The sequence below is a fragment of the Oncorhynchus tshawytscha genome, linkage group LG08, assembly GCF_018296145.1.
Source record: "Oncorhynchus tshawytscha isolate Ot180627B linkage group LG08, Otsh_v2.0, whole genome shotgun sequence".
Lineage (NCBI taxonomy): Eukaryota > Metazoa > Chordata > Actinopteri > Salmoniformes > Salmonidae > Oncorhynchus > Oncorhynchus tshawytscha.
In genome coordinates, this window is record NC_056436.1 from 73,422,573 (window position 1) to 73,566,751 (window position 144,179).

The following is a 144,179-nucleotide window of genomic DNA, read 5'->3' on the forward strand; positions in this document are numbered from 1 at the left end:
TATGGGTGTAAGCGTAGTTGGACGTTTTTATAACCAGACTTCTACAGCTGCTACATTTCTGATGAATCATACAGTATGTGTTCTTGTGATAACCTTTTGGGGAGGTGATGTAACAAGTTTCAGTCAACCCACCACTCTCAAGTCCACTCAAATCTTGTTACAGTATTATTACACAGCACAGCACAGTACAGCACTACAAGTCACGGTCCCTATCCAGGTGTGGAATCCTGGACTAGGTAGCCTAAATATATTACAGAAAATTACAGGAAAATAGTCAATTCATGATTTAAAAAAAAATGTAATCTCTGGATGCCACATCATGCCTGGAAACATTTGTGGAAGAGCCAGGAAAAGTGTTTTCAATATAGCTAGAGTCTGCTTGATCCAGCTGCAGTTATTGTGTGTGATCTACTGAGGGGAAGTTCTCCACCAGAGGGCAATTAGAGAACATACACTGAAAACATTATGAACACCTTCTCTTTCCATGACATGGACTGACCAGGTGAATCCAGGTGAAAGCTATGATCCCTTATTGATGTCACTTGTTAAATCCACTTCAATCTGTGTAGATGAAGGGGAGGAGGCATGTTAAAGAAGGATTTTTAAGCATTGAGACAATTGAGACGTGGATTGTGTGTGTGTCATTCAGAGGGTGAATGGGTATGACAAAAGATTGAAGTGCCTTTCAACGGGTATGGAAGTAGTTGCCAGGCGCACCGGTTTGTGTCAAGAATTGCAACGAGTTTTTCAGGCTCAACAGTTTCCTTTGTGTATTAAGAATGGTCCACCACCCAAATGACATTCAACAACCTTGCCACAACTGGGAAGCATTGAAGTCAACGGGCCTACATCCGACACCTTGTAGGCTGTTTTGAGGGAAAGGGGGGTCCAATTCAATGTTAAGAAGATGTTCCTAATGTCTGGTATACTCAGTGTATAGTGGTGTGTGTGTGTGGTGTGTGTGTGTGTGTGTGTGTGTGTGTGTGTGTGTGTGTGTGTGTGTGTGTGTGTGTGTGTGTGTGTGTGTGTGTGTGTGTGTGTGTGTGTGTGTGTGTGTGTGTGTGTGTGTGCACTTCTGTATGTATCTGTGAACAACGGAGGAAATAAACAGAAGTATGCCAAAGGTTCATGCATATTTTATTCAAGAGTAAAAAAAGTGGTTTGTCCCATGGGGCATGCTTACAGTGTGTGTGATGAGACAGAGAGCCATGGCACAAACTATATGGCACAAGGTCTCGAGTAAGTTCACCTCGTAAAATAAAGCACAATGAGACCAAACAAAGATCCGAAAAATGCAAGAGCAACCAGCAGAGAGCTTAAGAATAATGTTAATTATAAATATAATAATAATAATAATATTAAATAACAAGAATATAATTTAAGAATTATGATTAGAGAGTAAACTTTCCCTTTAAAATTTGAAAGACAGCTTCTGTAACTCTGTCTGCTTTTACAGATGAGTTTACCATGCAATCATGCTTTGTCTGCCTGAATGGAAGTCTGTCTCTTTATAGTATGGTCATTCATTCACGCTATTGCAAGTTTAAAAGCAACTCCTGTACATCAACAGAGAAGAGAGGAGAGATAGAGTCATAATGCATTTCACCTCATAGAAGCTTCCAGTCTGTACAGCATCAAAATAAAACAATACATTAACTCATAATACAATCATGGAAAACATTTTTTTTTAAATAACAAAATCACCCCCCAAAAATTATAAAAATCATACATGTTTTGCAAAATAAATCTTCTCCCTATTTGAAGGAAGAAAAAGGGAACTTACCATACTGAAACACGGCACAAATCGAATTTCACATTATTATCAAATAACTTAACTGCATGCATTGATGCGTTTATAAATGCTTTACAAACAAATAACCTTCTGTTGACTTCTGTTAGTCACTGCTCACACTCAGCCAAAAACACTTCATTTAATTTTCAAGGTACAACACAACAGCATATACACTATAGGAGTTTCCTCCAGTGCAGCCAGCTCAGGTTATAGGCTACTGGACAGCACATTAAGAGGACACCGTAGAAATGGAACGCATGGAATGGACTTCACTCATTGCTGATCCTGCAAAACAGCCAATCTATCATAGTTATTTCTACATTTCAATCTCTGATACAGGTGTCCATTCTATGCTTTCTATTTCTATGATTGACTTGGCAGCAATAGAACATTAAACGTGTAGCTAGTCCCAGCAAGTGGAATAAGTAAAAGTGATAAAAAAGTTGCCCTTAGAAATGAAATATGATCAGTTTTAGCAAAGGAACATAAGAGTGGAATAGACAGACGTTGCCACTAAAACTGATCTAAGGTCAGTTTTATTTATCTGACTGACTTTAGAGGCAGCGTCTGTCTGGGGTGTAGTGAGTGTACTGTGAACTCTGTGTGAATTAACGGTGGGTCACACACTTTAGTCCTGACTAACTGACCAGTGGAGCATATTGGCTTATAAAATAAGATTGAGAGAGAACACTCAGGTAATAAGACTGCATTTTTAACCTTCTGACAACATAGTCTTTTCCTTGAAGTTAATAAATAATATGTTTCATTTGAATGTCCTGTTATTATCATATAGTACTGGTAGCAAAACATGTTCAATAGCACAACCTTGTTGCATATGAAAATGCCATTCAAATTTCACCCCCACAGACACACATACACTCACACAATCGCAAATGCAGACACAAGCACACACAAATAAACTCCCATGGACGTCACGACAACCATCCAGTCCATCTCTCGATCTATCTATCTATCTATCTTCTAAAATAAAGTGAATGAAGTAAACCACCAACCGGGCTGACCACAAAATTCCTGTTTTAAAATGAGAAGAGGAAACTGAAAATCCCAGACAGGAAGTCCCTCTCCCGCATGCCACCTCAGCCCTCGTTGACCTCTCAGCCCATGACTCCCCTCCCCAATCCCCCCCACTCTCCCTCTGCCCCCAACACAACAGAAAGGTAACATCTGTCACCCAGTCACCCCTACTACACAATGAGAACAGAACAGTAGCTCTTTGTTTTGCATTGGAGTGTTCCAGAACGTTCAGTAGAGTGTTCCAGAACGTCCAATAGAGTGTTCCAGAACGTTCAGTAGAGTGTTCCAGAACGTTCAGTAGAGTGTTCCAGAACGTTCAGTAGAGTGTTCCAGAACGTTCAGTAGTGTTCCAGAACGTCCAGTAGTGTTCCAGAACGTCTAGTAGAGTGTTCCAGAATGTTCAGTAGAGTGTTCCAGAACGTCCAGTAGAGTGTTCCAGAATGTCCAGAAGAGTGTTCCAGAACGTCCAGTAGAGTGTTCCGTAGTGTGTTGTGGTCAGGTCAGGGGCCTTCAGTAGTGTGTGTGACCAGGTCAGATCAGGTAATGATGGAACCTGCAGTACAGTTTGTCCAGTAGGACGCCTCAACCATCCATGGCAAAGTCTTGCCACACTGGTGGAGAGGTGGGCTGGGCAGCAACAGGACGGGGTAGGGGGGAGGAGGAGGATGGTGTGTGTGCCATCACTGTATAAGGGTAAATGTTGACTTGTGTAGCCTGTATGTTTTGTGTTTATGTGTATGTATAAGTATGTGTGTGTACTTTATGTTTAAATCAAGTGTATTTGTGAGTATGCGTAAGTCAAATGTGTGTATGTTGGTGTATGTACTTCATATCTATGTGTGTGTTTCAGAGTGTGTATGAAATAGTGTTTAAATGTGTTTGTGTGTGTGTGCATCATCCCTGTATATTGCTGTTGTTGTCGGTGCCGTTGGGCTCCCCCATGTTCATGCGGCCCATGGAGACACCCACACTGTTGACGGCGTCACGGCGGGGGGGCATGCGCTCATTGATCCGGTCCAGACCCTTGGCCTCCGCAAAGCTATTGATCTTATGTTGAGGAGAGAAGCCTCGGATTGCTGGGGAAACAGATCTCAACACAATTACACACAGATGTAACACACACACACACAATGTAGTTACAATGCAGTTGCTACACACTAAGGAGTTAGGGCTCTTTGGGAAAAGGGACTTTGTATTTATTAAGGAACCCCGTTAATCCTGCCAAGGCAGCAGCTACTCTTCCTGGGGTTTATTAAGGAACCCCATTAGTTCTGCCAAGGCAACAGCTACTCTTCCTGGTGTCCACACATATTAAAGCACTTACATTACATTTACAAGAAAAGATAAAACAGTACATAATATAACATTATTACACCACTACACATCTACAATACAAAACATATAATACCATCATATAACAATATCACAATGCATGTGTATGCATGCGTTGTACCTTTGTGTGTGTCTCTTCACAGTCCCTGTTGTTCCATTAGATTTATTTTTACCTGCTTTTTAAAATCCGATACTACTGCTTGCATCATTTACCTTATGTGGAATAGAGTTCCATGTGGTCATGGCTCTATGTAGTACTGTGTACCTCCCATAGTCTGTTCTGGACTTGGGGACCGTGTAGAGACCTCTAGTGGCATGTGTTGTGGGGTATACATGGGTTTCCTAGCTGTGTGCTAGTAGTTTAAAAAGACAGCTCGGTGCATTCAACATGTCAACACCTCTCATAAATAAAAGTAGTGATGAAGTCAATCTCTCTTCCAGTCATGAGAGATTGACATGCCTGTCATTAATGTTAGCTCTCCGTGTACTTTGAAGGGCCAGCTGGACTGCCCTGTTCTGAGCCAACTGCAAAGTCCCTGTTTGTGGGACCTGACCACACGACTGATCAGTAGTCAAGATGCAACAAAACTAGGGCCTGTAGGACAGTACTTGTTGATAGTGCTGTTAAGAAGGCAGAGCAGCACTTTATTATGGACAGACATTCATCTTAGCTACTGTTGTATCAATATGTTTTGACCATGACAGTTTACAATCCAGGGTTACTCCAAGCAGTTTAGTCACCTCAACTTGCTCAATTTCCACATGATTTATTACGAGTATTAGTTGAAGTTTAGGGTTTAGTGAATGATTTGTCCCAAATACAATGCTTTTAGTTTTGGAAATATTTAGGACTAACTGATTCCTTGCCACCCACTCTGAAACTAATTGCAGTACTTTGTTAAGTGTTGCAGTCATTTCAGTTGCTGTAGTAGCTGATGTGTATAGTGTTGAGTATTCCGCATACATAAACACACAGGCTTTACTCAAAGCCAGTGGCATGTCGTCAGTAAATATCGAAAAAAGTAAGGGGCCTGAACAGCTACACTGGGGAACTCCTGATTCTACCTGGATCATGTTTATTATTAAAGAACACCCTCTGTGTTCTGTTAGGGCCAGTATCCTGGAATCGCCTCTTCACTGTTGACATTGAGACTGTTTTTTTGCGGGTACTATTTAATGAAGCTGCCAGTTGAGGACTTGTGAGGCGTCTGGTTCTCAAACTAGACACTCTAATGTACTTGTCCTCTTAGTCAGTTGTGCACCGGGGCCTCCCATTCTTTCTTTCTGGTTAGAGACTGTTTGCAATGTTCTGTGAAGGGAGTAGTACACAGCGTTGTACCAGATCTTCAGTTTCTTGGCAATTTCTCACATAGAATAGCCTTCATTTTTCAGAACAAGAATAGACTGATGAGTTTCAGAAGAAAGTTCTTTGTTTCTGGACATTTTGAGCCTGTAATCGAACCCACAAATGCTGATGCTCCAGATACTCAACTAGTCTCAAAGAAGGACAGTTTTATTGCTTCTTTAATCAGCACAACCATTTTCAGCTGTGCTAACATAATTGCAAAGGGGTTTTCTAATGATCAATTAGCCTTTTAAAATGCTAAACTTGGATTAGCTAACACAACGTGCCATTGGAACACAGGAGTGATGGTTGCTGATAATGGGCCTCTGTACGCCTATGTAGATATTCAATGAAAAATCAGCTGTTTCCAGCTACAACAGTCATTTACAACATTAACAATGTCTACACTGTATTTCTGATCAATTTGAAGTTATTTTAATGATCAAAAAATGTGCTTTTCTTTCAAAACAATGTCATTTCTAAGTGACCCCAAATGTTTTGAACAGTAGTGTATATATATGCATACACATACATATATACATATACACACTTTTTAGTATATACCATCCTTTATTATTCCCCACAAACCCTATCACCGCTCCCCCAATTGGAGTAACTAATAAACAATAACCCTTAGGCTTCTACTTCCAGCTTATACATACTATACACATTTTAAAGACACAATCTATTTTACAATAGTTATATTTAGTTTGTTTTTAGTCCTGGCCTTCCTCTATTTCTGATGTCCATCCAGTTTGATTTATATTTACCATATATTTGTAACTGTGCTATTTCACAAAAGTTCTGAACCTATATACATTTTACAGACTCTATTTTACATTAGTTATCTTGTTGTTATTAGTCCCACCCTGCAGCTCCATTCAACCCCTCCCATCTATCTCTTAATATAAAAGTGGTATATATCTTTATTTATCACAATTTTCTTCAGCCAGTTTTTTTGGTCGTCAATGCAGGGCCGACAGACAAGTCCCTGACGTTTCCTTACTGAATAAAGGGAAAAAGGCCATTCTTGAACATGGGGTGAGACATTCTTACTAATTTACTGGAGAACCATTTCGGATTTAAGTATAACTTTTGTATGACTGATGCCTTACGTGAGAGGTCTAATGCTTTAATATTTAATCATTTCTGCCCTCCAAATTAATATTCATTATATAAATATGCCCTTTTAATTTTGTCTGGCTTGCCATTCCAAATAAAATGCTATCTTTTTTGCTCATATAATTTAAAAAACTAGTTGCTAGGTGTAGGCAAGGCCATAAGCAAATAGTTAAACTGGGATATGACTACAGAGTTAATCAGGGGATTTTTCCACAAATACACAGGTATTTTCCTTTCCATGCTAGCAAGATCTTATGCATTTTTGCTAACTTTCTATAAAAATGTATTGGAGTGAGATCATGTCTTCCTTTCAGGATATGAATACTGAGTGTGTCCATTTCCCCGTCAGACCATTTCATTGGTTAACTAGACGGTAATGTAAAAGTTAAACAATGTTGTGATTCATAATATAGCACACTTATCATAATTTGGTTTTAATCCAGAGAGGTTAGAAAAAGTATCTAGATCCTCTATGAGGCTGTGTGGGGATTCTAATTGTGGTTTTAAAAGGAAACATGAATCATCAGCGTACAATGACACCATTTTATAAGAGATTCTCCAAAATTGAAATATTCCAGGCATTTATATTTAAACTCCAGTTGTACTTTAACAAAAGCCTTTTCAAAGTCAGCTATGAAAACCAGGCCTGGTTTCCCAGATGTTTCATAGTGTTCTATTGTTTCCAGTACTCCTGTCTGATTAGGATTACAAATATCTGACAAAACCTTTTTAACACTAACACTAAGCACAGAATTCAATGTGCTTTAGCTAGAATTTTTGCATCAAAACACTGAAGTGTAAGAGGCCTCCAATTTTTTTCATGGACTGGATCTTTATATATACCACTTGGATCCTGTTTCAGTAATAATGAAATCAAACCTTCTTGTTGAGTGTTTAATAATATACCATTTATTTAGGAGTGGTTAAAACATGCTAATAACAGTCCTCTGAGTATATCAACAAATGTTTGGAATACCTCCACTGGTATGCCATCCAGCCCTGAAGATTTCCTGGACTTAAAGGCTTTAATTGCATCAAGAAGTTCCTCCTCTGTAATTTGGCCTCACATGAGTCTTTCTGTACAGCTGCTAATTTTACATCATTAATAGGAAACATATCCATACAATCCATACAGTTAGTGGAGATGGTGGAGATTGAAATGAAAATATATACTTGGAGTACTTTACTTTACTAGCGTATCATTGTTGATAGACAACAATAATACCTCTTCCACACTGACTTTACGGAACTCAAAAGTATAATTATTGTCTTTCATAATTTGGTCCGATATACAGGTGAAGTCGGAAGTTTACATACACTTAGGTTGGAGTCATTAAAACTTGTTTTTCAACCACTCCACACATTTCTTGTTAACAAACCATAGTTTTGGCAAGTCTGTTAGGACATCTACTTTGTGCATGACACAAGTAATTTCTCCAACAATTATTTACAGACAGATTATTTCACTTATAATTCACTGTATCATAATTCCAGTGGGTCAGACGTTTACATACACTAAGTTGACTGTGCCTTTAAACAACTTGGAAAATTCCAGAAAAGTATGTAATGGCTTTAAAAGCTTCTGATAGGCTAATTGACATCATTTGACTCAATTGAAGGTGTACCTGTGGATGTATTTCAAGGCCTACCTTCAAACTCAGTGCCTCTTTGCTTGACATCATGATAAAATCAAAATAAATCAGCCAAGATCTCAGAAAATAAATTGGAGACCTCCACAAGTTTGGTTCATCCTTGGGAGCAATTTCCAAAAGCCTGAAGGTACCACGTTCATCTGTACAAACAATAGTACGCAAGTATAAAGACCATGGGACCATGCAGCCGTCAAACCGCTCAGGAAGGAGAAGCGGGTTTTGTCTCCTAGAGATGAACGTACTTTGGTGCGAAAAGTGCAAAACAATCCCAGAACAACAGCAAAGGACCCTGTGAATATGTTGGAGGAAACAGGTACAAAAGAAATGTCCTCTGATCTGATAAACCAAAAATAGAACTGTTAGGCCATAATGACCATCGTTATGTTTGGAAGAAAAGGGGGATGCTTGCAAGCTGAAGAACACCATCCCAACCTTGAAGCAGCATCATGTTGTGGGGGTGCTTTGCTGCAGGAGGGACTGGTGCACTTCACAAAATAGATGGCATCATCAGGAGGAAATGTATGTGGATATATTGTAGCAACATCTCAGACATCAGTCAGGAAGTTAAAGCTTGGTCACAAATGGGTCTTCCAAATGGACAATGACCCCAAGCATACTTCCAAAGTTGTGGCAAAATGGCTTAAGGACAACAAAGTCATCACAAAGCCCTGACCTCAATCCTATAGAAAATTTGTGGGCAGAAATTAAAAAGCATGTGCGAGGCCTACAAACCTGACCCAGTTACACCAGTTCTGTCAGGAGGAATGGGCCAAAATTCACCCAACTTATTGTGGGAAGCTTGTGGAAGGCTACCCGAAACGTTTGACCCAAGTTAAACAATTTAAAGGCAATGCTACCAAATACTAACTGAGTGTATGCAACCTTCTGACCCACTGGGAATGTGATGAAAGAAATAAAAGCTGAAATAAATAATTCTCTCTACTATTATTCTGACATTTCACATTCTTAAAATAAAGTGGTGATCCTAACTGACCTAAGACAGGGAATTTCTACTAGGATTAAATGTCAGGAATTGTGAAAAACTGATTTTAAATGTATTTGGCTAAGGTGTATGTAAACTTCCGACTTCAACTATACTTGGATGTGTAGTATCAGCTTTTGTTGCTGACATGTCATACCTAAGTTTGAATGAATGAGCCATCTGATTCCATGAAAGATGGAGCAGAGTTAGCCTTTTTTCCCAAAATGTAATTCAAGGTGCTCCAAAGCGTTTTACTATCATTCTTTATATCATTGATTTTTGTTTCATAGTATAGTTTATTTTTATTTTTATTTAGTTCAGTAACATGAGTTCTAAATTTGCAGTACATTTGCCAATCAGTTGGGCTGCCAGACTTATTTGTCATACCTTTTGCCTCATCCCTCTCAACCAAACAATTTTTAAATTCCTCATCAATCCAAGGGGATTTAACAGTTTTTACAGTCACTTTCTTAGTGGGTGTGTGCTTATTAGTAACTGGAATAAGCAATTTCATAAATGTGTCAAATGTAGTGTCTGGTTGCTCCTCATTACACACCACAGACCAGCAAATATTATTTACATCATCAACATATGAATCACTACAAAACTTGTGGTATGACCTCTTATACACCATATTAGGCCCAGCCTTTGGAACTTTGGTTTTCCTAGATATGGCTACTGTATTGTGATCACTACATCCTATGGATCTGGATACGGCTTTAAAGCAAATATCTGCAGCATTAGTAAAGATGTGATCAACAGATGTTGATGATTTAATTCATGTGGTGTTTGTAACTACCCTGGTACGTTGACTGATAACCTGAACCAGTTTGCAGGCACTGGTTACACTATGGATTTTTTACTTGGGTGGGCAGCTTGATGATACCCAGTCAATATTTAAATCACCCAGAAAATATACTTCTCTGTTGATATCACATACATTATCAAGCATTTCACACATATTATCCAGATACTGACTGTCAACACTATAGCAGCTTCCCACAAGAATGGGCTTAATTTAGGTGAGGCAGATGAACCTGTAGCCATAATACTTCAACAGTATTTGACATGAGATCCTCTCTAAGCTTTACAGGAATGTCGTTCTGAATATAGAGCGCACCACCGCCCTCTTTGGCATTTCTGTCTTTTCGGTAGATGTTATAATCATGTATTGCTACCACTGTATCATCAAAGGTATTATCTAAGTGAGTTTCAGAGATTGTCAGAATATGAATGTCATCTGTTACTAGCAAATTATTGACTTCATGGAACTTGTTCCTCAGGCTGCATATGTTAATATGGGCTATTTTTAGATGGTGGTTCTATGTGGAACCATAATGACTCAAATAAACGTTTGAGCCCTTCAATGGTTCTTTGCATTTCTGAAAATGGGTTCTTTCCTCTTTTAGTGAAAATTAAAATGTAGGGGTGTCGGCTCATTCAAATATTTTGGGGCTTGGTTTGCTCACGGCTCCTTTTCAACTGTGAGTGAGCGTGTCCCTCCAGTCTATCAGTTGTGTTACATGTTAAATATGACTATGGTCAGTGATGGTTACATATGACTCATGTTCTTTATAGAGCCTCAGGAAAGTGTTCTTTATAACACTATAAAGGTTCCATTTAGAACCGTATGAGCATGTTTCTTTATAGAACCTTTCAAAAAGGGTTCTATACAGCACGAAAAAGGGATCTACTATCGTTAGGACCCAAAGAAACCCCTATTTGGCACTATATAAAATGTATATGGAATATATACAATATGTGTGTACCAGGCTTGGGGTCAACTTAATTTCAATTCCAGTCAATTCAGGAAGTATACTGAAATTCCAATTCTTTTCTATGCTTTTAAATTAGGAAAATTTGGAATTGGAATTTGGTTTAATTCTGAATTGATTGGAATTTAAATGGAATTGTCCACAACCCTGCTTGCTACATACACACACGATAAGCAGTTCCTACACACGATAACCAGTTACTAGGCTTGGGCGGTATGCCGTATATACCCTATAGGGCTCCCGAGTTGCGCAGCGGTCTAAGGCACTGCAGCTCAGTGCAAGAGGCATCACTACAGTCCCTGGTTTGATTCCAGGCTGTATCACATCGGGCTGTGATTGAGAGTCCCATAGGGCGGCACCCAATTGGCCCAGCATCGTCCGGGTTTGTCCGGGGTAGGCCGTCATTGTAAATGCGCATTTGCTCTTAACTGACTTGCCTAGTTAAATAAATAAATAAAATATATATATGGGGTATTTGGAAATAGTTAGGGGTTTGGTTTTCTGGTTTTCCTGCCCAGTCATGTGAAATTCATAGATTAGGGCCTAATGAAGGTATTTTGATTGACTGATTTCCTTCTATGAACTGTAACTCAGTAAAATAGTTGAAATTGTTCTCTGTTGCGTTTATGTTTTTGTTCAGTATACATATTTGTTCAACACATTCAGCAGAAAATAGCTTCATTTTCATCAGATGATAACAGAAGTACAATGCTATTTGTCTGGCAGCCACACAAGTAAATGAGTTTACAATGAAAAAGCAAGTTATTTTGGGCAAAAAAACGATGCATTGCCATCATATTTCTAATGTTTATCATAGACAGAATGTATCTAGCTACATTTCCTAAAGTTTTGCTTAAAGTCAATCTTGCATTATACTGGAAAAAATAGTCTACATGGAAAAGTACCAGAGAAAGAAAAGTAGCTACACATTAGTCAGAGCTCTGTCATCCGAGTGGAGAAGTACAACTGAAGCACAAAATGTGTCTGATGCCGAGCAGAAATGACAATAAGAAGCACTTTAGATCTGCGTCTTCAAGACGCAGCAAGATATTTCTTATGTGTTTAATATTTTTGTCTGGGTGAAAATCGCAGCATTCTGCATTAATGCGTCCCATTAACTTGCTAGTTATCTCAGTAAGTGGCTGAATTAATAAGGAGACGGGGCATCATATTGTGTTAGCTTTCTGCCGTGTTTGAGAAATCTGTACAACTGCCTGCTATCTTGATTTTATGGTGTTTTTTCTCCTCTCCGTTCTTGGCCTGTCTGCTATTGCCCCATCTTCTTGCCCCATCTTCTTCGAGCAGAGCAGGCAGGACTGTTGCCCTAGCGACTCCAGACTCCACACAGACACCGCGAGTGAAACATCTATGTTAACCTCTTTCAGTTTATATGACTTCTAATGTGTTGAAGGATCTCTTGAAGTTTATGCTTGTGTATGTGTGCAACCACACACCCTCTGGGCAGACCGCAAAACGTGTTTGCCCAATTCAGGAAACTGTTGATTTTCTTCAGAGAAACTGAACTGATTTCCTGTTGTTTTGAGATCTCACTAGAAGAGTAGAATAACTAGCTGTTGTTTTGAGATCTCACTAGAAGAGTAGAATAACTAGCTGTTGTTTTGAGATCTCACTAGAAGAGTAGAATAACTAGCTGTTGTTTTGAGATCTCACTAGAAGAGTAGAATAACTAGCTGTTGTTTTGAGATCTCACTAGAAGAGTAGAATAACTAGCTGTTGTTTTGAGATCTCACTAGAAGAGTAGAATAACTAGCTGTTGTTTTGAGATCTCACTAGAAGAGTAGAATAACTAGCTGTTGTTTTGAGATCTCACTAGAAGAGTAGAATAACTAGCTGTTGTTTTGAGATCTCACTAGAAGAGTAGAATAACTAGCTGTTGCTACAGAACGAGACGACCAATTTACAGTTAGTCTGCACCTTCTACCATAGTTTAGTCTCATTCACCACACATGAACACATACCAAGATGTTTTGTATGTGCTTGTGTAAGATAGTTTGACTATATAAGGCTTCTGTACTCATTGTGTCATCGAGCTCTCCTTACACTTCAGAGTGCATGACTGACCAGCTTCATTATTGCAATTCTTATTAATAAAGATTGATTGTTTGAAGAAATAACAAAGTCTCTCTCAATTGGTTAGAATTTCCACAACAGTTCACATGCTGCTTCTAACCTCAGACAAGCATGCGTCAAAACTTTGTTCATTTGCAAACTTTGTTCATTTGTCTCTCATTCACATTCGCTTGTAAATGTCCAAACTCACCAAAAATGTCATTCGGTAGCTCCAAGCTATATACACTGCAGACCCCTTTCCTTTTTTCACATGTTATGTTACAGCCTAATTCTAAAATGGATTCAATTGTTTTTTCCCCTCATCAAACTACACATAATACCCCATAATGACAAAGCAAAATCAAGTTTTTAGAAATGTTTAGAAATGTTTGCATATGTATTTAAAAGCTTAGCACACCTGTATCTGGGGAGTTTCTCCCATTCTTCTCTGAAGATCCTCTCAAGCTCTGTCAGGTTGGATGGGGAGCTTCGCTGCACAGCTATTTTCAGATCTCTCCAGAGATGTCCTGTTGGATGGTGAACCCTTGCCCCAGTCTGAGGTCCTAAGCTTTGGAGCTGGTTATCATCAAGGATCTCTCTGTACTTTGCTCTGTTCGTCTTTCCCTCGATCCTGATTAGTCTCCCAGTCCCTGCCGCTGAAAAACATCTCCACAGCATGATTCTGCCACCACCATGCTTCACCGTGGGGATGGTGCCAGGTTTCCTCTATATGTGATGCTTGGCATTCAGGCCAAAGAGTCCAATCATGGTTTCATCAGACCAGAGAATCTTGTTTCTCATGACCTGAGAGTCCTTTAGGTACCTTTTGCAAACTCCATGTGGGCTGTCATGTGCCTTTTTCTAAGGAGTGACTTCCGTCTGGCCACTCTACCGTAAATGCCTGATTGGTGGAGGGCTGCAGAGATTGTTGTCCTTCTGGAAGGTTCTCCCATCTCCACAGAGGAACTCTGGAGCTCTGTCAGAGTCACCAAGGCACTTCTCCCCTGATTGCTCAGTTTGGCCGTGCAGACAGCTCTAGGAAAAGTATTGGTGGTTCTAAACTTCTTCCATTTAAGAACGATGGGGGCCTCCTGAGGGGCGCAGCGTCACAGTGTTGCGGCGTCACTACAGCCTGGGGTTCGATCCCAGGCTGTCTCATTACTGGCCGTGACCCGGAGTCCCATAGGGCAGCGCACAATTGGCCTAGCGTCATCTGGGTTAGCTGAAGGTTTGGCCAGGGGGGCTTTGCTTGGCTCATCGCGCTCTAGTGACACCTTGTGGCGGGCCTGGCACCTGCAGGCTGACTTCGGTCATCAGTTGAACAGTATTTCCTCTGACACATTGGTGCAGCTGGCTTCCGGGTTAAGCGAGCGGATGTTAAGAAGTGCGGCTTGGCGGGTCATGTTTCGGAGGCATGACTCGACCTTCTCCTCTCCTGAGTTCGTTGAGGGAGTTGCAGCGATGAGACAAGATCACGAAATTGGAGAGAAAAAGGCGGTAAAAATTACAACAAAAATAAATAAATAAAATGTTTATTTAAATTACGTTGGAGATTTTTTGGTACCCTTCCCCAGATCTGTGCCTCGACACAATCCTGTCTCGGAGCTCTACGGACAATTCCTTCGACCTCATGGCTTGTTTTTTTCTCTGACATGCACTGTCAACTGTGGGACCTTATGTAGACAGGTGTGTGCCTTTCTAAATCATGTCAAAACAATTTAATTGACCACATGTGGACTCAAATCAAGTTGTAGAAACATCTCAAGGATGATCAATGGAAACAGGATGCACCTGAGCTCAATTTCGAGTCTCCTAGCAGAGGGTCTGAATACTTATGTAAATCAGGTATTTGAAAACATTTCGATAAAACTGTTTTTGCTTTGTCATTATGGGGTATTGTGTGTACATTGATGAGGATCCATTTTTTCAATCAATTTTAGAATAAGACTGTAACGTAACAAAATATGGAAAAGGTCAAGAGGTCTGAATACTTTCCGAATGCACTGTATGTATAAATCGATGAGCTGGATAGCCTGTCTTTGCAATTTATTCATTTACTTTTGTTTGCGCTCGTTTGCACATTTAGCTACTAGCCTCCATGGAAATTCGCTATTACATGTGCTAATTTTGTTAGCATTCTGGTAATAGACACCCAATGGGCATTTTTTGGCACCCCCTTGTGTACTAAGCCGGTAATACCGTATATCCTGGGACGAGAAAAGGATGGTATGAACATATGAACATCTGGATACCAACCAACTCTACTAGTTACTACATAAAAGCCTTATAAATACACACAACAGCTAGGCCAGTACAAACAGAAGATACTGAACACTTACAGTCATAATGTACACACTTACAATCCACTATCCTTCCAGACTTATAAGATTCAACAGTATCCTACTAGCGACTGACAGTCTACATAAAGACTGTAGTGTTCATGTGTTAACAATGTTTGTCATCACGGAACATCACGTTTCCAACGCAAAACTCCACAGGCTTCACACAGCACATGTTGTTGTACCGAAACAAAATAGCAGAGGTTGTGTAGGGATGATGTCATTGTGTAGGGACAGTGTTAGAGTTATCGTAGGGTCAGATTCCTCCCCCAGCTGGCTTGTGTGTGTGTGTGTGTTTTTCCGGAACGTGTCTTGAGGAATGTGAGTTTGAGGGTGTATATGTGTGAGGAGCGTGTAGAGTTGATTGTGTGTGTGTGTGTGTGTGTGTGTGTGTGTGTGTGTGTGTGTGTGTGTGTGTGTGTGTGTGTGTGTGTGTGTGTGTGTGTGTGTGTGAAGTGTGAGAAGTGTGTAGAGGGGAGTGTGTGTGCGGAGAAGGAATAAGAGCAGTCAGGCTTCACCATGAGCAGTGCTGTTAGAAGAGCTCAATGCATTGTGGATAAGTGTATGGCGTAGATGGGTCGCCATGCCTTATCCCCCTCTTTCTCTACCTTTTTCATTCTCTCACACACTCACTCGCTTAATCTCATTGTTGATGCATGAGTGGAATTTACCTTCTGCGTCCTCAACAGGATCAATGGCTTCAATGGCCTCAATGGTAGCTGAGTATGGAGAGAAAGAGAAAGAGAAAGAGGGAGTGAGAGCGAGAGAAAGATAGAGAGTGAAGGAGAAAGAGAGGAGGAGGGTGAGGGTTATTCATGCAAAACCCTTATAGCGGCACTGCAGCCCTCAGTACAGAGGGCGTTTGGTGTTAGCATGTTCGGTAGCTAGCGTTAGCTCACACACATACACACATACACCAGGCTATTACTCCTCAGCAGTAGTGAGGTGAGGGTGAAACTGACTGACTGACATGGTGAGTAACAGATGACGGACATGACGGAGAGAGAGAGAGAGAGAGAGAGAGAGAGATAGTGACAGAGGATGAACATGGGATAGAGAGAGAGAGAGAGAGAGAGAGAGAGAGAGAGATAGTGACAGAGGATGAACATGGGATAGAGAGAGAGATAGTGACAGAGGATGAACATGGAATAGAGAGAGAGAGAGATAGTGACAGAGGATGAACATGGGACATAGAGAGAGAGAGAGAGATAGTGACAGAGGACGAACATGGGATAGAGAGCACGTGAGAGAGAGAGAGAAAGAAAGAAAGAGGGTGACAGAGGAAAGGAAATGAAGGGGTGGACAGACAGACAGACAGACAGACAGACAGACAGACAGACAGACAGACAGACAGACAGACAGACAGACAGACAGACAGACAGACAGACAGACAGACAGACAGACAGACAGACAGACAGACAGACAGACAGACAGACAGACAGACAGACAGACAGACAGACAGATAGATAGATAGATAGATAGATAGATAGATAGATAGATAGATAGATAGATAGATAGATAGATAGATAGATAGATACATGTAGTAGTGTGTGTATGCAAATGTGTGTGAGAAAGTGGGAATGTGTGTGTGTGTGCATGCGTCATGAGAGTGTATGTAAATATGTGTGTATATGTGTGTGGGCGTGTTTGCCAGTATGTGTGTGTATATGTGTGTATATGTGTGTGGGCGTGTTTGCCAGTGTCTGTGTGTGTGTGTATATGTGTGTGAGCTTGTTTGCCAGTGTGTGTGTGTATATGTGTGTGGGCGTGTTTGCCAGTGTGTGTGTGTGTGTGTGTGTGTGTGTATATGTGTGTGGGCGTGTTTGCCAGTGTGTGTGTGTGTGTGTGTGTGTGTGTGTCTGTGTATATGTGTGTGTATTTGTGTGTGTATATGTGTGTGGGCATGTTTGCCAGTGCGTGTGTGTATATGTGTGTGAGCGTGTTTGCCAGTGTGTGTGTGTGTGTGTGTGTGTGTGTGTGTGTGTGTGTGTGTGTATATATCTGTATGGGCGTGTTTGCCAGTGTGTGTGTGTGTGTGTGTATGTGTGTGTGTGTGTGTATATGTGTGTGGGCGTGTTTGCCAGTGTGTGTGTGTGTGTGTATATGTGTGTGGGCGTGTTTGCCAGTGTGTGTGTGTACTCACCGCTCTGCAGAGTCTGCTTGCCTCCTGACAGAACTCCGCTGGGCAGCATGCCAGTGGGTGTCAGTCCCTTTAGGGTCAATACATTCTCACTCTCCTCCCTAAAACACACACACATAGAGGATTAAACACACACACACACACATGCACGCACACACACACACACACACACACACACACACACACATTGAAGCTCACTCACCGTAAAACTTGGAACATTTTGGCCATCTTCCCGATGGCACGGATCTTGTTCCTGATCACCTCTTTCCTAGCCGCCGCTGCATTGGCTGGAAGGAACCAATCACAGAGGAGTAAAACACAGGACACCAATCACAAGGAAGTGAAAAGGAAGGTTATATTGCCATAACAATAGAGTGAACTGGAACCTACCAATCAACACGTATAAGATCTCCTAAACCTGTGTTAAACTCAGATCTGCATTGTGTCTCACCACCCCTCTTTTTACCCTACTGCTACTCTCTGTTCATCATATATGCATAGTCACTTTAACCACATCTACATGTACATGCAGTGAGGGAAAAAATACTTTGATCCCCTGCTGATTTTGTACGTTTGCCCACTGACAAAGAAATGATCAGTAAGAGACAGAATAACAACAACAAAATCCAGAAAAATACATGTTATAAATGTTATAAATTGATTTGCATTTAAATGAGGGAAATAAGTATTTGACCCCTCTGCAAAACATGACTTAGTACTTGGTGGCAAAACCCTTGTTGGCAATCACAGAGGTCAGACGTTTCTTGTAGTTCGCCACCAGGTTTGCACACATCTCAGGAGAGATTTTGTCCCACTCCTCTTTGCAGATCTTCTCCAAGTCATTAAGGTTTCGAGGCTGACGTTTGGCAACTTGGACCTTCAGATTTTCTATGGGATTAAGGTCTGGAGACTGGCTAGGCCACTCCAGGACCTTAATGTGCTTCTTCTTGAGCCACTCCTTTGTTGCCTTAGCCGTGTGTTTTGGGTCATTGTCATGCTGGAATACCAATCCACGACCCATTTTCAATGCCCTGGCTGAGGGAAGGAGGTTCTCACCCAAGATTTGACGGTACATGGCCCCGTCCAACGTCCCCTTGATGCGGTGAAGTTGTCCTGTCCCCTTAGCAGAAAAACACCGCCAAAGCATGTTTCCACCTCCATGTTTGATGGTGGGGATGGTGTTCTTGGGGTCATGGGCAGCATTCCTCCTCCTCCAAACACGGCGAGTTGGGTTGATGCCAAAGAGCTCCATTTTGGTCTCATTTGACCACAACACTTTCACCCAGTTTTCCTCTGAATCATTCAGATGTTCATTGGCAAACTTCAGACGGGCATGTATATGTGCTTTCTTGAGCAGGGGGACGTTGTGGGCGCTGCAGGATTTCAGTCCTTCACGGCGTAGTGTGTTACCAATTGTTTTCTTGGTGACTATGGTCCCAGCTGCCTTGAGACCATTGACAAGATCCTCCCGTGTAGTTCTGGGCTGATTCCTCACCATTCTCATGATCATTGCAACTCCACGAGCTGAGATCTTGCATGGAGCCCCAGGCAGAGGGAGATTGACCGTTCTTTTGTGTTTCTACCATTTGCGAATAATCGCACCAACTGTTGTTACCTTCTCACCAAGCTGATTGGCGATGGTCTTGTATCCCATTACAGCCTTGTGTAGGTCTACAATCTTGTCCCTGACATCCTTGGAGAGCTCTTTGGTCTTGGCCATGGTGGAGAGTTTGGAATCTGAATGATTGATTGCTTCTGTGGACAGGTGTCTTTTATACAGGTAACAAACTGAGATTAGGAGCACTCCCTTTAAGAGTGTGCTCCTAATCTCAGCTCGTTACCTCTATAAAAGACACCTGGGAGCCAGAAATCTTTCTGATTGAGAGGGGGTCAAATACTTATTTCCCTCATTAAAATGCAAATCAATTTATAACATTTTTGACATGCGTTTTTCTGGATGTTTTTGTTGTTATTCTGTCTCTCACTGTTCAAATAAACTTACCATTAAAACTATAGACTGATCATTTCTTTGTCAGTGGGCAAACGTACAAAATCAGCAGGGGATCAAATACTTTTCTCCCTCACTGTATTACCTCAATAAGCCCGACTAACCGGTGTCTGTATATAACCTTGCTACTGTTATTTTCAAATGTATTTTTCCTGTTGTTTTATTTCTTTACCTACACACACACACACACACACACACACACACACACACACACACACACACACACACACACACACACACACACACACACACACACACACACACACACACACACACACACCTTTTTTTCGCACTATTGGTTAGAGCCTGTAAATAAGCATTTCACTGTAAGGTCTACACCTGTTGTATTCGGCACACGTGACAAATAAGCTTTGATTTGATTTGACCTTATTTTTGGCGTTTATCCTAAAATCTTATTCTTTCCCCATTGGGGTATGGCTGAACGGACCAGAGGTGACTCATTGGGGTATGGCTGAACGGACCAGAGGTGACTCATTGGGGTATGGCTGAACGGACCAGAGGTGACTCATTGGGGTATGGCTGAACGGACCAGAGGTGACTCATTGGGGTATGGCTGAACGGACCAGAGGTGACTCATTGGGGTATGGCTGAACGGACCAGAGGTGACTCATTGGGGTATGGCTGAACGGACCAGAGGTAACTCATTGGGGTATGGGCTGAACGGACCAGAGGTGACTCATTGGGGTATGGCTGAACGGACCAGAGGTGACTCATTGGGGTATGGCTGAACGGACCAGAGGTGACTCATTGGGGTATGGCTGAACGGACCAGAGGTAACTCATTGGTTTTTAGGACTACTGCGTGGCTGCTGCCAACACACTGACTCAACTCCAGCCACTTTAATAATGGGAATTGATGGGAAATGATGTCAAATATATCACTAGCCACTTTAAACAATGCTACCTAATATAATGTTTACATACCCTACATTATTCATCTCATATGTATATGCATATACTGTACTCTATATAATCTACTGCATCCTTATATAATACATGTATCACTAGCCACTTTAACTATGCCACTTTGTTTACATACTCATCTCATATGTATATACTGTACTCGATACCATCTACTGTATCTTGCCTAAGCTGCTCTGTACCATCACTCATTCATATATCTTTATGTACATATTCTTTATTCCCTTACACTGTGTATAAGGCAGTAGTTTTTTTGGGAATTGTTAGTTAGATTACTTGCATTGTCGGAACTAGAAGCACAAGCATTTCGCTACACTCGCATTAACATCTGCTAACCATGTGTATGTGACCAATAAAATGTGATTTGATTTGATTTGATTTGACTACAAGCTCTATAAAGGTATGATTACCATCATAGACCTCTTCCTCTCCATCATTCTCCATGAGCTCATCATCTGAACAGATACTGAGAACATTCACCAGCATCTCTGTCACTGTGGAAAGATAGAGACAGAGAGACAGAGAGAGAAATCTGTAATGTCTTTATTCTTTTGGAACTTCGGTTAATGTAATGTTTATTGTTCTTTTTTATTGTTTATTTCACTTTTGTTTATTATCTACTTCACTTGCTTTGGCCATGTTAACATATGTTTCCCATGCAGATAAAGCCCATGAATTGAATTGAGAGAGAGAGAGAGAGAGAGAGAGAGAGAGAGAGAGAGAGAGAGAGAGAGAGAGGGAGGGAGAGAGAGAGAGAGAGAGAGAGAGAGGGAGAAAGGGAGAGAGAGGGAGAGAGAGAGAGAGAGAGAGAGAGAGAGAGAGGAGAGAGAGAGAGAGAGAGAGAGAGGGAGAGAGAGAGGGAGAGAGAGAGAGAGAGAGAGAGAGAGGGAGGGAGAGAGAGAGAGAGAGAGAGAGAGAGAGAGAGAGAGAGAGAGAGAGAGAGAGAGAGAGAGAGAGAGAGAGAGAGGGAGAGAGAGAGAGAGAGGGAGAGAGAGAGAGAGAGAGAGAGAGAGAGAGGGCACAGTCAATATGAGACATAGAGAGAGGCTACTGCCAAATGTATGACCATATTAGAGACACATATTTCCCTCAGATTACACAGACCCAAAAAGAATTAGAAAATAAACCCAATATTGATAAACTCCCATATCTATTGGGTGAAATACTACAGTGTACCATCACATCTGTCACGCCCTGACCTTAGAGCTTTTTAAGTCTCTATTTTGGTTTGGTCAGGGTGTGATTTGGGTGGGCATTCTATGTTCCTTTCTCTATGTTTTTGTATTTCTTTGTTTTGGCCAGGTATGGTTTTCAATCAGGGACAGCTGTCTATCGTTGTCTCTGATTGGGAACCATACTTAGGTAGCTTTTTCCCTCAGGGTTTTTGCGGGTAGTTTTTTCTGTTTTGTGTTTCTGCACCTGACAGGACTGTTTCGGTTTTCATTAATTCTCTTTGTTATTTTTGTTATTTAGTGTTCAGTTGAAATAAAAGTATAAACACGTACCGCGCTGCGCGTTGGTCCGATGATTCCTCATCTTCCGACGTTGAATATCGTTACAGAACTACCCTCCACAAACGGACCAAGCAGAGCGGTAACGAGGAGCAGAGGGTTCAGGACTCCTGGACTTGAGAGGAGATATTGGACGGACAGGGACCCTGGAGACAGGCTGGGGAATATTGCTGCCCAAAGGAAAAACTAGAGGCAGCCAAAGCTGAGGCGGCGATATGAGGCAAGGTAGCGCAGCAGGCACGAGAGGCAGCCCCCCAAAAATGAGTGGTGGGGGCACACAGGGAGATTGGTGGAGTCAGGCGATAGACTTGAGCCAACTCCCCGTGCTTACCGGAAGCAGCGTAGTACTGGTCAGACACCGTGTTATGGGGTGAAGCGTATGGTGTCTCCAGTGCGCGCTTATAGCCCGGAGCGCTATATGCCAGCCCCCCACAAGTGCCATGCGAGAGTAGGCATCCAGCCAGGACAGATTGTGCCAGGCGTTTGGTCTCCGGTGCGCCGTTTCGTCCCAGGGTATCCTGCGCCGGCTCTGCGTACTGTGTCTCCGGGGCGCTGGGAGGGTTCAGTTCGCCCTAAGCCTGCGCTCCGCCTGTGCCGGGCGAAAGTGGGCATTGAGCCTAATGGAGAGGTGTGAGTGTTATGCACCAGATCTCCAGTGCTCCCCCACAGCCCGGTTCGGCCTGCACTCTGGAGGGGCCGGGCTAAAGTGGGAATTCAGCCTGGAGGAGTGGTGCCAAGGCTGCGCACCAGAGCTCCCCCACAGCCTGGTTCATCCGGTGCCTCCTCCACGCACCAGGCCTCCTGTAGGTCTTCCCAGCCGGATGGGCCCTGTGGCAGACCCACATACTAGGCTGTCTCTGCGTCTCCTCCCTCCAGCGACGCCCTCCAGTCCAGAGCCCCCAGTGTCGCCCTCTAGTCAGGAGCTTCCAGCGGCACCCTCCAGTCCGGGGCTCTCTACGAGGGGGCCCAGTCCGGCGCTCTCTACGAGGGGGCCCAGTCCGGGGCCCGCTACCAGGGTCCCCAGTCTGGGGTCGGCGGCGAGGGTCCCTGGTACTGCCACCGTGGAGAAATGCCCACCCAGACCCGCCCCTATAGGTTCAGGTTTTGCGGCCGGAGTCTGCACCTTTGGGGGGGAAGGTACTGTCACGGTACTGTCACGCGCTGACCTTAGAGCTTTTTATGTCTCTATTTTGGTTTGATCATGGTGTGACTAGGGTGGGCATTCTATGTTCCTTTTTCTATGTTTTTGTATTTATTTGTTTTGGCCGGGTATGGTTCTCAATCAGGGACAGCTGTCTGTCGTTGTCTCTCATTGGGAACCATACTTAGGTAGCTTTTTCCCACAGGGTTTTGTGGGTAGTAATTTTCTGTGTTGTGTTTCTGCACCTGACAGGACTGTTTCGGTTTTTGTTCATCCTCTTTGTTATTTTTGTTATTTAGTGTTCAGTTGAAATAAAAGTATAAACACGTACCACGCTGCGCTTTGGTCCGATGATTCCTCATCTTCCGACGATGAATATCGTTACAGCAGCAAGATTTGTAACTTGTTACCACAAGAAAATGGCAACCAGTGAACTCAAACACTACTGTAAATACAACCCATATTTATGTTTATTTATTTTCCCTTTTGAGACAGAGAGACAGAATCAGAGAGAGAGAGAGACAGAGAGAGAGAGTGCACAGTCAATATGAGACAGAGAGAGAGAGAGAGAGAGACAGAGAGAGAGGTCACAGTCAATATGAGAGAGAGAGACAGAGAGAGAGAGAGAGACAGAGACAGAGAGAGGCCACAGTCAATATGAGAGAGAGAGAGAGCGAAGGAGAGAGAGAGAGAGAGAGGCAAAGACCGAGACACAATAGAGAACATATTAAGAGAACATAGTATTTTGGTGTTTGTAATACGTGTAGTCATTGTTCACACCTTTCTCTCCAACGAAGGGCAGGGACCAGGTGAAGACATCCATGAAGTTGGGCAGCCAGTAGGGATGAGGGGAACAGTTGAACTGGCGGATGTTCATCACGTTGTTCTCATACTTCAGAACCGCCGCTGTGAGAGAGCGAGAGTGGGCAGGCCTGTTACACACTCATAGCCTACTGGTGTGTGTGTGTGTGTGTGAGTGTGCGCGCGTGTGTCTCTGACCTTTGTTGTTGTAGACGTCCAGGTAGTTAGGTGCTGAGAAGATGGTGATGAGGGAGGGGAAGCCTGTAGTCTGACTCTTTCTATACATTCGGTATCTAAACAGGGACACAGTCAGGGAATCCAGATTAGGATTAGGGTTAGGATTCCATAGATTGTGGTTGAACATTAACGGGTGTAGGGTTAAATATATGGTTGTTGTGTGGTTAAGGTTAGACTTGACTATGGACAACTGCGTTTAGAAATGGAATGATTTGATTATGAAACCTGACGCTGCAAACACTTAACCCACATCCCCACCCCCAAACACTTAACCCACACCCCCCCAAACACTTAACCCCCATCCCCACCCCCAAACACATAACCCAGACCCCAGCCCCGAAACACATAAACCACACCCCAGCCCCGAAACACATTACCCACATCCCCAGCCCCGAAACACATAACCCACATCCCCAGCCCTGAAACACATAACCCACACCCCAGCCCCGAAACACATAACCCACATCCCCAGCCCCGAAACACATAACCCACACCCCAGCCCCGAAACACATAACCCACATCCCAGCCCCGGATCAACACACACTGTGGGGGACAGGTGAATGTTTTCAAACATAATACATTAAGTTAGAGTTTACTGTCACTATGTCACTCACCATATGAAGAATAACACATTGTTTTGTCAATAACCACAGAAAAAGTAGGGCTCCTCTTACCCAGAATCTTGTGCTTCATGTGCTCTGATGACTGACAACAAGTTGTTGGTCTGTAGAAACTCGCACACTGCAGGGTAACTGGAGAGAGACAGATTTAATTCTGAACAACCCTGCATTATATCAGACTAGGACAGTAGGCCTACTCTGAAACAGTTTACATTGAATGACCACCAGGGGTCATCATTGAGCCCAAAATGAACAGCATAACCAGCTCTAGTAGGAGGGCAGTGTATGTTCCTCTCAGTAGACTAGTGTAGGCTCCATATTGTATAGCACCATATTATGACAACAGTCTCAACTATCCATCACTCCAATCCTCTGGTCTCTCATTTTATTAATCTCTTTTTTCTCCCTCACTCCCCATCTCTCTCAAACTCTTTTTTCCTCACTGTGTCTTAATATCAATCTCCAATCTAGCAATAGTAACCAGTAGTCATGGAAACAGAACGGTGCAGTCTCCCTAGGGATTGTGGGATGTTTTTTGTTTTTTAATATTTTTATACAAATTTTACAAAATGTACATTAATGTATGTACAAAGACTTTACCATATCCCAAGCCCTCCCTCCACCCACCTTGATTCCCTCCAAACCACTCACCCCAACCCACCCCAATCACCCCATATACCGAACCCACACCCTCCCTCAGTTCGGTCCTAGAAAACAACAATTGTGCAGAGACTTCACAACAAATAAACACACAAGATACAGGGGGGAAAAATCATTAGTCTCACATACAAACAACTCAACACACAAGATACAGGGGGGGAAACCATTAGTCTCACATAGAAACAACTCAACACACAAGATACAGGGGGGGAAACCATTAGTCTCACATAGAAACAACTCAACACACAAGATACAGGAGGGGAAACCATTAGTCTCACATACAAACAACTCAACACACAAGATACAGGGGGAAACCATTAGTCTCACATAGAAACAACTCAACACACAAGATACAGGGGGAAACCATTAGTCTCACATACAAACAACTCAACACACAAGATACAGGAGGGGAAACCATTAGTCTCACATAGAAACAACTCAACACACAAGATACAGGAGGGGAAACCATTAGTCTCACATACAAACAACTCAACACACAAGATACAGGGGGAAACCATTAGTCTCACATAGAAACAACTCAACACACAAGATACAGGGGGAAACCATTAGTCTCACATACAAACAACTCAACACACAAGATACAGGAGGGGAAACCATTAGTCTCACATAGAAACAACTCAACACACAAGATACAGGGGGAAACCATTAGTCTCACATAGAAACAACTCAACACACAAGATACAGGAGGGGAAACCATTAGTCTCACATAGAAACAACTCAACACACAAGATACAGGGGGAAACCATTAGTCTCACATAGAAACAACTCAACACACAAGATACAGGGGGAAACCATTAGTCTCACATACAAACAACTCAACACACAAGATACAGGAGGGGAAATCATTATACTCACATAGAAACAACTCAACACACAAGATACAGGGGGAAATCATTATACTCACATAGAAACAACTCAACACACAAGATACAGGGGGAAACCATTAGTCTCACATAGAAACAACTCAACACACAAGATACAGGGGAAAAATCATTAGTCTCACATACAAACAACTCAACACACAAGATACAGGGGGAAAAATCATTAATCTCACATAGAAACAACTCAACACACAAGATACAGGGGGAAACCATTAGTCTCACATAGAAACAACTCAACACACAAGATACAGGGGGAAACCATTAGTCTCACATAGAAACAACTCAACACACAAGATACAGGGGGAAATCATTATACTCACATAGAAACAACTCAACACACAAGATACAGGGGGGGAAATCATTAGTCTCACATAGAAACAACTCAACACACAAGATACAGGAGGGGAAATCATTAGTCTCACATACAAACAACTCAACACACAAGATACAGGGGGGAAACCATTAGTCTCACATAGAAACAACTCAACACACAAGATACAGGAGGGGAAATCATTATACTCACATAGAAACAACTCAACACACAAGATACAGGGGGGAAATCATTATACTCACATAGAAACAACTCAACACACAAGATACAGGGGGGAAACCATTAGTCTCACATAGAAACAACTCAACACACAAGATACAGGGGGAAAAATCATTAGTCTCACATACAAACAACTCAACACACAAGATACAGGGAGGGGAAAAATCATTAGTCTCACATACAAACAACTCAACACACAAGATACAGGAGGGGAAACCATTAGTCTCACATAGAAACAACTCAACACACAAGATACAGGGGGGGAAACCATTAGTCTCACATAGAAACAACTCAACACACAAGATACAGGGGGAAACCATTAGTCTCACATACAAACAACTCAACACACAAGATACAGGGGGAAATCATTAGTCTCACATACAAACAACTCAACACACAAGATACAGGAGGGGAAACCATTAGTCTCACATAGAAACAACTCAACACACAAGATACAGGGGGAAACCATTAGTCTCACATAGAAACAACTCAACACACAAGATACAGGGGGGGAAACCATTAGTCTCACATACAAACAACTCAACACACAAGATACAGGAGGGGAAATCATTATACTCACATAGAAACAACTCAACACACAAGATACAGGGGGGAAATCATTATACTCACATAGAAACAACTCAACACACAAGATACAGGGGGGGAAACCATTAGTCTCACATAGAAACAACTCAACACACAAGATACAGGGGGAAAAATCATTAGTCTCACATACAAACAACTCAACACACAAGATACAGGGGGGAAAAATCATTAATCTCACATAGAAACAACTCAACACACAAGATACAGGGGGAAACCATTAGTCTCACATAGAAACAACTCAACACACAAGATACAGGGGGGGAAACCATTAGTCTCACATAGAAACAACTCAACACACAAGATACAGGGGGGAAATCATTATACTCACATAGAAACAACTCAACACACAAGATACAGGGGGGGAAATCATTAGTCTCACATAGAAACAACTCAACACACAAGATACAGGAGGGGAAATCATTAGTCTCACATACAAACAACTCAACACACAAGATACAGGGGGGAAACCATTAGTCTCACATAGAAACAACTCAACACACAAGATACAGGAGGGGAAATCATTATACTCACATAGAAACAACTCAACACACAAGATACAGGGGGGAAATCATTATACTCACATAGAAACAACTCAACACACAAGATACAGGGGGAAACCATTAGTCTCACATAGAAACAACTCAACACACAAGATACAGGGGAAAAATCATTAGTCTCACATACAAACAACTCAACACACAAGATACAGGGAGGGGAAAAATCATTAGTCTCACATACAAACAACTCAACACACAAGATACAGGGGGGAAATCATTAGTCTCACATACAAACAACTCAACACACAATATACAGGGGGAAAAATCATTAATCTCACATACAAACAACTCAACACACAAGATACAGGGGGAAATCATTAGTCTCACATAGAAACAACTCAACACACAAGATACAGGGGGAAATCATTAGTCTCACATAGAAACAACTCAACACACAAGATACAGGGGGAAAAATCATTAGTCTCACATACAAGCAACTCAACACACAAGATACAGGGGGAAACCATTAGTCTCACATACAAACAACTCAACACACAAGATACAGGGAGGGGAAAAATCATTAGTCTCACATACAAACAACTCAACACACAAGATACAGGGGGAAATCATTAGTCTCACATAGAAACAACTCAACACACAAGATACAGGGGGAAACCATTAGTCTCACATAGAAACAACTCAACACACAAGATACAGGGGGAAAAATCATTAGTCTCACATACAAACAACTCAACACACAAGATACAGGGAGGGGAAAAATCATTAGTCTCACATACAAACAACTCAACACACAAGATACAGGGGGAATCATTAGTCTCACATACAAACAACTCAACACACAAGATACAGGAGGGGAAACCATTAGTCTCACATAGAAACAACTCAACACACAAGATACAGGGGGAAACCATTAGTCTCACATAGAAACAACTCAACACACAAGATACAGGGGGAAACCATTAGTCTCACATACAAACAACTCAACACACAAGATACAGGAGGGGAAATCATTATACTCACATAGAAACAACTCAACACACAAGATACAGGGGGAAATCATTATACTCACATAGAAACAACTCAACACACAAGATACAGGGGGAAACCATTAGTCTCACATAGAAACAACTCAACACACAAGATACAGGGGAAAAATCATTAGTCTCACATACAAACAACTCAACACACAAGATACAGGGGGAAAAATCATTAATCTCACATAGAAACAACTCAACACACAAGATACAGGGGGAAACCATTAGTCTCACATAGAAACAACTCAACACACAAGATACAGGGGGAAACCATTAGTCTCACATAGAAACAACTCAACACACAAGATACAGGGGGAAATCATTATACTCACATAGAAACAACTCAACACACAAGATACAGGGGGAAATCATTAGTCTCACATAGAAACAACTCAACACACAAGATACAGGAGGGAAATCATTAGTCTCACATACAAACAACTCAACACACAAGATACAGGGGGAAACCATTAGTCTCACATAGAAACAACTCAACACACAAGATACAGGAGGGGAAATCATTATACTCACATAGAAACAACTCAACACACAAGATACAGGGGGAAATCATTATACTCACATAGAAACAACTCAACACACAAGATACAGGGGGAAACCATTAGTCTCACATAGAAACAACTCAACACACAAGATACAGGGGAAAAATCATTAGTCTCACATACAAACAACTCAACACACAAGATACAGGGAGGGGAAAAATCATTAGTCTCACATACAAACAACTCAACACACAAGATACAGGGGGGAATCATTAGTCTCACATACAAACAACTCAACACACAATATACAGGGGGAAAAATCATTAATCTCACATACAAACAACTCAACACACAAGATACAGGGGGAAATCATTAGTCTCACATAGAAACAACTCAACACACAAGATACAGGGGGAAATCATTAGTCTCACATAGAAACAACTCAACACACAAGATACAGGGGGAAAAATCATTCGTCTCACATACAAGCAACTCAACACACAAGATACAGGGGGAAACCATTAGTCTCACATACAAACAACTCAACACACAAGATACAGGGAGGGGAAAAATCATTAGTCTCACATACAAACAACTCAACACACAAGATACAGGGGGGGAAATCATTAGTCTCACATAGAAACAACTCAACACACAAGATACAGGAGGGGAAATCATTAGTCTCACATACAAACAACTCAACACACAATATACAGGGGGGAAAAATCATTAATCTCACATACAAACAACTCAACACACAAGATACAGGGGGAAATCATTAGTCTCACATACAAACAACTCAACACACAAGATACAGGGGGAAATCATTAGTCTCACATACAAACAACTCAACACACAATATACAGGGGGAAAAATCATTAATCTCACATACAAACAACTCAACACACAAGATACAGGGGGAAATCATTAGTCTCACATACAAACAACTCAACACACAAGATACAGGGGGAAACCATTAGTCTCACATACAAACAACTCAACACACAAGATACAGGGAGGGGAAAAATCATTAGTCTCACATACAAACAACTCAACACACAAGATACAGGAGGGGAAATCATTAGTCTCACATAGAAACAACTCAACACACAAGATACAGGGGGGGAAATCATTAGTCTCACATACAAACAACTCAACACACAAGATACAGGAGGGGAAATCATTAGTCTCACATACAAACAACTCAACACACAAGATACAGGAGGGGAAATCATTAGTCTCACATACAAACAACTCAACACACAAGATACAGGAGGGGAAATCATTAGTCTCACATACAAACAACTCAACACACAAGATACAGGAGGGGAAACCATTAGTCTCACATAGAAACAACTCAACACACAAGATACAGGGGGGGAAATCATTAGTCTCACATAGAAACAACTCAACACACAAGATACAGGGGGGAAAAATCATTAGTCTCACATACAAGCAACTCAACACACAAGATACAGGGGGGAAACCATTAGTCTCACATACAAACAACTCAACACACAAGATACAGGGAGGGGAAAAATCATTAGTCTCACATACAAACAACTCAACACACAAGATACAGGGGGAAATCATTAGTCTCACATAGAAACAACTCAACACACAATATACAGGGGGAAAAATCATTAATCTCACATACAAACAACTCAACACACAAGATACAGGGGGAAATCATTAGTCTCACATACAAACAACTCAACACACAAGATACAGGGGGAAATCATTAGTCTCACATAGAAACAACTCAACACACAAGATACAGGAGGGGAAATCATTAGTCTCACATACAAACAACTCAACACACAATATACAGGGGGAAAAATCATTAATCTCACATACAAACAACTCAACACACAAGATACAGGGGGAAATCATTAGTCTCACATACAAACAACTCAACACACAAGATACAGGGGGAAATCATTAGTCTCACATACAAACAACTCAACACACAATATACAGGGGGAAAAATCATTAATCTCACATACAAACAACTCAACACACAAGATACAGGGGGAAATCATTAGTCTCACATACAAACAACTCAACACACAAGATACAGGGGGAAACCATTAGTCTCACATACAAACAACTCAACACACAAGATACAGGGAGGGGAAAAATCATTAGTCTCACATACAAACAACTCAACACACAAGATACAGGAGGGGAAATCATTAGTCTCACATAGAAACAACTCAACACACAAGATACAGGGGGAAATCATTAGTCTCACATACAAACAACTCAACACACAAGATACAGGAGGGGAAATCATTAGTCTCACATACAAACAACTCAACACACAAGATACAGGAGGGGAAATCATTAGTCTCACATACAAACAACTCAACACACAAGATACAGGAGGGGAAATCATTAGTCTCACATACAAACAACTCAACACACAAGATACAGGAGGGGAAACCATTAGTCTCACATAGAAACAACTCAACACACAAGATACAGGAGGGGAAATCATTAGTCTCACATAGAAACAACTCAACACACAAGATACAAGGGGGAAAATCATTATACTCACATACAAACAACTCAACACACAAGATACAGATACAAAAAGTGGAGCAACAAAAACAGAAACAAATCATTAAATAAATGATCAGTAAACTTTCGACAAACTTGTTTGGACTGGATAGCATTATATTGATGACTATACCTATGACTGCTGGGAATACCTACTGGGAAACCTTAAAGCAGTGGGATATGGTTTAAGCTGAAATATGTGTGTGTGGTTCTGCAGCTGTTGTACAAATCCCAATTAGTCTTTGGTTGTTGTATCTCTGAAGCAGCTTGTAGTTTACCAGTACAACATGTTTCCATCTCACCTCCAATACGTTGTTCCTCACCGTTCCCCTGTATATCACACCTAAAGACACACCAGATGTGAGTGTGTGTGTATCCGTATTGGTGTCTGTGTGCGTTGTCATGTTAAAACATGTGTTTACCTGTAGAAGTAGGAGCAGCCTCTGACTGTGTTGTGGCCAAAGTACTCTTGCGTCTTCTCGTTGCCAAAGTCTTCGAGTGGGTCGGCCCACAGCAGGTCACACATGGGCCCGAAAGCTGGAGGCTCCTTGAACCTGTCCAACTGGATTACAGAGACAACGACAGCACAACAGATGCATTCGCTGTATAGATACAATATATTCCTATCTACACAAGAGTTAACCAGAACACACACAGAGAGAGAGAGAGAGAGAGAGAGAGAGAGAGAGAGAGAGAGAGAGAGAGAGAGAGAGAGAGAGAGAGAGAGAGAGAAACAGCATGTACTGTACAGGAAGTGGAGTCAAAACAAGGGTTGAATCTCCATGGTAACCAGGGCATTGACAGTGTTTGTGTGTTATAGAAAACATTGACAGTACAGTGGGCGTTGTGTCTGAACCTTTTTGATGTCGTCGAGCGTGTGGATCTCTGGCGAGAGCCCTCCGTGGACACACAGGAACTGCTGATTCATCAGAGCAGCCAGCGGCAAGCAGTCAAACGCATCCATACACGAGTCATACACCTGCTCAGAGTACTTTATCTTACCTGAGGAGGGGGAGGGGAGGGGAGAGAGAGGATGGGGGCGGAGTGAAAGGACGGGGGGGACAGAGAGAGAGAGACGGAGAGAGAAACAGAGAGAGAGAGAGGGAGAGAGAGATAGCGAGAGAGAGGGAGAGAGGGAGAGAGAAAGAAAGAAAATCAAAACACCATAGTGAAGTAGCCAAACTATGCTGTGTATGTGTGTGTACTGTACAGTATGTGTGTGTACTGTACAGTATGTGTGTGTGTGTACTGTACAGTATGTGTGTGTACTGTACAGTATGTGTGTGTGTGTACTGTACAGTATGTGTGGGTACATGTGTACAGTATGTGTGTGTGTGTACTGTACAGTATGTATGTGTGTGTACTGTACAGTATGTGTGTGTGTGTACTGTACAGTATGTGTGTGTGTGTACTGTACAGTATGTGTGTGTGTGTACTGTACAGTATGTGTGGGTACATGTGTACAGTATGTGTGTGTGTGTACTGTACAGTATGTATGTGTGTGTACTGTACAGTATGTGTGTGTGTACTGTACAGTATGTGTGTGTGTGTACTGTACAGTATGTGTGGGTACATGTGTACAGTATGTGTGTGTGTGTACTGTACAGTATGTATGTGTGTGTACTGTACAGTATGTGTGTGTACTGTACAGTATGTGTGTGTGTGTACTGTACAGTATGTGTGGGTACATGTGTACAGTATGTGTGTGTGTGTACTGTACAGTATGTGTGGGTACATGTGTACAGTATGTGTGTGTGTGTACTGTACAGTATGTGTGGGTACATGTGTACAGTATGTGTGTGTACTGTACAGTATGTATGTGTGTGTACTGTACAGTATGTGTGTGTGTGTACTGTACAGTATGTGTGTGTGTGTACTGTACAGTATGTGTGTGTGTGTACTGTACAGTATGTGTGGGTACATGTGTACAGTATGTGTGTGTGTGTACTGTACAGTATGTATGTGTGTGTACTGTACAGTATGTGTGTGTGTACTGTACAGTATGTGTGTGTGTGTACTGTACAGTATGTGTGGGTACATGTGTACAGTATGTGTGTGTGTGTACTGTACAGTATGTATGTGTGTGTACTGTACAGTATGTGTGTGTACTGTACAGTATGTGTGTGTGTGTACTGTACAGTATGTGTGGGTACATGTGTACAGTATGTGTGTGTGTGTACTGTACAGTATGTGTGGGTACATGTGTACAGTATGTGTGTGTGTGTACTGTACAGTATGTGTGGGTACATGTGTACAGTATGTGTGTGTACTGTACAGTATGTGTGTGTGTGTGTACTGTACAGTATGTGTGGGTACATGTGTACAGTATGTGTGTGTACTGTACAGTATGTGTGTGTGTGTACATGTGTACAGTGTGTGTGTGTACTGTATGTGTGTGTATATGGGAACAGTATGTGTGGGTACAGTACGTGTGTGTATATGGGTACAGTATGTGTGTGTACATGTGTACAGTATGTGTGTGTACTGTACAGTATGTGTGTGTACATGTGTACAGTACGTGTGTGTATATGGGTACAGTATATGTGTGTACAGTACGTGTGTGTATATGGGTACAGTATATGTGTGTACAGTACGTGTGTGTACATGTGTACAGTATGTGTGTGTACTGTACAGTATGTGTGTGTACAGTACATGTGTGTATATGGGTACAGTATATGTGTGTACAGTACGTGTGTGTATATGGGTACAGTATGTGTGTGTACAGTATGTGTGTGTATATGGGTACAGTATATGTGTGTACAGTACGTGTGTGTATATGTATATCTGATATGTTTGTCAGAGAGATTATTACTGTAGAGAGGGATCATCAATACCATTTCATCAGCCTCTCTCTCTCTCCCTCTCTCATTCTGCCTCCCTCCCTCTCTCCCTCTCTCTCCCTCTCTTTCTCTCCCTCTCTCCCTCTCTTTCTCTCTCTCTCTCTCTCTCTCTCTCTCTCTCTCTCTCTCTCTCTCTCTCTCTCTCTCTCTCTCTCTCTCTCTCTCTCTCTCTCTCTCTCTCTCTCTCTCTCTCACACACACACAGCAGATGGTAATTGAGGGCGCACACTATTCGCCATAAGCATCAGGGGAAATTAGACTCCTCATCCCCTGGCCAATCACACACAGCAGACTACGTCCCTGGGCCAATCATTAAGGGCCAAATTAATTTCCTTCTAATCACCTGTTCTCTGACGGGGAGAGACAGAGAGGAGGATGGATGAGAGAGATGGAACAACGGAGAAGCTAGGACGCTAGTATTAAGGGAGGGGAGGAAAGGGAGGATACAAGAAGAGAACACACCCACTGGACACACACTGGTTGAATCAAAGTTTCTACTTCATTTCAATGAAATGATGTTGAACCAACGTGGAATACACTCTTAGAAAAAAAAGTGCTGTCTAGAACCTAACATTGTTGGGGCTCCCGAGTGGCGCAGCAGTCTAAAGTACTGCATCTCAGTGCTAGAGGCGTCACTACAGATCCTGGTTCATTTCCAGGCTGTATCACAAACAGCTGTGGTTGGGAGTCCCATAGGGCGGGGCACAACAGCCCAGCGTCATCCGGGTTAGGGTTTGACCGGGGTAGGCTGTCATTGTAAATAAGAATTTGTTCTTAACTGACTTGCATAGTTAAATAAAGGTTAAATAAAACAATCAAAAATGTCCCCATAGTAGAACCCTTTAGGTTCCAGGAAGAACCCTTTTGGGTTCCATGAAAAACCCTCTCCACAGAGGGTTCTACATGGAACCTAAAAGGGTTCTACCTAAAACCAAAAAGGGTTCTAACTGGAACCAAAAAGGTATCTCCTATGGGGATAGTCAAATACTTTGAATTGAAGTATGTGCTCAGTGGGCAAATACTCACATTCAGTTTTGAAAGTGAAATATTCTGTCAGGTGTCTACATTCATGGTTTCCCCGTAGAAGAAATAACGTCTTCGGGTAGAGGATTTTCAACGACCACAGATACAACACACACTGAGAGAGGAGAGAGAGGACACAGAAAGATTTGTTAGTAACAGTACGGCTCAGAGGAAAAAATGACCAGTTAGCTACTCACTTGATGTCAGGCTTAAAGTCCTAGATTCAAAGCTACCTGGTTAAACACTTCCTAGTATGCAGAAAGTAGTGTGCCTCTACGAAAGTATGCAGTAGCTAGTGTGCACTAGATAGTGTGCCCCTAGGAAATATGCAGTAGGTATTGTGTCCCTAGGTAGTATGTACTAGATAGTGTGGACTAGGTAGTGTGCACTAGATAGTGTGGACTAGACAGTGTGCACTAGGTACTGTAGTGTGCCCTCACCTCAATACTGAAGTAACCCCGGTCCACGTAGTCCCCTAGGAAGAGGTAGCGTGTCGTCGCGGGGGAACCGCCCACCTCAAACAGCTTCATCAGGTCAAAGAACTGACCATGGATGTCTCCACACACTGAAACAACAACGTTACTCTCATAGAAGTGGACATAATAGACTAACATACAACCTCAAACACAAGAGTGTTAAACACACAACCTCAGTTCTACATAATCACATTCCTATTACTTTAGTTTCATCTAGTCTTACAATAGATGCCAACCTGAGTATAATACTTTAGTTTCATCTAGTCTTACAATAGATGCCAACCTGAGTATAATACTTTAGTTTCATCTAGTCTTACAATAGATGCCAACCTGAGTATAATACTTTAGTTTCATCTAGTCGTACAATAGATTACAACCTGAGTATAATACTTTAGTTTCATCTAGTCTTACAATAGATGCCAACCTGAGTATAATACTTTAGTTTCATCTAGTCTTACAATAGATGCCAACCTGAGTATAATACTTTAGTTTCATCTAGTCTTACAATAGATGCCAACCTGAGTATAATACTTTAGTTTCATCTAGTCTTACAATAGATGCCAACCTGAGTATAATACTTTAGTTTCATCTAGTCTTACAATAGATGCCAACCTGAGTATAATACTTTAGTTTCATCTAGTCGTACAATAGATTACAACCTGAGTATAATACTTTAGTTTCATCTAGTCTTACAATAGATGCCAACCTGAGTATAATACTTTAGTTTCATCTAGTCTTACAATAGATGCCAACCTGAGTATAATACTTTAGTTTCATCTAGTCTTACAATAGATGCCAACCTGAGTATAATACTTTAGTTTCATCTAGTCTTACAATAGATGCCAACCTGAGTATAATACTTTAGTTTCATCTAGTCTTACAATAGATGCCAACCTGAGTATAATACTTTAGTTTCATCTAGTCGTACAATAGATTACAACCTGAGTATAATACTTTAGTTTCATCTAGTCTTACAATAGATGCCAACCTGAGTATAATACTTTAGTTTCATCTAGTCTTACAATAGATGCCAACCTGAGTATAATACTTTAGTTTCATCTAGTCTTACAATAGATGCCAACCTGAGTATAATACTTTAGTTTCATCTAGTCGTACAATAGATTACAACCTGAGTATAATACTTTAGTTTCATCTAGTCTTACAATAGATGCCAACCTGAGTATAATACTTTAGTTTCATCTAGTCTTACAATAGATGCCAACCTGAGTATAATACTTTAGTTTCATCTAGTCTTACAATAGATGCCAACCTGAGTATAATACTTTAGTTTCATCTAGTCTTACAATAGATGCCAACCTGAGTATAATACTTTAGTTTCATCTAGTCTTACAATAGATGCCAACCTGAGTATAATACTTTAGTTTCATCTAGTCTTACAATAGATGCCAACCTGAGTATAATACTTTAGTTTCATCTAGTCTTACAATAGATGCCAACCTGAGTATAATACTTTAGTTTCATCTAGTCGTACAATAGATTACAACCTGAGTATAATACTTTAGTTTCATCTAGTCTTACAATAGATGCCAACCTGAGTATAATACTTTAGTTTCATCTAGTCTTACAATAGATGCCAACCTGAGTATAATACTTTAGTTTCATCTAGTCTTACAATAGATGCCAACCTGAGTATAATACTTTAGTTTCATCTAGTCGTACAATAGATTACAACCTGAGTATAATACTTTAGTTTCATCTAGTCTTACAATAGATGCCAACCTGAGTATAATACTTTAGTTTCATCTAGTCTTACAATAGATGCCAACCTGAGTATAATACTTTAGTTTCATCTAGTCTTACAATAGATGCCAACCTGAGTATAATACTTTAGTTTCATCTAGTCTTACAATAGATGCCAACCTGAGTATAATACTTTAGTTTCATCTAGTCTTACAATAGATGCCAACCTGAGTATAATACTTTAGTTTCATCTAGTCTTACAATCGATGCCAACCTGAGTATAATACTTTAGTTTCATCTAGTCTTACAATAGATGCCAACCTGAGTATAATACTTTAGTTTCATCTAGTCGTACAATAGATTACAACCTGAATATATTCCAACCAGTCTCTGGAAGTGACAACAAAGCAGAAAGATAAACATCAACCCTTTCTCATAATTTTCAAGTGTATTCCATGAAAATGTAAAAGAAAAGCCCAACTCTGACAGTGGCACAACCCCCACTACACTCACTCCTTTCTGTCATATGTTCCTACAGAACAAACAGCATAGAGCGTTAGGGAGAAGCGTAATGGCTGCTGTCTGTCTGTGTGTGAAGCCTGCCTCCCAGCCTGCCTACCACCTCTTCTCTCTGGGGACTAGCAGTAACTGTGAAAACCATAGAGTAGCTAGCTACTGTCTCTTCTCTCACTGTGTGTGTGGGATGTGTGCTATCAAGGAATTATCTTACAGCTACCGTTTCCATGGAGAAAGACACACACCAAAGCTATCCAGTAGATACACAAGTCAAAACTAAAACAGAGCTTTTCCGCTGGTATTTTTAATGTAGGCAGCGGCACAAGACCATTCTCTCTTTCTCCCCTTTCATTGTCCCTCTCTCTATTTATCTGCCAAACCATCTTCTGTTCCTCTGTCAGCATCTCTCTACCTCCCGTCCCCCTTTCCCATCACTCTCTCAATTCAATTCAGTTCAACATATTATTGGCAAGGAGATTGTTTTGTAGATATTGACAAAGTACTGCTATTATTGAGAAAATCTAAAGGCGATGAATTCCATTAAGTGACATTCGGCACAACAGTTATGATTAAGCCGGAAACAATTACTCATTATGGAAGATGTACATTCATTTGACTTGTAATCTCTCTTTAACCCACCCTCCCCCTCTCTTTAACTCTACCTCCTCTCTATTTAACCCTACCTCCCCCTCTCTTTAACTCTACCTCCTCTCTATTTAACCCTACCTCCCCATCTATTTAACTCTACCTCCTCTCTATTTAACCCTACCTCCCCATCTATTTAACTCTACCTCCTCTCTATTTAACCCTACCTCCCCTCTCTTTAACTCTACCTCCTCTCTATTTAACCCTACCTCCCCATCTATTTAACTCTACCTCCTCTCTATTTAACCCTACCTCCCCCTCTTTAACTCTACCTCCTCTCTATTTAACCCTACCGCTCTCTTTAACTCTCTCCTCCTCTATTTAACTCTACTACCTCCTCTCTATTTAACTCTACCTACCTCCTCTCTATTTAACTCTACCTCCTCTCTCTTTAACTCTACCTCCTCTCTATTTAACTCTACCTCCTCTCTATTTAACTCTACCTCCTCTCTCTTTAACCCTACCTCCCCCTCTCTTTTTAACTCTACCTCCTCTCTATTTAACTCTACCTCCTCTCTATTTAACTCTACCTCCTCTCTCTTTAACTCTACCTCCTCTCTATTTAACTCTACCTCCTCTCTATTTAACCCTAACTCCCCCTCTCTTTAACTCTACCTCCTCTCTATTTAACCCTACCTCCCCCTCTCTTTTACTCTACCTCCTCTCTCTTTAACTCTACCTCCTCTCTATTTAACTCTACCTCCTCTCTCTTTAACTCTACCTCCTCTCTATTTAACTCTACCTCCTCTCTATTTAACCCTAACTCCCCCTCTCTTTAACTCTACCTCCTCTCTATTTAACCCTACCTCCCCCTCTCTTTAACTCTACCTCCTCTCTATTTAACCCTACCTCCCCATCTATTTAACTCTACCTCCTCTCTATTTAACCCTACCTCCCCCTCTCTTTAACTCTACCTCCTCTCTATTTAACCCTACCTCCCCATCTATTTAACTCTACCTCCCCTCTCTTTAACCCTACCTCTCCCTCTATTTAACTCTAAATCCTCTCTATTTAACCCTACCTCTCCCTCTATTTAACTCTACCTCCTCTCTATTTAGCCCTACCTCCTCTCTATTTAACCCTACCTCTCCTCTCTTTAACACTACATCTCTTTAACCCTACCTCCCCTTTCTTTAACACTACATCTCTTTACCCTACCTCCCCCCCTATTTAACTCAACCTCTCTTTAACACTACATCTCCCTTTCTTCAACCCTACATCTCCCTCTATTTAACCCTACCTCCCCCTCTCTTCAACCCTACATCTCCCTCTCTTTAACCCTACCTCCCCCTCTCTTTAACCCTACCTCCCCCTCTCTTTAACCCTACCTCTCTTTAACACTACATCTCCCGCTCTTCAACCCTACCTCCCCCTCTCTTTAACCCTACCTCCCCCTCTCTTTAACCCTACCTCTCTTTAACACTACATCTCCCGCTCTTCAACCCTACCTCCCCCTCTCTTTAACCCTCCTTGCCTCTCTCTTTCCTTGGTGTGTGGTGCTTTTGTCTCTCTTCCTTTCTTTTCTTACCCATCTCCCTCCCTCACCCTTCTCATTGTCCATCACTCCCCCTTTTTCTCTCCCTCCCTTCACCTCTCCACCTCCTTTCACCTCTTCTCCCATACCTCACCTCTCCTCACCTGTGACTGGGACCTCTATATCCAGCATGGTCCTCTCCTTCCTCCCCACTCTCCTCCTTTCCTTCCCCCTCTCCCTCCTCACCTGTGACTGGGGCTTCTATATCCAGCATGGTCCTCTCCTGGCACAGGATGGCGGCCCCCTCATTGATGATGCGTAGGGCCACCACCTCCTCCAGGCGGCCCTCCTTGGTGAGGTGGGCTTTTAGCAGGTCTACTCTAGGCTTCCCCTCACAGTCAAACACTTCCTTCATGGAGAGCCTGTGGCTCAGGGGGAAGGGGACCGCTAGAGAGAGGAGGAAGGGTAGATAGAGGAAAAAGGGAAAGGGAGAAAGATGGGGGGACAGGATGACAAAAAGTAGAAGGGAGAGAAATGTTTATACACAATACCTCAGAATGACGAAGTGAAACAGAAAATACAGAAATGCACAAGTATTCAGACACTTTGCTATGAGACTCGAAATTGAGCTCAGGTGCATCCTATTTCCATTGATCATCCTTCAGATATTTCTACAACTTCATTGTAGTCCACCTGTGGTAAATTCATTTGATTGGACATGATTTGGAAAGGCACTCTTCCTAGAGCTAGCCGCCCGGCCAAACTGATCAATCAGGGAATAAGGGCCTGGGTCAGGGAGGTGTCCAAGAACCCGATGGTGACTCTAACGAAGCTCCAGAGTTCCTCTGTGGAGATGGGAGAACCTTCCAGAAGGACAACCATCTCTGCAGCACTCCACCAATCAGGCCTTTATGGTAGAGTGGCCAGACAGAAGCCACTTCTCAGTAAAAGGCACATGACAGCCTGCTTGGAGTTTGCCAAAAGGCACCTAAAGTCTCTCAGACCATGAGAAATAGGATGAAACAAAGATTGAACTCTTTGGCCTGAATGCCAAGTGTCAAGTGTTGAGGAAACCAGCCACCGCTCAACACCTGGCCAATACTATCCCTACCGGTGAAGCATGGTGGTGGCAGCATCATGCTGTGGAGATGTTTTTCGGCGGGAGCGACTGGGAGACCAGTCAGGATTGAGGGAAAGATGAAGAGAGCAAAGTACAGAGAAATCCTTGATGAAAACCTGCTCCAGAGCACAAAGGACCTCAGACTAGGGTGAAGGCTCACCTTCAAACAGGACGACAACCCTAAGCACACAGCCAAGACAATGCAGGAGTGGCTTCAGGACAAGTCTCTGAATGTCCTTGAGTGGCCCAGCCAGAGCCCGACACTGCTGATCCAACCTGACAGAGCTTGAGAGGATCTGCAGAGAAGAATACAGGTGTGCCAAGCTTGAAGCGTTATACCCAAGAATACTCGCAGCTGTAATCATTGCCAAAGGTGCTTCAACAAAGTACTGAGTAAAGGGCCTGAATACTTATGTAAATGTGATATTTCAATTTTTTATTTTGAATACATTTGCAAAACCTTCTAAAAACCTGTTTTTGCATTGTCGTTATGGGTTATTTTATGTAGATTGCTAAATTTTAGAATAAGGCTGTAACGTAACAAAAAGTGAAGTGGTCTGAATACCTTCTGAATGCACTGTACATACCCACAGTGCCTTCAGGAAGTATTCACACCCCTTGGCTTTTTCCACATTTTGTTGTGTAACAGCCTGAATTTAAAATGTATTAAACTTAGATGTTTTGTCACTTACACACAATACCCCATAATGTCAGAGTGGAATTATATTGTTACAAGTTAATTAGAAATCAAAACCTGAAATGTCTTGAGTCAATAAGTATTCAACTTCTTTGTTACGGAAAGCCTAAATAAGTCCAGGAGTAAACATTTGCTTAACAAGTCACATAATAAGTTGCATGAAATCGCTCTGTGTGCAGTAAATAGTGTTTAACATGGTTTTTGAATGACTACTACCCTCTCTGTACCCCACATCTACAATTATCTGCAAGATCCCTCTGTCAAGCAGTGAATTTCAAAGACAGATTCAACCACAAAGACCAGGGAGGTCTCCAATGCCTCACAAAGAAGGGCACCTATTGGTAGATGGGTAAAAATAAAAAGTATACAGTGAATATCCATTTGAGCATGGTGATGTTATTAATTACATTCCACTGCAAAGATACAGGCGTCCTTCCTAACTTAGTTGCTGGAAAGGAAGGAAACCGCTCAGGGATTTCACCATGAGGCCAATGGTGACTTTAAAATATTTACAGTTTAATGGGTGTGATAGGAGACAACTGTGGATGGATCAACAACATTGTAGTTACTCAACAATACCAACCTAAATGACAGAAAGAAAAAAGGAAGCCTGTACAGAATACCATTTCTCCAAAACATGCATCCTGTTTGCATAGCCGCAGGAAGATGTTCGGGGATTTATTTATTTTGGGGGCTACAGACGGCTATATCGGTCCACTAATACTAGTAAAGGCCCAGTGCACTACTTTTTGCACTCCCTACCTACGTACCTAACCTACCTATCTACCTACCAGGGCTACTGCTAGCCGGCAACAGCCAAATTTGACCGCTAAAAAAATGAAAAGCCGATAAATAAAACTGTTGCCGGTCAAAATGACCAGGAGAACAAAAATGCCATTGCAAAATAATGCTTTTTATTAATTGATGGAAACACGGTCTTTAGGTTCATTTGCATAATTTTGTGGAATTAAATTGGTGCCTGTATTTTTGTTCGTCATCATGTATCTTATTTATCCAACACAAATATCACATACGGAGATTTGTCACGATCGTTATAATGAGTGGACCAAGATGCAGCATGATATGGTTCAATCCTCTTTATTTTGAAGTGAAACTCAAAGAAAACAGTAAATGCAAAACGAAACGTGAAGCTGCTATAGTGCTCACAGGCAACTATATATAGTCAAGATCCCACAAAGCACAATGGGGAAATGGCTGCCTAAATATGATCCCCAACCAGAGACAACGATAAACACCTAGATAACCCACCCTAGCCACGTGACAAGATTATTGAAAAAAATTGCTCCGACAGAGAAAGCTGCTGTGCCTCTAGCTCTTAGGAAACTTTGCAGTATTTGTTTTTTTACGTGTTATTTCTTACATTATTAGCCCAGATTTGTTTTGCCGGGAAGAACTATTGGATATCAGTGGCGTTAACTCACCAGCACTACCAGCATTACGACCAGGAATACGACTTTCCCGAATCGGATCCGTTGTTCGCACCCCCCAGGGCAATTGGACTGAATCCAGAGGACGATCCAAAACCCCGCCGGTGGAGGAGAGGTACTCAGAGTGGTCTTCTAGTTCAATTTAGGAGGTGCGCACACCTCCGACCGCGTCAGCGTATACTACTCGCTTATGTTCAGTCTCTGGATAATAAAGTTGACAAGCTCAGGGCGAGGATTTCTTTCCAGAGAGACATCAGGGATTGTAACATACTCTGTTTCACGGAAACATGGCTCTCTCATGATATACAGTCTGAGTCTGTCCAGCCAGTTGGGTTCTCAGTTCATCGCACAGACAGTAACAAATATCTCTCTGGGAAGAAGAAGGGCGGGGGTGTATGTTTCATGATTAACGACTCATGGTGTGACTGTGAGAACATACAGGAACTCAAGTCCTTTTGTTCACTCGACCTAGAATACCTCACAATCAAATGCCGACCGTATTATCTCCCAAGAGAATTCTCTTTGGTTATAGTCACAGCCGTGTATACCCCCCCTCAAGCCGATACCACGATGGCCCTCAAAGAACTTCACTGGACTTTATGCAAACTGGAAACCACATATCCTGAGGCCGTATTTATTGTAGCTGAGGATTTTAACAAAGCAATTTTGAGGAAAAGGCTGCCGAAGTTCTATCAAAACATTGACTGTAGTACGCGCGCTGCTAAAACACTCGACCATTATTACTCCAACTTCCGGGATGCCTACAAGGTCCTCCCCTGCCCTCCTTTCAGCAAATCTGATCATGACTCCATTTTGCTCCTCCCTTCCTATAGGCAGAAACTCAAACAGGAAGTACCCGTGCTAAGGACTATTCAACACTGGTCTGACCAATCGGAATCTACGCTTCAAGATTGTTTTGATCACGCGGACTAGGATATGTTCCGGGGGGGTCTCCGAGAATAATATAGACGAATTCCAAGATACGGTGACTGAGTTTATCAGGTGATGGAGATGTTGTATCCATTGTGACTATTAAAACCTACCCTAACCAGAAACCGTAGATAGATGGCAGAATTCGCTCAAAACTGAAAGCGCAAACCATCGCATTAAACCATGGCAAGGTGATTGGAAATATGGTTGAATACAAACAGTGTAGTCATTCCCTCCATAACGCAATAAAACAGGCAAACCATCAGAATAGAGACAAAGTGGAGTTGCAATTCAACGGCTCAGACATGAGCAGGGTCTACAGACAATCACGGACTACAAAGGGAATACCAGCCACGTCGCAGACACCGACGTCTTGCTTCGGGACAAGCTTAACACCTTAACACCTTTGAGGATAACACAATGCCACCGACGCGGCCCGCTACCAAGCGCTGTGTGCTCTCCTTTCCGTGGCCGACGTGAGTAAGACATTTAAGCTTGTTAACCCTCGCAAGGCTGCCAGCCTAGACGGCATCCATAGCCGCGTCTTCAGAGCATGTGCAGACCAGCTGGCTAGAGTGTTTACGGACATATTCAATGTCCGTAAACATTTGGCCATATTTTGGCCAGTCTAAAGTCGTGGCCAAAAGTTTTGAGAATGACACAAATACTAATTTCCACAAAGTTTGCTACTTCAGTGTCTTTAGATATTTTTTGTCAGATGTTACTATGGAATACTGAAGTATAATTACAAGCATTTCTGTAAAGGAGTGAGTAACTGGCTGCAGGGAAGTCAGGCGCAGGAGAGCAGAAATGGGGAGCAAAAGGAGCCCTTTATTGAGGCGAACAAAACACGGGACTGAGAAAACTAAACCCACACGGGTTACAATAACCCGGCGCAAACCAGCCTGGAGTACACATACATTTACATATAACAATTCCACACACAGACACGGGGGGAAACAGAAGGTTATATGCAAGACGAGTAATGAGGGAATGCAAACCAGGTGTGCGGGAAAACAAGATAAAACAAATCAAATCAAATCAAATCAAATTTATTTACATAGCCCTTCGTACATCAGCTGATATCTCAAAGTGCTGTACAGAAACCCAGCCTAAAACCCCAAACAGCAAGCAATGCAGGTGTAGAAGCACGGTGGCTAGGAAAAACTCCCTAGAAAGGCCAAAACCTAGGAAGAAACCTAGAGAGGAACCAGGCTATGTGGGAAATGGAAATTGAAAGTTGGATCGGCGATGGCTAAAAGACCAGTGACGTCGAAACGCCGAACGCCGCCCGAACAAGGAGAAGGACTGACCTCGGCGGAAGTCGTGACAATTTCTTAAGTGTCAAAAGCTTTTGTTGACAATTACATGAAGTTGATGCAAAGAGTCAGTATTTGCAGTGTTGACCCTTCTTTTTCAAGACCTCTGCAATCCACCCTGGCATGCTGTCAATTAACTTCTGGGCCACATCCTGACTGATGGCAGCCCATTCTTGCATAATCAATGCTTGGAGTTTGTCAGAATTTGTGGGTTTTTGTTTGTCCACCCGCCTCTTGATGATTGAGAACCACAAAATCTCAATGGGATTAAGGTCTGGGGAGTTTCCTGGCCATGGACCAAAAATATTGATGTTTTGTTCCCCGAGCCACTTAGTTAACACTTTTGCCTTATGGCAAGGTGCTCCATCATGCTGGAAAAGGCATTGTTCGTCAACAAACTGTTCCTGGATGGTTGGGAGAAGTTGCTCTCGGAGGATGTGTTGGTACCATTCTTTATTCATGGCTGTGTTCTTAGGCAAAATTGTGAGTGAGCCCACTCCCTTGGCTGAGAAGTAACCCCACACATAAATGGTCTCAGGATGCTTTACTGTTGGCATGACACAGGACTGATGGTAGCGCTCACCTTGTCTTCTCTGGACAAGCTTTTTTCCAGATGCCCCAAACAATCAGAAAGGGGATTCATCAGAGAAAATGACTTTACCCCAATCCTCAGCAGTCCAATCCCTGTACCTTTTTCAGAATATCAGTCTATCCCTGATGTTTTTCCTGGAGAGAAGTGGTTTATTTGCTGCCCTTCTTGACACCAGGCCATCCTCCAAAAGTCTTCGCCTCACTGTCCATGCAGATGCACTCACACCTGCCTGCTGCCATTCCTGAGCAAGCTCTGTACTGGTGGTGCCCCGATCCCACAGCTGAATCAACTTTAGGAGAAGGTCCTGGCACTTGCTGAACTTTCAGGCGCCCTGAAGCCTTCTTCACAACAATTGAACTGCTCTCCTTGAAGTTCTTGATGATCCGATAAATGGTTGATTTAGGTGCAATCTTACTGGCAGCAATATCCCTGCCTGTGAAGCTCTTTTTGTGCCAAGCAATGATGACGGCATGTGTTTCCTTGCAGGTAATCATGGTTGACAGAGGAAGAACAATGATTCCAAGCACCACCTTCCTTTTGAAACTTCCAGTCTGTTATTCAACTCAATCTGCATGAACGATTGATCTCCAGCCTTGTTCTCATCAACACTCACACCTGTATTAAAGAGAGAATCACTGACATGATGTCAGCTGGTCCTTCTGTGGCAGGGCTGAAATGCAGTGGAAATGTTTTTGGGGATTCAGTTCATTTGCATGGCAAAGAGGGACTTTGCAATTAATTGCAATTCATCTGATCACTCTTCATAACATTGTGGAGTATATGCAAATTGCCATCAATATTAATCAATTAATATTTGTGTCATTCTCAAAAACTTTGGCCACGACTCTACTGTCCCAACATGCTTCAAAATGTCCACTATTGTTCCTGTCCACAAGAAAGCAAAGGTAACTGAACTAAATTACTATCGCCCTGTAGCACTCACTTCTGTCATCGTGAAGTGCTTTGAGAGACTAGTCAAGGATCATATCACCTCTACCTTACCTGACACCCTATTTTCCTGGTGCCAGGAAAATAACCTCTCACCCAATGTCAACAAAGCAAAGGAGCAGATTGTGGACTTCAGAAAACAGAAAAGGGAGCATCCCCCAATCCACATCAATGGGACCGCAGTGGAGAAGGTGGAAAGCTTCATGTTCCTCAGCCTATACATCCCTGACAAACTGAAATGGTCCACCCACACAGACAATGTGGTGAAGAAGGCGCAACAGTGCCTCTTCAACCTCAGGAGGCTGAAGAAATTTGGCTTGGCACCTAAAACCCTCACAAACCTTTACAGATGCACAATTGAGAGCATCCTGTCGGGCTGTATCACCGCCTGGTACAGCATCTGCATCGCCTGCAACTGCAAGGCTCTCCAGAGGTTGGTGCGGTCTGCCCAACGCATCACCGGGGGCAAACTACCTGCCCTTCAGGACACCTACAGCACCCAATGTCACTGGAAGGCCAAAAAGATCATCAAGGACAACAACCACCCGAGCCACTGCCTGTTCACCCCGCTATCATCCAGAAGGCGAGGTCAGTACAGGTGCATCAAAGCTGGGACTGAGACTGAAAAACAGCTTCTATTCTCAAGGCCATCAGATTGTTAAATATTGTTAAATAATCATCACTAGCACATTATAAACATAGACCTGGAATAACTGGCCACTTTAATAATGTAACACTAGTGACTTTAATAATGTTTACATATTTTGCATTACTCATCTCATATGTAAATTACTGGTCAAATTTTTTAGAACACCTACTCATTCAAGGTTTTTCTTTATTTTTTACTATTTTCTACGTTGTAGAACAATAGTGAAGACATCAATACTATGAAATAACACATGAAATCATGTAGTAACCAAAAAAGTGTTAAACAAATCAAAATGTATTTTATATTTGAGATTCTTCAAATAGCCACCCTTTTCCTTGATGACAGCTTTGCACACTCTTGGCATTCTCTCAACCAGCTTCATGAGGTAGTCACTTGGAATGCATTTCAATTAAAAGGATTGCCTTCTTAAAAGTTAATTTGTGGAATTTCTTTCCTTCTTAATGCGTTTGAGACAATCATTTGTGTTGTGACAAGATATGTAGGGTATACAGAAGATAGCTCTATTTGGTAAAATACCAAGTCCATATTATAGCAAGAACAGCTCAAATAAGCAAAGAGAAACGACAGTCCATCATCACTTTAAGACATGAAGGTCAGTCAATGCGGAACATTTTAAGGACTTTGAAAGTGTCTTCAAGTGCAATCGCAAAAACCATAAAGTGCTATGATGAAACTGGCTCTCATGAGGACCGCCACAGGAATGGAAGACCCAGAGTTACCTCTGCGACAGAGGATATGTTCATTAGAGTTACCAGACCCACAATAACATCTAATAAACACGTACATGTGACAAATCAAATTTGATTTTGAGCTGGATTTCTCCTAAAGATCCTCAGCTGGTTGCTGCTGGAGTAACGTGCTTTAATAGGCCCGTTATTTACGCAACAATTCTAAATTAAATCACGTGTTAAAAACAGTTTTGATGCACGATTAAAAATAGCTAATATTTCTCAACTGGTAATTGAAGCGTGCCACCCATTCACGTGCAGCTAACAGGCTATCAGCACGTCAACCACCATAATGTGAGCTAAAGGCAGCATGCATTTTTGATACTTGAATGATTTATTTCATATTATCAGGCATGTCTTACCTTGTTTCAAAGTGGCCTATAGGCAAAATCCGACCATGGTAATGTCGAGGCAATTATTTTGTAAAGAATTTGTGTGAGTTTCAAGTTTGGGGAAACAATTTCCTCTACCATTTCTACCAGCCAGTTAGGATTTTCATATGCACATTTTTGTGGAACAGTTTAATTTCAATAACAACATTCTTGTTTCTGTCACGCCTTGGTCTTAGTATTTTGTGTTTTCTTTAATTATTTGTTCAGGCCAGGGTGTGACATGGGTTTATTGTGTTGTTGTATTGGGGTTTTTGTAGGCATTGAGATTGTGGCTGATTAGGGGTGTGTCTAGCATAGGCTTGGCTGCCTGAGGCGGTTCTCAATCAGAGTCAGGTGATTCTCGTTGTCTCTGATTGGGAACCATATTTAGGTAGCCTGGGTTTCACTGTGTATTTTGGTGGGTGATTGTTCCTGTCTTAGTGTTTTGTATTTCACCAGATATGCTGTTTCGGTTTTCATTATTTCATTTCGTTAGTTTTTGTAGTTTCTGCATGTATAGGTTTTCCTTCATTAAAATATATTATGAATCATCACCATGCTGCATTTTGGTCCGATCCTTGTTCTACCTCTTCGTCAGAGGAGGAGATAGAAGAGAGCCGTTACAGTTTCTCAAAATCATTGTAACGTGGTTAATTATAAAATCTGACTTAACATGATAAAAATGTAAAAGTTAAAAGTCCACTAATGTGAGATCACCAGCCTCTGCCTTATGGACACGTAGATACGCCATGATCCATTGGAGGCTAAAGATATGAGTGCATGGAACTCATAGCCATAGGCCAATGCAGCAGTAGGCCTATAACTATTGCTCTTTCACAATGAGGAATGGTGATAATCAAGGGGGGGATTGTTGGAAAGATTTTTCTTACTTTGAGGAACTATAATTTTAATACATTATCATTCACAATGGATGTAAAAAATAAAAAATCCTCCAATTCCGCATATGAGGCATGAGACCAGATGAGCCATTCTTGAGAGACTTGCCTATATCTTCACCACACACCCCTTCCCTTCTTCTTGTCTCAACATTTTAAATTATACTCAAGACATTATCTTCACACATATTTTAGATGCTTTTCACTGACAGCCGCAACTGCCCAAATTACGGGTTTCCCAATTTTTTTTGTTGGACCTTTATTTACCTAGGCAGGTCAGTTAAGAACCAATTCTTATTTTCAATGACGGCCTAGGAACAGTGGGTTGAGACAATGACTTATCAATGACCCATCCCAGCTCAGCTAATCCCTACCATTGTGTCGCTGAGTCGTCATAAAATGCTTCAGCAAATATACATTATACCAGGGGCGCTGGCAGACACAATGTAAGTAACCTAATTAATGTCTCTCTTACTACCCTGAATGCCTCAGCTGATCCTACAGCTATTGTATGCAGTAATCATGTGCCTATGAACCAGAGTAATACTGTTAGCACTGAGGCAGTGTGGCCTAGTAGGAAGACCACTGTGTGCAATCAAGCATTCCAGAAAAAAGTGCTCAAAATAGCCCACGTTAACATATGTAGCTTAAGAAACAAGGTTTATGAAAACAATAATTTACTAGTAACAGATGACATTCTTATTCTGACAATCTCTGAAACTCACTTAGATAATACCTCTGATACAGTGGTAGCAATACATGCTTATAACATCTACTGAAAATACAGAAATGTCAAAGATGGAGGTGTGGCTGTTTTTATTCAGAACCACATTCCTGTAAAGCTTAGAGAGGATCTTGTGTTAAATACTGTTGAAGTAATATGGCTACAGTTTCATCTGCCTCACCTAAAGCCCATTCTTGTGGGAAGCTGCTATAGACCACCAAGTGCTAACAGTCAGTATCTGGATAATATGTGTGAAAGGCTTGATAATGTATGTGATATCAACAGAGAAGTATATTTTCTGGGTGATTTAAATATTGACTGGCTTTCATCAGGCTGCTCACTTAAGAGTAAGCTTCCATTTTTTAATTTTACCTTTATTTAACTAGGCAAGTCAGTTAAGAACAAATTCTTATTTTCAATGATGGCCTAGGAACAGTGGGTTAACTGCCTGTTCAGGGGCAGAACGACAGATTTGTACCTTGTCAGCTCGGGGATTTGAACTTACAACCTTCCGGTTACTAGTCCAATGCTCTAACCACTAGGCTACCCTGCCGCCCCAAACTGTAACCAGTGCCTGCAATCTGGTTCAGGTTATCAGTCAACCTACCAGGGTAGTTACAAACAGCACAGGACTTAAATCTGATGTAGTGATCACAATATAGTAGCCATATCTAGGAAAAACAAAGTTCCAAAGTCTGGGCCTAATATAGTGGATAAGAGGTCATACAGGAAGTTTTGTAGAGATTCCTATGTTGTTTATGAAAATAATATTTGCTGTTCTGTGGTGTGTAATGAAGAGCAACCAGACGCTGCTGGTCTGTGGTGTGTAATGAAGAGCAACCAGACGCTGCTGGTCTGTGGTGTGTAATGAAGAGCAACCAGACGCTGCTGGTCTGTGGTGTGTAATGAAGAGCAACCAGACGCTGCTGGTCTGTGGTGTGTAATGAAGAGCAACCAGACGCTGCTGGTCTGTGGTGTGTAATGAAGAGCAACCAGGCGCTGCTGGTCTGTGGTGTGTAATGAAGAGCAACCAGACGCTGCTGGTCTGTGGTGTGTAATGAAGAGCAACCAGACGCTGCACTTGACACATTTATGAAATTACTTATTCCAGTTACTAATAAGCACACACCCATTAAGAAAATGACTGTAAAAACATACTTTTTTCAATCGTTACGAATGACATGCCACTGGCTTTGTATGTGGATGACTCACTATTCACGTCAGTTACTACAGAGACTGAAATTAATGCAACACTTAACAAAGAGCTGCACTTAGTTTCAGAGTGGGTGCCAAGGAATCAGTTAGTCCTAAATATTTCTAAAACTAAAATCATAGAATTTGGGACAAATCATTCACTAAAACCTCAAATAAATCTTGTAATGAATAATGTGGATATTGAGCAAGTTGAGGTGACTAAACTGCTTGGAGTAACCCTGGATTGTAAACTGTCGTGGTCAAAACATATTGATACATCAGTAACTAAAATCCTCCTACAGGCCCTTGTTTTGTAGCACCTGGACTACAGTTCAGTCCTGTGGTCAGGTGGCAAAAAGAGGGACTTAGGAAAACTAAAGTTTGCTCAGAACAGGGCAGCACGGCTGGCCCTTGGATGTACACAGAAAGCAAACATTAATAATATGGATGTCAACCTCTCCTGGCTCAAAGTGGAGGAGAGATCGACTTCATCGCTACTTGTATTTGTGACATTTTTGATTGATTTATTTAATTTCACCTTTATTTAACCAGGTAGGCTAGTTGAGAACAAGTTCTCATTTACAACCACGACCTGGCCAAGATAAAGCAAAGCAGTTCGACACATACAACAATACAGAGTTATACATGGAATAAACAAGTGTACAGTCGATAATACAATAGAAAAAAAGAAAGTCTATATACAGTGTGTGCAAATGGCGTGAGGTCGGCAATAAATAGGCCATAGTAGCGAAGTAATTACAATTTAGCAGATTAACACTGGAGTGTTAGATGAGCAGATGATGATGTGCAAGTAGAAATACTGGTGTGCAAAAGAGCAGAAAGTAAATGAAAACAATATGGGGATGAGGTAGGTAGATTGGGTGGGCTATTTACAGATGGGCTGTGTACAGCTGCAGCGATTGGTTAGCTGCTCCGATAGCTGATGTTTAAAGTTAGTGAGGGAAATATAAGTCTCATTGTTGAATGCACCGAGCTTTCTGTTTGACATACTAGCACACAGCTAGGAAACCCATGTATACCCCACAACACATGCCACTAGAGGTCTCTACACGGTCCCCAAGTCCAGAACAGACTATGGGAGGTACACAGTACTACATAGAGCCATGACTAAATGGAACTCTATTCAGCATCAAGTAACTCATGCAAACAGTCAAATTTGATTTTAAAAAACAGATAAAAATACACCTTATGGAACAGCAGGGACTGTAAAGCAACACAAACATAGGCAGAGACACATGCATACAAACACACGATAACATATACACTATACATACACATGATAACATACACACTATACATACACATGATAACATACACACTATACATACACATGATAACATATACACTATACATACACATGATAACATACACACTATACACACACATGATAACATACACACTATACACACACATGATAACATATACACTATACACACACATGATAACATACACACTATACACACACATGATAACATATACACTATACATACACATGATAACATACACACTATACATACACACACATGATAACATATACACTATACATACACATGATAACATACACACACATGATAACATATACACTATACATACACATGATAACATACACACACATGATAACATACACACTATACATACACACTATACATACACACTATACATACACATGATAACATACACACACATGATAACATATACACTATACATACACATGATAACATACACACACATGATAACATACACATACATACACATATACATACACATGATAACATATACACTATACATACACATGATAACATACACACTATACACACACATGATAACATATACACTATACACACACATGATAACATACACACTATACATACACATGATAACATATACACTATACACACACATGATAACATACACACTATACACACACATGATAACATACACACTATACACACACATGATAACATATACACTATACACACACATGATAACATACACACTATACATACACATGATAACATACACACTATACATACACATGATAACATATACACACTATACATACACATGATAACATATACACTATACATACACATGATAACATACACACACATGATAACATACACACTATACATACACATGATAACATACACACTATACACACACATGATAACATATACACTATACATACACATGATAACATATACACTATACACACACATGATAACATACACACTATACATACACATGATAACATACACACTATACATACACATGATAACATACACACTATACATACACATGATAACATACACACTATACATACACATGATAACATACACACTATACACACACATGATAACATATACACTATACATACACATGATAACATATACACTATACACACACATGATAACATATACACTATACATACACATGATAACATACACACTATACACACACATGATAACATACACACTATACATACACATGATAACATACACACTATACATACACATGATAACATACACACTATACATACACACTATACATACACATGATAACATACACACTATACATACACATGATAACATACACACTATACATACACATGATAACATATACACTATACATACACATGATAACATATACACTATACAAACACATGATAACATACACACTATACATACACATGATAACATACACACTATACATACACATGATAACATACACACTATACATACACATGATAACATACACATGATAACATACACACTATACATACACATGATAACATATACACTATACATACACATGATAACATACACACACATGATAACATATACACTATACATACACATGATAACATACACACTATACATACACATGATAACATACACACTATACATACACATGATAACATACACTATACATACACATGATAACATACACACTATACATACACATGATAACATATACACTATACATACACACTATACATATACACTATACATACACATGATAACATATACACTATACATACACATGATAACATATACACTATACATACACATGATAACATACACACACATGATAACATATACACTATACATACACATGATAACATACACACTATACATACACATGATAACATATACACTATACACACGTACACATGGGTTTTGTGTTGTGGATACAGTATGTGGTAGTAGAGTAGGGGCCTGAGGGACACACTCAGTGTGTTGTGAAATCTGTTGTGAATGTATTGTACATTTTTAAAATTGTATAACTGCCTTAATTTTGCTGGACTCCAGGAAGAGAATTGGGGATCATAATAAATACAAATATCAACTTTTTGTTGTTGTCGAGAAGCCAAAGGCAAAATCCTAGTCATATTAGAAACCCATACTAGTTGTTGCATCCTCTCTTTCTTAATGTTTAACATATGGAACCGCTATCAGGTGCACTGTTAAGAATGGTGTTTTCCAGAGAATAAAATGTTAACGTATATCTGTCTGTCTGTCTGTCTGTCTGTCTGTCTGTCTGTCTGTCTGTCTGTCTGTCTGTCTGTCTGTCTGTCTGTCTGTCTGTCTGTCTGTCTGTCTGTCTGTCTGTCTGTCTGTCTGTCTGTCTGTCTGTCTGTCTGTCTACCTCCACCCATCTCTTCACACAGTAACAGGCTGAGGTAATAAACAACATCACAGCATATACAGGAACACCCTCTCCTCTCCCCTCCTCTCTACTTCTCTCATCTCATCTCCTCTCCCCTCCAATCCTATCCCATACCCTCTTCTACTCATCTCTTCTCTCCTCTCCCCTTCTCTCATCTCAACTCCCCTCATCTCTACTTCTCTCATCTCCTCTCCCCTCCAATCCTATCCCATCCCCTCCCCTCTTCTACTCATCTCATCTCTTCTCTCCTCTCCCCTTCTCTCATCTCAACTCCCCTCCTCTCCCCTCCTCTCCTCTACCCTCTTTGCCTCTCCCCTCTAATCTTGTCTCCTCTCGTCTCCTCCTCTCATTTCCTCTCCTCTCCCCTCCTCTGCCTTTCCCTCCTCTTTTCTCCTCTCCTCTCCTCTAATCTCACCTCCTCTCTTTTCCTCTCCCCTCCTATCCTATCCCATCCCATTGTCTCCTCTCTTCTCACATCCTCTCCTCTCCCCTCTTCTCCTCTCCCCTCTTTGCCTCTCCCCTCCTTTCCTCTCCTCTCCTCTCTTCTCCTCTACACTCCTCTAATCTCATCTCCTCCTCTCTTTTCCACTCCCCTCCTATGCCCTCCCCTCCTCTCCTACCCCCTCCCCTACTCTTCACACCTCTCCCCTCCTCTCGTCTCCTCTCTTCTCTTCTCCCCTCCCTCGTCTCCTCTCTATCTACCTGTCTACCTCCAACCATCTCTCCACACAGTACCAGGCTGAGGTAATAAACAACATCACAGCAGCCACAGGAACAATACCCTCCTCTCCCCTCCTCCCCTCCTCTCCACCCCTCTCATCTCATCTCCTCTAATCTACCCTCCTCTCTTCTCCTCTCCACTCCTCTCGTCTCTTTTCCATCCTTTTCCTCTCCCCTCTTTTCTGCTTCACGCCTCCTCTCCCCACCTCTCATCTCTTCTCCACTCCCCTCCTCTCCCCTCCCCTCCTCCCTCCTCTCCACTCCCCTCCTCTCCTCTAATCTCATCTCCTCTCTTCTCCACTCATCTCGTCTCCTCTCTTTTCCTCTCTTTTCCCCACTTTTCCTATCACCTCCACTCCCCTCCTCTAATCAGCACTTCTCATCTCCTTTCTTCTCCTCTCCGTTCCCCACTTCTCCCCTCACCTCCTCTCCTCACACCTCTCATCTCCCCTCCTCTCCTCTCCTCTCTTTCCTCTCCCCACTTCTCCCCTCATCTCCTCTCCTCCCGCCTCTCCTCTCTTCTCCCCTCCTCTCCTCTAATCTCATCTCCTCTTCTCCTCTCCACCCGTCTATTCTGCTCTCGTCTCCTCTCTTCTCCTCTCTTTTCCTGTCCCCTCCTCCCAATTACCCTCCCCTTCGCTCCTCTAATCTCATCTCTTCTCTTTTCCTCTCCTCTCCCCTCCTCTCCAACCCTCTCAGCTCCTCTCCTCTAATCTCACCTCCTCTCCAACCCTCTCAGCTCCTCTCCTCTAATCTCACCTCCTCTCCACCCCTCTCATCTCCTCTAATCTCACCTCCTCTCCAACCCTCTCAGCTCCTCTCCTCTAATCTCACCTCCTCTCCTCTCCCCTCCACTCCCCTCCTCCCTCCTCTCCCCACCTCTCATCTCCTCTCTTCTCAACTCCACTCCTCTCCTCTCCTCTCCTCTCCACTCCCCTCCTCCCTCCTCTCCCCACATCTCATCTCCTCTCTTCTCAACTCCACTCCTCTCCTCATCTCTTCTCTTCACTTCTCCTCTCCTCTCCTCTCCTCTCCTCTCCTCTCCTCTCCTCTCTCCCTCTCCTCTCCTCTCCTCTCCTCTCCTCTCCTCTCCTCTCCTCTCCTCTCCTCTCCTCTCCTCTCCACTCCCTTCCTCCCTCCTCTCCCCACCTCTCATCTCCTCTCTTCTCAACTCCACTCCTCTCCTCATCTCTTCTCTTCACTTCTCCTCTTCTCTTCTCTCCTCTCCTCTCCCCTCCACTCCCCTCCTCCCTCCTCTCCCCACCTCTCATCTCCTCTCTTCTCAACTCCACTCCTCTCCTCATCTCTTCACTTCTCGTCTCTCCTCTCCCCTCCACTCCCCTCCTCCCTCCTTTCCACTCATTTCGTCTCCTCTCTTTTCCTCGATTTTCCTATCCCCTCCACTCCCCTCCTCTAATCAGCTCTTCTCCTTTCCTCTCCTCTCCTCTCTTCTCCTATCCGCTCCCCTCGTCTCCCTTCTTCTCCTCTCCATTCCTCTCGTCTCCCGACGTCTCCTCTCTTCTGATCTCATATCCTCTCTTTCCCCTCCCCTCCTCTCCTCTCTTTCATCTCCCCTCATCTACTCTTCTCCCGCCTCTCCTCTCCTCTCATCTCCCCTCCTCTCCTCTAATCTCATCTCCTCTTCTCCTCTCTTTTCCTGTCCCCTCCTCCCCCTCCTCTCAACTACACTCCCCTCCTCTCCTCTAATCTCATCTCCTCTCTTTTCCTCTCGTCTTCTCTCTATTTACCTGTCTACCTCCAACCATCTCTCCACACAGTACCAGTACAGGAACAACACCGCTCCCCTCGTCTCCTCTCTTCTCCTCTCCTGTCCTCTCCCCTCCTCTCTTCTCCTGTCCTCTTCCCTCCTCTCTTCTCCTCTCCTGTCCTCTCCCCTCCTCTCTTCTCCTCTCCTGTCCTCTTCCCTACTCTCCTCTCCTGTCCTCTTCCCTCCTCTCTTCTCCTGTCCTCTTCCCTCCTCTCTTCTCCTCTCCCCTCCCCTCCTCTCTTCTCCTCTCCTGTCCTCTTCCCTCCTCTCTTCTCTTCTCCTGTCCTCTTCCCTCCTCTCTTCTCCTCTCCTGTCCTCTTCCCTCCTCTCCTCTCCTGTCCTGTCCTCTTCCCTCCTCTCCTGTCCTGTCCTCTTCCCTCCTCTCTTCTCCTCTCCTGTCCTCTCCCCTCCTCTCTTCTCCTCTCCTGTCCTCTTCCCTCCTCTCCTCTCCTGTCCTCTTCCCTCCTCTCTTCTCCTGTCCTCTTCCCTCCTCTCTTCTCCTCTCCCCTCCCCTCCTCTCTTCTCCTCTCCTGTCCTCTTCCCTCCTCTCTTCTCTTCTCCTGTCCTCTTCCCTCCTCTCTTCTCCTCTCCTGTCCTCTCCCCTCCTCTCCTGTCCTCTTCCCTCCTCTCTTCTCCTCTCCTCTTCCCTCCTCTCTTCTCCTCTCCCCTCCCCTCCTCTCTTCTCCTCTCCTGCCCTCTTCCCTCCTCTCTTCTCTTCTCCTGTCCTCTTCCCTCCTCTCTTCTCCTCTCCTGTCCTCTCCCGTCCTCTCCTGTCCTCTTCCCTCCTCTCTTCTCCTCTCCTGTCCTCTCCCCTCCTCTCCTGTCCTCTTCCCTCCTCTCTTCTCCTCTCCTGTCCTCTCCCCTCCTCTCTTCTCCTCTCCTGTTCTCTTCCCTCCTCTCTTCTCCTGTCCTTTCCCCTCCTCTCTTCTCCTGTCCTCTTCCCTCCTCTCCTCTCCTGTCCTGTCCTCTCCTCTCCTCTCCTCTCCTCTCCTGTCCTCTCCCCTCCCCTCCTCTCTTCTCCTCTCCTCTCCCCTCCCCTCCTCTCTTCTCCTCTCCTGCCCTCTTCCCTCCTCTCTTCTCTTCTCCTGTCCTCTTCCCTCCTCTCTTCTCCTCTCCTGTCCTCTCCCCTCCTCTCCTGTCCTCTTCCCTCCTCTCTTCTCCTCTCCTGTCCTCTCCCCTCCTCTCTTCTCCTCTCCTGTCCTCTCCCCTCCTCTCTTCTCCTCTCCTGTTCTCTTCCCTCCTCTCTTCTCCTGTCCTTTCCCCTCCTCTCTTCTCCTGTCCTCTTCCCTCCTCTCCTCTCCTGTCCTGTCCTCTCCTCTCCTCTCTTCTCCTGTCCTCTTCCCTCCTCTCCTCTCCTGTCCTGTCCTCTCCCCTCCTCTCTTCTCCTCTCCACTCCTCTCTTCTGATCTGGTCTCCTCTCATCTCCACTCTTCTCCTATCCCCTCCTCTCCCTCAACTCCTCTCCTATCCCCTCCTCTCCACTTCCCTCTTCTCCTCTAATCTTATCTCCTCTTCTCCTCTCCACTCCTATCTTCTGCTCTCGTCTCTTCTCCTCTCCTGTCCTGTTCTGCCCTCTCCCCTCCTCTAATCTCATCTCCTCTCTTTTCATATCCACCCCTCTAGTCTCCTCTCTATCTATTTGTCTACCTCCAACCATCTCTCCACAGAGTACCAGGCTGAGATAATAAACAACATCACAGCATCTACAGGAACAACACCGCTCCCCTTGTCTCCTCTCTTCTGCTCTCCTCTCCTCTCACCTCCCCTCCTCTCTCCTCCTTTCCTCTCTCCTCCTCACCTCACCTCCCCTCCTCTCCCCTCCTTTCCTTTCCTCTCCCCTCCTCTCACCTCCTTTCCTCTCCTCTCACCACCTCTCCTCTCCCCTCATTTCCTCTCCTCTCCTCTCACCTCCCCTCCCCTCCTTTCCTCTCCCCTCCTCTCCCCTCCTCTCCTCTCACCTCCTTTCCTCTCCTCTCACCTCCTCTCTCCACCTCTCCTCTCCCTTCATTTCCTCTCCTCTCCTCTCACCTCCCCTCCCCTCCTTTCCTCTCTCCTCCTCTCTTCTCCTATCCGCTCCCCTCGTCTCTTTTCTTCTCTTTTCCACTCCTCTCATCTCCTCTCTTCTGCTCTCATCTCCTCTCGTCTCATATCCCCCCTCCCCCTCTCCCCTCCCCTTTTCTTTTGCAATGTGCATGTGTGCATGCATACATGTATGTACATGTGAATGTACTGTCTGTGTTATAGACGGTCTAGCAGGCTTTATTTCAGGGTATGGCTGAGTTATCGGCCTGTGCTTTGCAGCGGTGTTTCCCTTACATAATGAAGGCCCCTAGGGCACTGCTGGAGAGAGGGATGACTGACCAGAAGAGATACAGCAAGAGCGCCCAGCTGCACGTGAGGACTCACACACACAGGCACAAAGGCAAAAACACATACACATGCACACACACACACAGAGGTAGAAACACACATACACGCACGCATGCACACACATGCACACACATGCACACACATGCACACCCATGCCCAAAGAAATACAGAGACAGAAATTCACACATTCAGATAAAGTTGCCACATCACAGAAACACACTTGTGTGCACACACACTTACACACACACAAAGGTATTGTTCTGCAGGATCTACAGAACCTCATTGGAGCCCCACCAGTACTAACACAGATAATGGCCTAGTTCACAAGTAGGCCTTTCGCTCTATCTTTCTCTCTCTCTCTATCTCGCTCTCGCTACCTTTTTTTTCTGTTTCTTTCTGCCTTCCATCCATCACCGTCTAACATTCCTCTACTACCTCCTGACCTCCCCATCACTTAAATCTTAAATCAAACTAATGAATCACCCCACACCACCCCACCCCACACCACCCCACACCACACACACACACCATTTCTCCAGGCCCTGCAGCCCCCCACTAGTCATGTGTCAATGACGTATTGAGGGCATTCCACACCGGCAGAGACAGCCCGTAGCCCACTGAGCTAAAGGCTAACCAGGTCAGGTCACTGCTCCAGCTCCAGTACGGTAGGGTTAGCACTTCAGGGAACTAACCCACACTATCACCAATGCAAGGAAGGTCCTGTCCCATTTACTGCCCTAGTCCCACCACCAAACTACTATGGTGTGAGGGTGTGTGAGTGTGTGTGATGGTGTGTGAGTGTGTGTGATGGTGTGTGAGTGTGCAAGTGAGAAAAGGAGAGTGTGGGTGAGGGTGTGTGAAAGAGACTGTGATTGGGATAGATAAAAAAAAGTAGGGCAGATTGACAGAGAATGTACAGCGTAGTTGGGTAAAAACAGCTTTATAGGAGAATAGCCCACATTACAGACAGTTGAAAAACACAAAAGTGCCTTTTATCAATACATCTACTGTACTGTAGGTAGACCTGACAGCTCTGCGTTGGCCATTGGTTCAAACACTTAGTGAATCTATCGCTGTGTTTTCCTGTGGTGTCTTAGTGTGAGGAACCTGTTTCTGTCTGAATATGTTGGCCTCTGCAGGACCTCGCAGAGAATGATATGACACACCTCAGGAGATCCGCTCTTCCTACAGCCTGTCTCTGCATAAATCAATGAAAGAGTGAGGAACAGAGTGATGAAACAATGGGGCAATGAAAGAGAAGGGTAAGAGAGCAGAAGAAGGGGGAATATGGAAAATGGGGAGGGTTGTGACAGTGCACGTGTGTGTGTGTGTGTGTGTGTGTGTGTGTGTGTGTGTGTGTGTGTGTGTGTGTGTGTGTGTGTGTGTGTGTGTGTGTGTGTGTGTGTGTGTGTGTGTGTGTTGTTCATGTCTCTACCATCTCTGATGATGGGGGGGGTTGAAGTTGTGTAATTAATGTATGCTTCACACATCAAGGGCCATCTGTGTACAGATGCACAGACACACACTAACAGAAACTATCCCCAAACAACATGTCCTCATTAGACAATCCCTCTCTCACTCTCTACCACTTACCTCGCTCCCTCCTTCTCTCCCTCTCTCTCCGCTTCTCTCTCTCTACATCTACCTCTCTCCCTCCTTGTCTCCTTCTCTCTCTCTCTCTCCCTCTGTCTCTCTAAAGGGCTATAAATACTCTGTCCTGCCATAGTACAGGACTGAGAGAAAACTTTCAAGGTACGCTCACACAAAGCCCCCCTCACACACACAAATATACTTACTGTACACACGCACACACTCACACACATCCACACATCCACACAAACACATACACACATCCACATACACACAGTTCCACACACCCACACACACATCAACACACACACACACACACACACACACACCCACACACCCAGACATCCACAGGGCACAAGGGTACCACATAGGACAGCATGGGAATCCAGAAGAAAACATTCAAAGTAGTGCCAAAGCCATGCCAGAAGCGGTGTGAATGTTTGTGTGTGTGGATGTGTTTGTGTGTACCTATTTGTACATGTGTGTGTGTGTGTGTGTGTGTGTGTGTGTGTGTGTGTGTGTGTGTGTGTGTGTGTGTGTGTGTGTGTGTGTGTGTGTGTGTGTGTGTGTGTGTGTGTGTGTGTGTGTGTGTGTGTGCGTGTGCATGCTTGTATTCATTAACAAAAAATCCTTTCATCCATCCCTTTTTCCTTTCCTCCTTCTCTCTTTATTTCCTTCCTTCCTACCTCATTACAGATCACTGATCTGACAGTGCTGAATAATGGTCTTATCCAATCGTTTTAGTCATTCACAGCAGACATTCTTATCCAGAAACAATTAGGGTAAAGAGCCTTGTGCAAGGGCACATGGACAGAGTTTTCACCTCGTCAGCTCAGGGAATCGAAACAGCAACCTTCCAGTTACTGGTCCAATGTGCCGCTAGGCTACCTGCCACACAAGTAAGGCTGCAGAACTTTTATTCTCCATTACAATACCTTTTTTTTACATTTATATTTTCTTATTTTAAAGCTAGAATCCTTCATTGAAACAATAACAAAACGGACACCCAGCCTTTGTTTTGGTAAAAAGCTGAGGGATGGGCCTGGAGAAATGGAACCAGTCTCAAATTCACAGACGAAAGGACTGACCATCCATGATACTGTATCAAAATTCTATAATCATATCATCATGTTTTGAGGCTATTTTGTGTTTGTTAATATTTACATTGTTTACAAACACTGGAGTGAAACAAGCTTATATGTTGGGTTCTGATGGGGTACAACAGTTGAACTAAGCTCATGAGACATTTACAAGTTATATTCTTCAAGAATCAATGGGTATATATTATTCATTTAAAAATCCCAAAATTGATGTAGCAACTAAGGATTCTAGCTTTAAATGTATTTAGTTCTGTCCTGAAGCTGTTCTTGTCTATTAATGTTCTGTATTACATTCTGTTTTATGTTGTGTGTGTGGACCCCAGGAAGAGTAGTTGCTGCTAATCCACCAGCTAATGGGATCCTAATAAAACACCTAATAACAATCTCTGAGGACTGCTTCTGTTCTCTGAATTGTATACAGCTATGAAAAGCTCAACCTCTTAGCCTGAAAACGCTCTAATGTAATAGCCTATCAACTTGAAGCACCCTTTGCAAGAGATTGCATGAGTCACTAGAGAAATAAAACTGCTGGGTTAGTAGCAACTTTGCTCAGAAAGTGGGCCTTGAGTAGAGCGCTAGTGTGGCCATGGAAAGACACCAGGAAGTACAGTAATTATCAATGGTTGGTTAGGATTGGTCAATCTGGCTCTTTTTGAATATGAGCTCCTTGATTCCTTGTATCCTAACCTTCTGTCCTTTCCCTGCCTCCTCAAAATGCCAACAGGCATGCCTTCTCTTGGGCTTTGATGATAGTTGATTCATTGAATCATGTGTTAGTGATTGGCTGGAGTAAAATCCTGCACATCATATGGTTCTCCATGACTGACGATCACTGGATTGTATAAAATCAGGTGAGAATGATTTGCAAGTATGAGCCATTAGATTGGATATAGTCAACAGGATCAGAAGATCCAATAGCCCTGTGGAATTCTGTCTGTCCAACAGCCTACATCATGTAATCTCTCCATCTTTCTCTCTCGCTTCTCATCTACTTCACCTCCTTCATGTGCTTGTCACATTCTCTCTTTCCTTTCCTCACCTTGTCCACACTCAGTCTTGGTCCAGTGCCTCCATTCGCCTGCCTGTGTGCTGTGCTCAGTGTGCTGCTCTCTGTCTCTCTTTCTCTCCCAAATCTTCCTCATCCCTCTGTCCTATCCCACGCTCCCCTAATCCATCTACAGTAGGCTACACACACCGATCTCTGGATGTAACAAATCAACTGTCTGGGCTCCTGTACCATCCATAGGCCTAGTGCCTATATACTGTGTTCATTTCACTATAGGCCTGCTCTACACACATGCTCTCCTCCTCTCTTGGCTCACTCCTCATATAAAATGTTGTCTCTCACTATGTTGCTTTAACTGTCTCTCTCTGACACATTATATCATTATATTCTCACTGTGGCATTGTGGTAGATGACGTGTGTATGGTGTGCAGAGTCAAACTGTGTTTAGTTCACTATTGCAGCTGAGCAATATAGCCCAGCTGCGCTCCAAGACACACACACAAACACACACATACAGGCATGCACACTAACATGCACATGTACGTACACTCAGCGAAACGCACGCGCGCAAACGCACCCTACACGGAATACCCGGGTTTTCCCGCCCGAGTGTCTATCAGCCCGCGTCCCCTTTTTCTTCCACACCAGAAACCCGCCACAATCTCCCAGTTGAAGAAAAAGGCATATGGTCGCATGTGACTTTGTGCAGAAGTGCACACACTGCCAGGGTTGTTGTGACCCCAATAAACATGACAATCTGTGTGGAAACGGTGTATCAAGGCTCGCTGAACCTCCATCACCTCGTCTGATGCCGCCCACTCATAAAAGCCGCTGTTCATAAACACATTAAATATTCCATAATCCAATGATGCAATAACAGCATTATATGCTGCCTTGATGAAGGCAATAGGCCACAATATGCTGATACGCAACTAAGCATTCCGAAACTCCATTTTGTCTCATTTGGCTGTCAGTGAGACAGAAGAAGAATCTGGGGACGCTTATAAATATAGGATAGGGAAGGAAGTGAGTCCTTAAACACCCAATTTGTGCAGATGCACATAATTTCTTTCAGCATAATTTGGCGTGAGGGAGCAAATAAAGTAAATAAAGCGACATATGACCATATTACTTTTCAAACTCAAACAAAAATAAGAACACAGCCATAGGTGCAGGATGGATGACATTATGAGCTCCCATATTAAAGCCATATGGAACCTTATCGAGTCTCTTCTACCTCGCAAATTGCATCCTAACAACCAAACGAATCAATTGCCTGGCGATGTGAGTGAAATTTGGCTGTCTAAAAATACATCTAGATATTGACAATGTAGGCCAAGTTATAGAGCTTTCACAGCAGCCAATGTCATGGCTATTAACACTCCGATAAGACCAACGTAGGGGACCTCAACATAACGTGTTCAGGGTCGCCTATGGCAAGTCCCAAAACATATTATATTCACATCGTTACTTCCACGTTTCCATGCATTAACTTGTAACACCTACCAATTGAATTAACATCTAATAGCCTACATGCATCCCTTTGATCCCTAAATGAAGAAAAACACACAATGTAAACAATGATAATTTTACCTTTGAGTCTTCCTTTAGCTGTCATCGTCAAACTGCCAGAAATGTTTCATTGGAAAGAGACGCTGATCTCTCTCTCTCGGGTATTCTGACTCTGACTGAACAGTACATGTACCCACCACCAGGCGCGGCTCATGCAGCATCACCATATTACTCAGTGCGCGCCGAGAGACATCCCCATAATACAAAATAAGGGGGTATTTCCATACAGTGCACAGGTCACATCATCCTCTCGGGATTCAGAGCCTAAAACATATTTTAGTTTCTGTCAATCATCAATCACTGGCATCAATAACTCGACAATGTTGCATTTTCATCAGTGACTCACCATCCAATAGCCTAAAGTGTTGTTGTTGTTTTATTGGGGGGAAATAACATGGGGACGCACACACATGCAATCACATATCGACATTAGTGCAGCCAATGCAAAGCCAGTGCCCAAAAACAATAAAGCATAGGCCTAAGCATCATTATATAATTGTGCGTACTTTTAACCGGCCGATCGTCGGAGTTCATGTTCCCACCGCTGTCGGACATCCTCAGGGGCTTCGGTCAAGGGCCAACCAAATGTTTCTGTTCCTCGGGCAGACGTCGAGAATTTTCGCGGTGCGGGGTGCGTTTGCTGCAGTAGCATCCCTCGGTGTCTCCGTAATCTTTCAAACAGTGCTGCCGGGGAGGTCTGCGGCGGTTCTCTGAGGGAATAATGAGCGGATACCTGTCTTCTGGGGCATGCCGGGGCACCGTGTGTGGCTGGATGAAGGTGTGGAGAGGTGTGAAGAGGCCTGGAGGGGACTAGGTGGTCTCTTCGCAGGACTCCCTCAGTACTCTCCGTGGTGTGGCGACACCCCGGAATGGCGAAAGGAGGAACTCCCACGCACACATTCATACAGGGACTGCCTCATACCGCCATCCGGTGGGGGTTCTAATGCGGGTCTTCCCCCTTTCTGCATATCAACCAGCCCCCTGATATGCTGTTATTACTGGTGTGCGTGTGTGTTCATAACAATAATAATGGTTTATTTATTTTATTATACGTGATCTGGCCCTATGGGGGATCTGCCTCAAAGCTTAGATAAGAGCATTCATTATTGTGGAAGCATTGCCCATCTATCTGTAAAGGGTATCAGGTTTAGGGAACGCAACATATAGGCCTAACAATACCTATTGTCCTCTGCAATGGCCTTTTGTGTGAGAATACACACTAGTACAGGTCATTGCAAACAGACCTTTGTATATTACAACATCTTGTTTATTTTCTATAAGAAAAAGTTATGTTCCATCATAAATAGCAGTAGCTTCTCATTAGCCGAGGCTACACACAGTGCACTACACTTGTCCTCTATACCAAGAGGTCTGAACATTTATGGCACAGGGGGTAGTGCCTGCCTGGTAGTGCACACCCTCTTTATTAAAACTTCAAACCTGGTTTATGGTAGTGGGGTGTAGAGACATCAACTGAAGCACAATAAATGACCTCGTACACCTGCTTGGATACAGCCCTTAGCTGTGGTATATTGGCCATATACCACAAACCCACCAGGTGCCTTATTACTATTCTAAACTGGTTACCAAGGTAATTAGAACAGTACAGATCATTTTTATCAGATCATATACAACGGCTATGACAAAACATGTGTTTGTACTGCTCTAATTATGTTGGTAACCTGTTTATAATAACAATAAGGCACCTCAGGGGTTTGTGGTATATGATCAATATACCACGGCCAAGGGCTGCATCCAGACACTCTGCGTTGTCGAGATTAAGAACATCCCTTAGCCTTGGTATATTGGCCATATACAGTACCACACCCCCTCGTGCCTTATTGCTTAAATATATCACGGCTTTCAGCCAATCAGCATTCAGTGCTCAAACCACCCAGTTTATAACGGCATATAATGCATATGAGTATAGAGCATGAACATGAATAAGAGGACCATTATCTATTATTACTTTATTCTTTAGCCATATTATCTTATTTCCATTATTAGTATTATTAGGCTGCTTTCCACATAGGTCAAGATATATAATGTTCATGTGAAAAACGAATTAACGATATGTCAAAACAGACACAAAACAGGGCATTAGTAAAGAGCTAAATGCTTAATATTTGACCTCCTATTTATACTCTGTAAAATTGTATTTAGGGTGAAGGAGAGTTCTCACTGCTCAATTTCTTCTGTAGTGGCACTACATTCTCGCGATAAGAACCTTGAATAGTCCTTATATCCCTCCGCGCTTATTATTTAACTGTCCCGTATAAATGTCGTGTAATAACCCATATATATAATAATAAATCATATTTTGTAAACGATTTCCTGATGGTGGTGTGTCCAACCCCTTTCTATTGCAACTAATTTGCTGCTAGATGTTTTAAACGATTTGCTAGGCTTTCTCATGAGCTCGCAACGGTGCAAAATATATGCTTGAAAGCCATTTTGGCTCGAATCATTCATGCGAACTATTCATATCTTGTCGCTTGTCGAGAGCCGAAATGACGTCAATTGCACCGCTATGTTGTCGGCGCGCAATCTATGGTGCTGAAACATCAGTGATGGATGCGCATGTAGGCGGAAGGGTTCCTACAAACAGCGCAGAGTGAGTGGTTTGGTAGCGGCTGCAGCAGCAGGAGGAAGGACGGTGGTTCTACCCCTAGTGTCTTTCAGTTTAGCCAGAACATTATATCGGTGTGCCCATTTTGATAGTAATCGGTGATTTGAGTATTAGACCAAGGTATTATTTAAGATATATTTCGAATAATTTCCTTCCGGACAGAGACCGGAACCGCCATTTTAATCGAGTATAACACGTTTTCGGTGACGGCAGCGCTAGCACAATACAATGGCTCTTAAAAGAATTCACAAGGTAAGAAGGAAGTCAACGACAAGGCCCAATGTTTCGCAGTTACAATAAATAAGTGATACTTTAATTTTGTCTGGTATATGTGTCATCTGAATGATGTCGGTATTAAATGTTGTGCCTTTAAAAGCTTGTTACCCACGGAGGTACGGCTAATGCTGGGCTGACGGTGTTAACCAATGCGCCTCTTTCGGTGTTCGATCCACATTTTGGGCCCTCCACCTTTTACTGCCAGTTTGCCAATTTACGTTCGCTATCTAACGTTAACTTGGCTAGTAATTTTGTTATCTTTATTCAGAGGAGATCAGTGTATTTACATATTTAGAATCCAAAATAACTGGTTTACATAAAAGTCGTTAGCCAGCTAACGGCTTCTGCAGTTTGCTAGCTAGCACTGCTAATGCAGTCGGCTACGTTAGTTAGCTTGCTAGTTAGTAACTAGCCAGCTAAATACATTTAATATTTGTCCCACAAATTCAGTAATCACTTAGCTAGCTACATAATTATGTGATAACTTGCTAGGTTATGGCTGGGAATATCGTGCCCTAACTAGCTAAAACCGCTTTCTAGCCTTCCACTCCGCTGTAATTTGACATATTAGTGTCAAACTGGGCCCCGAGTAGCGGTAGCTAACTGACCAGATGAGGTGTATTAAACAATATATATAAAAGCATCCTCATGTCAACTAACTACATAATGGAACTAGCTAACTAACCAATAAGTTGTATGTTAGCTCGATATATCACCAGATGGGCCTTTTTTAATTGTATTTTTTACATGTTAATATCTTCACTCATAATAGTGATCAACCAGAATGCGTGGCAGTTGGCTAACATTTGGGCATCGTTAACCAGCTAAAGATACGGATTCATTACTTTTGGTAGTCATGTTAACAAAAGATGGCTAGCCAAGTAGATACCAGGCAATCCCAGTAGTAGCTTCCATGACTCATATCATGGTTATGATCTTTGGTTGTCATGTGTGTTGCTTGGGGAATATGTGTATTGTTACCTACATTTTTCAGTTAGTTCATTTCGATTACTAAAACTCAGTAGAATGAAGCTGTGTGATCAGACAGTTAAATCTAACAATGTTTGACTGTTTGTAGGTGAAGTCTTGTTACTCATTTTCTATATGTTCTAAACTCTGGTGTCACATTACTCGTGAATACATGATTTGTCTGTGTTAGGCAGGTAGCCTAGTGGTTAAGAGCATTGGGCCAGTAAACGAAAGGTCAATGGTTTGAATCCCTGAGCTGACTAGGTTGAAGAATCTGTTGATAAAGGCATTTAACCCTAATTGCTTCTGTAAGTTTCTCTGGAGCCTGTGCTAAGTGATATAAATGTAATTGTAACGGTAGTGGATTGTTCATGATGAACATTTGGCTGCCCCTTTGCAGACAAATGCATTCAACTAGTATTGCTAACCGCTTGTATTCTCGTCTCTCAGGAGTTGAATGACTTGGCACGGGACCCACCTGCCCAGTGTTCTGCAGGACCAGTAGGAGATGACAGTAAGTAGCTCGTCATCAGGCAACACAGCAATACATGTCAGTTATCGCTTTTGTTCGGACATCCTGTTCAACATTTGTGTTAAAAAAGTAGTCTAGATACAGATAATCCATAATTATTCTGAAATGTGGTGAGTCTTGTGCAGTCTGGTTTATCAGTAAAATCTCTATCAACCAACCAGAACCACAGAGTATCTGGACTGATTATCTCAAAATGATTACTTTAATGCCACATGTTTGTTCTAGAATCTACAGGCTCAGTGAAATGCCTTCCCTTTAAATCAGTTTCACTTTTGGTATTGGGTCAGATACCAGGAAGTCTGTGCTGGCTTACCAATGGTTCTATGGTTACATTAAGGTAGGTGAGGTAAGATGTCCATCATAGCCAGGAGCAGCATGTCACTAACTGCCTTACCATACCTGGACACCATTGATACTAGATTCTGTTCATTGATTGGACAGATTGCACATTTTTCCTTGTCTTACAAATTACAAAAAAATAAGCAATTTTTACAATGAGATTTATTTAGCTTATTGTGTGGAATGAACACCCAGTTTGTGAGAGCATCACTGAACATACTTCTCAAGTCACTCTTTTAGTCAAATCATTGTCTTAGATGCATAGTAATTACTGTCAGACTGCTTGTTGATTATAAGAAGATATAACATTCAAAGCCATTAACAAACTGAGTGGTTCACTCAGACAAGTGTCAAATGCCATCTGATATCTGTCAAATTGCTGCTAAATGATATGTCTTATCAGGGAACACAGTGATGAAACAAATTGGCTTATTGTAGTTATTCCACTTTTTTTGTCTGCCTGCTTGAGAATCACTAGCTCTCAAGAACTCTCCGGCAACCATCTGAACTGGTATATACTGCCCTGTGCCCTCTGTGATGTGCTTAGCTCGAAACTTGGGACAAATTTTTAGCTTTGTCACCCATGTCCACAACTTCTTTTGGGCTTATATAACATCCCAGATAGTCTAGAGTAGAGCAACCTGGGTCTTTCTAAGAGAATGGTTGTCTAATGGTTCTAAACTCGGATGTTCTCTTATTCCTTATAGATTTTCTCACATTTCTGCATTTTAGCTCAGGGTGGTAATGGTATCTTTGATTAAAATGTTGTAATGTTCTAGTTAGTTCTTTTCGTTGAGAGCTTTGCATTCATTCTTATCTTTAGATGGCATTCGGCCACTCCCCTGAGTTTTTAGGATGGATTACGTCAGCAATATAACATTTGCTTGAATTCAAATATCCATTTGCTTAACTACTGCACTGACATTCATGATATTACGTCAATCCATTTTTTATACTGCTGGAATTGTATTATAAATCTTCTAGAATAAGTATCCAGCCCCATCCTGGGCTTTGCCTCAGCCTGACTTCATAGCATTCCTACTACCTCTTGCTACTCTGGCTGACTACATCTGGTGGTTTCACTTCTCTGTTTTTCAGTGTTTCACTGGCAAGCCACAATAATGGGACCTGTAAGTACTGATGACAATCACACTACCATAAATATTAGCTTATATAATGTTTTATAGGACAGTGTTTCTCGACATGATTCAATTATACTAAAGACCTGTTCAACTCTGCTAAGATTGACTTTATACTAATAGTGTTGAATATTCTGCTCTCTCTAACAGAACGACAGTCCTTATCAGGGTGGGGTATTCTTCCTGACCATTCACTTTCCCACAGACTACCCCTTCAAACCGCCAAAGGTGAGACCGAAATGTGTGTACACACACTGAAGTGACAGATGACATCCACTTATTGTAGTTTCTCATACACACCAGCACACACAATAATTTGTTTCTGTATCTTTTCTCTGATGGCTGTAACTGCGTCATTTAATGATGCTCCTTTTCTGTACCTGTCATCCATTTAGTTCTTTCTTCCTCCTCTTTGTTTCTCTGGGTGTGCAGGTTGCGTTTACCACAAGAATCTACCACCCAAATATCAACAGCAACGGCAGCATCTGTCTCGACATCCTGCGATCACAGTGGTCTCCCGCCCTAACCATCTCCAAAGGTACACGAAGAAAAAACACTTTGTTTTTATGTTACTGAGACTGTAAAATATGAATATGTCCTCTTTGCTGCTTGTTTTGGAACCTGTGTCTGGTGGGGTAGCTGAGTGAATGACTGAACTTCCTGTTTCTGTTTTGTCACAGTAACTGCCTAACTCATTTAAGTTCAGCTCTCCTTACCTCTGTCCTAAGCCGAACCATTAACATCGAACCTTCCCTTAGTTCTCCTGTCAATCTGCTCTCTGCTGTGCGACCCAAACCCGGACGACCCCTTAGTACCGGAGATCGCCCGCATCTACAAGACGGACAGGGAAAAGTGAGTAACTAACTAAATATCTTGCTTCAGATGAAGGTGTACTATAGGATGTCATACAAGCTCTCGAGTCAGTGGTTAAACAGGATGATCTTGTTAGATCCTTTAGATAATCCTCTGGGTGTATATGTCTGTATGCTGCAACTGTTGAATATGTCTGCTTATATATATATACACTGAACAAAAATATAAATGCAACAATTGCAAAGATTTTTACTGAGTTACAGTTCATATAACAAAATCAGTTAATCAAAATATATTAATTAGGCTCTACTATATGGATTTCACATGACTGGGTATACAGTTAGCATCTGGTCACATATACCTTTAAAAAAAAGGAAGGGGGTGGATCAGAACCAATCTGGTGTGCCCACCATTTGCCTCATGCAGTGCGACACTTATCCTTTGCATAGATTTGTTTGTGGAATGTTGTCCCACTCCTCTAAAATGGGTGTGCGAAGTTGCTGGATGTTGGCGAGAACTGGGACACGTTGTTATACATAGCGATCCAGAGCATCCCAAACATGCTCAATGGGTGCCATGTCTGAGTAGGCAAGCTATGGAAGAAATGGGAAATGTTCCGCTTCCAGGAATTGTGTACAGATCCTTGGTCATGGGGTTGTGCATGATCATGCTGAAACATCAGGTGATGGCGGCGAATGAATGGCACAACAAAGAGCCTCAGGATCTTGTCACGGTATCTCCGTGCATTCAAAATGCCATCGATAAAATGCAATTGTGTTCGTTGTCCGTAGTTTGCCTGCAGTCAGCATGCCAATTGCAAACTCCATCAATTTGAGACATCTGTGGCATTGTGTGACACAACTGTACATTTTAGTGGCCTTTTGTTGTCCCCAGCACAAGGTGCACCCGTGTAATGATCATGCTGTTTAATCAGCTTCTTGATATGCCATACCTGTCAGGTGGATGGATTAACTTGGCAAAGAAGAAATGCTCACTAACAAGGACATAAAGACATTTGTGCACAACATTTTAGAGAACTAAATATTTTGTTCTTGTGAAACATTTCTGGGATCTTTTATTTCAGCTCATGAAACATGTGACCAACACTTTACATGTTGCGTTTATATTTTTGTTCAGTGTGTTAACACTTACTCTATTCATGAACCAGAAACTCACACTCTTTCTCTTTGCTTCCAGGTACAACAGAATAGCTCGGGAATGGACACAAAAGTATGCAATGTAGTGTTGGAGTAGAATCATGGCGCAACAACCTGTACAACTAAGGTTAGGGGAGCTTTGAAAGTAAAGAGAAGTTAAAACGGATCTTGTTGGTTTCCATTGGAGTGCTTTCTTTGAGCCACGCCTCCCCTTAACCAGAGCACCTCCCTCTTTCCTTCCCCCCCTCCCTTTACGACCAATTCTCCACCCCACTTAACCTGGCAGCCATGGTGTACATATTCTCAAACTGCAATCATGCCCCTTGCGCTCCCCTCCTTATTCCTGGTCATATCTCTCATGCAGGCTGGGCTACTCTCCCCCTGATGTTTCCATAGGGCCCTGCCTGCGCCTTCACTCCAAATGTTCTTGACTCTAAAAGCATTCCTTATCATCTGTATGACTAGGGGGCTGTTTTTTTTTTTTTTGGTGGGGAGAGGGGTCTAAAATTGAAGGATTTTTACACTCTTATACCTTATTTTGTCTCCTGATATCCCAGCTATATAGGCATGATTTCAGGAAAGCTTTTCACATGTTGAGTTGAGGGCACTCATGTATTTTGTATAAAATCTACAAAGGAATTATTTAGAAATCATAGCAGGCTATAAAATGGAAAACTGTATGGCCTTCTGTTCTTCTCTCAAATTATATGAAAGGACTTTAGTTGATCCACTGTCCCCCACCATTGCCATAAACCAAGATTGCTTCCGTGCACGCCCCCCCCCCTTTCGCCACCTTCACCTTCAGACCACCACCTTCATTACATTCACAAACTGGAGGTTTTGGACCAGGTATTTAAAGAAAGTTTTCTTAGTTTATCCTGTGTTTTATTATTTCCCTATAACTCTTAGGTTGTATTTTTGCTATTGTTGAAATTGGAGGCGAACAACATCTTCAGGCTGTGGGGCTGGCTTGGGCTCTGGGTGTGAGGACACAAATGCTCCTCACCCAAACAAACTCTGTATATTGAATTACCTGAGAGGCTCTTTGAGCTTTGTGTGTTGATTAAACTGTGTAATAAAAACCACGACTCAAGCGTCCACTTGAGTTTCAAACATCATTGGCTGGAGAGATGGATGGAAGACATGTTGTTCAGCTACTGGTTTTGCCTTGGTTTTCCCCAGTCAAGTTAAAAAGGGAGGGAAAGAATATTTGAAGGCTTCCTCTAAAATGTAAATAACCTAAAACCTTGGCTCTGGGAAATTGCACTTCAATGCCATAAAATGTTACTTTACCACTGGCCTTACAAATATCTGCCTGTCAATACATCGAATCACATCTTAAATAATAGGTTCCACAATAGTTGAAAAGGTGATTAAGTTTGATCATTTTTATGATTACCCAGTTTTTCAGATCAAATTCTACTTGTGTAGTAGCTTACTGTTTTTATCCCAAAACATCTCATTTATGTCCGATTTGACAACCTACAGTTAGTTACCGTGTAGCTATTTTTGATGATTGGATTGATTGGTCATCGCACCAGTGACGTCGCTCAGTCTGGACTGGTCCAGTCTGTCAGAAAAGACTGTTCAGATGTATTCTGACTGACCTTGGTGTGCGAGATCAGAATATCTCACCGGCCAACGGACAGGATGCAAACCCCCCAGGTTTACCGTTACCTCAACTTCCATCATTGCAAATGTCAATCCCAGTAGTATTTGAAGTCATCGATTCCAGATATCTAAAGGTAAAGCTATTTATTTTATAATTCTCCAGGTTAATGTCTGAATAAGTGAACGTTAGGAATACCCATGTGAACAATTGATCAATTGAAAACACTCGCCACACCTTCACACTGTAAGCACAACTGAAGTTATGTAGCCTAGATATAAGGACATTGTAATTGTTTACTACATTCACTAGCCCCCTGCACCCAATTACACCTGAAACCTGTTGAGAGGAGCCATAAATAAATTCGCCAGGACAGTGGACACTTACCAATCATTTTAACCAGGTTGTATCCTCAAGTAGGACAACCTTGCCACCAGTGCTCAGGCTTGTGTGGCCATTGTGTTCCACAGTGTTTGTTCTGCAAATCCTTGACCACCCCGATTGTTTTCATATCCTTAAAAGCGCGCCATGTGATAGCGCTTGGCACGGCAGTGGGCGCGCTAAACCCCCTGGCCTTTAATCCCGCGACAGATATTCGCTGATTCATATAGTCCAAGGTGTGGTCGGCTTTTATTTAGCTACTTATCGTTGCCCTGATCTCCGAGCGGTGCTCAGATTTCATAGAGCAGGTTATGTGGGGTCACGGTCCAGGCAGTGGAGAGGGGCTGTTGTGGCAAGGGTTTATATTCCATTCGCCATGGTTATGTACCATAGGCAGGTCTATAGTAGCCTACTATCTTTACACATCTTAAAATAAAAGGCGTTTAGTCTAGACACATTTCTTGTGTTGTAATACACAATAGCCTTCGTACGCACATCTTCGTGGATTAAAAACATCACAGAGAATAGGACTTTTAGACAGGACCTGTCCTATAGGTCTAGAAGGGTTCCATAATAGTATTTCAGAAAGCGGAGCTTGACTAATTAGTGTTTATAGACCTTTATTGTAAGGTTACAGATGAAGGCCTGGTCTTATGTCAAGTCTGACTTGTCTATTCCACTGTTCAAAGTAAAGCATATAGGAATATATCTTTTTTAATGTCCAACAGATACATTTTCTACTGATTATGACTGACTTGACGTTGATGTATTTTGTCCTGTATATTGTGAATAAACGTTGTCAAAGTGGTCAGACTTGAGTGTTGACTCATTCGTTTCCTGAAGGCCTAGAAGGCCGACATTATGTGGTGCTGATTTTGTCTCGCTGCAAAGCAGTTTATGTGCTCCGATGTATGCCATTTTACCCACTTATACAATGCAATATTTTCTCTAGCCGCTGGGAGCTGCTCTCGCTCCACTAGCAGGCGTGAGGATTACGCAGCCCCTCTCCATTTTACTGTTGCCCAGGCCACACTACGCGCACACACACTCAGCCTCACACCACAACTGGATGTGTGCCAAACAGGACTCTCACAAGAGGTGGAGTGGATTTTCCGGTGCGCCTCTAAATTGGCCAATCTCCCCTGATAGCGACTACCCTGTTTGTTACAGTCCGGCTACCAACACCATGACACCATGCAAGGAACACACACAACATACAATCACTCACCTGCCAGTCTGATGAATTTCATTCATAACAAAAAGTGATTCCTCAAACAGCCTTTTCCAATTTCTTAACAGTGATCTATTTCAATCAAGAGTTATTGTAGGCATAAGAAAACATTTCCTGTCATTAATTTTATTTAAAAAAGAATGACCACTTTGGCGTTATCTGTCTATCTCTATGTTTTTGTAACATTTTATATGACGACACAGAAATTAAATGTACACAGGAATTCGCTGTTCGGACATAGTGTGGTCATGGGGTCATTTTCTGCGTCTCACGACCATGACTCCAGTTCGCTTTTTGTGTGACGCCCCCCAAATCTATGAAGAGTGTTTGCGTGTTCCGCTCAGCGAGTGGCGGGCACGAGGAGGTGGGAATGCGAGACGGTAAAGGCGAAGGACCTGTGCAGCCACCGAACTGGACAAATTGTTTACGGCTCCGTTTTCTCGGTTGATCACTGTAGATAAAGATTGGATGTGTCTAATAGTTGACAATTTCTTAGGATTTTTTTCTGTCTCCTTTTATTTATTCCAATATTCGTGGAAGGCACCACGGACAGACCACTGGACGGTGGGGCTCTGGTCAGCTCGCATCGCATTGGTAGGTGCACGAATTACGAAAGGCTGTGATAATATCATTTCATATATTGAAGAGAGATAAGACCTATTCATACTTTTGCAATATTATCAATTGTAAGAATTACATCACCCAAACACACACGTAGTCGTTTAGTGAGGAAACATAGCGTGTTTTATTTATCCACTGCGACCGTGTCGTGCACGCGCGTACCCTGGACTGTCACTGTGTCTAGACAAAAGGTATTTTCTTATCCTTTTCGAACTCGATGCCATTTAGAGGTAGAGATTGTATTTTCTCAAGCATGGCTCACATCACAACTACTGTAGTCAAATCGAAATGCGCGCTTCAAATTTGACTGGCGCATATGCGCAATAGGCTATTTGTTTGTGGTATTCCATTATTGCATAGATTTGTCCCCCTTGGAACTCAGGTGCAACAACACCCTGGTCTATCTTAACTTGAATGTAGAAAGCGTCACGTTATTCAAGGCATATTGTTTTATAAGCCTCAGATGTAGCCTATATGTTGGACACATTTTACAAGCTGTCTCAAACATAGGCTATTATTCCCTTAATTACACTTAGGCCTATGTCATCATTGTCTTTCATTCACTGAAAATAAAACCAACCATCCACCAATGCCTCTCTAATAACATCTACCTCTTTTCTCCACCTCTCTCCCCATTCTTTGTCTCCTCTGTCTCCTTCCCCCTCTCCTCCATCTCCCTCTGCTCAGCTCCACAGGGTATAAAGGTATCAGAGAGGATCATGGGAATATAACAGCTGTCAGTGTGTTGTGATTGGCTAGCTGACAGCTGGACTGCTGTCACTGTTCTTACCTTGGCATTAGCCCACCACCTCCCCACCTCCCACCCAGTATGGCAGATACCCTGGACATGTCTGGCCCTTCCTCTCCGGAACAGCAGAGAGCCAATAGGATCCTCAGTGAGCCTCTAAGACGAAGCCTGAAGCGCTCTCATCCCTGCTCCCTCTCAGAGTATCTCAACAACACCAACAGAATAGCCCACCACCATAGTAGCTCCAGTAGTACGGATATCAGGGGCTTCCTCCACCCCACCGCAGCGCAGCACAGGCCCAACCAGCCCAGGCAGCCCAAGCCTCACCGGGCCCCCTCCTCCAACATAGACCTCTGGGATTCCCCCAGTGGTCTTCACCTGGCTCATGCTGCTGAGCTGCTGATGAGGGCTGGGGCCTTGACACTGACCCCCACACCCAAGGACCAGGGCCCTCTGGGCGGGCTGGGGGCTGGGGGGAATGGGGAGGAGGTGGAAGGTGGGTCCAGGGTTGAAGGGGACAGCATGGGTTGTGTGACAGACTTCCTGCCACTGCTAGGCTGCTCCTGGTTCTCCTTGAACCCAGGCCTGTTTGCTCTGACAGCGGGAGGAGGGGGATTCCTGACTGGTGGTGGAGGGTCAATGGGAATGGCTGGCGTTGGGGAGGGTGTGGAGGGGTTGCGAGGCGAGAGCTCGTCCCCTGGCAGCGGGGGGGGAGCTGGGAGAAGGAAGAGGAAGCGATGCGGACAGTGTGTGCCATGTCGACGGATGGGGAACTGTGAAGAGTGCAGCGCCTGCCGCAACCGTAAGACCGGACACCAGATCTGCAAGTACAGGAAGTGTGAGCAGCTGAAGAAGAAGGCAGCCACTGGGTTAGAGGTGAGAGGAAGTGGAGAAACACACACCTAAATACACACTAATAGAATGGCCATTCTGACTTTATTTGAGGTTTGACAACTGCTGTCCAAAATAATATAGACTGAGTGCTATTTCCATGACGTAGACTGACCAGGTGAATCCAAGGGACGAACCCTTATTGATTTCACCTGTAAAATCCACTTTAATCAATGTATATCAAGGACAGGAGACAGGTTAAAGAAGGATTTTTAAGCCATGAGACAATTGAGACATGGTTTTGTGTGTGTGAATGGCAAGACAAAATATTGAAGTGCCTTTGAATGGAGTATGGTAGTAAGTTCCAGGCTCAACCATGCTGAGTTTTTCAGGCTCAACAGTTTCCTGTGTGTATCAAGAATGGTCCACCATCCAAAGGACATCCAGCCAACTTGACACAACTGTGGGAAGCATTGGAGTCAACATGGGCCAGCATCGCCGTGGAACACTTTCGACACCTTGTAGAGTCCATGAATTGAGGCTGTTCTGAGGGCAAATGGGGGTGCAACTCAATATTAGGAAGGTGTTCTTAATGTTTGTACACTCAGTGTACACCTCTTTAATAGTACTATGTTCATTTGTTACTGTCAATGGTCTTGAGGTGTAATAGTCTGTATACATGTGTTTGTGTTTTGAGTGGACCACTGCCTTCTGACCTTTCTCCTCTACTTTCATAGAAGATGGTGTTTCCGTCAGGAGCAGCGTTTCCATGGCTACAATAGGATTCCACCTATCTTTCCCATGAACTGCCAGTCAAATTAAATTGACTCCGCCGATTTGGAATGTGATCATGGATACTCTGGGCGTACAAAGTCAATTCAGGTGGCCTTGTTGGATTGGCTTGGAGAGTACAGTATCTTGGACAATCAAAAACATGAAGATGAAAACTCAATAAAGAAAAGAGAAGTCATACCAATGGATTTACATATTGTTGGGCCCAAAATGAACCACCTCATTAACCACAGAGTATTGTTTATTCATTGAAAATGTAACTCCTTTTTATACTCCATTTTGGAACATTTTGTCATCGAAGTTTCTGACCTGGACGTTTCCATATAAGCCAAACCAAGAAGGACAGACTGGTCATAATATGATGTTTATGTTTGTTTTTTACTATTCATGTCACAGCTAATACAATGATTAGTAGTAGATGTACTTAAGTCCTGATTAGTGTCTAGTTCTTACACCTCTACGGTCTGCCTTCTGAATAAAGACAAGGAAACTGCCTGTCTATGTGTGTGTTGGGATGAGTGTCTCTGTGTGTATTTTAGGGGCTGACTGATCCCTGTCTATTTCCAGTGGGGCTTTATGTAGTGTGTCTTGGGGGAGGCATGCATGATGGCCTGACAGAGTGGAAAGCCTTATCACTACATTACACACACACACACACACAACCAAAACTTACACGAACAAAATATATGAAAATGTGACTCCCCACACACTCAATGCATTCACGCTCATTCTCATTCCCATTCACACACTGATTCAAATGTTTAAATTCTATTCCTGATCATGCAGAATGCAGACACACTCATTCTCTCTCACACAGTAATATTGTGATTGCAGAGAGTATGGCTCACACAGACAGGGGGTTTGGAGGTTGCCGTGACGATAGTTGATGAGATAGGACTTTCTTCCTCCACCGCTCACTCAGGGGGACGGGTGGATGGCGTAACCATGGAAATGGCTGGGTGAGGTGTCACGCTATAATTGGGCAATTGCTTGCACTTCCTGTGTGCCTTCAGTCAGAGAGCCTGTGTGTGTGTGTGTGTCCCCGCTTGTTGGCGTGTCTTACAGAGGTACTACCCACTCAGGCAAATAATCAGGTAGCACGCTATTACTATTCCCACTGAATAAAAAACATGTCCTATTGTGCATCGCTTTCTCGCGTACAAAGGGATTTTATATTCCCGGATCTCCACTTTCCCCTTGTGCCTTTCCAGTCATTTGGAGATGAATCCCCCTTCCTCCGGAAATCTGTGTCACCCTCTGGCCGTGAGGTCTGGAGCCTCCCCAAACGCCTGCAGAGTCTAGCTCTGATGCCCTGCAAGATGGCAGGAGGGAGAGGAGAGGGAGAGGAGATGGAGATAGTAGGGGAAGAGTGAAGGGGCAAATACAAAAAGAGAAAGGGAAGTGGTCGGACTGATCCCTAGAGAAATGGAGAGGTAGAGAGATGGAGGGATAAAGATGGATGCATTGTTGAAAATACAGAATGACCCTGGCTCTAAGTCTGTCCTCTCAAACCACAGTTGGACCTAGCTATGTTAGTCGCTGCAGCCAGCTGTTGCATGGCTCAGTAATGCTACACTGGTTGGATCCTACTACAGCAGTGCTAGCAGGGCATCATAGAAGAAGAGGCCATTGTTCCTGAATCCTAAAGACACACTTTCATCTGTCCTGGTGGTACATGAGACATGCTTTATTGAGTTGGTAGAGATATAGTTGTGCTGAATGTGTTCATGCAGCCAGCCTGTTTCTGTCGCCACCATGCCGCCACTCGCTAATCAAGTTACCACTAGGTCCTTTTGATCCTTTTGTTAACCAGCTGCTGGGAACTCCACTAGTTAACCAGAGCATGGAGCCCTCCTCTCCCTGTTTTGTTAGGGGCTTCAGAAAAACAACTGTAACCCACCTCAGATTAATCTATATAGTTTGTAATGCATTCCACCCACGTGTGTGTGTGTGTGTGTGTGTGTGTGTGTGTGTGTGTGTGTGTGTGTGTGTGTGTGTGTGTGTGTGTGTGTGTGTGTGTGTGTGTGTGTGTGTGTGTGTGTGTGTGTGTGTGTGTGTGTGTGTGTGTGTGTGTGTGTGTGTGTTGTTGTTCTTATTATTCTCTCCCCTCTTTATTAATCCTCTCTCTCTTTATTAATCCCCTCTCTCTCTTTATTAATCCTCTCCCTCTTTATTAATCCTCTCCCTCTTCATTAATTATCTCCCGCTTTATTAATCCTCTCTCTATTAATCCTCCCTCTGTCTTTATTAAGCCTTTCCCTCTTTATTAATCCTCTCTCCCTCTTTATTAATCCCCTCTCTCTCTTTATTAATCCTCTCTCTTTATTAATCCTCTCCATCTTTATTAATCCTCTCTCTCTTTATTAATCCTCTCTCTCTTTATTAATCCTCTCCCTCTTTATTAATCCTCTCTCTATTAATCCTCTCTCTTTATTAAGTCTCTCCCTCTTTATTAATCCTCTCCCTCTTTATTAATCCTCGCTCCCTCTTTATTAATCATCTCTCTCTCTTTATTAATCCTCTCTATTAATCCTCTCTCTTTATTAAGCCTCTCCCTCTTTATTAATCCTCTCCCTCTTTATTAATCCTCTCTCTCTTTATAAATCCTCTCTCTCTCTTTATTAATCCTCTCTCTATTAATCCTCTCTCTTTATTAATCCTCTCCCTCTTTATTAATCCTCTCTCTCTCTTTATTAATCCTCTCTATTAATCCTCTCTCTCTTTATTAATCATCTCTCTTATTTTAATCCTCTCTCTCTCTTTATTAATCATCTGTCTTTATTAATCCTCTCCTTCTTTATTAATCCTCTCCCTCTTTATTAATCCTCTCTCCCTCTTTATTAATCCTCTCTCTCTTTATTAATCCTCTCCCTCTTTATTAATCCTCTCTCTCTTTATTAATCCTCTCCCTCTTTATTAATCCTCTCTCTCTTTATTAATCCTCTCTCTCTCTTTATTAATCCTCTCTCTTTATTAATCCTCTCCCTCTTCATTAATTCTCTCCCTCTTTATTATTCCTCTCCCTCTTTATTAATCCTCTCCCTCTTTATTAAACCTCTCCCTCTTTATTAATCCTCTCTCTCTCTTTATAAATCCTCTCTCCCTCTTTATTAATCCTCTCTCTATTAATCCTCTCTCTCTCTTTATTAATCCTCTCCCTCTTTATTAATCATCTCTCCCTCTTTATTAATCATATCTCTCTTAATCCTCTCTCTCTATTTATTAAGCCTCTCCCTCTTTATTATTCCTCTCCCTCTTTATTAATCCTCCCCCTCTTTATTAAACCTCTCCCTAATTATTAATCCTCTCTCCCTCTTTATTAATCCTCTTTCTTTTTTAATCCTCCCCTCTTTATTAATTATCTCCCTCTTTATTATTCCTCTCCCTCTTTATTAATCATCTCCCTCTTTATTAAACCTCTCCCTTTATTAATCATCTCTCTTTCTTTATGAATCCTCTCTCTCTTTATTAATCCTCTTTCTCTCTTTATTAATCCTCTCTTTCTCTTTATTAATCCTCTCTCTATTAATCCTCTCTCTCTTTATTAATCCTCTCTCTCTTTATCAATCCCCTCTCTCTCTTTATTTGTCCTCTCTCTCTTTATTAACCCTCTCTCTCTTTATTAGTCCTCTCTCTATTAATCCTCTCTCTCTTTATTAATCCTCTCTCTCTTTATTAATCCTCTCTCTATTTCTTAATGAATCCTCTCTCTCTATTAATCCTCTCTCTCTCTTTATTAGTCCTATCTCTCTCTTTATTAATCCTCTCTCTCCCTTTATTAATCCTCTCTCTCTCTTTATTAATCCTCTCTCTCTCTTTATTAATCCTCTCCCTCTTTATTAACCCTCTCCCTCTTTATTAATCCTCTCCCTATTTACTAATCCTCTCCCTCTTTATTAAACCTCTCCCGAATTATTAATCCTCTCTCTCTCTTTATTAATCCTCACCCTCTTTATTAATTCTCTCCCTCTTTATTATTCCTCTCCCTCTTTATTAGTCCTCTCCCTCTTTATTAATCCTCTCTCTCTTTATTAATCCTCTCTCTCTCTTTATTAATCCTCTCTATTAATCCTCTCTCTCTTTATTAATCCTCTCTCTCTTTATTAATCCTCTCTCTCTCTTTATTGGTCATCTCTCTCTTTATTAATCCTCTCCCTCTCTTTATTAGTCCTCTCTCTATTAAGCCTCTCCCTCTTTATTAATCCTCTCCCTCTTTATTAATCCTCTCTCCCTCTTTATTAATCCTCTCTCTCTCTTTATTAATCCTCTCTCTTTATTAATCCTCTCTCTTTATGAATCCTCTCTCTCTTTATAAATCCTCTCTCTCTCTTTATTAATCCTCTCTCTTTATTAATCCTCTCCCTCTTTATTAATCCTCTCTCTCTCTTTATTAATCCTCTCTATTAATCCTCTCTCTCTTTATTAATCATCTCTCTTATTTTAATCCTCTCTCTCTTTATTAATCATCTCTCTTTATTAATCCTCTCCCTCTTTATTAATCCTCTCTCCCTCTTTATTAATCCTCTCTCTCTTTATTAATGCTCTCCCTCTTTATTAATCCTCTCTCTCTTTATTAACCCTCTCCCTCTTTATTAATCCTCTCCCTCTTTATTAATCTTCTCCCTCTTTATTAATCCTCTCTCTCTTTATTAATCCTCTCCCTCTTTATTAATCCTCTCTCTCTTTATTAATCCTCTCTCTCTTTATAAATCCTCTCTCTCTCTTTATTAATCCTCTCTCTCTCTCTTTATTAATCCTCTCTCTTTATTAATCCTCTCCCTCTTTATTAAACCTCTCCCTCTTTATTATCCTCTCTCTCTCTTTATAAAGCCTCTCTCCCTCTTTATTAATCCTCTCCCTCTTTATTAATCCTCTCTCTCTCTTTATTAACCCTCTCCCTCTTTATTAATCCTCTCCCTCTTTATTAATCTTCTCCCTCTTTATTAATCCTCTCTCTCTTTATTAGTCCTCTCCTTCTTTATTAATCCTCTCCTTCTTTATTAATCCTCTCTTTATTAATCCTCTCCCTCTTTATTAATCCTCTCTCCCTCTTTATTAATCCTCTCTCTCTTTATTAATGCTCTCCCTCTTTATTAATCCTCTCTCTCTTTATTAACCCTCTCCCTCTTTATTAATCCTCTCCCTCTTTATTAATCTTCTCCCTCTTTATTAATCCTCTCTCTCTTTATTAATCCTCTCCCTCTTTATTAATCCTCTCTCTCTTTATTAATCCTCTCTCTCTCTTTATTAACCCTCTCCCTCTTTATTAATCCTCTCCCTCTTTATTAATCCTCTCTCTCTCTCTTTATTAATCCTCTCTCTTTATTAATCCTCTCCCTCTTTATTAAACCTCTCCCTCTTTATTATCCTCTCTCTCTCTTTATAAATCCTCTCTCCCTCTTTATTAATCCTCTCCCTCTTTATTAATCCTCTCTCTCTCTTTATTAACCCTCTCCCTCTTTATTAATCCTCTCCCTCTTTATTAATCTTCTCCCTCTTTATTAATCCTCTCTCTCTTTATTAGTCCTCTCCCTCTTTATTAATCCTCTCTCTCTTTATTAATCCTCTCTCTCTCTTTATTAATCCTCTCTCTTTATTAATCCTCTCCCTCTTTATTAATCTTCTCCCTCTTTATTAATCCTCTCTCTCTTTATTAGTCCTCTCCCTCTTTATTAATCCTCTCTCTCTTTATTAATCCTCTCTCTCTCTTTATTAATCCTCTCTCTTTATTAATCCTCTCCCTCTTTATTAATCTTCTCCCTCTTTATTAATCCTCTCTCTCTTTATTAGTCCTCTCCCTCTTTATTAATCCTCTCTCTCTTTATTAATCCTCTCTCTCTCTTTATTAATCCTCTCTCTTCATTAATTCTCTCCCTCTTTATTATTCCTCTCCCTCTTTATTAATCCTCTCCCTCTTTATTAAACCTCTCCCTCTTTATTAATCCTCTCTCTCTCTTCATAAATCCTCTCTCCCTCTTTATTAATCCTCTCTCTATTAATCCTCTCTCTCTCTTTATTAATCATCTCCCTCTTTATTAATCCTCTCTCCCTCTTTATTAATCATATCTCTCTTAATCCTCTCTCTGTCTTTATTAAGCCTCTCCCTCTTTATTATTCCTCTCCCTCTTTATTAATCCTCTCTCTCTTTATTAATCCTCTCTCTCTCTTTATTAATCCTCTCTCTTTATTAATCCTCTCCCTCTTCATTAATTATCTCCCTCTTTATTAATCCTCTCTCAATTAATCCTCCCTCTGTCTTTATTAAGCCTTTCCCTCTTTATTAATCCTCTCTCCCTCTTTATTAAGCCCCTCTCTCTCTTTATTAATCCTCTCTCTTTATTAATCCTCTCCATCTTTATTAAGCCTCTCTCTCTTTATTAATCCTCTCTCTCTTTATTAATCCTCTCTCTCTCTTTATTAATCCTCTCCCTCTTTATTAATCCTCTCTCTCTTTATTAATCCTCTCTCTCTCTCTCTTTATTAATCCCCTCCCTCTTTATTAATCCTCTCCCTCTTTATTAATCCTCTCCCTCTTTATTAGTCCTCTCCCTCTTTATTAATCCTCTTCCTCTTTATTAAACCTCTCCCTAATTATTAATCCTCTCTCTGTCTTTATTAATCCTCTTTCTTTTTTAATCCTCCCCCTCTTTATTAATTATCTCCCTCTTTATTATTCCTCTCCCTCTTTATTAATCCTCTCCCTCTTTATTAAACCTCTCCCTCTTTAATAACCCTCCCTCTCTCTTTATTAAGCCTCTCTCTCTTTATTAATCCTCTCTCTCTTTATTAATCCTCTCTCTCTCTTTATTAATCCTCTCCCTCTTTATTAAGCCTCTCTCTCTTTATTAATCATCTCTCTCTCTCTCTCTTTATTAATCCTCTCCCTCTTTATTAATCCTCTCCCTCTTTATTAATCCTCTCCCTCTTTATTAAACCTCTCCCTCTTTATTAATCCTCTCTCTCTTTATTAATCCTCTCTCTCTTTATTAATCCTCTCTCTCTCTTTATTAGTCCTCTCTCTCTTTATTAATCCCCTCTCTCTCTTTATTAGTCCTCTCTCTATTAAGCCTCTCCCTCTTTATTAATCCTCTCCCTCTTCATTAATCCTGTCTCCCTCTTTATTAATCCTCTCTCTCTCTTTATTAATCCTCTCTCTTTATTAATCCTCTCTCTTTATTAATCCTCTCTCTCTTTATAAATCCTCTCTCTCTCTTTATTAATCCTCTCACTTTATTAATCCTCTCCCTCTTTATTAATCCTCTCTCTCTCTTTATTCATCCTCTCTATTAATCCTCTCTTTCTCTTTATTAATCCTCTCTCTATTAATCCTCTCTCTCTTTATTAATCCTCTCTCTCTTTATCAATCCTCTCTCTCTTTATTTGTCCTCTCTCTCTTTATTAATCCTCTCTCTTTATTAGTCCTCTCTCTATTAATCCTCTCTCTCTTTATTAATCCTCTCTCTCTCTCTTAATGAAGCCTCTCTCTCTATTAATCCTCTCTCTCTTTATTAGTCCTCTCTCTCTCTTTATTAATCCTCTCTCTCCCTTTATTAATCCCCTCTCTCTTTATTAATCCCCTCTCTCTCTTTATTAATCCTCTCCCTCTTTATTAACCCTCTCCCTCTTTATTATTCCTCTCCCTCTTTATTAATCCTCTCCCTCTTTATTAAACCTCTCCCGAATTATTAATCCTCTCTCTCTTTATTAATCCTCCCTTTATTAATCCTCCCCCTCTTTATTAATTCTCTCCCTCTTTATTATTCCTCTCCCTCTTTATTAGTCCTCTCCCTCTTTATTAAACCTCTCCCTCTTTATTAATCCTCTCTCTCTTTATTAATCCTCTCTCTCTTTATTAATCCTGTCTCTCTCTTTATTAATCCTCTCTCTATTAATCCTCTCTCTCTTTATTAATCCTCTCTCTCTTTATTAATCCTCCCTCTCTCTTTATTAGTCCTCTCTCTCCTTATTAATCCTCTCTGTCTCTTTATTAGTTCTCTCTATTAATCCTCTCTCTCTTTATTAATCCTCTCTCTCTATTAATCCTCTCTTTCTCTTTATTAATCCTCTCTCTCCCTTTATTAATCCTCTCTCTCTCTTTGTTAATCCTCTCTCTCTTTATTAATCCTCTCTCTCTTTGTTAATCCTCTCTCTCTTTATTAATCCTCTCCCTCTTTATTAACCCTCTCCCTCTTTATTAATCCTCTCCCTCTTTATTAAACCTCTCCCTAATTATTAATCCTCTCTCTCTCTTTATTAATCCTCTCTCTTTATTAATCCTCTCTCTTTATTAATCCTCCCCCTCTTTATTAATTCTCTCTCTCTTTATTATTCCTCTCCCTCTCTTTATTAATCCTCTCTCTCTCTATTAATCCTCTCTCTCTCTTTATTAATCCCCTCTCTCTCTTTATTAATCCCCTCTCTCTCTTTATTAATCCTCTCTCTCTCTTTATTAATCCTCTCTCTCTCTTTATTATTCCTCTCTCTCTTTATTAGTCCTCTCTCTCTATCTTAAACACCCTCGCACATTTCTTCCACATTTTTATTCAGCTGAATTAGAAGACAACCGGTCAAAATAATTTGTGTATTGCACAAGCATGTTTCACACACAATATTGAAATAACCTCCTCAAACAAATGTAGTTAGAGTGCAAATATTCCAAACAGAATATGACCAGAAAATCTACGCGGTTAGACCGTTAGATAACAACAACTAACAAAGAAATAGCTCTTGTTTTAGCCATGTCCAAACCTCTTGTACATATGTAGAAATAGCTCTTGTTTTAGCCATGTCCAAACCTCTTGTACATATGTAGAAATAGCTCTTGTGTTAGCCATGTCCAAACCTCTTGTATATATGTAGAAATAGCTCTTGTTTTAGCCATGTCCAAACCTCTTGTACATATGTAGAAATAGCTCTTGTTTTAGCCATGTCCAAACCTCTTGTACATATGTAGAAATAGCTCTTGTTTTAGCCATGTCCAAACCTCTTGTACATATGTAGAAATAGCTCTTGTGTTAGACATGTCCAAACCTCTTGTGTATTTAGCTTCAAGGAGAGGTAGAACTGTATGACTACCATGCAGTCTCCAGGAACCTTTAAAGGGAGCCGTTTCACCAGAATACCAGCGCCAAGCATTCCTCCCACTCAGCCGTGCATGTCCACCTTTAACTCGGCTAAGTTTGGAGCTCCTATTTCTCAGCACCGTTCCTCAGGTGAGTGTCTGTCCGTAGGTCACTTGTACCTGGTATTCATATGAGCCCGTCAAGTGGGCAGTACCTCTTCTGTGTGGTTGGTTGACTGGAGGTGACCCTGGTGTTACCTGAGGGAAGGTTTGGCTGCTAGCTACAGGTGAAAGGGTTTGGTGGCCACACGGGGCATGGCGGTGGGAGAGGACGTGGCAAATGCTCTCCTGAGCTGGGCCACCCGACCACCAAATGCTGGGCTCTCCTCTTCATGACTGACCACCACTAGAGAGATAGAGAGGGAAAGGATTGTAAAAATATATGTTAAGTCAATGAGCTTGAATCGAGTGTAGAGTATGTCATATACACGCACTTATGTACACACAAAAAACACTCTCTCTCTCTATCGCTCTTTCTCTCTCACCTCTTCTGCTCTGTGGACAGGCCTTTTCTCTGGCTGACAGCTGGGGTTGGAGACAGAGGCTGATGTTGTTGCAGTGGGGCCTGTAGCAGAGGCCCCAGTCCTTTAGGTCATCTGTGCTGTAGCCTGACACACTGTCGATGCTGTCCTCCCTGGTGTCCTTTGGGTCGACCTCAGCACTGCCTGTGTACTGATCCTCCTCAGAGTCCTTAGACCCGTCTGAGTCTTCCTGGAAATAGAAGAAGAATGGTGAGCTACATCCTGTATGGTAAAGCTGATATCTTTCTCTCTCCCTCTCTTTCTGTGTCTCATGCAAACGCACGCATACGAAAACACACACACACACACACACACACACACACACACACACACACACACACACACACACACACACACACACACACACACACACACACACACACACACACACACTTACGCTGAGTTGCATCAGTATGGCTGATTGTGAGCTGGTTTGGTGGTTCTCTCTGTCTGTCAGTAGAGACACAGTATGGATATCAACCACTAGGTTGTTAATTTTTGTACTCTGTAGTCTGGTGTTGGTACGAAGGGTCTGGAGGAGTTTGGAGGATCTAAATTCATCTACCTCTCCGATCACGCTCACACTCACATCCCCATCACGGCCCAACAGCCAGCGCACGCTCTTACTGTGACCTGAGGAGACAAAGAAACACACAGACACATTGAATGCCACACTGTGTAATTATCACAGATAATACAATAGAAGGTAACTCTTCAAACCTATCACTATTTTAGATCCATTGTCAGAGTTCATCATGGAGTCTGGTTGTCGTACTGGTTCCAGCCCAGCAGATGGTGCTGTTGTCTTATCAGTGAACAAACATGTCACTGACGTCTGCAGTAGCCTAGTTTTATCTATTGTCCAGTGTATAGGATCTACACAAACACTGCCTTAGGGTGTTTTCACATATAGTCCTCTTTAAAAGAACCCGATCTCAGTCCTCTTTAAAGTGAACTCTGAGGTCAAAATGTAAAAAAGCAAGAGAACTTAGTTGTCTTTGTATTCACACTGTCCTCTCCTTTGAATGAGGACTCAACTATTTTGCCAGTTCACTGTTCACCTATTTTGTGGTCTGAGTTCTCTTTGCATTCACATTGCTATGTTTAGAAAGGAACCAAGATCTTTTTCCAACATTTACTCAATGCACTCTGGGTATAAGACAAGCCATTCTGTCTTATCGGAAGCTAATAGATTGCATGTAGTTATTAGGCATCATTATTATAATCAAAAGATAATATTAACATGTAAATATTATTGGTACCAAAATAAATAGCCGAAGAATAACTGCAGATTTAATAATGATGTAATTGAAAATTGTACCCCCTTTAAGAGCTAGTATTGATTTTGTACCCTATTCTCTTCTCACACTATTCAAAGCCCACAATCGAATAATCAGTATGTGAAGCTCTCAGCCTATAGATGACATATTTCAAACAAATAATCTGAACGTCGTGTCGGTACAAAACTCCACACATTTTGGGGAATTTCTGTGCATCCTTGACAATCGCAAATCAATATCCAAAAACAGCACACACTTTTTCAGCGAAACTAGACATTATCATCTTGTCTCTTTTGTGACAAGCGAACCTGGGGAGCTTTGTGTTCACATTGCCCTAAAAAAAGGGAACCGGAACTCGGAATTCAAGTGAACCAAACTCAGACCACCTCTCGAGATGGTCTCAGTTTGGTTTGCTTTGGGGACTCTTAAGGGGTCTGAGTTCCTTTGGAGTGTTCACACTGCACATTAAGCGAACCACAACTGAATTCACAAAAATTGTCTGAAAGGGACCAAGTGTGAAAACCCCCTTACTGACACACCAGACTATGGTCTTCACCTTCCAGTAATCACTCCGATCTGACCTTAGACCTGTGCTAATTGGTGTCATAAGTGGGATTCAACCTGTCTCTAGTTACAACCTCTAGTCTCTAGTTACAGCCAGGTCACCATTACAGTGATATGAACACGATACACATGAACAGGCTACTAGCCTAAATTTGAAAAAATGACCCATTTCAATTCATTAATTTCAGTTCAGATAATTGAAAATAAACCTATGTAATAAGGGAAGAGCACAATTGCAAGAAAAGGTGTGGAAGCAAATCATCTTGGAAATATGTGATGGATTTTTTAAGCCTACAGGATGGACCACAAGCTGTGTGTGCGCGCCTGCATCCTTCCCTATATGTGTGTGCGTACGTATATCTGCTTGTGTATGTGTGACATTTAGGAGTTGTACTGTGTTACTATCTTACATAAGGAGAGTCTTTCTGGGCCATGGGGCCTGTGAGAAGAATGGTGAAGTGTTTGATGCTCAACACTCTGTTCTGCTGGTCAGTTTGACACCAGGTGTTAAGAGATGACCTGGCCTGACCTTCTGCCTTCTGCTACTAAGATGACACACGCGCACACGCGCACACACACACACACACACACTCAGGTGACACAGAGCACAGATTGGAAAGACATAGAGGTAACGAGATATTCAGGGCTAAAAGCAGCGAGCCTCACCAAACCACAGGGCTTACTCAATTCTATTCACTCCTATTCAATCTGCCGGGCAGGCAGGCATGTGGAATGAATCAATCGCTGCCGCTGTGTTTCTGATTATAGAGCTCTGATAAGAGGGCTGGGTACTACACTATACTGTTCTATTAGTACCAATGGAGATTCTATATTCTATATCCTATCAGATAGAGAAAGGGACAGGGGGAGAGAGGAATAGAATGGGTAAAAGAGAGACAGAGAGGGGGATAGAATGGAAAAGAGAGAGAGATATGGGTTAGTGAGAGTGGTGGAACTAGGCCTGATCTGAAGGCCTCTCTCTGTAGATAAGAGTGTGGTTTCAGGGTTGTGTTTCTCAGAATAGTGGAGTGGGTGCTCAAGCATGCTCAATTACTCATTGCCTCTTTCTCTCTCCAGGTCTCTTTCTCTCTCCCAGTCTCTCTCTCCCTGTCTCTCTCTCCCTGTCTCTTTCTCTCCCTGTCTCTTTCTCTCTCCCTGTCTCTCTCTCCCTGTCTCTCTCTCCCTGCCTCTTTCTCTCCCTGTCTCTCTCTCCCTGTCTCTTTCTCTCCCTGTCTCTCTCTCCCTGTCTCTCTCTCCCTGTCTCTCTCTCCCTGTCTCTCTCTCCCTGCCTCTTCTTTCTCTCCCTGTCTCTTTCTCTCCCTGTCTCTTTCTCTCCCAGTCTCTCTCTCCCTGTCTCTCTCTCCCTGCCTCTTTCTCTCCCTGTCTCTTTCTCTCCCTGTCTCTTTCTCTCCCTGTCTCTTTCTCTCCCAGTCTCTCTCTCCCTGTCTCTTTCTCTCCCTGTCTCTCTCTCCCTCTCTCTCTCTCTCCCTGTCTCTTTCTCTCCCTTTCTCTCTCTCTCTCTGCCTCTTTCTATTCCTTTCCTCACTCTTTTCCCCTCATACTTCCGATCTCCCTTTCTCTCCCCCTACCTCCACATCTTTCATTCCCCCCTCCTGTTCCCTCTCTCTCTTTCTATATTTGAAAGGTTTTCCTCTCTCCCTGGCCTACACTTTAGGCCCTTTGGTGTGTTGAATCTGAGGACAGATCATTCTGTGCAGGCAGATGAGAGGAAGCAGAGAGAGGAGAGGAGGTAGAGAGAGGAGAGGAGGTAGAGAGAGGAGAGGAGGTAGAGAGAGGAGAGTAGGTAGAGAGAGGAGAGGAGGTAGAGAGAGGAGAGGAGACAGAGAGAGGAGAGTAGGTAGAGAGAGGAGAGGAGGCAGAGAGAGGAGAGGAATCAGAGGGGGGCAGAGGTGGGTGTGACCACCCAGGGAAAGGAAACCCTAAATGATAAAATAGACACTCCTAACTCCTCTTACCCTTACCCTAACAACAGGGGCGTGTTCTGAAGTATACTCTAGTTTACAGTAAATTACCTGCATTTATTCTGTACTCACTAGCACCGGTGTGTGTGTGTGTGTGTGTGTGTGTGTGTGTGTGTGTGTGTGTGTGTGCGTGTGTGTGTGTGTGTGTGTGTGCTGTACCTTTCTTAGACCTGGCGTGTTCCCTGGATCTCCTCTCTCTCTCGTCCTTCTCCTCCCTCTCTTTCCAGCGTCTGACCTGCTCCTCTCTCATCTTCAGGAACAAGATTCTCTTCTGGTCTTCACTCAGGGCCTCCAGAACCTCTGGGTCCACCCACATCTCCTGTAGGATCTGAGCCAGCATACTGTCTGATCCTAGATTAACCTCCTTCCTCTGGTGCTGTTGGGACTGTCTAAAATGCTGTTTCCGGCCTGGTTCAACAGAGGGCTTTAAATCCCAACGTCTGGTGGATCTGGTACAGTCCAAATTCCAAAATGCTGAAGAGTTCTCTTGCAACTTCTCAGACGTTCTCTCAGTAATATTATATGGCTTCTGCTGGGAGGGTGGATGGTCACTGATTCCTTGCTGGTACTCTAGAGCAGTAGAGAGTATATATATATATGATTACATCGTTTGCCTTTCTTCACAGCTTTTCCCTCTTTGGCTGTCCACCAACACAATTGTAGGTTTGTGTGTGTGTTTGTGTGTGTGTATTTGTGTGTGTGTGTGTGTGTGTGTGTGTGTGTGTGAGTAAATGTGTGTCCACTCCCTCTACTACCCCCTCACAGAGAGCTGCCCTACTGCTTTTAAACATTTGAAGGTAAACAGAGACCAGAGAACAACCCAGCTGGGTGACAGAACGGCATTTCATGTCAATAGAGAGAGAGACACACATAAACCTGACATTATTTCCATCCTTTTGATTTAGAGAGGGAGGGAGAAAAAAAGACTATGCTGGCACTGTTTATACTTTTTTAGAGACAGAAAGAGAAAGAGAGGGAAACACAGAAACAGAGAGAGAAAAGGGGTAGAAGAGACTTTGCATCTCTCATGACCAGGACAGAAGAGACAGAGAGATAACCAGCTATCTCTCATGACCAGGACAGAAGAGACAGAGAGATAACCAGATCTATGTATCCCCCCTCCTAAGGCTCATGGTCACCTACCCTCTTACCTTACTTATACTCATATTGTTTTTAAAACATGATCAGCAAGGGAATGAGATAATGATCAATAAGTCTCCTTGTATATGTCTCAACACAGAGGGCCAGACCACCAAACTACCAACAGACATGTATTGTACAGTCACAGGACATCAGTGGAGACAGAACAGTTGCAACAACAATTACTTATCATATATGGAATACCACTAAATAAAGCACTGCAGGAATCTAATCTTACAGTGATTAAAACATTGTTATAACCTCATTATAACAACATTGATACACAACATAAAGACATTAACTGGTGTAACTAGAGACTAACAGGAACAGATGCCTGTAACCCACAGAAACACAAAGCGGGGAGTTTTGAATCTATGCCAGCATGCAAATACATTTAGGGTTTACCATCGTCACTGTTCACATACAGAGAATGCCAGAGCAGAGGCAAAAGGACAGAATGGAAAGAGAAAGACCATGTGTGTTGCATACTAAGGGAGAAGTATTTATTTTGTTGAGTTTTCAAACAGAGCCTGTTTTACTATAACTGACAGAGAGGGGTTGTGAGAGTGGGATGAACTCAGACAAGAACAAGAAAGTAAGAGAAAGAAAAGCGAGCGAGTTATAAGGAGAAGAAAGTAGAGAGGAGGAGAAACCCTGAGATATCAAGCGTACTTTACTTACTGTGACGGCCCAGCCTGAAAAATGAGCAAGCCTGGTCCTGGTGTGAGTTACACTGTGACTGACTGTATCTGGGTGACGTGTGTGTGTGTGTCTGTGTGTGTCTGAGTCTGTGTGAGTGAGCAGTAGAGTAGTCTGTGTAGCAGAGTCGGTATGCTGGCTATGATGATCCCCTGCCCCTTTGTGTACTGGATATGAGGGGGCTGCAGTGACATCACAACATTCTCTCTCTCTCTCTCTCTCTCTCTCTCTCTCTCTCTCTCTCTCTCTCTCTCTCTCTCTCTCTCTCTCGCTCTCTCTCTCTCTCTCTCTCTCTCGCTCTCTCTCTCTCTCTCGCTCTCTCTCTCTCTCTCTCTCTCTCTCTCTCTCTCTCTCTCTCTTTCTCTCCTCCCTCTTTTAGTTGTAATATCACAGGAACTCTTATAGGCAGGAGGAAGCATGATAACAGGCCATTGACAGGGATTGATAAACATGATTACATAAGTAGTCATCATCAGTGGCTGACCCCACCCATAGTTTAATGACTGATCAGTGTCTAGACAGGTTAATGCCGGTCTATGGTACTGAGAGTCTCTGTTGTACTCTATAGCCGTTATGGTACTGTTACTGTCTGATTAGGCCTTCGGGTCACGTTGTGTTATCTCTCAGATGTCTGGTTCCTGGTGCCGCCTCATGACTTCCAGTCAATACACGGATAAAGCAAAACATGAACTCAGGAAGAGCAATTACAGTAAACAACAATAACAACGTGATGTAAGCGTATGTACGTTTGGGGTAGAGCATGTTGGGTATGAGTCTTGATTGAATTGAAGCAGGAAAAGGAAATATTTAGCTGGTTTGGAGGAATTTCAATCACTTACAATAAATGAATATATCTTATCTCTTTCCCTGTCTTTCCTGCTTACTCTGTATTGCGACAGCAAGCTCAAGGTCCTTTTCCTGTTTCGTTCGAAGGCCGGCCAGGTCAAGGTAGTCTCAGGGAAAACACAGACCTGCAGCAGCAGCATGTAGACATTTTGGGGGAAACACAAAACACATTAGTCATAAACCACCCAGCACAGGTTGGTTATTTTTCCAGGGCAATCAGATAAAGAAATGTAGAAGTGAGTCTTGATGTGTCTAAGGTTGTGATTGTGAACAGGAGAGTATGTTTGTACAGACCTATTGGTTTTCACTTGGCCACTAAGTACCAAGCAGCATTTCAATACCAGGAAATGACTCACACCCTTTCCTGTAACCGTTTGATTCCTTATCATTTAGATACACTAATTATACGTTAAGGATTATAAAGAAACCACATTCACATAACAACAAGTAATAGCTGTCTAACTCACCTGGTGTAATGTAGTGAAGTATACTGTAGTGCAGTGTAGTGTAGTGTAATGTATTGTGTTGTAGTGTACTGTAGTGTAGTGTAATGTAGTGTGGTGTAGTGTAGTATAATGTAGAGTAGTGTAGTGTAATGTAGTGTAATGTAGGGTGGTGTGGTGTAGTGTAGTGTAATCTAGATTAGTGTAGTGTAATGTAGTATGGTATACTGTAGTGCAGTGTAATGTAGTGTAATGTCATGTGGTGTAGTGCAGTGTAGTGCAGTGCAGTGTAGTGTAATGCACGGTGGTGTAGTGTAGTGTGGTGTAATGTAATGTGACGTAGTGTGGTGCAGTGTAGTGTGATGTAGTGTGATGTAATGTAATGTGATGTGGTGTGGTGTAATGTAGTGTAGTGGAGAGTAGTGTAATGTAGTGTAATTTAGTGTAGTGGAGAGTAATGTAGTGTAGTGTAATGTAGTTTAGTTTAGTCTAGTGTAGTGTAGTGTAATGTAATGTAGTGTAGTGTAGTTGTAGGAGTTGGCTTTGGGTTGACCAGTGAAATATACCTGCTGGAGCGTGTGTTACGGGTGGGTGTTGCTTGGTGACCAGTGAGCTGAGATAAGGCGAGGCTTTAACTAGCAAAGACTTATAGATGAACTAGAGCCAGTGGGTTTGACGACGAATATGAAGCGAGGGCCAGCCAACGAGAGCATACAGGTTGCAGTGGTGGATAGTATGTGGGGCTTTGGTGACAAAACGGATGGCACTGTGATAGACTACATCTAATTTGCTGAGTAGAGTGTTGGAGGCTATTTTGTAGATGACGAAATCAAGGATTGGTAGGATAGTCAGTTTTACAAGGATATGTTTAGCAGCATGAGTGAAGGAGGCTTTGTTGCGAAATAGGAAGCCGATTCTAGATTTAATTTTGGATTGGAGATGCTTAATGTGAGTCTGGAAGGAGAGTTTACAGTCTAACCAGACTCCTAGGTATTTGTAGTTGTCCACATATTCTAAGTCAGAACCGTCCAGAGTAGTGATACTAGTCGGGCGGGTGCTGGCAGCGATCGGTTGAAGAGCATGCATTTAGTTTTACTATTTAAGAGCAGTTTGAGGCCACGGAAGGAGTGTTGTATGGCATTGAAGCTCGTCTGGAGGTTTGTTAATTAACACAGTGTTCAAAGAAGAGCCAGAAGTATACATAATGGTGTCGTCTGCGTAGAGGTGGATCAGAGAATCACCAGCAGCAAGAGCGACATCATTTATATGTACGGAGAAAAGAGTCGGCCGAGGAATTGAACCCTGTGGCACCCCCATAGAGACTGCCAAGAGGTTCGGACAACATGAACTCCGATTTGACACGCTGAACTCTATCTGAGAACCAGGCGAGGCAGTCATTAGAGAAACCAAGGCTGTTGAGTCTGCCAATAAGAATGCGGTGATTGACAGAGTTGAAAGCCTTGGCCATGTCAATGAATATAGCTGTACAGTACTGTCTTTTATCGATGGCGGTTATGATATCGTTTAGGACTTTGAGCATGGCTGAGGTGCACACATGAGGTTGTATCCTTCCTGTTTGGCCCTGTCCGGGGGTGTCATCGGATGGGGCCACAGTGTCTCCTGACCCCTCCTGTCTCAGCCTCCAGTATTTATGCTGCAGTAGTTTATGTGTCGGGGGGCTAGGGTCAGTTTGTTATATCTGGAGTACTTCTCCTGTCCTATTCGGTGTCCTGTGTGAATTTAAGTATGCTATATCTAATTCTCTCTTTCTCTCTTTCTTTCTCTCTCTCGGAGGGCCTGAGCTCTAGGACCATGCCTCAGGACTACCTGACATGATGACTCCTTGCTGTCCCCAGTCCACCTGGCCGTGCTGCTGCTCCAGTTTCAACTGTTCTGCCTGTGATTATTATTATTTGACCATGCTGGTCATTTATGAACATTTGAACATCTTGGCCATGTTCTATTATAATCTCCACCCGGCACAGCCAGAAGAGGACTGGCCACCCCACATAGCCTGGTTCCTCTCTAGGTTTCTTCCTAGGTTTTGGCCTTTCTAGGGAGTCTTCTACACCTGCATTGCTTGCTGTTTGGGGTTTTAGGCTGGGTTTCTGTACAGCACTTTGAGATATCAGCTGATGTACGAAGGGCTATATAAATACATTTGATTTGATTTGAATGTGGTGTGGTGTAATGTAGTGTAGGGGTGTAGTGTAGTGGGGTGGTGTAGTGTGGGGAGTGTATTGTGGTGTATGTAATGTAGTGTAGTGTGGTGTTTTGTAGTGTAGTGTGGTGTAATATAGTGTAATGTAGTGTAGTGAGGTGGTGATGTGGTGTGGTGTAATGTAGTGTAGTGTGGTGTAGTGTAGTTGGGTGTTGTAGTGTGGTGTAGTGTAATGTAGTGTAGTGTAATGTAGTGTAGTGTAATGTAGTGTAGTGAGGTGGTGATGTGGTGTGGTGTAATGTAGTGTAGTGTGGTGTAGTGTAGTTGGGTGTTGTAGTGTAATGTAGTGTAGTGTAATGTAGTGTAGTGAGGTGTAATGTAGTGTCATGTAATGTATTGTGGTGTAGTGTAATGTAGTGTAATGTAGTGTAGAGTTGTGTAGAGTTGTGTAGTGCAATGTAGTGTAATGTGGTGTAGAGTAGTGTAATGTAATGTAATGTGATGTAGTGTGGTGTAGTGGGGTGGTTAGTGTGGTTTAGTGTAATGTAGTGTAGTGTAATGTAGAGTGGTGTGGTGTGGTGTATTGTAGTGTAGTGTGGTGTAGTGTAGTGGGGTGGTTAGTGTGGTGGGGTGTAATGTAATGTAGTGTAATGTAATGTGGTGTAGTGTAATATAATGTAGTGTGGTGTAATGATGTGGTGTCGTGTGGGGAAGTGTAGTTTGGTGTAGTGTAATGTGGTGTAGTGTAATGTAGTGTGGTGTACTGTGGTGTGGTGTAAAATAGTGTACTGTAATGAAGAGTGGTATAGTGCAATGTAGTGTAATGTGGTGTAGAGTAATGTCATGTAGTGTGGTGTGGTGTAATGTAAAATAATGTTACGCGGTGTAGTGTAGTGTGGTGTATGTAATGTAGTTTGGAGTAGTGTAGTGTAGTGGAGAGTTGTGGAATTTAGTGTAGTGGAGAGTAGTGTCGTGTAATGTAGTGTAGTGTAATGGGGTGGTGTAGTGTGGGGATGTGTAGTGTGGTGTAGTGTAGTGTAGTGTTGTGTAATGTAGTATAGTGTAGTGGGGTGTATTGTAGTGTAGTGTAATGTAGTGTAGTGGAGAGTTGTGGAATTTAGTGTAGTGGAGAGTAGTGTCGTGTAATGTAATGTAGTGTAATGTAGAGTGGTGCAGTGTAATGTAGAGTGGTGTAGTGTAATGTAGTGTAGTGTGGTGTAAAATAGTGTTGTGTAATGTAGAGTGTTGTAGTGCAATGTAGTGTGATGTGGTGTAGAATAGTGTAATGTGGTGTGGTGTAGTTTTGAGTAGTGTAGTGTGGTGTAGTGTAATATAATGTAGTGTGGTGTAGTGGGGTGGTTAGTGTGGTTTAGTGTAATGTAGTGTAGTGTAATGTAGAGTGGTGTGGTGTGGTGTATTGTAGTGTAGTGTGGTGTAGTGTAGTGGGGCGGTTAGTGTGGTTTAGTGTAATGTAGTGTAGTGTAATGTAGAGTGGTGTGGTGTGGTGTGGTGTAGTGTAGTGGGGTGGTTAGTGTGGTGTAGTGTAATGTAGAGTAGTGTGATGTAATGTAGTGTAGTGTAATGTAATGTAGAGTGGTGTAGTATAATGTAGTGTGGTGCAAAATAGTGTTGTGTGATGCAGAGTGGTGTAGTGCAATGTAGTGTAATGTGGTGTAGAGTAGTGTAATGTAATGTAATGTGATGTAGTGTAGTGTAATGTGAAGTAGTGTGGTTAGTGTTGTTGGTTAGTGTGTCTTAGTGTAATGTAGAGTGGTGTGGTGTGGTGTAGTGTAGTGGGGTGGTTAGTGTGGTGTGGTGTAATGTAATGTAGTGTAACGTAATGTGGTGTAGTGTAATATAATGTAGTGTGGTGTAATGAGGTGGTGTAATGTAGTGGTGTCGTGTGGGGAAGTGTAGTTTGGTGTCGTGTAATGTGGTGTAGTGTAATGTAGTGTAGTGTGGTGTAATGTGTTGTGGTGTATTGTAGTGTAGTGTGGTATAATGTAGTGTACTGAGGTTGTGTAATGGGGTGGTGTAGTGTGGGGAGTGTATTGTGGTGTATGTAATGTAGTGTAATGTGGTATGGTGTGGTATAATGTAGTGTAGTGTGGTGTAGTGGGGTGGTTAGTGTGGTGTAGTGTAATGTAGTGTAGTGTAATGTAGAGTGGTGTGGTGTGGTGTGGTTTAGTGTAGTGTGGTGGTTAGTGTGGTGTAGTGTAATGTAGAGTAGTGTGGTGTAACGTAGTGTAGTGTAATGTAGAGTGGTGTAGTGTAATGTAGTGTGGTGTACTGTAGTGTGGTGTAAAATAGTGTACTGTAATGAAGAGTGGTATAGTGCAATGTAGTGTAATGTGGTGTAGAGTAGTGTAATGTAATGTAATGTAGTGTAATGTCATGTAGTGTGGTGTGGTGTGGTGTAATGTAGCATAATGTTATGTGGTGTAGTGTAGTGTGGTGAATGTAATGTAGTTTGGAGTAATGTAGTGTAGTGTGGTGTAGTGTAGTGTGGTGAATTGTAATGTAATGTAATGTAATTTAAAGTAGTATAGTGTGGTGTATTGTAGGGTGTGTGGTTGTGGGGTGTGGGGTTGTGTAATGTAGTGTAATGTAGTTTATTGGGGTGGTGTAGTGTGTGTAGTGTAATGTAGTGTGGTGTGGTGTAATATAGTGTAATGTAGTGTGGTGTAGTGCAGTGGGGTGGTGTAGTGTGGGGAAGTGTAGTGTGGTGTACTGTAATGTAGTGTATTGTGGTGTAATGTATTGTGGTGTTTTGTAGTGTAGTGTGGTGTAATTTAGTGTAGAGTAGTGTAATGTGATGTAGTGTAGTGTAATGTGAAGTAGTGTGGTGTAGTGTAATATAATGTAGTGTGGTGTAATGTTGTGTTGTAATGTAGTGGTGTAGTGTGGGGAGGTGTGGTGTGGTGTAGTGTAATATAGTGTAGTGTTGTGTAATGTATTTTGGTGTTTTGTAGTGTAGTGTAGTGTAGTGTAGTGTGGTGTGGTGTGGTGTGGTGTGGTGTAATATAGTTAAGTGTGGTGTAGTGTAGTGGGGTGGTGTTGTGTGGGGATGTGTGGTGTAGTGTAGTGTAGTGTAGTATAGTATAGTGTGGTGTATTGTAGTGTAGTGTAATGTAGTGTAGTGGAGAGTTGTGTAATGTAGTGGAATTTAGTGTACTGGAGAGTAGGGTTATGTAGTGTAGTGTAATGTAGTGTAGTGTGGTGTATTGTAGTGTAGTGTAGCGTAATGTAGAGTGGTGTAGTGTAATGTAGAGTGGTGTAGTGTAATGTAGTGTAGTGTTGTGTAAAATAGTGTTGTGTAATGTAGAGTGGTGTAGTGCAATGTAGTGTAATGTGGTGTAGTGTGGTGTAATATGGTGTAATGTAGTGTAATGGGGTGGTGTAGTGTAGTGTGGTGTGGTATAGAGTAGTGTAGTGTGGTGTATTGTAGTGTAGTGTGGTGTAATATGGTGTAATGTAGTGTAATGGGGTGGTGTAGTGTAGTGTGGTGTGGTATAGAGTAGTGTAGTGTGGTGTTGTGTTGTGTAGTGTGGTGTAGTGTAATTTAGTGTAGTATTGTAGTGTAGTGTAATGTGGTGTAATGTAGTGTAGTGGGGTAGTGTAGTGTAGTGTGGTGTAGTGTAGTGTAGTGTGGGGTGGTGTAGAGTAGTGTATTGTGGTGTAGTGTGATGTAGTGTAATGTAGTGTAGTGTAGTGTGGTGTGGTGTAATGTAGTGTAGTGTGGTGTAGTGGGGTGGTTAGTGTGGTGTAGTGTAATGTAGAGTAGTGTGGTGTGGTGTAGTGTAGTGGGGTAGTTAGTGTGGTGTAGTGTAATGTAGAGTAGTGTGGTGTAATGTAGAGTAGTGTGGTGTAATGTAGTGTAGTGTAATGTAGAGTGGTGTAGTGTAATGTAGAGTGGTGTAGTGTAATGTAGAGTGGTGTAGTGTAATGTAGTGTAGTGCGGTGTAAAATAGTGTCGTGTAATGTAGAGTGATGTAGTGGAATGTAGTGTAATGTGGTGTAGAGTAGTGTAATGTAATGTAATGTGATGTAGTGTAGTGTAATGTGGTGTGGTTTAGAGTAGTGTAGTGTGGTGTAGTATAATATAATGTAGTGTGGTGTAGTGGGGTGGTTAGGGTGTTTTAGTGTAATGTAGAGTGGTGTGGTGTGGTATATTGTAGTGTAGTGTGGTGTAGTGGGGTGGTTAGTGTGGTGTGGTGTAATGTATTGTGGTGTATTGTAGTGTGGTGTGGTGTGGTATAATGTAGTGTAGTGTGGTGTAGTGGGGTGGTTAGTTTGGTGTAGTGTAATGTAGTGTAGTGTAATGTAGAGTGGTGTGGTGTGGTGTAGTGTAGTGTGGTGGTTAGTGTTGTAGTGTAATGTAGAGTAGTGTGGTGTAACGTAGTGTAATGAAGAGTGGTGTAGTGCAATGTAGTGTAATGTGGTGTAGAGTAGTGTAATGTAATGTGATGTAATGTAGTGTGGTGTGGTGTAATGTAATATAATGTAATGTGGTGTATTGTAGTGTGATGGTGTACTGTGGGGTATGTAATGTAGTTTGGAGTAATGTAGTGTAGTGTGGTGTAGTGCAGTGTAGTGTAGTATAGTGTAGTGTGGTGTAGTGTAATGTAATGTAATGTAGTGTAGTATAGTGTGGTGTATTGTAGTGTAGTGTGGTGTTGTGTAATGTAGTGTAATGTAGTTTATTGGGGTGGTGTAGTGTGTGTAGTGTAATGTAGTGTGGTGTGGTGTAATATAGTGTGGTGTAGTGTGGTGGTGTAGTGTGGGGAAGTGTAGTGTGGTGTAGTGTAATGTAGTGTAGTGAGGTGTATTTTAGTGTAGTGTAATGTGGTGTAATGTAGTGTTGTGTGGTGTAAAGTAGTGGGGTGGGGTCGTGTGGGGAAGTGTAGTGCAGTGTGGTGTAATGTAGTGTTATGTGATGTATTGTAGTATAGTGTAATGTAGTGTAGTGTGGTGTATTGTAGTGTTGTGTAATGTAGTGTAGTGGGGATGTGTAGTGTAGTGTGGTGTAGTGTAGAGTAGTTTAGTGTGGTGTAGTGTAATGTAATGTAATGTAGTGTAATGTGAAGTAGTTTGGTGTAGTGTAATATAATGTAGTGTGGTGTAATGTAGTGGTGTAGTGTGGAGAAGTGTAGTGTGGTGTAGTGTAATGTAGTGTAGTGTGATATAATGTAGTGTGGTGTATTGTAGTGTAGTGTGGTGTAATGTAGTGTATTGTAGTGACCTGGGGTTGTGTAGTGTAGTGTGGTGTAGTGTTGTGTAGTGTGGTGTGGTGTGGTGTGGTGTGGTGTGGCATAATGTAATGTAGTGCAGTGTAGTGTAGTGAAGTCTTCTGTAGGGTACTGTAGTGTGGTGTGTGGTGTGGTGGGTTCGCAGTGAACTGCAGATTACCATACTACTGTAACACATATCTAGCATCCTCTGCTGGTCAAAACAGATTAGTGTCAATGTCAATTGGTAGCCTTGGTGTCCTTCTATCTGAACAGAAGCTGAAACAGAACCAACCATACACTACTGCCATGCTGCTACACATCTAGGAAGCATTTGACCATTAAACCACTGCATCTAGCATTTTACTTTAAGTTTCTGTAGAATACTGTGTCCCTACAAGCGTTTGGCAGGAAATAGAATGATCTAACAATGATGAGCAGATGCAGCGTTTTGTCACTGCGTCCCCCAGTAAGACAGTCAGACCTGAGAAGAGTGCACTCTTACTGTCAGTAAACCAGATTAGATTTCCCAAAATGCATCTGGGCTGGCGCCCATAAATCCTGGCCATTTGATTTAGTGACATCATCAAGGAGATTTCCATGAGAAACGCTCTTCCGCCCGATAGTGGCTGTAACCATGACAGCATGATGTTTAATGCATGTTCAAACACCCGTTATGTTCCAACTCGCACCCTATTCCCTATACAGTGCACTACTTTTGACCAGAGCCTGAGACATTTGGGATGCATACAGAGCCATGGCTCCTCACACTGGATCACAATTACATGTGATTGAAATGAACAATGTGTTGGGCTAACAGGACAGACATAAGACAGTGAATACATCCTTTTCTATAACCTACAGCTGTGTTCTCTTAATTTGACCAGTTTCTCAGAGCAGGAAAATTATCCTGCAGCAACAGGACATGTGAATTATTATGTGGATTATAATTCATGGACAATTTTGGGTTGAAACATTTTTCGTTTGGGCAAATCAAATGTAATTTTAAATAACAAACTTCAGAAGCCTTTTATTCCACCTCAAATACCAGTACACTTCAATTTAGCACATTTTGTCCATCAATGACACACAATGTAGACCAAAGCAGGTGTGAAGGCTAGCATAGGAGCAGAAAGGTACCTGGATGTCAGTCAACAGGTGTCTGGTTTTTAGTGGACATGAGGGACTGGTATTATCCAGCTGTCAGGGTTAACTCATTCTCATATCTGTGGTGAGGTGGGGAGGCAGGGAGAGAGTTAAAAGAGGTGTTTCTGGGAACCCATGTTTATATCAGTATCCCTATAGAGCAAGTCATGTCTGGGTATGTCTGGGTAAAGTAAAGGTCTTGTCTACACTACAGACACTATCTAACATGAGTTGTTATGACTGCTTATGACAGCTTATGACCTCTCTATGACATATGTTATGTTCTGCTGATGACAGCAGAAGGAAGGCTTTGGGACCACAGTGTTACCATGGTGACCAGGTCGCTTGGCGGTGGCGGCAGCGTTTAATGTCTTCTCCTCGGGTCTGGCACCAGCCCCCGTCCCCCGTCCCCAAGCTCGCCAAACTGTTTCCGTGCCAACCGTACAGCCTGGGCACTCCAGAGGGGCAGCAGCCTGATACACACACACACATACAGACACACACACACACACACATACACGCAAACACACACACATGGTTGGAAAGACACGTCTCATTCTGCCACCAGCTGGCAAGGTCACAAGCATACTCTCTCTCTGTTTGTCTCTGTCAAAACACATGCAAACACACACACATAACCAGTCACACACATACCCAGTCACACACATAACCAGTCACACATATAACCAGTCACACATATAACCAGTCACACACACAAACAGTCACACATATAACCAGTCACACACATAACCAGTCACACACATAACCAGTCACACATAACCAGTCAGACATATAACCAGTCACACACATAACCAGTCACACATAACCAGTCAGACACATAACCAGTCAGTCACTTAACCAGTCAGACACATAACCAGTCAGTCACTTAACCAGTCAGACACATAACCAGTCAGTCACATAACCAGTCAGTCACTTAACCAGTCAGACACATAACCAGTCACACACACAAACAGTCACACATATAACCAGTAAGACACTTAACTCATCAGTCACTTAACCAGTCAGACACTTAACCAGTCAGTCACTTAACCAGTCAGACATATAACCAGTCAGACATATAACCAGTCAGACATATAACCAGTCAGACCCTTAACCAGTCAGACACCTAACCAGTGAGATACTTAACCAGTCAAACAAATAACCAGTCAGACACTTAACCAGTCAGACACATAACCAGTCAGACACATAACCAGTCAGACACATAACCAATCACACATATAACCAGTCAGACACATGACCAGTCAGACACATGACCAGTCAGACACATAATCAGTCAGACACATTTCCAGTATGACACATAACATACGCACTCAGTGTATCTCACACTGGCTTTTTCTCTCTCTTTCAATTTTTATGTGAATACTGTCTGGTATTTTCATTACTGTTTCTTTTCTCACTCTTGCCCTCTTTTTGAAATATTTTTGGGGATAATTATGTCGTTTTATTCATTTTTTTTGGCTGCACAATTTGCTCTGGGATGTTTACACAGGTGAAAGTATTTAAGGATCAAATGAAGGAATCTCTCCCTCCCATCCTCCCTCTCTCCCTTCCTCCATCCCTCTCTCTCACTCTCTTTCTCCCTCTCATAGGAGGATGTTTTTGTAACCCCCATCACGCCTTTGAATAAAATGACCCAAATGAGAGACACACACACAATATGTCTGTATCTCCCACAGACACACACACACACACACAGACACGTACACAAACACACACGCAAACGCACACACACACTCATGCAAACAGACACACTTTTGCTTCTCCCACTGGGCGGTAGTTTGTGCTGATTGTGTAATTAGAGAGAGAGGCATCATGGTCCAAGATACCCCCTGCAAGACAGAATGTGGTCAGACCATCACATAATTGGCATATATATTACTCTTATAGAATTTCCACGTGGGATAGGATATTGGAAATTTAATCAAAGCCTGCTGGATGGTAACTTGTTTTTAACTAGGACAGAAGAATTTATAATGGACTTTTTCTGACATAACATACAGTTGAAGTGGGAGGTTTGCAATACACCTTAGCCAAATACATTTCAACTCAATTTTTCACAATTCCTGACATTTAATCCTAGTAAAAATACCCTGTTTTAGGTCAGTTAGGATCACTACTTTATTTTAAGAATGTGAAATATCAGAATAATAGTAGAGAGAATGATTTATTTCAGCTTTTATTTCTTTCATCACATTCTCAGTGGGTCAGAAGTTTACATACAGTCAATTAGTATTTGGTAGCATTGCCTTTAAATTGTTTCACTTGGGTCAAACGTTTCGGGTAGCCTTCCACAAGCTTCCCACAATAAGTTGCGTGAATTTTGGCCCATTCCTCCTGACAGAGCTGGTGTAACTGAATCCGGTTTGTAGGCCTCCTTTCTCACACACGCTTTTTCAGTTCTGCCCACAAATGTTTTGTAGGATTCAGGTCAGGGCTTTGTCGTGGCCACTCCAATACCTCGACTTTGTTGTCCTTAATCCATTTTTTGCCACAACATTGGAAGTATGCTTGGGGTCATTGTCCATTTGGAAGACCCATTTGCGATCAAGCTTTAACTTCCTGACTGATGTCTTGAGATGTTGCTTCAATATATCCACATCATTTTACTCCCTCATCTATTTTGTGAAGTGCACCAGTCCCTCCTGCAGCAAAGCACCCCCACAACATGATGAAGCCAACTCGTGCTTCACTGTTGGGATGGTGTTCTTCAGCTTGCAAGCCTCCCCCTTTTTCTTCCAAACATAACGATGGTCATTATGGCCAAACAGTTCTATTTTTGTTTCATCAGACCAGAGGACATTTCTCCAAAAAGTACAATCTTTGTCCCCATGTGCAGTTGCAAAATGTAGTCTAGCTTTTTTTATGGCGGTTTTGAAGCAGTGGCTTCTTCCTTGCTGAGCGGCCTTTCAGGTTATGTCGATATAGGACTCGTTTTACTGTGGATATAGAAAATATTGTACCTGTTTCCTCCAGTATCTTCACAAGGTTCTTTAATGTTGTTCTGGGATTGATTTGCACTTTTCGCACCAAAGTACGTTCATCTCTAGAAGACAGTCTCCTTCCTGAGTGGTATGACGGCTGCGTGGTCCCATGGTGTTTATACTTGTGTACTATTGTTTGTACAGATGAACGTGGTACCTTCAGGCATTTGGAAATTGCTCTCAGGGATGAACCAGACTTATGGAGGTCTACAATTTGTTTTCTGAGGTCTTGGCTGATTTATTTTGATTTTATCATGATGTCAAGCAAAGAGGCAGTGAGTTTGAAGGTAGGCTTTGAAATACATCCATAGGTACACCTCCAATTGACTCAAATTATGACAATTAGCCTATCAGAAGCTTCTAAAGCCATGACATAATTTTCTGGAATTTTCCAAGCTGTTTAAAGTTACAGTCAACTTAGTGTATGTAAACTTTGACTCACTGGAATTGTGATACAGTGAATTATAAGTGAAATAATCTGTCTGTAAACAATTGTTGGAGAAATTACTTGTGTCATACACAAAGTAGATGTCCTAACCGACTTGCAAAAACTATAGTTTGATAACAAGAAATTGGTGGTGTGGTTGAAATATGAGTTTTAGAGGGCCTCCCGGGTGGCGCAGTGGTTAAGGGCCCTCTACTGCAGCGCCAGCTGTGCCACCAGAGACCCTGGGTTCTGTTGTAACCGGCAGTGACTGGGAGGGTAATAAAGAAATATGAGTTTTAAAGACTCCAACCTAAGTTTATGTAAACTTCTGACTTCAACTGTAGGTACAGCACATCCCCTTATTGTGTGGGACACTTTTAAATGTGCCTTTAGAAGCCATGCAATTCAGTACTCATCTATAAAACAAAAGCAATTTAGGTCAAAAGAGTCCATATTAACAAAGGAAATTGAAGGAGTAACAGTAGAGATAGATAGTAATAAAAACTGTACCATGGAGGCTCAGAGTAATTTAGAGGAAAAATAATGTAATATAATGTAATATAATGTAATATATTGTAAAATAAAGCTAATTGGGTGGAATATAGGGAAAAGTGCAACAAATTATTTTTCAATCTTCAACATAGAAATGCTACCAAAAAATGTATTGATACTTGTTACAAATGATGGAATCCCTCATGATTTACCGAACAATATTTTGAAAGAGGAAGTGAAGTACTTTTAGAATATGTTTTTTTATTTCAGTCTCCTCCATCTCCACTAACCGAAGCTAATTGTATGGATTTTTTCCCTAATAATAATGTAAAATTAACATCTGTACAGAAAGACTCTTGTGAAGGCCAAATTACAGAGGAGGAACTTCAAATGATGACAATTAGCCTATCAGAAGCTTCTAAAGCCATGACATAATTTTTCCCGGGTGGCGCAGTGGTTAAGGGCACTGTACTGCAGCGCCAGCTGTGTCACCAGAGACCATGGGCGACCGGGAGGTCTGTGGGGCAACGCACAATTGGCATAGCGTCGTCCGGGCTAGGGAGGGCTTGGCTGGTAGGGATATCCTTGTCTCATCGCGCACAAGTGACTCCCGTGGCGGGCCGGGCGCAGTGGTTAAGGGCGCTGTACTGCAGCGCCAGCTGTGCCACCAGAGACCCTGGGTTCGTGCCCAGGCTCTGTCGGAGTCTGGGAAAACTCCAGTGCTGGATGGTATACCCGTGGAAGTATACCAAACTTTTTGATATACTCAGAGGACCATTATTAGCATGTTTTAACCACTCCTCTATAAACTCTGGATTATTGGACATGCAACAAGAAGGTCTGATTTCATTATTACTGAAACAGGATCCAAGTGGTATATCTAAAAATCCAGTCCATTTAAAACAGGTGTTGTGTTGTTATGCAAAATTTCTAGCTAAATGCTTGGCTCATAGAATAGACAAGTGAAATATCTGGGAAACCAAGCCTGGTTTTCATAGCTGACTTTGTAAAAGCTTTTGATAAAATACGACTGGAGTTTATATATACAGTGGGGAGAACAAGTATTTGATACACTGCCGATTTTGCAGGTTTTCCTACTTACAAAGCATGTAGAGGTCTGTAATTTTTATCACAGGTACACTTCAATTGTGAGAGACGGAATCTAAAACAAACATCCAGAAAATCACGTTGTATGATTTTTAAGTAATTCATTTGCATTTTATTGCATGACATAAGTATTTGATCACCTCCTGTTCTCCACTCATTACCTGTATTAACTGCACCTGTTTGAACTTGTTAACTGTTTAAAAGACACTTGGTGAGAAGGCAACAACTGTTGGCGCAATTATTAGAAAATGGAAGAAGTTCAAGATGACGGTCAATCACCCTCGGTCTGAGGCTCCATGCAAGATCTCACCTCGTGGGGCATCAATGATCATGAGGAAGGTGAGGGATCAGCCCAGAACTACACGGCAGGACCTGGTCAATGACCTGAAGAGAGCTGGGACCACAGTCTCAAAGAAAACCATTAGTAACACACTACGCCGTCATGGATTAAAAAACCTGCAGCGCATCCCCCAGCTGAGCGCATGTCCAGGCCCGTCTGAGGAAGACCATCTGGATGATCCAGATGAGGAATGGGAGAAGATCATGTGGTCTGATGAGACAAAAATAGAGCTTTTTGGTCTAAACTCCACTCGCCGTGTTTGGAGGAAGAAGAAGGATGAGTACAACCCCAAGAACACCATCCCAACCGTGAAGCATGGTGGTGGAAACATTATTCTTTGGGGATGCATTTCTGCGAAGGGGACAGGACGACTGCACCGTATTGAGGGGAGGGTGGATGGGGCCATGTATCGCAAGATCTTGGCCAACAACCTCCTTCCCTCAATAAGAGCATTGAAGATGGGTCGTGGCTGGGTCTTCCAGCATGACAACGACATGAAACACACAGCCAGGGCAACTAAGGAGTGGCTCCGTAAGAAGCATCTCAAGGTCCTGGAGTGGCCTAGCCAGTTTCGAGACCTGAACCCAATAGAAAATCTTTGGAGTGAGCTGAACGTCCGTATTGCCCAGCGGCAGCCCGAAACCTGAAGGATCTGGAGAAGGTCTGTATGAAGGAATGGGCCAAAATCCCTGCTGCAGTGTGTGCAAACCTGGTCAAGAACTGCAGGAAACGTATGATTTCTGTAATTACAAACAAAGGGTTCTGTACCAAATATTAAGTTCTGCTTTTCTGATGTATCAAATACTTATGTCATGCAATAAAATGCAAATGAATTACTTAAAAATCATACAATGTGATTTTCTGGATTTTTGTTTTAGATTGCGTCTCTCACAGTTGAAGTGTACCTATTTTATAGGTACCTAAGTGTACCTATAAAAATTACAGACCTCTACATGCTTTCTAAGTAGGAAAACCTGCAAAATCGGCAGTGTATCAAATACGTGTTCTCCCCACTGTATATATATATACAACCCCAACACATATATATATATATATGTGTGTGTGTGTATAGTGATATGTGTATGTATTTATGGTGAGCACCATAATTCATTGGACAGTGACTTTTTTTTTTTGGTTCTGTACTCTAGCACTTTGAGTTTGAAAGGATACAATGACAATGGGTGTGAAGTGCAGACTGTCAGCTTTATTTTTAGGGTATTTTCATTCATATCAGATTAACCGTTTAGAAATGACAGTACCTTTTGTACATGGTCCCGCCATTTTAAGATACTACAAGTATTTGTTGAATTGGCTTCACAAATGTGTGTCGTTAGGCAGGTGTATTCATTGGTGTCGTTAATGAATGTAGGAGAGCTGTTGATGAATAGTATTGATTCTAGACTTTGCTATTGCCTTTGGAGGTTGTTGTTGGGGTGTGACAACATGAGGAAGACAGCAGTTTCGATGCAAATGAAGCTGGCCGTCATAAGGCTTAGAAATGAAAATCAATCAATCAGGAACATTGCAAATACCCTGGGCATCCCCAAGTTAACAGTTTGGTTCATCATTAACAAGAAAAAAACAACTGGTGAACTCAATTATGTCAAAAGACCCGGTGGACTGAGGAAGACCACGGTAGTGGATGACCGGAGAATACTCTCTATGGTGAAGAAAACCCCCCCTGACAACAGCCCAACAGATCAAAAACAATCTCCTGGATGCAGGTGTAGATGTGTCAAAGTCTACCATATGTAGACAACTACACCAGCAGGACTACAGAGGGTACACTACAAGATGCAAACCACTGATTAGCCTGAAGAACAGAAAGGCCAGATTACAGTTTGCTAAAAAACACCTAAAAGTGTCCCAATAGTTCTTGAAAAAATTGTTGTGGGCAGATGAGACAAAGATTAACATGTACCAGAGTGATGTAAAGAGGGAAGTGTGGAGGAAAAAAAACATGCCCATGATCCAAAGCATACCACCTCATCCGTGAAACATGGTGGAGGGGGTGTTATGGCTTGGGCCTGTATGGCTGCCAGTGGAACAGGCTCACTTGTCTTCATCGATGATGTGACTGCAGACAGAAGTAGAACAATGAATTCTGAAGTCTACAGAAATATTTTATCTGCTCAGAAAAAAACAAATGCCTCCAAATTCATTGGACGGCACTTCATCATGCAACAAGACAATGACCCTAAACATACTGCTAGAGCAACAAAGGGGTTTTTGATGCCAAAAAGTGGAACATCCTTGACTGGCCGAGTCAATCACCGGATCTGAATCCAATTGAACATGCATTTTACATGCTGAAGAGGAGACTGAAGGCAATAAGTCCCCGAAACAAGCAGGAACTGAAGATGGCTGCAGTACAGGCCTGGCAGAGCATCACCAGGGAAGATACCCAGCGTCTGGTGATGTCGATGCATCGCAGACTTCAAGCAGTCATTGCATGCAAAGTATATGCGACGTATTATTAACAATGATTACTTTATTCTACATTATGTTAAACTGTCCAATGTTTTTTGATGCCCCCAATGGGGGGAACTATGCACAAAAGCTTCAATAATTTCTAAATGGTTCATCCGATATGTATGAAAATACCCTCAAATTAAAGCTGACACTCTGCACTTCACCCTCATTGTCATTGTATCCTTCCAAACTCAAAGTGCTAGAGTACAGAACCAAAACAAAACAATGGTCACTGTCCAATGAATTATGGTGCTCACTGTATGTACATGTATATAGATATATATATTTACCCAAAAAATATATGGGGGACTGGAAATGGTGCAGACAATTACATTGATGGAAGCAACAATCTATCAGCAATATTAAAGCTTGTCCACCCCCTAAAAATATATATATTTTTAAATAAATAAAAAAAGTATTATTCCATGTAATACCTCTTTATCTCTGTACTCACTGCAATATGTTTGCCTCTCCCTTAGTGGAACACACACACACACACACACACACACAACACACACACAGACTGTACTGATGTGGAGCTCTCTGATCTAACACAAACACACACAGACTGTACTGATGTGGAGCTCTCTGATCTAACACACTCACAGAGACTGTACTGCTGTGGAGCTCTCTGATCTGACACACACACACACACACACACACACACAGACTGTACTGCTGTGGTGCTCTCTGATCTGACACACACACATGGATGCATGTGTATGTGTGGCCCAGCTGTCTCAGTAAGCTCCATGTTGTTTACCCTAGCACAGTCTGGTGTGAGGCAGGCAGGCAGGCAGGCAGGCAGGCAGGCAGGCAGGCAGGCAGGCAGGCAGGCAGGCAGGCAGGCAGGCAGGCAGGCAGGCAGGCAGGCAGGACAGACAGACAGACAGACAGACAGACAGCAGGCAGGACAGACAGACAGACAGCAGGACAGACAGACAGGACAGGCAGACAGACAGACAGACAGACAGACAGACAGACAGACAGACAGACAGACATGAAGCTGTAAACACTGTATCAATGTACATCTTAAGGATTTCTGTCTTTAATTCCAGCTCAGTCTCAGTCTATCTGTGCATGTGTGTGTGTGACTACGTCCATGTGAGCCCAAGCTGCGTCTGTCTGTATGTGTGTGTGTTGGCTACATACACACACACAAAGACCAGTGGAGTGTGGTAGCCAGTGTGGTAGCCAGTGTGGTAGCCAGTGATTCTGAGCCACAGACTCAGATGTCTCATATCATATCACCCGTCTAGGAACCCTTCCCCCTCTCTCTCCCATTTAGGTTGATTGATCAAAGTGTAATTATTAGAGTTAGCAGAACAACATTATATACTACACAACTACACACTGATCACAAATACACACTGATCATAACTTCACACTGATCATAACTTCACACTGATCATAACTACACATTGATCATAACTACACATTGAGCATAACTACACATTGGTTATAACTACACATTAGTCATACCTACATATGGAGCACAACTACACACGGATCATAACTACACATTGATCATAACTACACACTGATCATAACTACACACTGATCATAACTACACACTGATTATAACTACACATTGATCTATCACCCTCCTTTTCCCGTTCACATATACTACTACACTATCCTCCTCACCAACCAAAACACTACCATTACCTCTCTTTACTCACCTCCCTCCACCTTCTCACCAACCAAAACACTACCATTACCTCTCCTTAACCCCTCCCTCCACCTTCTCACCAACCAAAACACTACCATTACCTCTCCTTACTCACCTCCCTCCACCTCCTCACCAACCAAAACACTACCATTACCTCTCCTTACTCACCTCCCTCCACCTCTCACCAACCAAAACACTACCATTACCTCTCCTTACTCACCTCCCTCCACCTCCTCACCAACTAAAACACTACCATTACCTCTCCTTACCACATCCCTCCACCTTCTCACCAACCAAAACACTACCATTACCTCTCCTTACTCACCCTCCCTCCATCTCCTCACCAACCAGAACACTACCATTACCTCTCCTCACTCACCTCCCTCCACCTCTCACCAACCAAAACACTACCATTACCTCTCTTACTCACCTCCCTCCACCTCTCACCAACCAAAACACTACCATTACCTCTCCTCACCCCCTCCCTCCACCCTCTCACCAACCAAAACACTAGCCGTTACCTCTCCTTACCCCCCTCCCTCCACCCTCTCACCAACGAAAACACTAGCCATTACCTCGCCTTACGCTCCTCCCTCCATCCTCTTCACTCCCCAGCCTCCATCCTCCTCACCCCCTCCCATTCTCACATCTGGGAATTCCACTGTTCTCAACAGGGCTAGTCCATCAGAATTCTGCAGCTGTCATTTGGGGACACACCTCCCTTCTCTTCTCCTCTCCTCTATCACTCCATCACGCCATCCCCTGGGATACAGGCATGGGGGTGGGGTGGACAGGGGGGTTGGTTTTAAGGGGGAGGTTCAGATGGTCCACTAATGGATAAGTAATCAGGATTGACAGTGGGTACTTCCCAATTGGCATCCTATTCTCTACATAGTGCACTTCTTTTGACCAAAGCCCTATGGATCCTCAGAAGTAGTGTACTATGTAGGGAATAGGGTACCATTTGGGGCCACAGTGGTTCTGTGAAGGGGGGTTTCCCCCATTATACTGCAGGTAGCCTTGTCATGGTCATCTGTACTCTGTGGACCCTCTTTGTCATATCCTCTCTCTCCCCCTCCCCCTTCCGCTCTCTCTGTCTCTCACTCTCCCTCATGCTCTCTCTCTGTCTCTCACTTTCCCTCACGCTCTCTCTCTCTTTCACTCTCCCTCTGTCTTTCACTCTCCTTCTGTCTTTCACTCTCCCTCTGTCTCTCACTCTCTCTCACTCTCACTCACTCTCCCTCACGCTCTCTCTCTCTTTCACTCTCACTCTCTCTCTGTCTTTCACTCTCCCTCTGTCTTTCACTCTCCCTCTGTCTCTCATTCTCCCTCTGTCTCTCATTCTCTCTCTGTCTCTCACTCTCACTCTCCCTCATGCTCTCTCTGTGTCTCTCACTCTCCCTCACACTCTCTCTCTGTCTCACACTCTCTCCTTCCCTATCTGGAATGCCTCTCTAATTCTGGACTGTCTCTACCCCTCTACTTTCTTTACCTCTTTCTATCTCTTTGTCTTCTGTCTTTCTCTCTGATGCACCTCTCCACCTCCCCCAGTCTGTCTTTCTCTCTGATGCACCTCTCCACCTCCCCCAGTCAGTCTTTCTCTCTGATGGACCTCTCCACCTCCCCCAGTCTCTCTTTCATGTGTTATTGATTGCTGTGTTCCTCCTTGGCCGAGGTGTCTAATGGGAGACACTGTTTAAAGGGTGTTGCAAGGACAATGCTAATTGTTCAGTAGAACGTCACAACTTTGAATGTCATACAACTTTGCCTTCCTGAATGAAGCCTCGTTCTGCTTTTTGACTTGGCGTCACTGATGCCGGTGTTTGGAAGGGAGGTAGGGAGAGCGAGAGAGAGAGAGAGAGGGATGGCATGGATGGAGGGGTGGGATGTCCTCTACTCCTATGTCAAGGGCATTATTAGCACAGGCTCCATCAATACTCAACCTTTTGTTGTCAGCCACTGAAGTAATCCAAGCCAAATCATTCATCCTATCTAGTATAATATAGATTGACAATGCTTTCATTTTACAGAATTTGTGCTAAATAATAATATTAGGCCACTTAGAAGAAGCTTTCCTCCCAAGTGACTTACAGTGCAGTGAGTACATACATTTTTTATATGTAATCCATAAGGGAATTGAACTAACAACCCTGGTGTTGCTAGTGCTACAATCTTACTAACGGAACCATATTGGACTATACATTGCCTGTGTTGTTCTTCTCCTACAAGTTTATTCCCAGGCAGGAAAATGAAAACAACACCATTTTCTTGTAGACTAGTCTCTCACCTCAACCTTGGCTAATTTGGTTCAGGGTGCAGAGATTATGTAAGTACCAGAGCTACCTAAAGCATAGCTAAAAGCACCTAAACTTTCCTCAGTGAAACTGTTACCAAAGCGTTCCTTCCCATGAACTTTGAACCCTCCTGTCTGTCACAGGTATTACCTAACACATCCATCTGAGAACAAGCAGTCCCTTCAATGTATGCTGCAGTCAGGTCAATGGGGGATACTGGTAGTACTTTTCAGATAAAATATACTTCCTGTAACATGGTATTTGATAGAGAAATATCTTGTTGTTATACTCAAAGATAAATCCTATTCATTGATTTCTGTAAGGGACATGTCAAGCCTGCTTCCTTTAGTAAAACAACAACTGCCTGCAAAATATATATTTTACAGAAACCATATAAAATATCCATGTATCCTGTTTTACATAACCTAACAGTGCATGTGTCATCTATGCTAATATGCTGACACTGGAATAAAGGCACTGGAATAAAGACACTGGAATAAAGAAAGTGGGACAAAGACACATGGATAAATGCCCTTCGCGCCATGTAAACTATAGCCAAATTAGTGAAAAGAGTATGTATTTATGTGGCTATAAGTAAGCCAAACCTCCTCTCCATCCTGAGTTAGTGGTAAATGGAATCATAACACAGGCCCGAGACACAGACAGTCTCACACTGCCCGCGCGCCTCAGAACACTGATTGGAGACTGGCGATCGATGCTCCTCGCGTGCAGCAGGGGAGGAGAGGGACGCGACTGCACATCCGCTCGTTTAGACAGACGCCCCCATCCACGCGCAATCGGTCTACCCATTTCCCACCGGCTGGACCTCCCCCATGCCTGAGCCAGTGAGTGGAGGCGAGACTAGCCTACTGTACCGCCAGAGTCCGAGCGGTGAGGAGTCGCTTGCTGGGCAGATTAGACGGTACCAGTCGGGAAGGACGCGGCACGACGAGGACCAAACAGACCCACGGTCTATGTTCTCCCGCGTGGATGGATGGACCGAGAGAGAATACAACCTGAAACTGCAGTGCAGAACTGGCTTTTCAGGCTACCTTTGATTCAACGCATTTTGTTGGTGAGTGCAATAGTGGATGCCTGATATTGTTGTGAATGTAATGTTATTATAGCTAGGCTGTAGATAGATTTTGCGTTCACAAATGATTTAATTCCATAAAGAACCAAAGACTATATAGCCATCCGATTAATAATCTGGAATCCGATTAAATGGGATAATTGAAAGGCTTTCTTTTCAAAATGCCTATCCTTGTACCAGGACAAACATGCATAGAGGAAAGTGGAAGGGGATGCATGTTTCTTACTGTCGTTTTAGTCTCCCGGTGGGGGTCTCGGACTCTCTCTGTCTGTTGAGTTAATATGCAGTGTGTGGGCCACGGGGTTTTGTTTCGGGGGATTCTACCCTCAACTGAGCAGAGGGAGAAAAGTGAGTCGATCTTGAAAAGCGACCAAGGTCTATTTTGGAGAGGAAGAGAAAAGCACCGGTCTCATTTAACGCGAGCAGTGTCTCCCAACCATCCTGTTGTCATGGTTACTGCTCGAGGAGGTTGGGAGAAAATGTCTGCATCTAGGCTGCGCGCGGGCTCTATGTGTGTGAATGAGAGTGAGAGTGTGTGCAGAGCAGTCTGTCTTGTGTTTCTGTCTTTTGTAGCTATTCCAGGGTACACATTTTGTGAGTAAAATAGATGTAGGCTACAGGATTGCCCAGTGCTGTGGGTCCCACACTCCTACTAAAGATGGGTTGTTCAGAACAGGTGTCTGATAACAGTCCTCTCATCCCTGAGCCACGAGTCGCTATTATCTTAATTATAGTATTTATCCTTCAAGTCTAAACCCATTGTAATAATGCTTCTTGGGACGTCAAGTCTCCTGTCCTGAAAACCTGAGCTCATTTGAATACACGGCTAAATAACGTTTTGATTCACAGCCCAATTGTTAACCGTCTGTAAGTGCTTCTCTTCTCGCAAATTAATTCAGCCCTTCAATCGAGGCGTCAGACATCCAGACACCCAGTGGCGTAGCGCTGTTAGACGGGTGGGTGAGGGGGTGGGTGGGTGGGTGAGGTGTCGTGTAAAAAAGAAATCTCCATGTGGAAGAGAGAAAAATGTGCAGTAGGACTATTATAGCTATTCTCATGCTATTTTACACATTTTGCCATGAAGCTGAGAGAAAAGTTAGCTGTTTTAGAGCTCAGGGATTCTTGAAAGATTGGACAATAAAAAAAAATCCCACAAATAATTGTCTTAATATTAACAACATTTGAAATATATAGTTTGATAGACCAAAGTATCAGCTATCAAACCATATAAAGGAACAAATGCCACTAACTTAATTCATATCAACTCCTCAGACACCATAAAATCATAAAAAAGCATTTAATTTGTACAATTATTGTCCAACAAGTGTTTAAAGGCCTTGATAGTTTAATTCTAATATTAGATTATTCAAATATGTAATGCAAATCTCCAAACATTTCATTGGCATTTTGGAATGTTTTTATAGATTTATAAAATAAAATAAAATTTAAAAAGCAAACATTATCCCTTAGGTATAGTACAGCAAATACTTCAATTGTGTAAGCATATGTTGTAGAATAGTGATTAAAATACTTTTTCTGAATATTGACCAAATAATATTGATGGAGTTGACAAGCTGCTGACAGAGTTGACAACAGACACTCAAAACATACATATTTTTGCTTCTCTAAAACTACAATTTCAAATCAAATATTTGTAAAATATGGAAAATGATTCATTTGAAAGTCCCCAATAAAAACAGAACCATTCTATCAGAATTTTCAGCACTCTGGCGGAGTTGATTTTTAAGGAGTTGACAAAAATTGATTTTTTCTTCTTTCAAGTGGTTTCCATTTTTTTTTTCCTCAGTTGCTTTACGACTCTAAAACCTAATTGAATGTAACATATTTGAACCAAAATTCCTATCTTTTAGGAATCACAGTTTTGAGATAAATATTCACAGAGGGCTATTGCAAGGAACTACATAAGATAATTGTTCAGTTAGTATCCATTATTGTCCCTTGTTAGAAGTTTAAACACTTTTTTTTGAAATGTTTTAAATTGGGATCCTTATCTCTGTACAAGGACATTTCCAGGTATAGAGCCGACATGGAAATGAATAATATTGAAAGCATTTCGAAAATTCCCAAAACAAATATTTTCCTTTATAAAATTCCCTAAATCTAAATGTATTTTTAATATTTTTTCTTTTACCCATTTTTCCTGATATCCAATTGGTAGTTTCAGTCTAGTTCCATCGCTGCAACTGCCCTACGGACTTGGGAGAGGCAAAGGTCAAGAGACATGTGACCTCCGAAACACGACCCTGCCAAGCCACCCTACTTCTTGACACACTGCTCACTTAACCCGGAAGCCAGCTGCAACAATGTGTCAGAGGAAACACTGTCTAGCTGGCGACCTAAGTCAGCTTGCAGGTGCCCAGCCCGCCACAAGGAATCGCTAGAGCATGATGGGACAAGGAAATGCCAGCCAAACCCTCCCCTAACCCGAACAATGTTGGCCCAATTTTGCACCGCCTCATGGGTCTCTCGGTCACGACCGACTGTGACACAGCTTGGGATCGAACCTGGTTCTGTAGTGACACCTCATGCACTGCGAAGCAGTGCTAGACCGCTGCGCCACTCAGAAGGCCCTGAATGTAAATTTTAAGCTGAAATAAAATAAATAAAATCAAATACATTTAACTACAAAAGTTTTCTTTCAAAAATCACTGAGCAAATTTTCTGCTATTCTACAAATGTTTTACATTTTATTTAACCTTTATTTAACTAGGCAAGTCAGTTAAGAACAAAAAGACTACAGACGCTGAAGAAGCCTCATGGCAAAATGTGTCGCAGCGAGTGGCGCAGCGGTCTAAGGCACTGCATCTCAGTGCTTGAGGCGTCACTACACGCCTCAAGCACGCCTCAAGCACTGAGATGCAGTGCCTTAGACCGCTGCGCCACTCGCTGCGACACATTTTGCCATGAGGCTGAGAGAAAATAAAAAATAAAAAAAATCCTGTAATTCTAAACATTTCATAGCTCATGAGCTGATCACATTATATCTGCGAGGCCGACGTCTGGGGTGGGGTTGGGGGCCCCCAAAAGCTTGCGGGACCCCCTGCCTTGCGGGAGATGCAGGAGTGTGTGCTACACCAGTGCAGACACCCTTGCACCAGCAAGTCCCCAGACACAAGACGCTGCCTAAAATGCTTTCCAACTCTCTCTCCCACTCGCTCTCCTCTCTCTCTCCCACTCTCTCTCCTCTCTCACTCTCCCTCTCGCCAATCTCATCCACCCCTCTCCATTTATTTTCTAGGAAAAAAGTGAATTAGCAGCCAATAAAAAAAGAAAATCGGGGTTACAATAAGATTGATGCCATGGCATGAATTAGATGAAGTCATTGTAAAGAGCTATAATGACACAATGCAACACGAAGTCTGATCTTGATGCAATAGAAGTGACATATCAGGGTGAGATGCAGATTTTCATGGTTCACTGGGCTGGAGTGGCTAGTAGGGCGGTTTGTATTCATTTGCCTTAAGGAACAATGACATGCGCTGGAGAAAGACTCAGTCACCGAGCCAGCAACTGTAGCCAGTCTACTGAAGTGTGTGTTTGTGTGTGTGTGCGTGTGTGTATGCGTGTGCATGTGTGTCTGTGTGTGAGCTTGTGTGTTTGTGTCGCTACTGTATATCTGGATATAATGTCTCTAGTGTGTGCATATAACGTTCTGCTGTGCTGCCTGTAGATACAACATGCTGCCTGTAGATATAACATGCTGCCTGTAGATTCAACATGCTGCCTGTAGGTATAACATGCTGCCTGTAGATACAACATGCTGGCTTTAGATACAATATACTGTCTGTAGATATAACATGCTGCCTCTGGATACAGCAAGCTGCCTGTAGATAAAACATGCTGCTTGAAGATACAACATGCTTCCTGTAGATATAACACGCTGCCTGTAGATATAACATGCTGCCTGTAGATACAACATGCTGCCTGTAGATATAGCATGCTGCATATAGATACAACATGCTGCCTATAGATATAAAAATGCAGTCTGTATATATAACATGCTGCCTGTAGATATAGCATGCTGCCTGTAGCTACAACATGCTGCCTGTAAATACAACATGCTGCCTGTAGTTACAACATGCTGCCTGAATATAAAACATGCTGCCTTTTACAACATTATGCCTGTAGATACAACATGCTGCCTGTAGATACAACACGCTGCTTCAACATGCTGCTTGTAGATAGAACATGCTGCCTTTAGATGCAACATGCTGCCTGTAGATAAAACTTGCTGCATTTAGATACAACATGCTGCTTGTAGATACAGCATGATCCTACAACCTTCTACCTGTAGATGTAACATGTTGCCTGTATTTATAACATGCTGCCTGTAGATACAACATGCTTCCTTTAGATATAACATGCTACCTGTAGATACAACATGCTGCCTGTGGATACCACATGCTGCCTGTAGATATGCTACAACCTTCTACCTGTAGATACAACATGCTGCCTGTAGCTAAAACATGCTCCCTCTAGATACAATTAGCTTCTTGTAGGTTTAACGTGCTGCCTGTTGACAAAACATGCTGCCTGTACATACAACATGCTGCTACAACTTTCTACCTGTAGATATAACATGCTGACTGTAGATATAACATACTGCCTGGAGGTGTTAGATGCTGCCTGTAGATATACCATGATGGCTGTAGATATAACATGCTGCCTGTAGATACAACCTGTTGCCTGTAGATATAGCATGCTGCATATAGATACAACATGCTGCTACAACCTTCTACCTGTAGATAAAACAGACTGCCGTTAGATACAACATGCTACCTGTAAGTATAACGTGCTGCCTGTTGACACATCATGCTGCCTGTAGATACAACATTCTGCTACAACCTTCAACCTGTAGATATAACATGCTTCCTGTAGATACAACATGCTGCCTGTAGATACAACATGCTACCTGTAAGTATAACGTGCTGCCTGTTGACACATCATGCTACCTGTAGATATAACATGCTTCCTGTAGATATAACATGCTGCCTGTAGATACAACATACTGCCTGGAGGTGTTACATGCTGCCTGTAGATATAACATGCTGCTTGTAGATACAGCATGATGCCTGTAGATATGACGTGCTGCCTGTAGATACAAAATGCTGCCTGTAGACATAACATTCTGCCTCTAGATACAACATGCTGCTAACACCTTCTATCTGTAGATATACCATGCTGCCTGTAGATATAATATGCTGCCTGTAGATATAATATGCTGCCTGTAGATACAAAATTCTGACTGTAGATACAACATGCTGTATGTAGATACAACATGCTGCCTGTAGATACAACATGCTGCCTCAAATACAACATGCTATCTGTAGATATAACATGTTGACTGTAGATACAACATGCTGTATGTAGATACAACATGCTGCCTATAGATATAACATGCTGCCTTTAGAAAAAACTTGCTGCATGTGGATACAACATGCTCTTCCAATATTCTGCCTGTTTATACAACATTCTGCATGTAAATACAAAACGCGGCCTGTAGATATAACATGCTGCCTGTTGATACAACATGCTGCCTGTAGATACAAAATGCTGCCTGTAGATATAACATGCTGCCTGTAGATACAACATTCTGCCTTTAGATACAATATGCTGCATGTAGATATAACATGCTGCCTGTAAATACAACATGCTGCCTGTAGGAATAACATGCTGCTTGTAGATATAACATGATGCATGTAGATACAACACACAGGCTGTGGATACAACATGCTGCCTGTAGATATAACCCGCTGCCTGTAGATACAACATGCTGCTTGTAGATACAACATGTTGCTCCAACCTTCTACCTGTAGATATGTCATGCTGCCTGTATTTATAACATGCTGCCTGTAGATTCAACATGCTGCCTGTAGATACAACATGCTGCTACAACCTTCTACTGGTAGATATATCTTGCTGTCTGTAAATACAACATGCTGCCTGTAGATACAACATGCTGCCTGTAGATACAACATGCTGCCTTTAGATACAACATTCTGCCTGTAGGTACAACATGCTGCCTGTAGATTCAACATGCTGCCTGTAGATACAACATGCTGATACATCATGCTGTCTGTAGATAAAACATGCTAATACAACCTTCTACCTGTAGATATAATATGCTGCCTGTAGATATAACGTGCTGCCTGTTGATACAACATGCTGCCTGTAGATACAGCTTGCTGCCTGTAGATACAACATGCTGCCTTGTAGATACAACATGCTGCCTCAAATACAACATGCTATCTGTAGATATAACATGTTGACTGTAGATACAACATGCTGCTTGTAGATACAACATGTTGCTCCAACCTTCTACCTGTAGATATGTCATGCTGCCTGTATTTATAACATGCTGCCTGTAGATTCAACATGCTGCCTGTAGATACAACATGCTGCTACAACCTTCTACTGGTAGATATATCTTGCTGTCTGTAAATACAACATGCTGCCTGTAGATGCATCTTGCTGCCTGTAGATAAAACATACTACCTGCAGGTATAACGTGCTGCATGTTGACACAACATGCTGCCTGTAGATGCATCTTGCTGCCTGTAGATAAAACATGCTGCCTTTAGATACAACATTCTGCCTGTAGGTACAACATGCTGCCTGTAGATTCAACATGCTGCCTGTAGATACAACATGCTGCTACAACATGCTGTCTGTAGATACAACATGCTGCCTGTAGATACATTTTGCTGCCTGTAGATTCAACATGCTGCCTGTAGATACAACATGCTGCCTTTAGATACAACATTCTGCCTGTAGGTACAACATGCTGCCTGTAGATTCAACATGCTGCCTGTAGATACAACATGCTGATACATCATGCTGTCTGTAGATAAAACATGCTAATACAACCTTCTACCTGTAGATATAATATGCTGCCTGTAGATATAACGTGCTGCCTGTTGATACAACATGCTGCCTGTAGATACAGCTTGCTGCCTGTAGATACAACATGCTGCCTTGTAGATACAAAATGCTGCTTCTAGATACAACATGCTAATACAACCTTTAACCTGTAGATATAACATGCTTCCTGTAGATATAACATGCTGCCTGTAGATACAACATACTGCCTGGAGGTGTTACATGCTGCCTGTAGATATAACATGCTGCCTGTAGATACAGCTTTATGCCTGTAGATATAACGTGCTGCCTGTAGATACAAACTGCTGCCTGTAGACATAACATTCTGCCTCTAGATACAACATGCTGCTAACACCTTCTATCTGTAGATAAAACAGACTGCCTTTAGATACAAAATGCTGACTGTGGATACAACATGCTGCCTGTTGATGCAACATGATGCCTGTAGATACAACACGCAGCCTGTACGAATAACATGCTGCCTGTAGATATAACATGCTGTCTGTAGATACATCATGCTGTCTGTAGATAAAACATGCTGCCGGTAGGTACAACATGCTGCCTGTAGGTAAAACATGCTGCCTGTAGGTACAACATGCTGCCTGTAGGTACAACCTGCTGCCTGTAGATACAAAATGCTGTCTGTAGATATAACATGCTGCCTGTAAATACAACATGCTGCCTGTAGATACAATGTTCTGCCTGTAGCTGTTGCATGCTGTCTGTACATACAACATGCTCCCTGTAGATACCACATGCTACCTGTAGATTTATCATGCTGCCTGTAGACATATAATGCAGCCTGTAGATGCAACATGTTGTATTTAGATACGACATGCTGCCTGTAGATACCACATGCTGCCTGTAGATACAACATGCTGCAACAGCATTCTGCTTGTAGATATAACATGCTACTGTGTATATAAGATGCTGCCTGTTGTTTCAACATGCTGCCTTCAGATACAACATGCTTTATGTAGATACAACATTCTGCCTGTAGATTGAACATGCTGTCTGTATATACAACATGCTGCCTGGTGATATAACATGCAGCCTGTAGATCAACGTTTTACCTAGATACAACATACTGCCTATTAAATGCTGCCTGCTAGATACAACATTCTGCCTGTAGATTGAACTGCCTGTAGATATAACATGCTGCCTGTAAATACAACATGATGCCTGTATATACAACACGCTGCCTGTTGATACAACATGCTGTCTGTAGATACAACGTGATGCCTGTAGATACAATGTGCTGCCTGTAGATACAACATCCTGCTTGTATGTACAATATACTGCCTGCATGTACAATATGCTGGCTGTAGATATAACATGCAGCCTGTAGATATTAAATGCTGCCAATAGATTTTAAATGCTGCCTTTAGATACAACATGCTGCCTGTAGGTACACCATGCTGCCTGTAGATTCAACATCCTTCCTGTAGATACAACATGCTGTCTGTAGATACAACATGCTGTCTGTAGATAAATCATGCTGCCTGTGGGTACAACATGCTGCCTGTAGGTACAACATGCTGCCTGTAGATATAAAATGCAGCCTGGAGATACAACATGCTGCCTGTAGATAATACATGCTACCTGTAGCTATATCATGCTGCCTGTAGGTTAAACATGCTGCCTGTAGATACAACCTGCTGCCTGTAGATACAACATGCTGCCTTCAGATACAAAATGCTGCCTGTAGGATGAACATGCTGCCTGTAGATACAACATGCTGCCTGTAATATAACATGTTGCCTGTAGATACAACATGCTGCCTGTAGGTACAATGTTCTGCCTGTAGCTGTTGCATGCTGTCTGTACATACAACATGCTCCCTGTAGATACCACTTGCTACCTGTAGATTTATCATGCTGCCTGTAGACATATAATGCAGCCTGTAGATACAACATGTGGCATGTAGATACGACATGCTGCAAGGAGATACCACATGCTGCCTTCAGATACAACATACTGCCTGTAGGGTAAACATGCTGCCTGTAGATATAACATGCTGCCTGTAGATATAACTTGGTGCCTGTAGATACAACATGCTGCTACAGCATTCTGCTTGTAGATATAACATGCTACTCTGTATATAAGATGCTGCCTGTCAATACAACATGCTGTCTGTAGATATAACATGCTGCCTGTAGATACAACATGCTGCCTGTAGGTACAATGTTCTGCCTGTAGATGTAGCATACTGCCTGTACATACAACATGCTCCCTGTAGATTTAACATGCTGCCTGTAGACACAAAATGCTGCCTGTAGATACAACATGCTGCATCTTGATACAACATGCTTTCTGTAGATTCAACATGCTGCTGTCATATGTAACATTCTGCCTGTAGATTCAACATGCTGTCTGTAGATATAACATACTGCCTATAGATTTAACATGTTGCCTGTAGATTTAACATACTGCCTATAGATTTAACATGTTGCCTGTAGATATCAAATGCAGCCTGTAGATATAACTTGCTGCCTGTAGATATAGAATGCTGTCTGTAGATACAACATGCTTTCTGTTGATATAACATGCTGCCTGTAGACATAAACTACAGCTTGTAGATACAACATGCTGCCTTCAGATTCAACATGCTGCCTGTAGATACAACATGCTGTCTGCAGATATAACATGCAGTCTGTACATACAACATGCTGCCAGTAGGTACAATGTTCTGCCTGTAGATACAAAATGCTGCCTAAAGGTTGAACATGCTGTCTGTATAAACAACATGCTGCCTGGTGATTTAACATGCAGCCTGTAGATCAACGTTCTACCTGTAGATACAACATGATGCCTGCAGATGTAACATGCTTCCTGCATATACAACATGCATCCTGTAGATATAACATGCTGCCTGTAGATATTTTTATTTATTTATTTATTTATTTTACCTTTATTTAACCAGGTAGGCAAGTTGAGAACAAGTTCTCATTTACAATTGCGACCTGGCCAAGATAAAGCAAAGCAGTTCGACAGATACAACGACACAGAGTTACACATGGAGTAAAACAAACATACAGTCAATAATACAGTATAAACAAGTCTATATACAATGTGAGCAAATGAGGTGAGAAGGGAGGTAAAGGCAAAAAAGGCCATGGTTGCAAAGTAAATACAATATAGCAACACTGGAATGGTACTGGAAAAATAATGGGCAAAGGAGCAAAATAAATAAATAAATAAAAATTAAATACATGTAATGCTCCGGGTGTCGTGGTAGTTTTGCAATGGAAGAATGTGCAAAGTAGAAATAAAAATAATGGGGTGCAAAGGAGCAAAATAAATAAATAAATAAATAAAAATTAAATACAGTTGGGAAAGAGGTAGTTGTTTGGGCTAAATTATAGGTGGGCTATGTACAGGTGCAGTAATCTGTGAGCTGCTCTGACAGTTGGTGCTTAAAGCTAGTGAGGGAGATAAGTGTTTCCAGTTTCAGAGATTTTTGTAGTTCGTTCCAGTCATTGGCAGCAGAGAACTGGAAGGAGAGGCGGCCAAAGAAAGAGTTGGTTTTGGGGGTGACTAGAGAGATATACCTGCTGGAGCGTGTGCTACAGGTGGGAGATGCTATGGTGACCAGCGAGCTGAGATAAGGGGGACTTTACCTAGCAGGGTCTTGTAGATGACATGGAGCCAGTGGGTTTGGCGACGAGTATGAAGCGAGGGCCAGCCAACGAGAGCGTACAGGTCGCAATGGTGGGTAGTATATGGGGCTTTGGTGACAAAACGGATTGCACTGTGATAGACTGCATCCAATTTGTTGAGTAGGGTATTGGAGGCTATTTTGTAAATGACATCGCCAAAGTCGAGGATTGGTAGGATGGTCAGTTTTACAAGGGTATGTTTGGCAGCATGAGTGAAGGATGCTTTGTTGCGAAATAGGAAGCCAATTCTAGATTTAACTTTGGATTGGAGATGTTTGATATGGGTCTGGAAGGAGAGTTTACAGTCTAACCAGACACCTAAGTATTTGTAGTTGTCCACGTATTCTAAGTCAGAGCCGTCCAGAGTAGTGATGTTGGACAGGCGGGTAGGTGCAGGTAGCGATCGGTTGAAGAGCATGCATTTAGTTTTACTTGTATTTAAGAGCAATTGGAGGCCACGGAACGAGAGTTGTATGGCATTGAAGCTTGCCTGGAGGGTTGTTAACACAGTGTCCAAAGCAGGGCCGGAAGTATACAGAATGGTGTCGTCTGCGTAGAGGTGGACCCTGCAGCCCCTCCCAACTCCATCGGCACACAGGACCCTCTGAACGCTCAGCCCAGATTATCCAGTCGAATGGACATGTCAATCAGCTGATCCAGTGACAGAGTCAGAGACTCACCAGCAGCAAGAGCGACCTCATTGATGTATACAGAGAAGAGAGTCGGTCCAAGAATTGAACCCTGTGGCACCCCCATAGAGACTGCCAGAGGTCCGGACAGCAGACCCTCCGATTTGTCACACTGAACTCTATCAGAGAAGTAGTTGGTGAACCAGGCGAGGCAATCATTTGAGAAACCAAGGCTGTCGAGTCTGCCGATGAGGATGTGGTGATTGACAGAGTCGAAAGCCTTGGCCAGATCAATGAATACGGCTGCACAGTAATGTTTCTTATCGATGGTGGTTAAGATATCGTTTAGGACCTTGAGCGTGGCTGAGGTGCAACCATGACCAGCTCTGAAACCAGATTGCATAGCAGAGAAGGTATGGTGAGATTCGAAATGGTCGGTAATCTGTTTGTTGACTTGGCTTTCGAAGATCTTAGAAAGGCACGGTAGGATAGATATAGGTCTGTAGCAGTTTGGGTCAAGAGTGTCCCCCTTTGAAGAGGGGGATGACCGCAGCTGCTTTCCAATCTTTGGGAATCTCAGACGACACGAAAGAGAGGTTGAACAGGCTAGTAATAGGGGTGGCAACAATTTCGGCAGATAATTTTAGAAAGAAAGGGTCCAGATTGTCTAGCCCGGCTGATCTTTAGGGGTCCAGATTTTGCAGCTCTTTCAGAACATCAGCTGACTGGATTTAGAGGAAGGAGAAATGGGGAAGGCTTGGGCGAGTTGCTGTGGGGGGTGCAGTGCTGTTGACCGGGGTATGGGTAGCCAGGTGGAAAGCATGGCCAGCCGTAGACAAAATGCTTATTGAAATTCTCAATTATAGTGGATTTATCAGTGGTGACAGTGTTTCCTATCTTCAGTGCAGTGGGCAGCTGGAAGGAGGTGTTCTTATTCTCCATGGACTTTACTGTGTCCCAGAACTTTTTTGAGTTAGTGTTGCACGAAGCAAATTTCTGATTGAAAAAGCTAGCCTTGGCTTTTCTAACTGCCTGTGTATAATGGTTTCTAGCTTCCCTGAACAGCTGCATATCACGGGGCTGTTCGATGCTAATGCAGAACGCCATAGGATGTTTTTGTGTTGGTTAAGGGCAGTCAGGTCTGGGGAGAACCAAGGGCTATATCTGTTCCTGGTTCTAAATTTCTTGAATGGGGCATGTTTATTTAAGATGGTTAGGAAGGCATTTAAAAAAAATATCCAGGCATCCTCTACTGACGGGATGAGATCAATATCCTTCCAGGATACCCCGGCCAGGTCGATTAGAAAGGCCTCCTCGCAGAAGTGTTTCAGGGAGCGTTTTACAGTGATGAGTGGAGGTCGTTTGACCGCTGACCATTACAGATGCAGGCAATGAGGCAGTGATCGCTGAGATCTTGGTTGAAGACAGCAGAGGTGTATTTAGAGGGGAAGTTGGTTAGGATGATATCTATGAGGGTGCCCGTGTTTAAGGCTTTGGGGAGGTACCTGGTAGGTTCATTGATAATTTGTGTGAGATTGAGGGCATCAAGTTTAGATTGTAGGATGGCTGGGGTGTTAAGCATGTTCCAGTTTAGGTCGCCTAGCAGCACGAACTCTGAAGATAGATGGGGGGCAATCAGTTCACATATGGTGTCCAGAGCACGGCTGGGGGCAGAGGGTGGTCTGTAGCAGGCGGCAACGGTGAGAGACTTGTTTTTAGAGAGGTGGATTTTTAAAAGTAGAAGTTCAAATTGTTTGGGTACAGACCTGGATAGTAGGACAGAACTCTGCAGGCTATCTTTGCAGTAGATTGCAACACCGCCCCTTTGGCAGTTCTATCTTGTCTGAAAATGTTGTAGTTTGGAATTAAAATTTCTGAATTTTTGGTGGTCTTCCTAAGCCAGGATTCAGACACAGCTAGAACATCCGGGTTGGCAGAGTGTGCTAAAGCAGTGAATAGAACAAACTTAGGGAGGAGGCTTCTAATGTTAACATGCATGAAACCAAGGCTATTACGGTTACAGAAGTCGTCAAAAGAGAGCGCCTGGGGAATAGGAGTGGAGCTAGGCACTGCAGGGCCTGGATTCACCTCTACATCGCCAGAGGAACATAGGAGGAGTAGAATAAGGGTACGGCTAAAAGCTATGAGAATTGGTTGTCTAGAACGTCTGGAACATAGAGTAAAATGAGGTTTCTGGGTGCGGTAAAATAGCATCAAGGTATAATGTACAGACAAAGGTATGGTAGTATGTGAATACAGTGGAGGTAAACCTAGGTATTGAGTGATGAAGAGAGAGATATTGTCTCTAGAAACATCATTGAAACCAGGAGATGTCATTGCATGTGTGGGTGGTGGAACTAATAGGTTGGATAAGGTATAGTGAGCAGGACTAGAGGCTCTACAGTGAAATAAGCCAATAAACACTAACCAGAACAGCAATGGACAAGACATATTGACATTAAGGAGAGGCATGCTTAGTCGAGTGATCAAAAGGGTCCAGTGAGTGGAGAGGTTGGTTGGGGGTCACGGCGATTTAGACAGCTAGCCAGGCCATCGGTAGCAAGCTAGCATAGGATGGAGGTCTGTTGTTAGCCACCTCTTGCTTTCCGTCAGTAGATTAGTGGGGTTCCGTGTGGTAGAGGGGATTAATCCAAATCACACAACAACAACAAAAATAAAAACAATAGATATAGTTATAGAGGCCCAAGAAGAAAACATAATAATAATAAAAATAAATAAATTGTCCGATTGTCTATTCAGATAGCAGCCGGTAAGACAGCTAACGGCTAGCAGGCCGCAGATGGGCGTTCAGGTAACGTCGCGACGGAGGAGCCAGCCGGATCTCCTTCGGGTAGATAACGTCGGCAGTCCAGTTGTGAAGGCCCGGTGGGGCTCCGCGTAGGCAGTAAAACGGGTCCGGATAGGTGACTGCAGCCCAGGAGTGATTGATGGAACTCAGGAGTGATTGACAGAGCTGGCTAGCTCCGGAATAATTTATGTTTGCTCCGGAATCGACGAAGGCCGATAGTCACACGGATAGCAGCTAGCTAGCTGTGAGATCCGGGTATGAATGTCCAGAGAGCAGTCGAAATCCAGGGACATGGAGAGAAAAATTGGTCCGGTATGTTCCGTTCCGAGCCGCGCTGCGCTGTACAGAACTGGCAATAGATTTTCGAGCTAAAGGATAGCTGATGACCACAAACCGTGGTTAGCTGAATACTAACGATTTGCCAGTAAAGAAGCTAACTAGCTTCTGAACTAGCTTCTGATTAGCTTCTGGCTAGTTTCAGGCTAGCTTCTTGGAGTTTCTGGCTAGCTTCTTGGAGGATTACAGATTTGAGGTAAATAATACTTTTTTATAAATATAAATTGGTGAGGCGGGTTGCAGGAGAGTGTTTTGAAGATGAGTTGATGGAAAATAAAAATAAAATGTATGTGAAAAAAGTTGTAAATATATATATATACAGGACACGACAAGACGAGGACAAACGACATCTGGACTGCTATGCCACCTTGGAGATATGGGCATATAACATGCTGCCTGTAAATACAACATGATGCCTGTAGATACAACATGCTGCCTGTAGATACAACATGCTGCCTGTAGATACAACATGCTGCCTGTAAATACAACATGTCTGTAGATACAACATGCATGCTGCCTGTAAATACAACATGCTGTCTGTAGATACAACATGCTGCCTGTAAATACAACATGCTGTCTGTAGATATAGCATGCTGCCTGTAGATATAACATGCTGCCTGTAAATACAACATGCTGTCTGTAGATACAACATGCTGCCTGTAAATACAACATGCTGTCTGTAGATATAGCATGCTGCCTGTAGATACAACATGCTGCCTGTAGATACAACATGCTGTGTAGATACAACATGCTCTGTAAATACAACATGATGCCTGCCTAGATACAACATCCTGCTTGTATGTACAATATACTGCCTGTAGATACAACATGCTGCCTGTAGATATAGCATGCTGCCTGTAGATATAACATGCTGCCTGTAAATACAACATGCTGTCTGTAGATATAGCATGCTGCCTGTAGATAAAACATACTGCCTGTAGATACAACATGCTGTCTGTAGATACAACATGCTGTCTGTAGATATAACATGCTGCCTGTAAATACAACATGATGCCTGTAGATACAACATGATGCCTGTAGATACAATGTGCTGCCTGTAAATATAACATGCTGCCTGCAGATATAACATGCTGCCTGTAGATACAACATGCTGTCTGTAGATATAGCATGCTGCCTTTAGATATATCTTGCTGTCTGTGTATATAACATGCTGCTGTATATATAACATGCTGCCTGTAGATATAACATGCTAACTGTGTATATAACATGCTTCCTGTATATATAACATTCTGCCTGTGTATATATATATATATATATATCATGCTGCTGTATATATAACAATTAGCTCTATATTTAACATGCTGCCTGAATATATAACATGATGCTTGTACATACAACATGCTGCCTGTATATATAACATGCTTCCTGTAGATATAGCATGCTGCCTGTAGATATAACATGATGCCTGTTGATACAATGTTCTGCCTGTAGATACAAATTGCTGGCTGTAGATATAACATGTTGCCTGTAAATACAACATGATGCCTGTTGATACAATGTTCTGCCTGTAGATACAAATTGCTGGCTGTAGATACAACACGCTGCATGTTGTTGCAATGTTCTGCCTGTATATATAACATGCTGCCTGTAGATACAACTTTCTGCCTGTTGATATAACATGCAGATATGTTGTAGATACAACATGCTGCCTGTAGATACAACGTTCTGCCTGTTGATATAACATGTTGCTTGTAGATACAACATGCTGCCTGTAGATATAACTTTCTGCCTGTTGATATAACATGCAGATATGTTGTAGATACAACATGCTGCCTGTAGATACAACGTTCTGCCTGTTGATATAACATGTTGCTTGTAGATACAACATGCTGCCTGTTGAATAACTTGTCATTCTCAGTAGTAATTCTCAGTGGTAGTTCTCAGTAGTAGTTCTCAGTAGTAGTTCTCAGTAGTTGTTCTCGGTAGTAACTCTGTAGTAGTTCTCAGTAGTAGTTCTTAGTAGAAATTCTCAGTAGTAATTATTTGTGCTAAAGTGTTTTCTTTAGTATGGAGCCTTATCTTGATCAATAAATAACCAACCAGACCTCTGTGTGTGTGTGTGTGCGTGCAGGTGTGTGTGTGTGTGTGTGTGTGTGTGTGTGTGTGTGTGTGTGTGTGTGTGTGTGTGTGTGTGTGTGTGTGTGTGTGACGGACAGAATGAGAGAAAGAGGTCTTAGAGAGACACTATGGTTCTTGTCGGTAGTATTTCAACTTGATTGGCAGATGAAGTGTGTGTGTGTGTATGCGTGCATGTGCGTCTTTGGAGCAAGTAAGTGAATTCTGGTTTGGTCAGCAGAACAATGGGCTCTTAGGCCTTATCAATTCCCCTTTAATACTATCGCAGCATCTGCCAATCAAACTAAAACACACACACACACACACACACACACAGTGCATAACAATGTGAGGTGGGGTATGGGCATTGGGTACGGGAACACATCTGCCAGCTCCTGAGCAGTTGAGCTCTTACTGCTGCTCTACATAGCTGTCCTCCTGTTTAGGCGAGTCACACCCAACAACACTGTCAACAACATAACCGAGAGCACAGGTGTGTTTGCATGTGAGAAATAGAGGCAGAACATCCATAGCTTTGATGTTTGATTACATAAGTGTTTGATTGAATTTGCCTGTCTATTCTTGTGTTTGGGTTTTTTGTTTGTGTGCGTTGGAGTGTGGTAATGTTGGACTAGGCATGTGGGTGTGATAATACTGTCTATATAAATGTGTCTGACTCGGCATGTCACTTGTTGTATCTCCTTCATGTGGTTATGTCATTCACTTTAGTCTGCTCTTTACTTCAGCCTGGTCCATAGGGTTGGGATGTTCAACCTGGTCTGTAGGGTTGGAAGGTTCAACCTGGTCCATAGGGTTGGGAGGTTCAGCCTGGTCCGTAGGGTTGGGAGGTTCAACCTGGTCCGTAGGGTTGGGAGGTTCAACCTGGTCCGTAGGGTTGGGAGGTTCAACCTGGTCCGTAGGGTTGGGAGGTTCAACCTGGTCCGTAGGGTTGGGAGGTTCAGCCTGGTCTATAGGGTTGGGAGGTTCAACCTGGTCCGTAGGGTTGGGAGGTTCAACCTGGTCCGTAGGGTTGGGAGGTTCAGCCTGGTCTATAGGGTTGGGAGGTTCAACCTGGTCCATAGGGTTGGAAGGTTCAGCCTGGTCTATAGGGTTGGGAGGTTCAGCCTGGTCCATAGGGTTGGAAGGTTCAGCCTGGTCTATAGGGTTGGGAGGTTCAACCTGGTCCATAGGGTTGGAAGGTTCAGCCTGGTCTATAGGGTTGGGAGGTTGGAGACATAGTTGCAAGCAAATCATAACCGACTCCAACACGTACCTCAAATCTGCTTACACCTACTAATGTAAGGCCGTAGGTTATCCGACGGTCTATTAATGCTGATGAATCAGCAGACAATGCGAGGTCAGTGCACAGAGACTCTTGTCTTTATTAATGCGGCTACATAAAAGTAGGGAAAACAATAAATGGAAAGATGGAATGGCGGCTCCTCCAAAATCGACTATAATTTCAGGAAGAGTTCTTTGTTTCAAAAGCCTTGTTCTCTGTACAGTACCCAATTACATTACAGCCAAACAATAACAGGAACACTGACTGCTATAATAAAATTACAGTCCGATCATACATTAGCCACATTATCTTATGCTGGTGCTGCTACCAGCTTAATGAAACACAACCTAGACCAATGAAGAGTGAGACTCACTGCCCATCTCCAGCTGATGTTCCAATAGAAACTGGTGCCTGGTGTCCATAAGGTTGCAGGTTTAAATCCCAGGTGGGCATTCAGCATATGGACTCCAGAGCAGGGCGTTTAACCTTAGTGCTTTCTGTTAGCCATTCAGCTGTGAAAAGAGAAGAAATGCAGCGGTGAATGAGTGATGTGAGATGTGATGTGAGATGTGATGTGATGTGAGATGTGATATGTGATGTGATGTGAGATGTGATGTTATGTGATATGTGATGTGTGATGTGATGTGAGATGTGATGTGATATGTGATATGTGATGTGATGTTATGTGATGTGAGATGTGATGTGAGATGTGATGTGAGATGTGATGTGATGTGATATGTGATGTGATGTGCGATGTGATGTGATATGTGATGTGATGTGAGATGTGATGTTATGTGAGATGTGATGTGATGTGAGATGTGATATGTGATGTGATGTGTGATGTGATGTGAGATGTGAGGAGGAGTAGAGGAGCTGCTGTGTGGATTAAAGGCCTGCTGCTCTGGAGAAAAGATGACTGTCAGATGGATCCTTTTGACATGGATCTGAAGGGGCTTTAAAATGATCTTCCTTTGCTCATTTTCTCTCTCGCTCTCCTTCTTGTGCCCCTCGTTTTCTCCTTCTTTTGAACTGTTCTTTAGAGGAGATATCATTCTAGACACACACACAGACATTGAGACAAGCACGTACACACATACACACACCCACACACATGCACAAATACTGGGCGTTCCTTTCCAAGGTGACCTCCGTATTACAATTAAGGATAATAATATCGAAATGACTGTATCAGACAGCATCCCTTCCCCTTCCCCTACTGTCTCTCCTTTTTATTATATTTTATTTTCTTCTCTTTTTTCACCTGTGCTTCCCTTCTCTCTCTCTCTCTCTCTCTCTCTCTCTCTCCCTCTCTCTCTCCTCCGCCAGACGGTCAGTCCTCCCTAGTCCTGGATCCAGAGCTCTCTGTCTCCGACCCAGCCCCAGAGGACTCCACGACACACGTAGGCACCATGACCCAGGAGGGGCAGGGACACCCCCAGACTGAACCCACTACATTCCCAGACAGCCAAAGGGAGACGCCAGCCCACCCTGCAGAGAAGCCAGCCACAAACCAAGGGCTGGAGGGGCAAAGTCTGGAGGTGGAGGGGATAGAGGGGACCAATGAGATGGAAGGGGAGGAAAGTGTTACGGTACAAAGGGAAGTACACCGAGAAAGAGAAGGTGAGGAAAGTGGAAAGGGAGAGGGTGATGAGGTAGATGAGGGAGTGGAACAAGTGATGCAGGGAGAAGGAGAGGTGCATGAAGAGAGAGAGAGTATGGCAGAGACAAGTGATGAAGAAGATGGAGTGGGGGATGAGAGGATAGATGCAGGGGATGGTCAGCCAGACAGAGAGCTAGAGAGAGAGGAGGAGAGGGAAGAAAGGGAGGAGGAGGTAGAGAAGGAGGGGGACAACATGAACACAGAGGCCACAGAGGAGTCAGAACTAGCCTGCGAGCCCGGCTGTGAGGAGGAAGAGGAGGAGGAGGGTGAGGAGGAGTTACCTCCACCACCACCACCTGAGGATCAGGAAGAAGACCAGGACCAGGACCAAGACTTACCAGACCCACCAAGGTCTCTGGACATAGTCAGGTCAGTACATGAGCAGTACATGAGCAGTCCTTGACTAGTGTGGTCATAAGTGGCTGTATAGGTCGGATCATTTATAGAACATCCTTCAACAGACTGAGATGAGTGTGTTAATGTGGAGGGCGAGTGTGTAGCTATTTAATTAAACGTTTCATTCCGATGATACTCTATGTTTCCATACAGGCTGGACAATGGAATAGGACCTGAGAATGGAATCAAAGGGCATGAAAAGGAGGATGATGAAGATGATGAAGATGAAAGAGAAGGAGGCGGCTTAGTGGAGGTCATCCATGAACACCTGGACACGTTCAGCTCCACCTTCGAGTGTTCCGTAGAGCTGGCGGACACAGAGGTGGAGGAAGAGGAAGAGGAGGGAAGGGAGAACCAGGACAGTTTCAGCTCTGTGTTTGAACGCATCGTGGAGCATGTTGTCGCCATAGAGGGGGAGGAAGAGGAAGATGAGGAAGACGGGGAGGGAGAGAGGGAGAAGAGCGGGATGGACAACAAGGACGGCTTCAGCTCGACGTTTGAGCGTATTGTTGAGTCTGCGCTTCTTCGCGGGGGGACGTGCTACAGTAGTCTAGACTCCCTGGATGTCCTGTCACTCACAGACGAGACAGACAGCTGTGTCAGCTTCGAGGCTCCGCTCACCCCCCTCATCCAGCAGAGGTCCTTTCTCCAGAGCCCTGAGCCTCTGGAGCTGGAACTAGCCACTGTCATGGAGCAGGAAGGAAGCGAGGCTGGACCCGAGGCCCAACGAGGAGAGCCTGAGGCTGGGGAGAGTGCTGCAGGCCGTGAGCTTGGATCTGGAGGAAGCCCACTGCGGACCACCATCACCGGGACCAGGTCGGAGTTTGTCCTGAGCCAGCCTGGCCGATGGGCCATCCCAAATGGGTTTCACATGAACACCCAGGGGGGAGCGGAGGGTTCTGGAGCCATACCCAACTCTATGAGGTAAGATGGCAAGGCAGGACAAAGGGGTGGGGAATTATGGTGGGTTGAGTGAGTTAGAGTTAGATTAATGGCTACGGTTAGAGTTGAGCCGGGGTGTGGACTTGAAGCTAGGGTTAGGTTTAGGGGTACAGTTAGGGTTATGACTAGAATTAGGGATATGTTGAGTGGGTCAGTAGTAGGTTGTCACAGGTTGTGGCTGGTTGGCTATCGATTTAAGCAGGGTTGATTTAGGTGAATCAAAGTGCAGTACTCAGATATCATTCAAGAAAAGTCTCTGGCCTATCCACAACTAAAGTATGTCTAGTGAAACTCACATCCAGCAGGGGGCATGAGTGAGACGGCCAGGCCAGCTGAGGTTCATTAGCAGGGGGGTCTGGTTGGTCTGGCTGGATGTCTCAGGGGAGAGTCCGGTTCATACTGCCCCCCTCCCACTGGCTGTGCCTGGCTGTGCGTGTTCTACAGGTCCAAAGCTGCAGGAGATGGGGGTCTATGCAATGGACTGTTTAGTTAGAGCTGAGAATATGAACAGCACATTCAACCTACACAAAATACTGAATGTAATCAATTCCTAGAGCAGGGGTGGGAAATTTCAGTCCTCAAGGGCATGATTGGTGTCACAGTTTTGCCCCAGCTCCAGCTAACACACCTGACTCCAATAATCACCTAATCATGATCTTCAGTTTAGAATGCCATTTGATTAATCAGCTGCGTTTGCTAAGGATGAAGAAAAAGTGTGCCACCAGTCAGGCCCTCGAGGAGTTGCCCACCCATGTCCTAGAGAAAGCATGCTAGGATCTAGTTTATATACATTGCAATACCTGTGTCAGAGTTCATGCCAAAAAACGTCAACCAGGTCCATTATCACATAGCTATGTTCTCCCATATAAGTGTAGGAATGTGAAACACATGGAAACATGAGACCTGGACATAGGTCAGGAGCCATTCTACTATCCCAACAGGACCACAGTCTCTGGGTCTAATGTTTCAAATCCTGTCAAATTGTCAGAAATCACTGCTGGGATAATGTTCTGCTGATCACTTGGTGTTCCACTTCTGAATCAGTGCAGGATATCATGGAGCTAAGTGCCTCCTTTTAGAATGTGTGACACACAGAATTCTAAAGGCTGTGTGGTGAATTCTAGAACTGATGGCATTAGAGATCATTCTGAATTCCAGGATGGATTCCAGAATGAGTGAAGCTGGCATGTGTTCCAACTCCAAAAGATATTAGTTCTTCTCTGCACTAGGGACTTAAACATGCTCAGTACATTTCTAATAGTTCTGATAGATGGCAGCTCTCTCTCTCTCTCTCTCTCTCTCTGTACTTCTGCAGATGTTATCGTTTAAGCGAGAGCCTGCTTCCTGCCCGTCAGCCACTGGCTGAATGAGACATTGTTTTGGCGGTGACATCACCGTCTTTGGCCTTCCTCTGCCCAGCGGGAGAGAGGGGAGAACACATGCTTCTAGATCATGCCAGGCTTACCAGCCACTTTTCAATCTGGAGTGGATACAGGTGTAGGGAAGTCAATTTGAGCGTAATGCATGAAAAAAAATGCTTTATAGATTAAATTCTTATCATATTTAGAGTCTCTCTATGTGCTCATGCAGCTCTCTTTGAGGATGGGTAAAGTAGCCGGAATGATCTCTTTGTTTGCATCGTTCTGTCAAACAGAGGATGATGCACAACGTCTGTTCTCTTTTACAGTCAGATCTCTACTCTGGTGCTCCCTCTCTTTTTCCCTCCCATGTCCCATCCCATCTTCTCTCTCTTGTCTCTACCCCCCCCTTCTCCTCCTCTCACTTCTCCCCTTCCCTCCCTCCCTCTCCCCCTAATTTTCTCTACTCCTCCTTTTATCCTTAACTGCTGCCCTTCCTTCCCTACCTCTCTGTTTCCCACCTCTCCCAAACCCAGCTGGCAGCCACAATGCTAACATCTTTACTGAGAATATTGTGGGTAACTAGTCTTTATCTCAGCAGGAACCAGCAGCCGCAAAAAGGAAGAGAGGAAGAGCACTCATCGACCCAGTCAGTCGGCCAATCAGTCAGTCAGCCACCCAGTCAGTTAACCAGTCAGTCAGTCAACCACCCAGTCAGTCAGTCAACCAGTCAGCCAGTTAGTCAGTCAGCCACCCAGTCAGTCAGTCAGCCACTCAGTCAGTCAGCCACCCGGTCAGCCAGTCAATCAGCCAGTCAGTCACCCAGTCAGCCAGTCAGGTAGTCAGTCAGACACCCAATCAGTCAATCAGTTATCCAGTCAGCCAGTCAGTCAGTCAGCCACCCAATCAGTCAATCAGTTATCCAGTCAGTCAGTCAGCCACCCAATCAGTCAATCAGTTATCCAGTCAGCCAGTCAGTAAACCACTCAGTCAGTCAGCTAGTCAGTCAGTCAGTATATCACCCAGTCAGTCAGTTAGTAAGCTAGTCGGTCAGTCAGTCAGTCAGTTAGTAAGCTACTCAGTCAGTCAGTCAGTCAGTATATCACCCAGTCAGTCAGTTAGTAAGCTACTCAATCAGTCAGTCAGTCAGTTAGTAAGCTAGTCAGTCAGTCAGTATATCACCCAGTCAGTCAGTTAGTAAGCTAGTCGGTCAGTCAGTCAGTCAGTTAGTAAGCTACTCAGTCAGTCAGTCAGTCAGTATATCACCCAGTCAGTCAGTTAGTAAGCTACTCAGTCAGTCAGTCAGTTAGTAAGCTACTCAGTCAGTCAGTCAGTATATCACCCAGTCAGTCAGTTAGTAAGCTAGTCAGTCAGTCAGTTAGTAAGCTACTCAGTCAGTCAGTCAGTCAGTGGGTCTGGTTCCTTGTTACAGACAGCCTATCAGTCAATCAGTTATCCAGTCAGTCAGTCAGTTAGTAAGCTAGTCCGTCAGTCAGTCAGTCAGTCAGTGGGTCTGGTTCCTTGTTACAGACAGCCTATCAGTCAATCTCCATGAGAACATTGAATTGGTTCTGGTTCTCTCTCTACAGCAGTGGGCCAGTATAGTTGAAGCTTAGCTATAATCCATATAGCTATATAGCTGTACTAAAGCCACATGAATAGGAGACCACCGACCTGAAATCCCCAGCCACTCTCAATATGAACATGAGGACACACATGTGGTCCTAGTATTACAGCTTAGAAAGCCAGCTGGTGCTACCTAGCTAGATCTGTTTCTGAATAGTTTTACGGTAGGTATCCAGATCATTGCTGGCTGAAGGATGTTTCTGTCAGAGAGAGATGCTAGGCAGGTGATGGAGTTGGAGACGGTATTGTGCCCATTGATCATGCTGTAAGACTGGGAATGCATCCCAAATGGAACCCTATTCCCTTTATAGTGGACTACTTTTGACCACAGTCCTATGGGCCCTAGTCAAAAGTAGTGCACTATAAAGGGAATAGTGTATCATTTGGGACAGCCTGGGCCTCTCTCCCCTGTGAGCAGGATACAGAGATGTGAGGCTGTAAACAGACAAGATGAAAGTCACAACCTCTATATCAGAGGAGCTGCCTCTCATTGAAGATTACTCTGCTTCATGTAATATGTGCTGCACAGACACACAGAGAGACGCAAGGATGCAAACACACACACACACGCACACTAACATACACACAGACACACAGACAGATGCAAGGATGCAAACACACACACACAAACACCAGAGAGACAGGCCCTGTCCTTGTGGGTGTCACTCTAAAGCAGTCCTTCTCAAATAGTGGGGCGCGCACCTCCTGGGGGGGCTCAGAGCGATGCGGGGTGACCCCGGGGAACATGTTTTTTTTTGCCGCAGGGAGTAGGGTTTTTTTGCACCGAACAAGAGCACACAGCAGGAGATATGAAGTGCAGATAACAAACCTTTAAGAGACACCATGGAAAAATATTTAACAGGGATGAAAAGAAAGGCGGAGAGAGACGGAGATAATGAGACAAATGTAAGTCTCCCGAAAGCTAAGACGAGGAGATATGATGAAGCGTATGTAGCGCTTGGCTTCACTGTGACTACGGTGGGGGACGAGGAAAGACCGGTATGTTTACTGTGTCTATAAATGTTGGCAGCGGACAGCATGAAGCCAAATAAATTAAGGCATCACTTAAAGACATTACACCCCAATCACGCTGATAAGCCGCTTGAGTTTTTTCAGCGAAAACGTGCCGAATATTGCCAACAATAAACCAGCACTGTTAGCATCCTATAAGGTGGCGTACCAAATTGCTCAGTGCAACAAACCTCCATAGCAGAGGAGCTGATACTGCCTGCAGCATTAGACCTGGTCTCTGTCATTTTTTTATTTATTTGATTTATTTCACCTTTATTTAACCAGGTAGGCTAGTTGAGAACAAGTTCTCATTTGCAACTGCGAATTGGCCAAGATAAAGCATAGCAGTGTGAAGAGACAACACAGAGTTACACATGGAGTAAACAATAAACAAGTCAATAACACAGTAGAAAAAAAGGGGAGTCTATATACATTGTGTGCAATTTTGCAGATTAACACTGGAGCGATAAATGATCAGATGGTCATGTACAGGTAGAGATATTGGTGTGCAAAAGAGCAGAAAAGTAAATAAATAAAAACAGTATGGGGATGAGGTAGGTAAAAATGGGTGGGCTATTTACCGATAGACTATGTACAGCTGCAGCGATCGGTTAGCTGCTCAGATAGCAGATGTTTGAAGTTGGTGAGGGAGATGAAAGTCTCCAACTTCAGCGATTTTTGCAATTCGTTCCAGTCACAGGCAGCAGAGAACTGGAACGAAAGGCGGCCAAATGAGGTGTTGGCTTTAGGGATGATCAGTGAGATACACCTGCTGGAGCGCGTGCTACGGATGGGTGTTGCCATCGTGACCAGTGAACTGAGATAAGGCGGAGCTTTACCTAGCATGGACTTGTAGATGACCTGGAGCCAGTGGGTCTGGCGACAAAAATGTAGCGCGGGCCAGCCGACTAGAGCATACAAGTCGCAGTGGTGGGTGGTATAAGGTGCTTTAGTGACAAAGCGGATGGCACTGTGATAAACTGCATCCAGTTTGCTGAGTAGAGTGTTGGAAGCAATTTTGTAGATGACATCGCCGAAGTCGAGGATCGGTAGGATAGTCAATTTTACTAGGGTAAGTTTGGCGGCGTGAGTGAA

The 144,179-nt window shown here is 42.8% G+C and overlaps 5 protein-coding genes across 12 annotated transcripts in view; 3 read left to right on the forward strand and 2 right to left on the reverse strand.

Annotated features, from left to right (window-relative positions):
• Positions 1 to 1,118: 1,118 nt before the first annotated feature.
• LOC112257024 (serine/threonine-protein phosphatase 2B catalytic subunit alpha isoform-like) lies at positions 1,119 to 67,216 on the reverse strand. Of its 5 annotated transcripts, none has more exons than XM_042325929.1 (15): positions 66,810 to 67,214; positions 41,097 to 41,297; positions 36,479 to 36,603; positions 36,042 to 36,153; positions 33,032 to 33,177; positions 32,598 to 32,737; positions 24,898 to 24,975; positions 24,185 to 24,279; positions 23,966 to 24,091; positions 23,517 to 23,630; positions 20,944 to 21,027; positions 17,787 to 17,871; positions 17,588 to 17,685; positions 16,116 to 16,163; positions 1,119 to 3,903 (listed from the first exon to the last, which is right to left on the reverse strand). In XM_042325929.1, the coding sequence occupies exons 1-15, from the start codon at positions 66,856 to 66,858 to the stop codon at positions 3,722 to 3,724; spliced, it is 1,683 nt and encodes a 560-aa protein (XP_042181863.1). In that variant the 5' UTR covers positions 66,859 to 67,214; the 3' UTR covers positions 1,119 to 3,721. The 5 variants fall into 5 exon arrangements, with proteins under 5 accessions (XP_042181863.1, XP_042181864.1, XP_042181865.1 ...); XM_042325930.1 differs by lacking the exon at positions 66,810 to 67,214 and adding an exon at positions 66,325 to 66,423; XM_042325931.1 differs by lacking the exon at positions 16,116 to 16,163 and having other exon boundaries at positions 66,810 to 67,216.
• A 1,642-nt stretch (positions 67,217 to 68,858) lies between these two features.
• LOC112255957 (ubiquitin-conjugating enzyme E2 D2) lies at positions 68,859 to 75,275 on the forward strand. The gene is made up of 7 exons (XM_024428817.2): positions 68,859 to 69,184; positions 70,628 to 70,691; positions 72,147 to 72,178; positions 72,338 to 72,415; positions 72,620 to 72,725; positions 72,946 to 73,039; positions 74,198 to 75,275. The coding sequence occupies exons 1-7, from the start codon at positions 69,161 to 69,163 to the stop codon at positions 74,241 to 74,243; spliced, it is 444 nt and encodes a 147-aa protein (XP_024284585.1). The 5' UTR covers positions 68,859 to 69,160; the 3' UTR covers positions 74,244 to 75,275.
• A 152-nt stretch (positions 75,276 to 75,427) lies between these two features.
• Positions 75,428 to 80,871, forward strand: LOC112255956 (CXXC-type zinc finger protein 5). The gene is made up of 3 exons (XM_024428816.2): positions 75,428 to 77,972; positions 78,687 to 79,623; positions 80,316 to 80,871. Exons 2-3 carry the CDS (start codon positions 78,829 to 78,831, stop codon positions 80,358 to 80,360), a joined length of 840 nt encoding a protein of 279 aa, XP_024284584.1. The 5' UTR covers positions 75,428 to 77,972; positions 78,687 to 78,828; the 3' UTR covers positions 80,361 to 80,871.
• An 8,066-nt stretch (positions 80,872 to 88,937) lies between these two features.
• LOC112255955 (SH2 domain-containing protein 4A) lies at positions 88,938 to 95,880 on the reverse strand. Of its 3 annotated transcripts, none has more exons than XM_042325935.1 (5): positions 95,660 to 95,880; positions 93,998 to 94,408; positions 90,578 to 90,645; positions 89,977 to 90,202; positions 88,938 to 89,837 (listed from the first exon to the last, which is right to left on the reverse strand). In XM_042325935.1, exons 2-5 carry the CDS (start codon positions 94,176 to 94,178, stop codon positions 89,713 to 89,715), a joined length of 600 nt encoding a protein of 199 aa, XP_042181869.1. In that variant the 5' UTR covers positions 94,179 to 94,408; positions 95,660 to 95,880; the 3' UTR covers positions 88,938 to 89,712. The 3 variants fall into 3 exon arrangements, with proteins under 3 accessions (XP_042181869.1, XP_042181868.1, XP_024284581.2); XM_042325934.1 differs by having other exon boundaries at positions 90,410 to 90,645; positions 95,651 to 95,878; XM_024428813.2 differs by having other exon boundaries at positions 90,410 to 90,645; positions 95,660 to 95,873.
• Positions 95,881 to 118,022: 22,142 nt separating this feature from the next.
• Positions 118,023 to 144,179, forward strand: part of LOC112257023 (PH and SEC7 domain-containing protein 2-like) — a 78,797-nt gene continuing 52,640 nt past the window's right edge. The window contains exons 1-3 of one of the 2 annotated variants that reach the window (XR_006083932.1): positions 118,023 to 118,382; positions 137,418 to 138,120; positions 138,301 to 139,071. Coding sequence is in view for 1 of the 2 variants with exons in the window: in XM_042325936.1 (XP_042181870.1) it covers positions 137,501 to 138,120; positions 138,301 to 139,071 (1,391 nt within the window). In the remaining variant the exon portion in view is untranslated. The remainder of the gene's footprint in view (positions 118,383 to 137,417; positions 138,121 to 138,300; positions 139,072 to 144,179) is intronic. The other variant, XM_042325936.1, reaches the window with a different exon arrangement.

Coding starts and splice junctions, on each gene's coding strand:
- LOC112257024 (XM_042325929.1), bottom strand. CDS start 66,858: ATGTCCGACAGCGGTGGGAACATGAACTCCGACGATCGGCCGGTTAAA. Junction 17,686..17,786: donor AAAATGTTCCAAGTTTTACG/GTGAGTGAGCTT, acceptor TGTGTGTTTTAG/GGAGGAGAGTGAGAATGTAT. Junction 16,164..17,587: donor CAAGCAGACTCTGCAGAGCG/GTGAGTACACAC, acceptor CTCCATACTCAG/CTACCATTGAGGCCATTGAA.
- LOC112255957 (XM_024428817.2), top strand. CDS start 69,161: ATGGCTCTTAAAAGAATTCACAAG. Junction 70,692..72,146: donor AGGACCAGTAGGAGATGACA/GTAAGTAGCTCG, acceptor TCTGTTTTTCAG/TGTTTCACTGGCAAGCCACA. Junction 72,179..72,337: donor AAGCCACAATAATGGGACCT/GTAAGTACTGAT, acceptor TCTCTCTAACAG/AACGACAGTCCTTATCAGGG.
- LOC112255956 (XM_024428816.2), top strand. CDS start 78,829: ATGGCAGATACCCTGGACATGTCTGGCCCTTCCTCTCCGGAACAGCAG. Junction 79,624..80,315: donor AGGCAGCCACTGGGTTAGAG/GTGAGAGGAAGT, acceptor CTACTTTCATAG/AAGATGGTGTTTCCGTCAGG.
- LOC112255955 (XM_042325934.1), bottom strand. CDS start 94,178: ATGCTGGCTCAGATCCTACAGGAGATGTGGGTGGACCCAGAGGTTCTG. Junction 90,646..93,997: donor ACACGCCAGGTCTAAGAAAG/GTACAGCACACA, acceptor TTGTCTCCTCAG/GTCACAGTAAGAGCGTGCGC. Junction 90,203..90,409: donor CCATACTGATGCAACTCAGC/GTAAGTGTGTGT, acceptor TTCTATTTCCAG/GAAGACTCAGACGGGTCTAA.